This window comes from Thunnus albacares, chromosome 18, assembly GCF_914725855.1.
Source record: "Thunnus albacares chromosome 18, fThuAlb1.1, whole genome shotgun sequence".
NCBI classification, from domain to species: domain Eukaryota; kingdom Metazoa; phylum Chordata; class Actinopteri; order Scombriformes; family Scombridae; genus Thunnus; species Thunnus albacares.
In genome coordinates, this window is record NC_058123.1 from 19,108,342 (window position 1) to 19,232,587 (window position 124,246).

Consider the following 124,246-nt stretch of genomic DNA (forward strand, 5'->3'; position numbering starts at 1 on the left):
TTCACATTCACCTCGGGATGGTTAAAATTGTTTTTTGGGCCAGTTCTGAGATAGTGGTGAAATTAGTTCGTCTGGAGCCCGGTTGGCTTTGACTTCACTGTCTGTCCACAGTGACAGTGAGCATCTGGTGTTATTTGTACTCCAGCTGTGAGTCGCTCTCATACACAACTGATTGTAGATGTTTTGCCTGTATCCTAACAGTATATTTTTTCACTTTTTTGCTCAGAATTAGGTATGTTGTTTACACAAAAAAAAAAAAAACATGCAAAGTTGTGGCATCTAAATTGTGTTCACATTCACTTTTTAATCAGTGCCTAGATCGTCTTTAGTGGATGTACACTTTCAGTTTTATACAGGTGATTAGATTTCTATGATTTCCCTCAACATGCATTTTAAATCCAGGTGTAAATGGGGTCAGAATGATAATTTTTTTGTCAGTTTAGAGAACTGTTTTTGGCACTTTGGGTTATTTTAGTATTTTAATGCTAAATTGTTCCACTACATCCTTATCACCCAGTCTGTCATATGGTCAATCAGCCAGTTGGCCGAAATTGGTTACAAAGTTATTATCCATATCTGCATAAACACAGTCAGTCATGGAGTGTCAAAGACAGACACATAACTACAAACATGAATTCACAAATGCAGCAATGGCAAAAGAACAAAGTCATCCAGACAACAAATACATATTGAATGCGTAACTCCACCTCATTTCTAATTGAAAAAACAATTGTTTTATTAGCACAATAACAACACAAGGCATATGGGATGGTTATGTTTAATTAAAATTCCAATTCCAATGTATTTAGTATAATTAAATTCAATAATTCAGCCCGTTCTCACTCCCAACTCCTCACGTATTGAAGCTTGGTCAGGACCCGGTGGCGTCACTTTTTAACGCACTGGGAACCCCTTTAGCATCATTTTTTAATGTGCAGGGTAGTCCGATAGACTTCTGCTGAGCTCCCACAACGTCTGAAATATACACTATGAGACCAATAATGTCTAAATAAGGTGACAAATATCAGCCTGGTCGCCAGAATAAAACATTGGCATTGTATGCTTCTGCCTTCTGCAAACCTCAGGTACGTTGAATATGTACATTTCAACACCTGTAATACGGAGCATATTAACATTTCAATAATACATATCATATCGACATTTCTGAAGTGACGTACTTCACATGACATCTATATAAGCTGACTTACTTTCTTATTAGGAGGTGGAAGGGTTGGTGGATGGCTTGTAATGTTGTTGGCAGAAAGTTGGAAATCAGCACAGAGTCAGCACAGAGCATAGTTCGAGAATGTTTTTATGTTATTTTTTATTTTAACCCAAACCATGATCTTTCCCAAGCCCTAACCAAGTGGTTTTTGTGCGTAGACTTCACCAGACCTTCACCACCGCGTTGTCACACCATAAAATATAATTATTTTTTAACAGTGACTACCGTGATACTGCACTTTGAAAAATGATGCTAAAGGGGTACCCCGTGCGTTCAAAAGTGACGCCACCGGGTCCTGACCAAGCTTCGATATGTGACAAGTTGGGAGTGAGAATGTGTTGTATAATTAGACATTTCACAAAGTTACATATGTATCGCCTGTGTCTTCATTTAAGCAATTTCAATGTAAATAATCAGTGTAACATTAGATTGGTCAGATTTTAAAGGCCTAACCAAATTTAAGAAGACCTGCGTTACCTGGGAGTGAATAAAAATCAAACTAAATGGATGGAGCAGACTTTTCTGTCTCAGATGATTCAGATGATGATTCAGATGATTCAAACTCAATTGCTGAAATTGTTGTTGATTTCGATGAAAAAAAGCAATTTATAATATTCAGGCTGCACATACAGATTGACTGTAATACACTCAGACGATAAGCAGTTCTGATTAATATTGCTCAACAATACAATTTAGATGCTCAAATGTCACAAATACTTGTCTGTGATAGTGATGTCAAACTCTTTCAAAGGCAGAGCCAAATTTCTCTATTTTATAGCATTCTGCCAGCTCACATTAAATCTGGCGTGTATTTATGCGCGTGACCTGACCCAGTCTGGAAGGTAGTGCTGACTGGATAATGAAGATGGAGTAGGGTGAGTCTGATCTAATGTCAGTTTTACAGATTCTGCACTCATAAGTAAAGACAGCAGCAAAGCAGATCCCATATCAGTCTCAAAAGCTATTTCACCCTAGAGCTAACAAGCACAGGGCACCAGAGACCACAGGCTAGTCAGCCTTTTTTCCCACCTCCAGTGGCATGTTGTTCTGAACTTTGGATAACCTTTAAACTACTATTTGATTGGAGGTCATGGGCCTTTGGGCAGGTAGTCTCTAATTGGCTCATTTTCTCCCTTCCTCATGGTGACATTTTAGGTCTTCACATGTCTGTCACTGTGTCCCCCTGCTGATTCTAACTGTCTTTTCCAACTACAGAGGCATAGTCCCCACTGAGAAAAAGCATTTGGAACTTCTGAAGTTCCATCTCATTGTTAAGTGCTCGAATGTAATCTCCACTGATTACTGAATTATTTACATAGCAGTTGTTTTCTTGCTTTTTCTAACTAGGAAATGAGTTTGCGGATTTGAGTGTTTAATTTATTCAGTTGAGGGCAAGGAGAATCTGTAAAAACAAAGCCACCAACCATTCCTTAAGAAGGTGCCCTTGAGGTGGTGATGGTACACCAAAATAAAAGAGACATAACTGAGAGGAGAGATAGACTGAGTATTGAATAAAGAGTGACTGAGAGGACAAATGAGTCACAAATACTTTTCCACCTAACAGTTGGAAAAGTGGCAACCATGCATTAGTGAAGACATGTTTTGTCTACAGCTGTAATTAGCTGAAAAATATACAGTTTATTTGACAGCGTGTCCACCCACATCTGTCTGATCAGCGTGCACTTTAAAACCGTTCCATTCAAAGGCTTTCTGCAGGGATGCTGACAGGTTCTGTATTACTCCAGTATATACAGTGTTATTTTTAGCTATGCTATGGATGGCAATGGTGGTCCTTGGATGGATTACATTCATGTCCCCCCCAGGAATTCTTATCTGGCACCATCATCGTGTCAGAATTTCAATTTTTCCAATACTTTAGTTCATAACTAAATACTTGCAAAACTAATGACTAATTCCCATCAGCCTCATCTGTACTTCAGGTGAACATGGCCAATATTATACCTGCTTAACATAAGCATGTTAGCATTATCATTGTGAGCATGTCATAGATACTATATACATATAAATATGGATCCGGGACGTGCCTCAGCCACCGCCCTATCGCAGCGTGCATCTGTCCACTTTACACAGTAGAGAATGCCAAACTTTGGATGTGCTTCTGAGAGAAATGTCAAAACCTAGGAACAAGGAATAACATTTCACAGTCGAGTAGTTATTTTAACATTCTAGTGTCATGAACATGTTGAAGTTAATATACCATTGTCATTTTGGAAGATGTGTTTGATCTTGGTGAACATACTGTAGAAACTCAGGATGGCATTGACAACCATCATTTTAGCCTCATATCTTTGATAGTGAGCATCTTGCAAAAATTGAGGCAACACCACATAGCAAAAGTCCAAACGCTGCAACTACACAGTGGAAGTTTAAGAAAAAGCTAAAGTAGTGTTGTCCACTCCTATTGTGAATTTGTGAGTGAAGTGAACTTGTGGCTTCCATATTGACAGCAAACCTGAATGCAAACCTGGATGGACGTGCACACATAGGAGCCATCTAGTGCCCAAGCACCCGATCTCCCTCAAAGACTCACAGAATAAACAGTATTTTTACATTGACTAAGCTCTTCATCTCTCTCATACACAAACATGCAGCCCACAACCCATCTTCATTTTACACTTTATACATCATTTTTGCAAATAGTTTGAGAGATGTCAGTAGAGCATGCATGAAAATATAAATATCAAAAAACAGGATTGTGAAGCTTGTCAAATATAATTTTAAAAAACTTATTGAGTCTAGCAGTATAAGCACATTTTTAAAAATTGATAGTTAGACTGTCCACCCTGTCACTTCCAGGGACTGAAAGCCACCCATCCTCCACAGCATGTGTTAAAGACTATCATTTGTCAGTGCCATATCTTGTTGTCCAATTGTGTACCTGGCAGGCAGCAACAAGACTTGGCTGTGCCAAGAGGAGGCGTTTGGCCAGACACGTCCATGACTGGGAGCAATAATGCAGCACATATGGTGATAGAAGGGATGGGAACCATCGATTGCTGAGGAAGCCATCTTTCTTTGGTCTGGATGTATCGCTTGGCTCTGATCAGACCAAATCTCTGTGTGTACATTTGTGAAAACCCCAATCAAAGAACAGACCACAGCTAATTCATTGGCCTAAAGCAATCTACCAAGAAGGACAGAGGAAACATGAAAGCAGCTTTTCACTCTACTCCACTTCTATTGCAAAACACTTTCTAACATCACACCCTGTATCATGCTGTCCTCTCTGTTTCCCATTTTTTTAACTTTCGTGCCATTGCTTTAACTTTTTATTTATTTATTTATTTATTTATTTTTATTTCTGTTTATAGGCAAATACAGTATTGGACACAGACTGTAGACTTCTGACCAATTATCTTCCTGGACTTGGTCTAAAATTAGGTATTTATCGGCCAATTAGTAGCCGAGAACAGAGTGAAATGCGAAAGGAGAAAAACTTCAAAAACTTCATATGTGCGGTAATGAGTAGTGGTTGGCAGAGAAAAAAAATGCTCACGCTTAGTTTTCTTAAAGGAGGTTCACTTCTTTTAATTAGTTATTGCGTATATGATGGACCTGGTGCAAGTTTTTTTTTACAGATCTGTTGATTTATTATTCATTATACGGTCACAAAATTGGTTCAACAATTTAACAATTCCACTATTACTATGTTTATGTAAAGTGAGTCTCTGTCAGTAACAGGAACATCCCCATAGACACAATGGGCTCAAGTTGCACAGGATTTGTAACCACAGCCCATCTTGTATTGTATGCTTATAGTAATACTGATGTTTTGCACAGCAGATTTGCCCGTCTTATCTAAAAACAGTCGGCAGCGACCCAGCATAGATATTAGCAGAGGGACAGCGGCCACTTAGAAGCCACAAAGTCCCTTGAGGAAGCAGTCACTTACCGATGTGCTTGGCATTATACAAAATCCTCATCTATTTCCTTTATATCTACATGCCAAGGTCTGATCTTTTCAAAAGATACAAAGTCAGTCCATTCATTCTCCTTTGTGCCATGCTGCTCCACAGGAAGTTTTTGATTAGTTTTGATTCAGAAGAAAGATCATTTTGGTGTACGAACTGTGTGACAGGTGTTAGTTTTCCCAGCTTCGGACTGCTGTCAGAACTCCTGAGGGAAATTCTTCTGCAGTAAATATCTAGATTCAGAGTCTGTTTGATAAGCAAAAGTTCACTGTTGTTTCTGAACTCAGCGATAACTTTGTTAGATTAAATGATGAAACTGATCAATCTCAAAACAGAATAAAACAGTGGCAGAAAAAGATTAGTCCATAGCTCTTCACTTTGTAGTTGCAATTATGCGTTTCCCTCGCCACTGTGTGCCACATGAACACACACACACACACACACAAACACACACACAAATAGAGGTTCTCTCCCTTTATCCACATCAAGCTGTATTCTAAATTACATAGGCCCAACAAGGAGGTCAATGCCACTTCCACAAGACAGCCTAAGTGGTATTTTCAAAGCTTGATTGAATAACTAACAGTTTCTGTGTGTCAGAAACAAAGAGGAAATTTAGATTGCAGGTGATAGTGGTGTAGACTACGACTTTATTAAAAAAATATATGCATTATTCATTACATTAGACATTACTTTGACTGTGTTGCTTGTTCAAACATAGAAACTAGAATCATATTCCCAATTTACTGTACAAGTACAACCACTAGCATGACTATGGCAGTCTTTTTTAAAGGATATGGCTGTTGATTTTCTATATTTTTTCTTACTGTCAACAAATCTCATGCGCAGAGCCAAACCAAACAATGATTTGATCCTACTATCACGTTTTCAGTCTCCAAGGAGTAGTTCCATGAAGAGCAGACACGTGCAGGAACATGGCTCTGTTTACAGAGCTTCACTAGCTTGTTCTGCTACATATCACAACGTCTTAACTTTGTACTACATTGTACATTGTAAAAAACATTAGTACAAAATGGAATAGTTTTTTGGACAACAACAAAGGTCTACAGCACAGAGGAATATGATATGTCAGGCTTTGGATACACACACAATACTAAGTAAGTAATAGTAGTAAGCAGGATCAGTTCATTGTTGGTTTGGCTCTGCACTTGAGATTTGTTGACGATAAGAAAAATATCGAAAATTGTCTGCCATATCCCTTAAATGTGGCTTTCTGTTTTTGAACATTACTGATTTGTGAAAAAAATCAACTGAAGACGTACTTAAACAGGAAGTTGAGAACAGTGTAAACTGTTTACCTTGCAAGACAACTGGATTCACAAGATCACAAGTTCACACAAGATTCCATCTTGTCAGGCTTCAAGGTATGCACTTGTGTCCAGTCAGCATCCAATGAGGATTCTCACATGATCTTGTGATCTCACAAATCCAGCTGCCTCACAAGGTAAGACGGTGATAGACAGATGGTTCATCCAATCACCTGCCAAGTATTTTTTGAAAGTGTCTGCCCTTTTCCAAAAAGTTTCCGAGGATGATTTCTCAGATGGTTCTGTGTAACAAACCATCTGGTGTGTCAGGTTAGTAAACAGTTGGACCAGCAAAGTCCCCTTAAAAAAGAAAAATAAAATATTATCATTTTCTGAAGAGATGTGTAGGGGCTCCATTTTACCCTTCACATAATTCATAGGGGATCAGAGCAGTCATACTAAAATCTCACACTAAAAGAATCTGCCTTAGTCATATTTCTGTAGGAACAGCGTTAAAGACCTCTGTGCACTTCCCTTTCATACACTCTTATCTGTCATCTCCACTCTCCTCTATTCCTTTTATTTTCACTTTATGTCCTCTTTTCCTCATGAATTCACAGAATCACATAGTTGATATCCTCCCAACAGCCCTGTTCTCGGTACATTTTCAATAGTGTGGTTGAAAATAGAAAAAAGCAGTTGGCAAGTTGGCTTGCTGTTGTGTACCTTTGGATTACCAATAAGAATTGCTGCAATAAGCCCATGTGACCATCGCCATGTACATGTTCTTGTGCATGGCATTCAGATTTATTTTACTGACTTTATTTCTGATTAATATTGAAGATAAGTGTTCTCATTCTGAGTTGAGTCAATAATTAACTGAAAGACAAACACTCCTACACGAGTAAAACAATTGAGTGCTCTTTCCACCTCTGAAAGAACCATAGAAGGAAACACAAAATTGCTTTTAAGCTGTCTCCATAATCGCTTTGTTTAGTGAGACTCTTAAAAATACAATCAGTTAATGTACTGTAAATATTGTTTTGCGGCACTGAAAATTATTCATTCTAATCTTCTCTTTTTTTGTCTTTCTGCATGTATAATGACTGCACCTCCTGCCAGGTCTGTCATCTGAGTTTGTGATGACACACCGTGGGAAGTTCAGCTTTTTCAGGTATTTTAAAGTGGAGCTTTACCTGTGCACTCCATAATGAATACGTATGGAGCACTGCATGCCTGGAGCAAGGCATGTCATCAGTGCGAATGCAGGCCTTGAAATAGATCACAGTGAAGCTTTTGCGCAATAAGATACTGCTTCTGTGCTGTCAGAGAAGATGCCATGTACTCATCACTGTAGGCGTAACTTTCCATTTCTCAAAAATACCTTGCACCTTCCACTGCACCATCTGAGCAAATGTCCTCACAAGTGTTTTCTTTACTTCAGGACTTTTGAAATCTACACAGATCCATTGTTGCGGAAATTAATGGAATATGTGGATTCTGTTTGCCCTTGTCTTGTTCTTCAAATTGTTGAATTAATTTAGAGTATGCTTTGTTTCATTTTGAAAAGCAGTGTGAAAAGCAGGGCAACACTTTAACATTTATATCCCACTTACTTACAGTACTTATTCTTATTATGCTTAATCTATCTGCTCTCATTTTCCATTTATTTCCGTGGATGTGTTAATGGTCTGACTCGCAGTTTCCATACATTGTCAAAACAGTGAAAATTAAATATATTCACTACAGAACATAACGAGATCGGTTATGTAAAACATAATTCATTCAGAGTTTGTCCCCTTTGAGTAACAACTTTCAAGTCATTATGCAGCTGAAATTGCTAATTAATTCTTCTCAAAGTAGAGATTGGTGAACTTGAGGTATATTTTCCTCACTTTTTCCATCTAAGACATTCACAATGTACAGTAGTGGGAAGTAAAATCGTGTCTCTTTGCCTCTGCAGTGGCAAAATTAACACAGCCTGGCAGGTGTGTGTGTGTCAGCAGTGTGAATATTTAGTGGTAAAACCCTGTCAGAGGGAGAATAGAAAAACATGGTCGTCAACAACTATAACTCATTGTCATCACAATCCCACATTTAATTGCATGGTTTTGTCCTGTGGTGTGAACTCTAAGGTAGATTTCTGTTGATGCTCTAAAAGAAAACCGAAAGAGAGTTGGGGTTGTCTAATGTCCCTGTCATACACCATGAAAGTGGTGGAAGGGTTAGCATTAGGGTTAGCATTAGGGTTAGGGTTAGGATTAGGATTAGGGTTAGGGTTAGGGTTAGGGTTAGGGTTGATGTCTCATGTACAGTAATTGCCTCACTTTTGAGAGTTTAAGATTTAAGTCTTTTCACATTTCTTATTACGCATGTTTGGCAGAAACTCCAGAAGAACTCAAGGAAATCAATTAATTTACTTGTTAATGGAGAGTAAAGAACATGAGGATGAGTCTGAAGGAGCTACAATATATGTTTGCTGCCAAATTTCATTGACTGTTTATTATTATAAAATTGCTTTTTAATTAATTCATGTTTTCCGACTGGAATGGTTCCCAATGCCAAAAATTAATCACTTTGTTTTTTTAAATGGCAAACACAATAACATGGCAGGCTCTGTCCACACATACCATTTATAGTGGAGACGATTATTACAGCATACAAAACTCCCTCATCGCAGTATAAGCACCGTGTTTTCTTCTTCACTGATTGTTTAAGTCTTTATAACTATTGTAGCTTTGAAAAAATGGGAAAAATGGCATTAAGAGAGAGAACTTGGAATACAGCAATCTCATTCAATCAACATTGCAGAGCTGAGACCTTTTTATCATTCATGGTGGCAACACAATCATCAACAACATTCTAGACAACTGAGTGGGTGGGAGAAGTAGGATAGATGAGAGGAAGGGATAATATGTCTTTCAGGCCAGCAGGCAGCAGCATGCCAAATCATGATCACCGTCTCTTTTTCTCTTGAGGGTCAATTCAAAGCGTTTCCCTTTAGATATTGAAGTCTTCTTTTTTTCCCCTCTTTTTTTTTTTTTTTGGTTCAGATTCACCAACCAACTGTCACTGCCTTCTATAGAGACTTGCCCTTGAGTGTATGCTGACACTGTTCCCAGGTGCCTTGGCTGAGCAGCACGCTTATTGGAGAGTAGAGTACAATTTCATTCTCCCACCATTTTGCCGCTCACAGATTATGGATAACGCTTTGAGCCTTTTTCGAATCTGTCATACACTAAATCACAGTGTATCAACAAATTGAAATCACCATCTTTTATTTCACGTTATTATGAAGAATATCCATATCCCTGGTTTAGAAAATATGTGCAAATTTAATGCAACTCTTGAAACATGAATTTGACATCTCTCAGAATCAGCATCCGTAGCAATGGAATATTTATTTCAGTGAGATTTTTCTCAGGTTGTATTCATATTTAAGAATGTTCGCTATGCCCCGTAGGCTTTCTGAATACATTAATGATTATTATCAAATATTATCATGATATAAAAGTCAGTTATGTCTTTGCTCTTCATTTGAAAAAAAGCATCTTTAAATGTTGCTTTTTGCTAGGTGAGCCTTCCTTCTGACTTTCATCCTGTTTCCTACTGTGTCACACTAAAAAAATATAGCTGACACATACTGTAGAGTACAACTGAGAATAGTATTTAAAGGAAAAATCTACTTGAAATGAGCAGTCCATATCATATACATACATACCATTCACAGAAATGCTGATTACTGAAAGAATCATTCAAAATCATAGAATTAAATCACTTCAAACACACAAATTTAAAAAAGACACACTCACACACACACACAGGGACACATTGACTCCCCCTGGATGGGTTTCACAGAGAGAATCATTGTGTTTCTTCCAGAGGTTAATACCTCCGTCTAGCTTTGAAGAATGTGTTTACTCTAGAGATCAAGAAATGTTTTTGACCTTAACTTATTTTTTTGTGTATCAAGACAAGTTTCTATGTCTTTAGTTTTTTTTTCCAGTTCAAACAAGCTTCACCATTTGACAGGTTCTATAAAAGAGGTGCTCAGTACTTGTATGAACAAATCACACCAATCACACACAGATCTTCCAGCTGAACTGACTATATTCCGGATCACTAGAACAACATAGTAGCAAAAGGAGCTTCACTTGAGAGCACTGTTGTCAGCTCAGCTGTTATTCATGCAGAAGCCAAAGAATTCAATCACGATGTCATGACTCTTTTGCAAATAGTTGCTCAGTTGCTGCTGAGCTGTTAACATTATGAACAGTGCTTGCATAGGCCTATACTGAACTGAATGTAGCAGCTTGAACCAGCATCAGACCGAACGTACTACCGATCTGAATGACCATCAGAATCAGCATGAACATGAATGGTAATGCATTCATTTATTAATGTATGAACTGAGGTACATTTGAATGGTGAGGGGGTACAGTTTCATAATTCATATGTTAATGTTCATATTAAACCAAGTTGCTACCAGTAATTATCTGCATTGGCTTCCATGTTTATGATCAAACTGCACACTAATCAGTAATAATATGATATTATATAATTGAATGACACTAATTAACACTGCATTGCATTTAATAGCAATATTGAACAAGAAAATGTTAGTGAAAAGGCTTCAAACTCAGGGGTAATGTTAGCTGGTTAGTTAGCCAGCACTGCTGATTATTTATTATTTATATTGTTAAGGTTAATGAAAAACATTTATTGTAAAAATAGAATTTAACCATTTCTAAAGCCATGCAGTTTGAATGGGCACGATGCCTCCGGTCAGAGATGAATCTGTGAACTGAATGCTCATGGCTTCAGAGACCTGGACACCGATTTACAGATAGCATACACATGGCAAAATACCTTCTGAGTTTTCACTTAATAATTCTCAAATTACCACCACTGAAGTACATATTGTATTTTCAATTTATGTTATCTTATTAGTAATATTATCAAGTTATATTAAGTCAAGTGCGTTTTATTTTCCATCTTATGTAGGTACATATACATGTTTTTAAGTTCATTGTATGCCTTGTTTGATGTGAAGCACTTGGTGCATGTATTTTCTTTTGTTGCAAAGCACTTTGAGCTGCATTTTTTGTATGAAAGGTGCTATACAAATCAAGTTATTATTATTATTATTATTAACTGAACTTCACTGAACAAAACAGTTCAAAACAGCAAAGAGATTCATTATTTCCACATCTACTTTGTAAACTTGACCAGCCTTTATCTATAGGAGCCCGCTGTATTAGCTGAACACTGATATTTTGCATGTACTCACTTTGAAAATCAGGATGAGTAAAGATGAGTCAGCAGTGCACATTGAACTCCCCTGCCAGGACTGCAGAGTGCTCCCCTAAGTCAGCAGTGGTGGGATTACCTCTGCAAATAAGACAGTAGCAAAAAACACACAGAGATTCACAAATCTGTGTGTGCCACTGCAACCAATGACCTCCAGCTCAGTCCCTAGACTTTACCTGCAAGCATGCTGAAGAGGAGTGAAATACTTCTTTTTTTTTTTTTTTTTTTTTTTTTTTTTTTGCCAATAGAGATGAAAAGATCAATACCACTTTCACATCTGTCTCTTAAATATGAAGCTATGTACAAGCAACCGTTAGCTTAGCTTAGCACAAAAACTGGGAGTAGCGGGAGACAGCTAGCCAGGCTCTGTCCAAAGGTTAAAATACCCCCTACCTGCACCTCACTAATTAACATGTTATATCTTTTGTTTGTTTTATTCGTACAAAAACTGAAGTATAAAAACAACAAATTTGTTTGTTTTGGAGGGGGTATATAGGCTATTGTATGTAATGTGACTGCCTTGAGTCTCTCCCAGTTGCCCAGCAACCTCACACTTCATATTTAACAAACAGATATGAGAGTGGTATCTTCTCATCTAGCTCTCAGAAAGAAAGTGAATAAGCGTATTTCTCAAAATGTCAACGATTTCTTTTAAAGCAGTCATAAAATGGCACATAGAGAATACATCTCTATCTCAGCAGCCCTTTTTCTATCAGTTCCCGATGAGTCCATTACCTGGCCAGGGCATAATGTCTCGTGATAAGCTTTGTGATTTCCACAAGAAAGGGGAAAATCTCACTTGAACAAATATCATATGAAATGTCTTGGTAAAATTAGAGGCTACAGTTAGGAAACACACTTAGCAGTTGGCATGATGAAAAGAAATGATAAGAAGAAAACACATTTTTAGAGATATCTGAAGTAAGAGTAGGCTATAGTGCATGCTAAAATATGGGGCCATCTAGTAAATTGAGAACAGCTTATTAACCTCAAACTTGCTATATTTACAGATATTACAATTAGTAATTACAAATGTAATTGAATACACTGGATTTTGTAAAATCAAATATCATCTGACATTGGGATTGCTTTCTTGCATAAGGCATGAACAGAGCTATTTTATGTTCCCAGTCTCATTGTTAGTGATGGGTTGTTTTACACTCAATCATCCATATTGTATCAGGTTAATTATCAAGAGTTTCTGTAGACTGCACCTGCAAAATGTATGAGCCTTCAGCCAACTCTGGATACGAATTACATAGGGCTGTCTTTGCATTCACTGTCTGACACTGTGAGTGTGGTACTTACTCTGCATTTCCCAATTATAGCCAGAGTGTGGATTTTGATTCACATTTGGTGCCAGCAAATAATGCATAAGTGTAATAATGAAATACCCAATTCAGTGCACATATTCAAATTTAGTTCAGTGGCAGTTCTGAAAGATTTGGCCTACACTAGTTGAATAAATAGATTAAAATTGTAAGTCTTGATTCTGATCATGATGCAGACACTGATGCCAGTGTAATGAAGCAAGGGCACATTTGGCTGACAAAAAAGATAAATGGTGCCTTACAATCCACATCAGTGCTCTTTATAAATTAAATCAGTGCAGATGTTTATTACTTAGCTTGCATATGATACTAAATGCTGATCCCTAAAAAGCAATAAGGAGCAATAAGAGATATCTCTAACTATCTCTAAATTCTTATTTGGACCTAAAGCCTTAGAGAGGACAATATCCACTCAGCTGTTTGTTTTAAACACCGAGACAGTTGCAAAAGATTGATTTTGTTAAAACTACTGTAGGTAGAACATCTGACACCATTTATCATGCAGTGTTAATGGACTGCCTTCAGCTGTGTGTTTGATATAGCTGGCTCTGCACTGAGTTAGATGGGTTTGTTTCTGTCAAACATAACATTTTAAGTGAAAGTAGGTGATGTCTCACAATCCTTAGCAGACAATGGGCTCAGTCATGACTAAAATCTTCTCTTTCCTCTCTGTATGCTCCCTTTTTGCAACAGCATGCATGCATTGTCATGATATACAACTTGCATTGTAAGTGTGTGACCCACACTGCGTTTATACTATTTACATGATGGAAATGAAAGCAGATCTTTTAGCACAGCACAGGCTATAACCCTGCAGTGATATTTGAGAGTGACCACTGAAGAGCAAGTAGAGAGAGTTGTGCACTCTTACTCAACTTTCCCTATCTAAAGGTTAGATATATGTACAGATAATTCTAAATATAACACAGTTTTATTAGTTCTCCTCATACCTAGAAAAGGTCATTCATGTTGTTGCTGCATCCGGTTAGACAAGTTCAGCCATCCAACGGTAACTAGAGAAACAGCATCTACAGAAAGAGACTGCATTTTTTTTTTATTTAGAGAGTCAAATTTTTTCATCTCTTAATTTGTGCTCTATTATATACTGATCATGTCAAAAGCTTTGCTATGCCAGGCCCTTGTGTCTGAAGGGCACCTTTAAAGAGATGCTACGTAACTTTTGAAAGTCAAAACGATACATTGCTCGTGTTACAGAGGAAAAGTTGAATTTGTGAGAAATAAAATGCATGCTTACTCGTTTCAATACCCTGAGGGGTTTTGCTGTTACAGCCATAGTAACAGCAAAAGGATTTAGTAATGATCTAGATATTAGTAATGATCTAATCTGCTTCATTTTCTGCAGTAATTTGTTTCTACTGCAATTTATACTCCTCGTAAATACAGGTATATTTATAGGTTTAGCTGCCAATAGAATAATATAATATTTTAACCATTTACCTGATCCAGGTGGACATCAATGGTGGAAAAAGAATTAGAGGCTGGTAAAAAAAATACAAGATAGAATTGCATTGGGCCATATTGCATGAGTTTCTTTAAAAACTGGATGTCACGTATACAATGGGAGGAAATAAAGATGAAAATATACAATATTACTTCAGATATTTGTTATATAACTGTGTGTAATCATCATCATCATCATCGTCATCATTATTATTTATTAAGTATTAATGGTAGTAGTTGTAGTAGTAGTAATGTTACTATTATTAATTTTAATAGAATTGTGTGCATATTAAAAAATGCTAAAAAAAAAAAAAAAAAAAGAAAAAAGAGACTGCAATATGGTGCTTACATTTTCTCGAGAAAACTCTTCTCTGCCTAAGCACCTCATGTGGAAAGAAAATGCATGGCTGTGACATCTGACAATTCATTGGAAAATTCACTCACACTAAAAATGAAATTCAAAGTCCCCCAAATATCTCCTCCTCCCCACCTTCCTGGTGCTGTGCAACTCACTTGATATATTCTAATCTTGTGAGCACTGACATATGTTTGAAGCCAATATCTCATTTGAATCAACATTTTTTTAGTACTGACATCATAGATAAGTATTTCAATCCGTTATCTTTCCTCAGAGTCTATAAACAGATGTTTTGCTTCCTTCGCTTCAGTTGAGTTTGGATGAAATTATGATTTTTGGATGTGCTGAAAATCTTTGGGAGGCTTCGATCGCTGACATTTTCTAAGAATATCATGAGGTTCTCTTGCAGGTCTTTCAGTCATATTGCATGTCTGAAAATACTGTATGTTTATTTACTGCAGTAGACCTTGTTCTGTGTACTTGTAAAATCGACACCTCCTTCCTACTCCGTGGCTGCTTCTTCCTCTTCCTTTTTCGTCTTTCATCTTCATCACATCCTCCTCCTTCTTCCTCTGGAGGTGTCCTTGATGATTTCCACAGCCCCTCCTCTGGTGCAACTCCTGGAGTCTTTGCTATTGTCTAACCAAGTAAATTATAAGCAAATTTAGAAGGCTGGTTAGCATGGGAGTCAGGACCCAGTGCACACAATTCACATAATAAAAAAATTCACATAATAATTCATCAAAATTAACATCAGTTATTACTCTGCAGTACCCTAAGGACTCCTAAATGGTTTTCTGTCTCTTGTTTTCTCCTACTGTCACACAGACGTGCATGCACACACACACACACACACATTGCTTTGTCCAATTCAGGAATGAAGATGACGTGATATGAGGAACTTTGTTTGAGTTATAAAGAGGTTTATAAATTATAGTCTGTCTTTATGAGATTCTGTTGCAAAATGTCAGATGAGCAACTGATGTCAGGCAACCTCATACATCAGTGTTTCAGTGTTTGCTCTCTAACTGAAACTCGAGGCTTTCTGTACACTTTTACCTCAGATGACAAGCATTTAATATCGGTTTCTTTGAGCTACAAAGAAATGGTTTTGGTATAACTTGGATTGAGTGTCAATGCCGAACTGATAAGGTTGCAGAAATATGGCATTGTTTCTTCTTTTTAACATTTCATCATCATAATTCAATCTACTCTGTCAATCTCCCTCCTTCAACACACCATTAACATTTTTATAAGACTCGCATCTAGATGAGTGCATCTTTCATGCTGATGCAACCTCTTCCTAGTCAATCACTGAACACACACATCCATTCCATGTAGCACCTGAGAAACAAAACTTTTTTTTTTTTTTTTCCGGGATTAAAGCATGGCCACTGAAATATTCATGTGTCAGACAGCATCTAATTTTAACCATCTCAGGTGATAAAAGCATTTTAAAAAAATATATTTTACATTATGTTGTATCTTTGCTTTATATTACCAGTCAAGGGTGCGGCATAAGTTATGAAAATCCAATATAAACCATCTTCCTGAAAGTAGTAGTTTTTGATGCTGCAAATGGGTATTTTAAAGGAAAATGGTTTGCTTAAACTATATGTCCCAAGCCAATCCTGAGGATCAGTACTGGGGCCAATATTTTAATGGATCATATTGGCCAAAATAAACCACAAGTGGACTGAGTGACCAACCAGTGACTTTGTAGTTCCCATAACTTCCCTGTAACAAGGGGGGAACAACCAGCATAACTTACTCTAAACTACAGAGGACAATGTGAGAACACTTTGTTTCAATTTTACTTGCCTCAAAACATGGAAGAACAAACTAAATTAAATACACAGTTTGCAATCAGAAGAGCATATGAACCATATATATACATTCTGATTCTTATCTCATGTTTTAACTTTACCTATATTTATATTAGCTATAGCTATATATTTACATATATTTATATATCTATATATACTCGGTGCACAGAGCTGAAAAAAGGGTAAGCTTGCACCTTGAGGAGCCTTAATGCCGGATGCAAACAAATGCCAGGGAGAAGAATTTCAACAATTTAATGACTTCAAAATTGTCAACATATGTTAACACCTAAACACAAGTGAGTGACATTTTTGGTGGGTGAATTCTGTCCGCTGATGTCAGGGGGAGCCACCTGGCCATAAACGAGCGTCAAATGATGAAGTTTGCTGGTGAGGTGAATGATAGCTGAGACAGTCTTTAGAGGCTGACAGCATCCATGACAATACACTGTCCCCTGGATCTTTGTTCTGAAGTAAACATTATTACACAAGAGAGGCTCCCACAGTTATTTAAGTACCCCAAAATGAAAAAGGAACAATGTAGTTTGCCTGTTTGTTGGTAATAAGGTCATTTTGAAATGAAATAACATTAGATTTATTAAGTGCTGCAGAAGTCATCACTCCATCTTCCCTGAAACATCCAGATTTTTGCTCAGTTTTATGATCAGACTATACCCTGTAGCTAAACAATAACAAGAATGTTAATTATCTCTAAATTCTTCCCAAATTTCCATATGATTGCATGGTAGGTCGTACAGACTCTGTAATAATAAAATAGGTACTCGGAAGTTTAAAATAACTACAGTATAAGTTGTAAATGAGGTCCTAAATTGTTGCCCCCTTATTCCATAACTTCACATCTTGTTCCCCCGTACCTACATACATGTATTGGTACGTACTATACTGGTACATTGTTAGTACAGAAGATTACACTGTAACTACAGTGTAATTATGCTTTACGTTGCAGGCCGTAATCTAAAGCGTTACCGGCACTTCTTATATACATTGTAGGGTATACCACTAAGACCTAGGGCAGACCCAGTTCTAGCCTTTTTCACTACCTTTTGGACTCCTCACCGGGAAGTTTTCACTGGTGTTGAACTGTTTTTCAAGTGTTTCAACTCTGCTGACCTTTGAGTTGACACCCAGGGCTTGATCTCAGGAAGTGTCACTGTGAGTCTCTCTCAGGAACTCCTCCACATCCTCTTTAGGGCTGGTTAGTCTCCCGGATTTTACCTCACCCAACAGTGTTCTGGTGAACCTGAAAGGGTCTTTATTGAACTGTGCTCTTTTGTTCTCCCTCTCCTTTCTCTGTTTTAGAGTGCTCTCTACCCTTATAAGTCTGCAGAGGTGTTCTCGGATTCCACTGGTCAATCCTTAATGCCTTCCTTTTCGTCAGCAGGAGCTCTTTTAAACTTCTTGTTGAGAGACTTGATTTCTTTCCTCAGGCAATGGATCTCCTTTTCTCTTCTGTTTGGCTGATTTGTAGTTCTGATGTCCTGAGTGTGTTAACTTTTCGTTCGACTGTCCCAGCTAGAGTGGCTTTTAATACGTTGTTGAGGTCTTTATCTAGTTGGTACCATTCATTGTTTCACTCATCTTGGGCCATGTGTTCAATGCTAGTTAGCAAATGTTAGCATGCTACCATACTAAACTAAAATAATCAACATGGTAAAAGTTATATCTGCCAGACAGCATGTTAGTATTCATCATTGTGAGCATCCCAAAAGCCCCTTAGTATGCCAAAATACACTCTTCACCATATATTTAATTTGATATAATCTCCGGTCTTTATAAGATGACTAAAACTGTTAAAGAAGCTTACAAAGGTGAACATTTTGCCCTTCAGCGAACAGGATTCAGCACTTTGTCATCCCTGTCTCCTTGGCTCGAGTTGCTTGTGGATGAATGAATGATAACCCATGTGTGATGCAAAAATCTAACAAAAAGCAGGACTACCAACTGCTCCAATAAAACCGACATGAGATGAATAATGAAAATGGAAGTGTGCTTGTGACTCAATAATAAATCAGATGCTTAAAGAATGGATGTGATATAACCTGCAAATAGGCAGTGTTCTTCTGTTCTTCTGCTTCCATACTTTTGTTTCTTTGTTGCATTCCATACATGCAACAAAGCTGGAAGAAACAATACATTAACATGAAATACATTAGAGGCACCTTAAAACGGTGTTACCTGGACATACAGTTTGAGAATTAAATATTATGTTTTTTTGTTCGTTGATTTGTTCATTTTTTTGTTGTTAAATTTAGCACTCACCAAATAAATGTGTTGTATTCTCTGCACTCACTGGTCCTCGCTTATATGAGCATTTCACATTTCTCTTATTCCACATGCAGTTAAGGTGCTCCAGCAAAGTGCTGCCGTTATAAAAACCTTTTATTATGTACCACTTGAAAGGAAATGTTGATCCACTGTAGCCTGCACAAACTAAAATTTTCTAAAGGTAAAAGCAGTGTTTGCTTTCATACACCATTTGATCTTTGTGAACCTTTGTTAAATGTGAACAACCTTCATTCAAATGACAGTTTTCCATTTAGGGAGAAAGACTGACTCCCCAGACTAAACATCAGCCAAATAATGGCTCGATCCAAGATACAGTTCCTGGGACACCCTAACATAAAACCCTGAGGTAAAGATTAAAACAGCTTGCTTTTCCTTATTATGACTGTATTGCCAGAAGAAGTCTGTTTTCCCTCTGTTTTGCAGTTGTGAGTGCCAAACATGTGATTTGTCTTATCTGGCATATCAAAAACCTCAAAAGTGACAAAATACAAATGCAAATATCCAAAATAACCTCATAGCTATTAAGATGAACAGCTGTCTGGTCACAAAGAGCCATAAAAAGTTGAGGGGAATATTGTTGGTTCAGCAGTAGCAAAACGAATGTCATCCAGGCTAAGACGGACATGGCTTTCTCAGCAAAATTTATAAATTAAAGGTACACACAGCAGTAGGCCACTCGAAGATATTTATATGCGAGCAAAGTTACAACATCACTTTTTAAAAACATATCATTAAAAACAAAGTCCTAATGCAGTCTTATTGGCCCAACAAACTGCCTTTCATGGTAACTGATCAGAGGTTTATGAGGACTATGATTTTTATGTCCTTGTTAAGACGTCCTGTCTGTAGAGAGGGTAGATATCCAATAAATCTCACTATTCAACAAGTTGCCCACTTCTGCTCTCTATTCTTCCACTTGCTGCCCTAACTTGCCTGTAGCTGAATGAAAGAGGGAGACTATAGCCTGTAGACTGTAATCAAGCATCTTTAGCTTCTGTACTGTGACATATTCCCCAGTGAAACAGAATATTTGAGGGGTTTACAGTTAAAAGAGGGATTTTAATCAAATCCCTCACATTTGATTGGACTGCTAAAAAGTGGGTGGGGCTTAGCACTATACGGAGCTGCAGAGAAAACAGAGCTACAGAGGACTGTTAGCGCCGCACACACCTCTCTCACCTGTTGTTAAATCAGGAGGGGGACAAGGGAGAGATGAATGAATTAGACCTCAGCCACATGTTTTTGCCTACTGATATCCAAACACACTTCTCTTCCTATCTCTCTCCATATTGCTCTGTTAGCTACTACGACCCACAAATGATGAATTGTGGTTTTATGTGGTGGTGTGGCTAGCTACTTGCCCAAAGTCAAATTTGATTGGATGAACATTTGTAAATGACCCTGACTGCAAGATGAGTCATCATACATTTGAAACCGCTTTACAGGAAGAGAAAAGACAGCAATTTTGATAAAACTTGATAAAACTTCTCTGGTATTGATTTTTTTGGACATATTTTGACATATAACAAGAGATACATAAACAATTAAGACAGAGACAGAAGGTTAAAACTGGGAATATGTCTTTTTTCATTTAACTGGATCTTTAAATCAATGTAGATTGCTTTTCAGTTTTTCTTCCTGCAAGTTTTTAAATATATGTGTTAAACCATAACTATCTATCTTATTCTCACCATAAACAAACAGTAGGGTGTTGGTATGCTTAGCTTGTTACATGGTATGGCATTCAGTCTGAGCACAAAATTGTATCTTTTTATGCAGAGGAAGGTAAATGGTTAGGAAAATGACTTAAAGATCCCCTCCAGACATGTTGTAAGATATATTAAAAAAATACTCTGCTTGGAATAGTAATATGTGTCTAATATGGATTTTCCACCAAAAAAGTCCAATTACCTCATTGAAATCCTTAAAATCTCATCTACTCTTTCTCCCTCATTGAAAAATCCAGAATCTATGAACATGCAAATATTGTTCATTTCAAAAGTTTAACTGCTGGATACAAGATGTCTCCTATACTCTTATAGCACTGAAAAATCAATTCTCAGCATATGTGCCCTGGACGTCTCAAGTTTCTATGTCACACTCCAGATTAGCTGTGATGTCACAAATCATGCTTAAAGGTACATGCCTTACTCAGATTTTCAGAGAGCACAGAAAAACTTTCCTCCCTCAACAGGTGAATGTGAAAACAGGTGTCTAATGTCAAATTCTGCACATTCATCATTCTGGACAGTGAAACTCCATCATCCATCTAAAGTAACAACAAGTAAACACATTATTGATACTTTAAAGACCCACTAGAGGCTTCAATAGCCTGCAGTGAGTTAACTGAACAAACAACAGATAATGTAATTTTGAAGCTGGGCTATACAACATGGGAAAACAGCATGATACTATTAACCAAATACATTTATAATCTTTTTTAATTGCAGAGAATAACCGTAAAGTACTCAAGACATAATGTATATACACATACATTAAAACATTAATCAATCTATCCTTCTGTCCTTACAAATAGAACAAAGTTGTAAGCCATTGACTTACATTATGCACTGGCCCTGATGATCAGCAATCATAACTTTTTGTGAATGATTTGGAAATGACAGCAGCCTCCAGTCTTGTGGTTGGGCAGCCCCTTTGTTTACATTTACATCACGGATTGTACCTTTAAAACACATGCCATACAAGCCTGACATTTGCCGACCAAAGATTTATTTCCTCTGCCGTCTTCCCTTTTGAAAGGTGAAGTAATGCCGCTAACTCTCTAAATCTTCTCATCTCTCTGGAGTCTTTTTGTCCACCTCTGATTTCCTCCTGGCATCTTTACCTCTTTCTGCCAGTCAATCTCTCTCTCTCTCTCTCTCTCTCTCTCTCTCTCTCTCTCTCTTTCTTTCTCTCTCTCTCTCTCTCTCTCTCTCTCTCTCTCTCTCTCTCTCTCTCTCTCTCTCTCTCTCTCTCTCTCTCTCTCTCTCTCTCTCTCTCTGTCTTTCTATTTTGTTTTCCCTCCAGAGGTGGCAAAGAACCCAGAGGCAGACTGTTAGAGATGAGTAATAGCATATACAATTCATTTCTCACACACTGTCATACTGTGAATGACACTACATAATCAACGGAAAAAAGCCAATTCTACAGTGATACATGGAGCCCTAGACAAGTATAACATACATAAACACATACACTCACAAGCAAATATCATAAATACAGTCAAATATAGTCATTAATATAGTCATTAAGTTTGTCACATTTTCTAAAAGAAAAGACCAAATAAAATTATTAACATTGATGTTCCATTAGCTCTGTAATAATCCTTTTACACTCTTGTTTAGAATGGATTATTTAAAGCAAGAGTGCAGGACTTTTCTCTCCCCCTTCTGGCAGAGAGAGTAATTTCCAAAACCCTGCTGAGACGTGCTTATGTGCCTACTCCTTTGTTACTGTTGCTACTGTTGTAAAACAGTGGATAAATTGTTTTCAGTGTCACACAACCCCCAAGAAATGATTCATTTCACTATCAGAATTTGATCCATTTGGTCCGATAACATTTGGAAAGTCTAGAAGAGTCTAAATTATTTTATCTCCATTCAAGTTAGCAGAGAGCTAACCAGAAGTTAGTTGGCTTGGCCAGCAATTGTCTCTAGTGCGCATGCTCTGCCCATGCAGCATGCAGGTACATGCTCTCCCTGAGCCTCTCAGTGGTGACTTGGTGTATCCATACCTTCTTCCCAACCACAGCAAGGAGAAAAGGCTGTTACCTGGGTGCTTGGGATCCTTAATCAAGGCTTACACAGATTCGTTTTATTTATTATTGGAACCAGTCTCAGCTCACTTTACGCTTGACTCTACGGCTCTTTCTCTCTGCCTTTCCACCCACTCAGTCTCCCTCTTATTTATTCTTGTTGTCTCATCTCACTGTGTGTCTCGCCCCTCCCCCCTCCTCCTCTATGCACTTTAGATGTAATTGAAATCTCATCAGCACTCACTTCAGTTTATTGTCAATAAATAATTCACATATTCATATTGGTTGACATCTTCTTCTGGTTTCAATTACATCTCCACTGGCTCTTTTCTTAGAGGATAAAAGGAAAAAACAAATAAAGGCAACTATTTAAAATGTTGTTTTAACAAATCAAGCAGGACCCTTTATAAATATATTTAGCTGTGCCTTCAGGCCACGACAGTAGCACACTTACTCAGCTCTTTAAAGATTTACTAGTGATAATTGCTGTCATTACCATGCAGAGCAGGATCAAATAACAAATACCAGTGCTGAAGCAGAATAGCATCTATAGCCCAAACCAAATCAGCATAATGGAAAATTTCATCACCCGTTTCAAATTAACATTGCAGAAAACACTATCACCTAGTCTAAATGAACACCACAAAACCCATTATCAAAACGAATAAAAAAATCAGCATTACAGAAGAAATTTAACTTAGCAGAAGTCATTGCATCTGGATTTAATTTCCTTCTCAGTCCTGCATTCATCCCTATCCCACCCATTTATTCTCATGATGCCTGTTATTAAATACACACCAGTGTGTCATTATGCAGTCATATCAGTGAAGGTACATTGCTAGGCTTTATTAAACTTCTCTCCATACTCTCTGCTCAGGTGCATTTTCTATACAAATTGGAATCTGCTGTAGTGGTACACCAGCAAATTAAGATGAATAATTGCCTCCCACTCGTCAGTAGGAGAATGGCTGAGTTGAGTCTCCAAAGTCTAATAAAAGTGATCACATTTTCAGTCTCCGGAGAGCAGTTCCATTTAAGACAGAGAACACTTAGACCATGTGCGGGAATGCAGTTCAGTTTACAGTGATTCACTAGCTTGTACAATGTAGTTCAATGTCATGTCATGAGGTTGTGATGTGTGGCGCAACATTCTAGAGAAGCTCTGTACACAGAACCATGTTCCCGCACATGTGCAGTGGCATCTGTCTTACAAGGAACTACTCTCCAGAGAAAACTTGATAGCTGTGATAAGTCTTTGGAGCCATTTCTAAAAAAACTACTGTGACTGTAATATTTGTGATGTAGGAGCATATACACCATCTCACTGACATACGTTTAATAGTTTTTGGACAACTGATCATTTTTGCTGCAGACAGTTACTGTTCTTTGGCTTTGCAGGTCAGTACACAGGGTAGATTCATTTTCGACAGTTTCTCAGGAGCTTTACAATTCTATTCATAAATTCAAATCCTAGTCTGCTGCAACATATGTTTGCCAGGATGTAAAATGTATTTCCTCATAATTAATTTATCTGCTTGACACTTCTGTGTAGCCACTTTTCTGTCGTTGCTCAGAATGAAACAGCAAATGGCAAGTGCATCTTTTTGTGGACAAGGGGAGAAATTTAATGTTGACACTTGGCCCTACAGTATTGAAAAAACTAATTACACTGCATGCTGAATGGAACACACAATCACTCGTAGTATGTTAAAATGGATTTATGGAATCAATGCACCATTGTAACAATCTGCAATGGTAATTTGCTTTCACATAGTGTGAACTGATGTTTTTCTATTTTTCAAGGATGGTATACGATACCATCTTTTCCAGGTCATCATATGTCTCATATGTAAATCCAATTTCTGTACCTCTTGAACATAAAAATGGTATGATAGGTGTAATTGCAATGGGGGACAGGAGGCCAAATGTTTAAGTGTTGCTATTGCATACTGTTGTGCTCTGCATATTCTGCTTCATAATTCATTTTGCCTTCTGAATATTCTCTTTAAAGCTTCCTAAACACTGTTAAACACCTACAATTATGCATAGGTATATAGATCTTCCCATGCATGTGGTAACTTGGATCAGATATTGGAAACATTTATATTTAGATACTTTCATAGCACAAAATTGATTTCCATCTCAAAATATCTGATAGGTTTTGCACAATCCTAAAATACTTTAGACTAACTTGCATATTGTTGCTGCAAAAACCTTGCTTTCTAAGGCTCACTGTGGCATGTGATAGTCAATTTGTCACAGATCCCATCCCATTGTGCTCATAGCCGTATTGGAAAAGCCTGGATTGACAGCAAATTGATTACTACCTTTATGAGACAGGTTTACCATGATTGACACTGTTTGGTTTTGTGAAGCCAGATATTGCAAAGATAAATCAAGCTCCAGGTGTTGCATCCAAGCGACACAAACACAAAGAGAGGCAGCAACAAAGACTTTTCAACACTATCACCAACAATTTCTGTAATACTGGTTCCCTTGCAGTGCTGAAAGCCTTTTAGCAATAACTACAGCCTATTGCACAAAAATCCCAATAACTCCAATGCTTTCAGTTCTCTACAATTAAAAGAGCATTCAGTTGGGTGATAGGATGCAAGGGGTAGGTTTGGGCGGTAGAAAGAATGAGATGACAAAGTGGGCACACATATTGTTCAATCCATCTCTGTCAGACCTATATACTAATGGTGTTTATCAAGAAAAATGCATTAATGATCCACTTGAGGGACCAGAGAGCGGTACTGAAAAACTAAGTAATGCCTCTGCAACAACATAACTTAGATTGTGTCACCAAGGGAGCGTTCACTTTAAACATCACTGCAACGTTAGAGCCACGTCTGCTTATGTGGCCATTTTCAAACTTCTTGAAATCAGAGACAATGGCATCTGACCAACACATTTTTTCTCTTTCACACATCTTTGTCTTTCTCCATCCCCCCCTTTTCCCCTTTATCTCTCTGCTATTCAGAGATCTCAGTACTGCTGTGAGTGAGTGCAACCTCTTATCTCTTCATCTCCTCTTCTTCACTGGCGGAACAATGTGTCCTGACAGTCAACAAGACTCCGTCCTCCTGGGGGCATAAACAGCTGTGACTGGTAACCTGATTAAGAGGTCCAAGATAGCATCTAATGTAGAGATGAAAAGAAAGAGAGAGAGAAAGAGATTGCAACGATAGAAAGAAGCAATAACAGACCGAATGATAAATGACCAACAGCAGGGGCCTTTGGTTCATAAGTCCTTCAGAACACCAGATCGACATTGTGCCATGCTGAAGTCACATGAATACACATATTTTAAAGTTTCAAAGGTTCTTTTTTATTTGTGCTATCTGCCTTGAGTGATGCAATATTCTGCTCAAGGTCATACGGTGAGCTGTAGGAAAAATTCTTATGAAATACTTTTTACTAGATGAGTAAGGCAGCAGTAGTCTGAAATTCATGTACAACAAGGTTTCAGAGGGAGGGAGTTATGCAACGAACATAGCATAATGACTGTGTATGTCTGTGTTTGAGCTTTTGGTGGTGTGTATGTGTGTGTCACACGTCAGCTAACGTCACTCAGACCGCATGGTACTGTGTAACTTTAAGGTCAAAACTCTGTTCTCTTGTTGCACTCTTTGTCTCTATCTTTCTTCCTATTTCTATGTCTGTCTTCCCTCCATGGCTCCCTTAGAGATTAAGGACAATCCCCCCTCTCTCTGCTTTTCATCCTTTTGTTTGTTCCAGGCTTTATAGCATTTTCAAGTGTTTATTAGTAAAAAGCTTCAGAGGATAGAGACCTTGATAAAAGATGGAGGTGGTAGATCAGTCAGAATGAAAGATAAAACCTCTTCATTTAAAGTTAGGAAGCCTGCTTGTTGTGACTTGAATTACTTAAAAGACAAATCAAAATGTTCTCAACTATACTATAGTATAATATAACTATAGATTTCAATAAAGTGTGGCCTGAAGACAGACTTATCCCTTGTCCTCAGAGATGTTTGAGTGCAGCATCAGATGTAACACTGAGCCACACTTGTTATCAGGGCCATGTATCAACAGTAACTTATCAACATAAGAATCTATATCAGCTCAGGGGGGATTGATGCTCCAGTGAATTTTCCACTACTACATGATTTGGAGCTATCTATATTTAATTGAGACAATGTTATGTTAAACATTAAATCAGACAACTGGCAAATGATAAGAGTTACAGCCAAAACCATCAGCTCAATACTATAACTATATTTGAATTAATACTTGGTTGGTCTAACCCCCACTGTAACTCAGTAGACTTGGCTTCAAAGAAACACACCCTTCCTGGCACCCTACCCATACATAGAGGAAAACACAAGAAAGATATTCTCCACAGATACAAAAAATAAAAAATAAATAAGATGGGAATACTATCAATGGTTATCGAAAAAAAAGGGATTTTAGAGGAAGTTCTTTTAAAGGAGTTCCCTAAGCTGACAGACTTCATGAAGAAAACATTACACAAAGAATATAAGGCCACTCTCAGAAATCTTGCTGTCTGAGCTTCAATATAGTGCACCTTTATATTTCAGTTGCAGTGTTTGGCCTTTAAAATTATATTGACATGTCAGTGCTGTGAAGAGGGCTCATGTTGTCAAAGAGTCCATAGATAAAACAATTACCTTTGTATGCACTGTAACAACACCAGGACTTTGGTTGGGGAAAAAAAACAATGGCCACCCACCTAACTGGTCCATTTGGCTATTACACTACAGTTCATTACAGACTGTAACACTCAGTATTGCATTCCTAGCCTAAAATAGTTCTTTGCATGATTTGAAATTTCTAAACAAGATGTAACCCCAGTTTCTTTATTTATGGAAACACTGTATCCTTTTTTATTCTTCTTACAGATAAATCATTTTCAGTTTAAATGGAAGACTCTGTCTGATGCTCAACATTTCTGAATTGTGGTAATCCCCTCATTATTTTATCTTTCTTTGCCCCTCTTGGGACTTACAATCAGAAATGACACCTTCCACAGTTACGCTGATGACATCCAGCTCTACCTTTAAATCCAACCAATTCTATAATGCTGGACACACATAAGAATTGTCTGGCAGACATTGAGTACTGGATGTCAGAAAACTTAATGCAGCTTAATGATCTTAAAACTCAATACAGTTTACAGTCATCATGTTTTGGCCTCCAAACACTGCATAAAAATATTAATGATTCTGTGGGTGAACTTTCCAGTAATGTAAAAACTTCTGCTAAAACATGTCAGCTAAGAAATATCCATCAATCAGGAATGTGAGAGTTATTCCTGCCTTCATCACCTCTGTACTAAACTACTTCAGACCTCCTCTCTCAGCAACAAGGCCAGTAACTTCTTTGAAATGCAGCAGCCAGACATTTGACTAAAACAAGGAAAAGAGATTGATCATACTTTTACTTACTGTTTCAGTCAAATGTCTAAATACCTTGTCCTGAACTTCTTAAAGCTCGGGGCAGTTTCGGGCAGAGTTTAGGCCCCAAACTGTTTACCTTTATTGAGGTCCACAGTCAAAACCAAACCTGATGTTTTCTATAAAGTAATAGACCCACTTTCTTGAATAGTCTTCGGGAGTGGTCTTACCACATTGTCAATGTTCAATTATGTTTTTTTTATTCAGTTTCTTCATTTTTTTTCCGGTTTCATTTTTATATTTTATTCCCCATGGACCATATTTTAGTTTGGAGTTATTAAAGCAATTTCTGCCCAGAGCTAGGGCTAACATGTTTAGAGGTAACCTCTGTGTTAATAGTACCAAGTGCTATGGCTCGGTTTTCACAATTAAAGCATATCTTGGGAATTAACTGTTGCTTCATGTCCCTCTATTAAAAAACAACCAGCCAGGCTGTGCCAGACTTTTGCTGGCACACAATACTGCCAATCCGTTACATGTTCCAAGATCGGTCCTCTGAAGTGGTGAATGATAATTTTACACTTCAGTCGTGGGAGGAATTTGAACGCTTTTGCAGTTTGCTTGATGGTAGGCCCGAAAGTTACATGCCAGCCAAAGGTAATTTGTAAATTAGCACGAGCTAATTATTTCCTTGTATTTGCAGGTGATCTCCCCGGCGGTTTTTGTCCAAACGTATGTTTTTGGCCCTTGTTTTGCTTCGCTTTTCTTTTGTGTTTGACAGTTCAGCACTGCCACATCCAGGTCTTCTTGTAAGCCAATGGGATCCTGTGATGGGCAGAATGAGGCTATGCTGGCTGAAATCTGAAAACAGTCAAGCCTACAGTGAGGGATCAGGGTGTGAGGGCTTCTGTTTCTCTAATCACTGCATGCCATCATGTCAGTTGCTCCCTACCTGTTGTTACTCACAGTTGCAGTTTGGAGGTTTGGGCATATTTTTACAGGAATCAGTAGGGGAGCAAGATCATGTTAGGCCCATGGTCAAACCATTCCACTGGGCCCTTTGTCAAAACCAAGTAATTCCCTTTTTATAGGCGGGCACTTTGCTGCATGTGCATACAACAGACTACCAATTATACATATACAATCAACTTTTACATTCTAGTAGCGCTATACTGAGGAAAGTATAGCCCTATTAAAAGTACCATACCGTAGATGTTTAAGCAGTATAAATATCTCAGCGGCTAGAGCAAAGCAAAGACAGCCCAAGCATTTTTTCACACCACGTTGTGCACGTGTGTAACACTATGTTGCTACAAAATACAGTGGATTTTTACTTTGTCTTGTGGGGAGTTAGTCATTAGACCCATCACTGACGATCATTATAACTGTGTTGTACTCACCAATTTCCATGGCATTCTGTGGTCCTTGTGCTCTGCAGTGTCCTCCACAATTTACCCTTGGTCTGTCATTTTTACTTATTCAATCTCAATGCATGATCTGACCAGTCCACTTAGCCTCTCTTGTCGCACTGCATTCCTTAAATAGATTTTAATATTTTTAAGATCTCACCACCCTTCACAAAGACACTATGGCCAGCCGTTAGGGGATGCTAATGAAGTGACAAGGACATGATCCCTCACTAGCTTCCCACCCTGATAATACTGCCAATTGTGTTTGATGGAGCTGCCACATGCCTTCACATCATGCCTCATTTGCCAGCTCTTCATAACTAAAACTAACAATTGTGAAGCATCACCTATCTACTGCAGATGTGGATAATTGCCAGTGTCAACTTTTTAATCATCCAAAGCTGCCTTCAGACACGCACCTCTTTACATTAATTTGATGGAAATTTAGCATCTCATGTCTCACATTTTCGCCTGTGATGTGACGCCCTGGTCCTTACAGAAATCACACTATGTCATACCTATTAATATTTCCATATCACTTTCCACACAGCACAAGTTTGAAATTAATGCCATCAGATTAATTTAAAGGGTGCAACAGCACAAGGTAAAACATACATAGAGAAATGCACATTGTGTATGTTTGTATGTACTTTAAATTTAAGGCACAGAGGAGATTTATCTTCTCATATCAGGTAAGTGGCAACTTATCGTCCTGTCATTCAGTGATGTCGGACTTCATAAAACAGGTAGTAAAATGTGCTCCTAATAACGTTAAATAATGAAATTGACAGTGGCAGTAGATTCACTGTGTTCACTGTGAGAAGGCGGGGTGAGCGTCCCTCCTGCTCATGATGATCATTAATTAAGGCTTCAGCAGCTAAAGTAGTTTTAAAATCCATCAATGATGCACCCTGTCAACAAACAAAAGTCTCTTTCCGTGCTACCTTAATAGTTTTAACTCCCTCCTCTCTCTCTCTATACTCCCTCTCATGCACCAGGTGACAAATATCGCATTGCAATGCAAGCATTATCTCTTTCCATAACGTCCTGTCATGTCTAAATAAAACTATAAGAAACATTAACCTAAAAGTCTCCAATGTCTCCATAACAAAAAGCCATTACTTTCACAGCTTGATGAAGCCAACAATTTGACATATCCCATTTGTGCAACAGACTTAACAGGTTGTAGGTTTGAAATGTGCCTATACTTCCTTTGGTGCAGACTTAACGACATGGTTAATACTACACCAGGCACATGAACATGATAATAATTTGAATTCTTGAGCACTATCACCATTCAACAAACTTTCCTTTCTATGCTGCATAATACCTAAAGGAGTATCCTGTGTGGAAGGACCCTTTGTTTAAAGATTGTACCTTTATGAAACCTCATAGTGAGTACTGTTATTGTGTTTTGTAGTTGTTTGAATTTTGTTGTTGAATGTTTTTACATGATGAATATTTTGAGAACCCATTTTAAAAAAAAATCTATTTGAAGTCTGGAATCAGACTGCATGGAAACAGTATGCCCCCAGCAGCAATTTTCACTTGAAATTAGAATCAGTAATACATTCTTGTCTCAAACTCCCTTTTAGAAACATCTAATAAAACCCAGAAAACAGCAAAAGGAAACTTAAAAAGAACAGGAAATGCCAAAAATTTAAGCCGCTAAAAAGAACAAGGAAAGTGTAACAAAGTAACGACTGTGCCAAGCAGCTTTTAGAGGAAAACAAAGTGACACACATAGCATCTCAAACACGAAACAGATGCATTTACCAGCTGCAAAAGACTGAGCACCAACAGCAAACAGCAGCCACTAGCAAATTTGGTTTTTCACTTGGATCCAAACCCAAAGCATAAATAATTTAAAAAGCATGAAAGTGTGAGTAACAGCACACATGGCAACCGGACACATGCCTTATTTAATAAAAATCAGTCATTTTTCATTAAAAAGGATTTAATTATTTACTGTGTTAAATGTTAAATGTTGAATTATTGAAAGGTAGAGGTACAGGCCACACAGAATAGAAGGTTGTAGAAATGGCTCTCCACACAATGATATTCCAGACATTAAACTCCTTTGGGATATGCACGAATACACTCATTTTGTATGTCCTTCTCATTCATCTTCTGTTTCAACTCATCAAATATCTGAAATAAGAAGTGCCTTGTGTGCATACTCAATACCTGCTCCAAAACTATGCACCTCATGTCATAAACTACAAAACAGTAGTAAAGTACCTGTATGCATTCTAAATATGTTTGATTTATGAGTGTATTGTTGACATTTTTGACTCATACTGCAATGCACAAAGGACATAGAAGCTGGAAAAAGGTAAACAGCAGGCAACCCCGGATTTCTTTACCTAGAGAGAGTTTTTGGCCTGTATTTTTAATGAGACACATGCTGTCTTGTTTTGAAAGCTAAAATTAAGCTATTTTGGCTCCTTCTTGAAAAAGTATTGACTTTCATTGCTCAGGGTGGCCATTGGGACCTTTTTGAAATCCTCCAGAAAGCAAGTAAACCATGTTTGAATGTTGATGCTGTTGCAGTTTTTAAGCTAATACGCTTACATCCCCTGTGGGAGGGAATAACATCAATAGTACTGCATCTAACCCACAACTGACTTGCAACCCATTGACAGATGACGGTTCAAATGTTCTTTTGGAGTCGAGACATTTCTAACTATGCATTCAGTGTTCCAGTTAGAAAAATCATGAAATAAGCAATCAAAGGAGTCCTTTTATCTAGTATGTGTATTGTCTAAACTGACGCAGGATGTGTGTGGCATCCACATGACAACTCAACATCTTAGTAAAAAGTGAAGATGACATCATAATTGGATGGCTAGTGTGAACATTATTTGACACAAACCTCTTTTTTTCTCAGTCACTGCAAGTACTGTTTCAAGGAAACCTGAACATATATATATATATTTTTTTTTTAAAATAAAGTCATGCCCTGGTCTTTTTCGAAAAAACGCTTTACGTTCTAACCTGTATACAACCAACCTGTACCACAGGGGTTCTCAACCTTTTGTAACTTAAGGCCCACATCTGATTTTTAAAAAATTTCCAAGGACCACCTTACCAAATAAATGAAAAACAAACAAACAAACAAAAACATAACGACAAAAAACTGGGCTGTAAATATGTGTTATGCCACTGTCAGCTGTAATGACCAAAATAAATATTCTGCTTACACCCAGTGAGACACTTGGGCTTGCTTCTGGGAAATAATGAGATCAAGTCGCAGTGGAATGGGTGAGAGGCTGACATGCACATGGTATAGTGTACCATATGAAACAGCTTATGACAACACAACAAAGACTTTGCAGTTCAAGCCATACTGAATAGCACGTTCAGCAAAGGGCGCCGGACGTATGGGGTCCAAGGGCCCACTTTACCCTCCTCCCACATTCTTTTTAAGTCAAGAATTACTGTATCCCCACAAATGCCCCTATATTACAGTTCTTACAGTAGAAAGACATTTCAATCATTCCCATCCACTCTAAGACATTAGGTAAAATAAAGCAGGCAAAAACAAAATGGGAAGAATATTTTCCAAGTGAAATAACTGTTATTTAATTGGATGCTTACACCCATAGACAAGACCTATTCGTCACACACAGGCAACCAGCCAGTCAACACACATGTTTTGAAAGTTCACGTGAATTGGTACTTGTTCATGTGAAAGTTCACATGAATTAGTTAATTCATGATATCGCATTGAAATGACAGGTCCAAAGCATTTCCTTTTTGAGTAAAGGCAATCAAGGTGCAAAGTTTATTTAGGCTATTGTAGGCTATGAATGACATTTTCACAACAGCATGGCATATAGATAATTTCTGCTTACTGTTACTCAGCCGCAGAAGTGTTACTGTCCTGTAAACTTGTAGTTTTGGGTAATTGAACAAAAAAGCTTGTATCTAATCCCACAAGCACTATTAGCTGCTTTGTTTTTTGGACTTATACCACCACCCTGTGGTGCAAGCAAGCTATAGTTACTCCGCAAAAGTGTAGCGAGAATTTCTGGTCTATCCACTGCTACACACACACACACACACACACACACACACTTTTTGGCCCCCACACTTCTGAAATGAATCCAGCACCCCTGCATTCAGCATACAACAACTTCAACGCGAGATGAGAAAAGGTGCTGGCGAAAGCTTCTCTTGTTCTATTAACAACATATTTGTGGTGTCAGAATGACTATGTCCATCTGTAGGCTGTATTGAAGCTCTTGAGGAACAGTTGCCGCCTCACTTTGGTTTACATGTTAATTTATTAAGGTGAAGACATCTGTAGATTTCACAAAGAGACACTGTAGATGGCTATTTTTTAATTATTTAACCACATAAGACATAGGCAACAGATGAATCTGCTAGTATCTTTTCGGTTTGTCACTTGGTTGGTCACATAAATGAAGGAATTAACCATCTATAGCAAATGTTTATACAATTAGATCTGATAGAAAAGACTGCTCTTTGAGTGAGCTCTCATGGATAACTGGACATTATAAGACACCTGGTAGCTGGTGAATGTGCCATTGATTGTAAAGTATGAATGACGCAGCTGATGCTTATTAGCAAATGTGAGCATGGGTGGGTCTCGCTGACCGTGTTTTAGCTTGGTTTCAGTCTTATTTAACTTGTAGACATTTTTTGTCAGCCTGGGTGCTTATGTATCAGAGACTAATGGTATTGAGTATGGTATTCCTCAAGGAAGCTTTCTCGGTCCAATTTTGTTTTCATTGTGTACTGTATGCTCCCACTTTGAAACATTATTAACCATCATCATCAATAACCATTTTTATGCTGACAATACACAATTGTATATCTCTGTATCACCAAATGAACCCAAATGCACTACATAGTAACATTGCCTGTCTCACTGACATTAATGTAAAAACTGCGTAAAAACTTTCTAAAATTAAATGAGGAGAAAAGAGAAATTATTTTAATAGGACCAAAAGCAGCAAGAGAAAAACTTGCTTGACGGTCTTGGCAAGCAGACTAAAACACAAGTCACAAACTTTGGAATGATTTTAGATTTTTAATTCTCATTTTATCAAGGTCATTAAAATATCTTTTTTTCATTTCAGAAATATTGCCAAAGTCAGACCTTTTTTTAATTCAGAGAGATGCTGAAATGCTTATTCAAGCTTTTATTACTAGCTGTTTAGACTATTGTAATTCCCTTTTTACTGGATAACTTAAAAAGTCTATAAGAAAACTACAGGTAGTTCAGAATGCTGTGACCAGAGTCTTAACTAAAACAAAGAAAATGGATCACATCACCCCACTGCTTAAGACAATGCACTGGCTACCTTTATCTTTCAGAACTGATTTTAAAGTTCTTTTACTTGTTTATAAAGCTTTAAATGACCTTGCGCTTCCCTACATCAGAGATCTTCTTTCATTTTATGTTCCAGCCAGCTCACTGAGGTCCTCTACCACCTCTCTTTTAAATGTTCCTTATGCATCCCATAAAAGTACTGATGAGGCTGCCTTCTGTTTTTATGCCCCTAAACTGTAGAACACACTGCCTCTGGATATTAGAATGGTGAGCTGTCTCTTTGTTTTTAAAAGGAAATCAAAGACATATCTTTTTTATCTGGCTTTAATTTGGAGTAATGCTACAGCTTCAGCTTTAGTTTTTAGGTTTTTAGCATTTCATCCCAGATGTCTATTTAATTGACTTTTATTCTATTTTATTCTATTTTTGAAACTTTATTGTTTTATTGATGTAATTTTAAGTCTTGCAAAATTTTATTTATTGTTGTCTATTTTGCTTTTATTTATTTTTGTTTGTCTGTGTTGTTTGTGTAGTTTTAATCCTGATATGTGAAGTTCTTTTGGATGCATGTTTGTATGAAAGGTGCTATATAAATAAAGTTGAGTTAATGCAAGTGCAACTTCAGTGCTCTGCATGAATGAACGATATGCTCCATTTGTTGCTGTTTACTTACATGTACTCTTATGTCAGATGTTTAGATTTGACAGTAACAACTAGATGATTTGAATCTTCACTTGCTCTTTAAAAATTGAGTTTACTATTGTTTTGCCACAAAACTGAGAGACACCTTGTCTTCACTGCCCACATGTAGCAGCACATCAGCAGCAACAGGTTCTGTCCTCTGGCGGTCTTTACACTGGATGCATTCTACCACAGTAAAGCTATGCAGCAGAAGTGTTTTGGCAGGACTCACAGTCCCATTCAAAATCAATGTAGTTATGCATGTTAGACTGAAGGAAATAGAACTCAATTGTAAAAATATGCTTTAGGTCACAGCTACGCATGAAGCTTGAGTGAAACGTAAGCTGTTATGTGGCCTAGACCACTGTACTGATAAATAATGCAACTGAAAAATGCGGCTGAGATGCCTCTGGTGTAGACAGCCTGTAACCCTATGGAGTTACACATTGCATAATGTTGTTTTCAGACATCAATATGGATTTGCTTCAATAGCACTTCAATTAACACTTCCTGTGAGTCTTCACTGTAGTGCAGTGCTTCAAGCTTTGCACTTATATGTTCAAGGCAGTGTTTAGACTTCTGACAAAAAAAACAAAAAAAAAAAATCTACAGGGTCCACTTCTAGATTTCTTTTTACATTTCATGGCCATCAGCTGCAGTTTGCTTAGTTCCCATGGAGATGGATGTATAGATCGCTTTAAAAACCTAGGTTGAAATTTTGACAAATGATACTTCATTGAGGCTTTTATGTAAAACAGTGCAAACTCTACAAATTTTCTATCCAGATCCAGTCATGTGTGAATTATTCATTACTACACATGTGATGGCAGTATTCCAGTTTGTTCATTTAATTACAGAGTAACAGCCTCTGAACATTAAATCCGAGTCAGAGACACATACCACCTACAAGTCTTAGCTGTGTTTTTCAATCCAAAACAGACTGTAATTGCTGCTCTCTGGGGCAAACCTATGACTCTCTGAGCCATCTCACTTGGGGCTGCCGGCAGCCCTCAGCACGAAAGGAGTTCTGCTTTAATACCATGTACTGTTAAACACAACGCTTATTTTGTCTTCTAGCTATGTGGGGAGGTGAGCCCAGCAGGTATTGCTCTCCAGCTGCGCCTCTCAGTTATGCCTCTCCTTTTCCCTCCTTGTCCAAACACAGCGGTGGAATAGCTGTTTACATTTTACCATCAATTATAGATTGGCAGGGGTTATTGGATTTAGAAGTTGTGCAGAGGGGGTTAAGGGGTTTATAGGTAGCACAGGGGGTAGAGTTAGCAGTGTTGGTTTATATGAGGCTGCCAGTGACATGAATATTTAGAAATGTGTGAGCATCCATTTGAAAAAGCCATGGGTGGGTGCATCTGTATCATAATGAAGGGGGGATTTCTTGTGAAACGGAGCAAGACAATGGCTCTTGAGATATTCTATGGATATCAAGGAGCTGGCTCCTGGGTTAAGCTTCAAATTCAGCTATAACATGTGAAGGAGGTCATTTTTTTCAAAAGTTGCTACCTAGCAAGATTGAAAGACAGATTAGAAAATGATAAATTTATCATCTACCTCCTTTGAACTAGTATCGTATGGCTTTCATTTGGAAATTGAAGTGACACCTGGATTCCTTTTTTTTTGTGTTTTACACTGATTACACCACTATGTGCTACATTTCTTTACATCTCCTAAAATGTGAAGAAATTGAGCATGAAATATAATTTCCTAATCTGTCATAATGTTTTCTTTCAAAAAGAAGACACACCCAGTGGAAATTTGGAATAACCTGTTTCCCCAGTGGAAAACTAGAAAATTCATAAAGAATATTTTCACATTTACTGAAGAGATTACATTCATACAATATCATTCACCCTCTCTCTTTTGGCCAGGTTTGGCCACTCTATTTACAATTACCAGTTTATTAGATACACCAACAATATACAACCTAATGCAATTTCCTGCAATAACCCACAATCAATCATATCTTTGTGGAATCTACAATGAGAGATTAAAACAGAAGAGACAGATTAAAAAAGAATGATCAAAATTAAAGCAGCAGAAGCACAGACATTCTGACTTTCCCTCCCTAGTACAGGTCAAGCTCGAAAAACAGTGGATCCTATAATTCCAATGATGTAGCTTGATAGTGTCTTTCACAAGACCCCCTCCTTTCTGTTAAATGCCTTCATCTTTCGGACTCCACATCCAAAGTTCTAACACAGGCTTTCTGATGACATCATCAGGGTTAATTTCTTTAGAAGGCTTCTTCAGAGGCACAGAGGACCATATAAAACTGTTCTCACTTTCACTCAAATCCTACCCATGAGAAGTAAACTGATCTTAATGCAAAAAAATGGTGGAATACCCCCTTAATTTTGACTAGTACCTTATATGAACTACATTGTTGGTCCATGCCCTTCAGAACAACATATAAGTGTTTTCTAATATCCTTATCAGCAGGACAACATTGCTCTTTCAAAAATGAAACAATGATCTGACAATGCTATATGGTTAAGATTTGGTGAGGTGTAGGCACAAAAACAACTTGGTTAGCGAAACATCATGGTATGGGATAAAAATACTTTGGTAAGGTTAGGGGACCTTTATCGCCATAGTTATAATAGTAACAGCTTGGTTATGGTTAGCGAACCACCACAGTCATGGTTAAAAGAAATGTTGACTTTTGATAGGAAATGGGAAACGAACTGCAGTCTCCCCCGTTAAAGTCCATTGTCTGACCAATCCACCTGGACCTCCTCCCTCTACGGACTGTGCCGCTCTATAATAATGTTACAGTGTTTCCTCTCTTGCTCCCAGCAGACAAGAGTCATAATTCGTACAGCTGCTACAGGGCTCTGTCGCTTGAACATAAACTCATGTTGTTTTTGGCCATTTCCTGAAATGGCTGATGCTCTCATTTCTCTCAGGAAGACAGTCTTGAATCAAGTGTGGCTGCCAGACAGTCACAATGAACTCACTGTAACTGACAATACAGGAATTTTTCTTTTTCTGACCCAGTTTTTCAACTGTCTCAGGCATCCATTTTTAAATGTTTAATTATGCCAGCAAAAAAATTGCATGGCTTTTGTACTGTCAGATATGTAAAGACATGTTCTGGCATATATGAATAGAAATAATCAACATTGATTTGCAAGAAAGGCAGAACAGCTGGAAACTATCAAACAACAGATCACAGCTTAATACTTAACCTCCATCTCTCTCTGCAAAACAGACAACCCATGCTGCACACATTTCCCTGTCTCTATTTCTGTCTTTCTTTTTTAGCACAGATGGGTGCACACAATCAATACCTGCTTTCAGCTGCAGTTCATTCTCAAGCTCGATTTTTGCACACTTGAGTGAAAAACAAAGTAATCTTTCCATTTTGTATTCATGAGACATTGAGACAATTGCAAGAAACAGGTAAAACACCACACCACATATTCTGTTCTCACAATTAAGTTTTACATTCACCCAGAGCTTTTAATGTATTAGTACTAACGCGATGATGCATTACAACTCGATGCAACTGTGTCTTTTACAGAAGCTCATTAAAGAGATGCTCTGGAAGAATGGAGCGAGCTATTTGACAAGCAGTTGTTTTCGAAGCTTTTGACAGGGCTGCTATTTGATGCCATGTTGATGCATCAGGGTTGGCATGACGCCCCTCCATCAGCAGGGTGCCATGCCATGAGTGAGTGTGTGTGTTTGTGAGGAGACTGCATCGAGGTTCCCACTCTTGTGTACCATGCCTCCAACTCAAACCTTTTCATCGGCTGACAACCATCATTTTTCTTGCACCGCCTTGAGCCAGCTTTCTGCTCATATGTAGGAACAGTAGGAGTTATAGTATGCAGCCAAGCATTTAGACCTGACGATGATAACCCACAGTAACAGCTGCTGCCTATGGAGACTACATCTACTGACAAAATGGATGCCCTGCTGCTGCATTTGACAGATCAGGGGCAAATACCTTAAACTCCATGGGCAGTATACTGGCTGTTCAGAAGCTACCTTCAGTGTAGAGGGGCACCTTTGCATTTTTCATGAATTATGGCTTGATGCATCATCTGAGCTGATCGAAATGTGAAAGCTAAGATTGTCATTAAAAATACCAATAAAGAGTGAGATGCATAAATTCTACGCATCACAAATGACACAAACATTTTCATGTGTAATCAGTTGTAGCTTATGAGGGTTCTGGCTAGAGAGACCAACTTTTCCACACATTCTCACCTGCCAAAGTTAGAAAAATAAAATAAAATATAAAATGCTAATTGGACATAATGGACACACATTTTTTGTATGTTGAAATGGAGCAGGAAATTAACTAACTTTCTAAATATTTTGTCCTGTGGCCAAATGTGCTAGATACTGTGTGTGTGTGGATGCTGCATGAATGAAAGCATGTCTACACATGTGGCAGAATTGAAATGTCAGAATCTTCAGTGAGGCTGTTACCATGGAAACAGAATAACACTCAGCATGCAAACATATGCTGAGAAGTGTGCACTTGCACACACATGCTTATTAAGTGCCATACAAGCTCCTGTGTATATTTGCTTTTTAGGACAGTTGCTCATGCTGTGATCTGAAGTGAGTCACACTAAGTGAAACAATCTATCTATTTATGTCCACAATGAATATTGCAAAGTTAAACAACGACAAGTTAAATACTCCTGACTTCAACCCATGTCTAAAGAACTTTATATGATCCCTCACCAGCTTCCCACCCACAAACACAATCAGTTATGTTCACATGGCCAAGCTGACAGCAGTATTTTTTAAATTAAATCTACGAACATTCTGGAAAATAAAAAAGGAAATTCCACAAAAGTTCTAAATTTTTGTGTACACACATGATAAGATCAATTTTGTGTTTACTAACGTCTATGGATTTCAAATATATGTCAAGCATATTAAATAGAACTGTGTACATATAGGATTGTGGTTAGTGCACATTGTGCCGGCTTAACAACAGCAAGTATAATTAAGCAAGTCATACTCCTGACTAATTCTGAAGAGGACTATGATTTTTTTCAAAGGCATTTTCTTCACAAAAATTGGATATTGAAGCTTATGAAAGTCTCCTTGTCCTTTTATTCTATTGTGAACAATGTTGTTCACAAAAGAACAATGAACACAATGTCAATTCCTGTGGGGTTGATGCACTCCTGTACACACACATACAGTGTGCATACCAATACACCTTGGATATGTTGTCTTGAATTATTTAGAATAACGCCACAATGAGAATGAACATGAAACATTGCAACAATATAAAAGAAGCTCTGAACTGAGCTTTTGGGGTTAGATGAATTTATGTTATTAATACTGATATTCATGTATAAGAAGCACAGGTACAAAGAATTACATGCAAACAGGAGATGCAATCAATAGGACTTCAATGCAAATGTCCTCAAAGGATAGGTTTGCTTTTTTTTCCCAAGTCTGTCTCAATACAATACTGACATTCCAATGTGGGTCCGGGCCTCTTCATAGAAAGAAATTGACAGGTGAAAGAGAAAGAAAGCAGGAAAAAGAAACAGGAGGAATCATCAAGTAATGTCAAGACAACACTATGTCAGAGAGTGAGAGAGAATAAAATGACATATTGAGTTGTCATTGTCATCTCTGTGACAGTTGTGCCAAATATATGAGGTCATACTGTCAATACAGTAAAGAAAGAAGACACCTGCTCCTCTGCTGTTGTGGGATTTTGTGCATCTGCTGTGGTTGAAGAAAGGTGAGTCCAAAGATATATATATATATATATATGTATATATATATATATATATATATATCCAATCCGTTTTGTTGCAATCTGCAACCTCACAACCTCAACCTTTATTAACGTTTGTGTGGGCACATACTTCATGAATGTTTCATGGCAGACAACAAACAAAGCTGTTAGAAAGAAAGTAATGAACACTACTGCTCTGATTTAGAAGTTAAACAGATTTCATTAAACCTTTGAATCTTTTGACTCTAGATTCTTTGTCTCTAAACAAATAGCTGTATATTACACTTCCATATGCATGGCAAGATTGGGCTATTTATGAGACTTAATTACACCACCAAAACAAATTAAGATTCTGCTCTCCATCTCCGGTAATGAAAGGATTGCCTTCCAAGAATGCATTATTGACAACAGAAGGTAGAAATTAACTCATAAATCAGTTTCTGTGGGGGGCATGTCTAGCTGCAGGGCAGATAATAAAAAGACAATAAAAAAAAGAGTAGGTGTTACAAACACAACACAAGGCGCATGTTTTCACATATGTTGTCATAGATGTCATTATTTTGTTAGAGAGTTCACAGTGACAAGCAAATGGAGAAACAGGAAGAAAAAGAAAGAGGGTAACATGTTAGAATGTGGCCTCAACATACAATACATGCTTTACATGGCTGTCCACCAGCAGGTTGTCAATGCAGTCTGGAACATATGTCTCTCATATGTCCTAATCATTGACTGTATATAAAAATGAACATCATGACAGCCACCAAGAAGTGAAGCCAAACATCTCAATTGCTCCTTAGTGGCTGGCTGCAATATGAGTCATAAATCCCACCCCCTCCTTGTTAGAAGATGGGACATGAGCCATCTAAAAAATCAGTGCACATCAAAAAAAAACAAAAACATTTCAAATACATTTTTCCCAAAGATGGTTTCTGTCATTTTACGTAGTTCTTATCAAGCTGATGTTTGTGCAGGTGCTCATTTTTTCTGATAAGTTTGTTTTTAATTAGTTATTTGACGTTTGACAGCTGCTCTCAAACCTCTGTCAGGCGGTGGGACAGCTGAGGGGGCGTATCCCGCGAGTTGTCATCCCACACAGACTCTGGTTCCAAATGATGTCACACAAGCAAGATGGCAGAAAGGAGAGTTTTTGGTTTCACTTTTGCATAGCGGTAGGAAGTGGAGAAGCGTTGTCCATATTAGTATACAGTCAGTGGACCTAATCGTAACCTAAATCCACTTGTGAAGCAGGGTGACATGTTTTACTCCACCCTGCTACAGGCCACAGCGAGTAGCCACTCTGCTGTCTATCACCAAAATGGCCGGACCAGCACAGAGGGAAAAACATTATTAGCAGTCCACAGCATGCATGGCTGGAAATATTTTCTCTTTCTGCCCTCTCTCTGGGCCATCTATCAGATCTCAGACTTATTAGGTGCCAAATACCATGTGCTTAATCATCACTGCTACTGCTATTGCTACTTTTTTCTGTGTCATTTTGACTGAAAAGCAGAAAATACAGACCTTACTTTATTCCGGCTGATTAATTCAACTATTGCTGCTTATGTTCAGAATTTGCTGACTGATTGACTCCCTGTAGCCAGTAGTGATTACAGTATTTCCACTGTGTGCCCACTCATTATATGTTTATAATATTTCACCTCTCAACTGTTTTCTCACAGTGTACTAAAACACAGGTATACATGAATGGTACCTAGATGTGGATGCAGAGGAATAAAATATTTTACTTGCTGGAGTGTCTAAAATGCCCATTCAGTGCTAATTGGTGAGGTTTTCATTTGAGCATCCATCAAATACAATGTTTATATCTCATAATCCCCACTGTAGAAAATAGAGGATGCAGGTAAGCATAGCTGCTCCGTCCATCTCCTTTAGCCCATAGCAGATGTTGCTCCTGTTGCCTGTGGGTCCAGACAGAGCCTGGGGACTTTGAAAGTTGGAGCCTCTCCTCCCCTCTCTTTCTTCATTTGTCTTCTCCCCTCCTCCCTTCCCCTCATTCTTTCCAATCCAGGTGGACTGTAGAATCATGTCCTCATTACTGGTCTATATGACGCCTTGCAGCATCCTGCACCAATCCACACAAGTGATCATTTCTCACAAACTTCTGGGAATACAAAAAGGGGAAGAAGAAATGAGTGGAGCTAGATGTTTAATCCTTTTTACATATGTAACATCTGTGCCTCTCAGAGCTGCTAGAACAGAAGGGGAAAAAGTATTATGCATGCCACTTTCACGAAGCTGGGACACAAACAAACAGGCAACAGTCAAATGAAGTTTTAGAGCGTGTAATTAAAAAAGTTGAAGTTTTGCAGCAGCTCAGTGGCAATTAACTCAATTTTGAATTCAATTTTTAGCAGTCTGTTGCTTCCTTCCTTTTGAAACACGTTTAAAGGAGTGGTTTTGTTTTCATTCACCAAAGCACATTGTGTGTATCCTGAAGGCTTAACAAATATGTTGAATGCATTACCTACCTCACAAACCATTTGCAAAGTCTTTTTTTTAACCTGCCTTGTTTGCATCAGCTTGCAGTCATCTTCTTCTTTTATTGGCAAATTGAAACATTTTCAAGCCATTATTGCTACCACCTGCCGACAGGCATTATGCCCTCTGTAGTCGACCGAATAAAGCTAGGTTTATGCTACACGCCTCTGTGCGTGCCCGTAGCACAAATTAGTTAACTGCATCAATATCTACTATTCTTCCAGGGAAACTTTCCAGCTAACTAAACCAGCTGCCTATGCATCTATACTTGTCTGTTTGTTTACATGTGTGAGGCTATGGGTTGCTGTTGCTTTAGTGTGTTGGCATGCCAGAGAAGTAGTTAATAAGAGAAGATTTGTCTATATTATTGTCTCCAAAAGAAACTCAAGAAAACCTGGGAGCGACCCAGGTTGAAAAATGTCTGAATTTTCCTATAATGTCTGCAACCCCATGCTTTTTATGATAACAATTAAAGAAGAAAAATTGTTTCAATATTTATCTTTAATGCCCCTCAGTTGAGTCAATCAGAATAATCTTGAAAGCACCAGCCAAACTGCCTGGATTAATCAAAATCCAATCAGTGATATCTGTGCAATGCATGTGAATGATGGAAAAACAAGTGAATGAATGAAGACAGTGCAACCCATGGTCCCCTATCAAATCCATCTTGGAGAACAAAAATTACAGCAATCAATGGAACACATGATCATGTATAACAAAGTATGTTTGCTGACCAGGCTGAGTAACCCAAAATTAGATTTGAAAGTGAGAACACACTGTGTAATGAATTATCCAGACACCAAGCTCTAATTCACTCTCTGGGATTAAAACACAAAAAAGATGACGTGGATAATAACACACTGTACACACAGCAATTGGCTTCCAATTGATCGGCTCTGAACAGGGACCTCATTACATCTCATATATGATCAGCTTGCAAAAATACATTGCAGCCATTCAATAGTTGCCTTTTAGAATCCTTTACACTTGGGTACAAAACAAGCACTCAGGCCTGTCACAGGGAGTTGAACCAAAGTGGTAAATTAATCGTTCAGCTAAATATTCCCTACAGCAGCAGCTGTGCAGACACACCATATGCTGGCTTCTTTATACAAACAATGTAATAGAGTGTGGGTGCAAGACAATAAATCATTTTCCATGACACTTTCAACAGGTAGCTATCTAGAGCTGTTTGTGGAGGAGGCTGGTTCTTCGAATCTTTGTATGTCCTCAGAGGAAGTGTAAGTCTCTTTTTATAGGGTCAAATTGCTGCTAACTTCTCCGGCTGCACACGGCTTCAACTTTTCAACAATGAGTCTATATATTTTTGTAGGACTTAAGCATCAACATCCATTAGCAGCCATAAAATTCAACAAGTCGTCCAAATTAAATGACCACATAGGTCATTTGTACCTGCACTCCAGAGTGACCCATTGGAGCATAATATGCTGGTTTCTAAAACCATTACAGATCACTGTTAAAAAAAAAAAAAAAAAAAAAAAAAAATATATATATATATATATATATATATATATATATATGTATATATGTTTTATGATGTGACAATGCTGTGGTTAGGGTTTGGTTAGGTTTAGGCACAAAAACAAGTTGGTTCAGGTTAGGGAAAGATTATGGTTTTCTTCCTTAAAGTTAGACAACCTTCGTCGTCATGGAAACAGAACAGTTTTTAAAAAATGCCCCGACTCGCAGTTAGAAACGTTAAGCGAACAGTAGTCCCCTGCAGTTAAGTCCACTTTTTGCCACTTGCCCTCTAACTAACTGTCTAGCCATCCACTCAACCAGGCTCCCCCTAATAAGGAAGTCACCTTATATAGGTCATAATTACTATGGCAGCTAGATGGCGTCTGTCACTCAAATGTAACTGTAGGTTGTTTTTGTCAACTGAATTTACAACCTATAGGGTCTTTTTTCTTGGCTTATGAAATAGACTGGAAATGCTTAGAGATATTCCTGAAAGTTGTGGTAACAAGGGTCCACTTGTGGCATTGCTGGCAAACAGTCCATTTACAAGCATCAACCATTTCTTTCAAGCTCTTTTTTCATTTTTTACACAACCTCTGTTGTGTAAAAAAGTTATGTTTGAGTGACAAACCTTCTAGTGGCCGTAGTAATTATGACTTGGAGCAGTAGAGTTGTTCAGATGACGTCTATATGTCAACAAATTTTCTCAATCAGAGGAAGAGGGGTGAATGGAGGCATTAACCCAACAGTGGACTTTGCTGTTCATTTCCCATTTTTTACAACGAGTGTCACATTTGCAATTGCAAGTCGAGACAGTTTTTTAAAAAAACATAACATTGTTATTATTAAAAGTCGCTTAACCTAAGTAACTTTAGCCCACATCACACGTTTCTCTTACCTTAACAAAGTGATCATTTAAGCCCAAACCATGAGCTTTACCTAAACCTAACCAAGTGGTTTATGTGCCTAAACCTAACCAGACCATAAACACAGTGTTGTCACATCATAAAACATAATTATTTTTAACAGTGATTTGTAACAGTTTTGGAAATTGAGAGTTAAAAAACACTTTTTTTTTTTTTTTTTTTTTTTTTTTTACCCATGCTGCGTTTATCTGTATTTGCTGTGTTTACAGCAAAATAATCACAATATTCAAGTGAGGCTCTTCCACTCGTGCAATCAATGCCTGCCATTGGTGCATGGGCACACCTGACAGTACCTTTTTCCATTAAAACGCTGCCCACTTCAAACAAGTGAGAGGAGCACAGGCAGAATACAAATACAGAAATCACTCATGTGAAAAAAGAAATAATATTTAACTTTGGCTGATGATTGTGTAGACATCACCCATGTAGGACGCTTCACATAACAGTAAGAATCTGATTAAGAAAATAGGTTTTCAGGGATTTTAATGCACTGCACTGTTTAGTGGAGCCTGTGAAGGTACAACAAATGTAGAAAATTAATGTCAAAATTAATAGAGGAACTGCAATTTAAAGGGCTTAGAGACATGCTTTCCCACTAAGCAATAATTCCTTTTGCCACTTTGCAACCACCACAGCGAGGACCAGCTGAACAGGTCAGCAGGCTGTGATGCTTGTCACTACTTACATAAGTTGATTAAGACGCAAACTGAATGATTTAATTATCCTCTGTGATGTCCAGTATTTGAAATATGCCACAGTCCTGCTCTCCAGTGCTCTCTCTGTCAGAGACTGTCAGGCTGCCATTCCATTACTGACTACAACCAGGCCAAAACGGAGAATGAGCCCTTTGCTGTGCACTGACCACAGCCCAGTCGGTGCCACTGAATTGTCCTATATATCATTTGCTCAGGGAAAGGCTCACAGTGTTCAAAGATTTCCCCCCCCCCAAATACTCAGTCACATCTGAACAGAAGCAATTTGTCCTCAATATCAGTTTGCTGGGTGTTTGCCTGCCTCTGCCCATTTACTGGTTTGTCTCAGTCTGGTGATCACCTTTTGACTTTTCTCTGCTTGTCTCTGTCTATCTGTTCCTCTCTCTTAAATTCTGTCTTGTCTTTTTTCTATTAACATTTAAGTCTATTTGGCAGCTGCAGCAGAGGTAGAAAGTTTCGGTCCTTGCTCTCTTTCTGCTCTACTGTAGCTCTTTTTCTGTCTTTGAAAATGATGTTACTGTAGGATATAAACCAATTATCCCTCATGATTGATTACATAATGTGGTTTTATTTATTCACAGCAATCCATACATCTGAATAATAACTCATGGTATAAAGAGATGGCATTGTAAAGCATAAATGAATACTAAACTATTTTCAAAAACAGATAAGCAAATAAAGCAGCAGCCTTAATAACTTTTTGTTGGTGTATCACTTGTCTCCTGGGATTTACTTAACAAATAAATCAGCATGTGAATGAAGAACTGCTTTTTTGTGAATGCATGTGCTGGTCTTACTTTAAAACTAGCACATGAATATAGCTTTATTGCTACAAAATGATTAAAACACATATCCCTAACAAAGCGTCTTATCTGCCTAAACCAAATTTAAAGCCCCCCTTTGCTCTAAAATGTTTTGTTTATTGTTACTTGACTTGGAGGTTTGACCTTCACTGTGCAGAGTGCATGCAAAGTTTGACACTAAACGGCTGTTTTCATATTCATCTGCTGAAGGGGAAAGTTTCTCTGTGCTCACCTGTGTTTAAAATGTGTATATATGAGATAAGCTTGTGACAAATGGTAGGAGCAGTATCTTTTGCCCAGCTAAAAACCAATTAACTACTTAATTTTATTTATTTATTTATTTATTTTTAGGAAAAAACATATTAGACACACATTATTATTCAAGGCAGAGTATTTTAAATGTCTTAAAACATGACTAGAGGCGTTCTTTAATTCAAATCTGTTTTCAAATTTGGACAAAACTTATTGAAAAAACAGACTGGAAACATTTCTTCTTGTTATTAAAAAAGAAAACTTGCTTCCAACTTAAATTCAACACATAGCAAGGTTTTACTCTGGTGTCTTCTCCGTGATGTCAGCTAAGGTTTTTCTCCTATACGGTCACAGATACTTTCTGTGATTAAATATCTTCAACCTGCAGCACAGTGAGTAAAATGCCAAGTCCGGGCTTCATAGAAGCACCTATATATTCTGAGGCAGTGGTCAGGATAAAATGGGCTTTACGCCACACTAATTTAATCCTGCTAAAAGCTGCTGTCACACGGCATATCAATTATTCATAGGATAAGACCATAGGAAAAGGTCAATTTACTGAAAGAAAGCTTCTAGTTGATCAAATAATAAGGTATGATCAGTCCCAAAATAAAACTTTAGAGTTCATATTTAAGTAATACTGTATCTATCCATTCACGTAGATTGAGCTGCTGTATCCGATTGACTGCAGAGACTGGTTGAAGCCTGATAATTCTGAGCTATAGCCAGGGACTCAAAGACTAGAAAGCCTGAAGGAAATGATAACTCTTTGAATTTTAGAGTGCATTTTAACTTTACGAAGCAAATATGACAATGTTGTGCAAAAATCATTAGCATTAATTTAGAGTCCTTGCTCAAACCAGTGGTTAATTGAAATGCAAATATTGGCTGGTAAAATTAAAATAGCTGGATGACAATGGTACCCTTGCAGATTCTGAGCCTTAGGACTCAACAATTACCTAATTCTTTACTGAAGGGGAGCAGGTCTGAGAAACCAATTAGGAGGAAAAAAAATTATAAAATTATCAATTTATTACCATTTTGTTACCCCCCCCCCCCAAAAAAAAACAGAATAAAAATGTTTTTTAAATAGTTAGAAAGGTGGAGATAAAAGGGAGAAAGTTTGGGGAAAAGAGACTTGCAGAAACACATGATGGTGCCATGTAAAAATGTCCTGACTGATTAAGTTCTGGATGGAAAATGAATATACAAATCCATGGTATTTCACTAAATGCCAAAAACGTCAACCTCATGGTGGTGTTAGAGGACAATATCAGTCAGATATATCCTCCAAGCAACATAAATATCTGTAAATTTCATGGCTAAAAATACAAGACATAACAGAAACAATCAATTTATGAGTGGTTTATTCACAGACAGCCACTTCAATCACATAAACACATGCCCTCTGTGTAATGTGACAATTATTTTGTGACGGAAAGCGAGACTGTCATTCAAAATATCACATTTTCCCTTCAAGCCACATTAACCTAATCACAACACAGATCATATACGGAACATATTAAACTAGTTTTGCTCAGTGCTCTCCGCCTCAGACAATTTCATGGCTGCAGCCAGACTGCAGGCCTCACTGTTTGGCCACTGGATGTGAATTGCTGAATATTTATATACAGTACCAGTCAAAAATTTGGACACATTTTCCCATTCACTTGAATGAGAAAGTGTGTCCAAACTTTTGACTGGTATTGTATGGTATATATTGAGGATTGGATTTACTGTATAAACACATGTACACACAGAGAGACAGTACACCAGACATAGGCTGCAAGATATATTTGTGTTTTGTGTGTGTCTGTGTACATCCTGAATCATTTGGAGACAAATCATAAACACCTTGGTGGCTAATAAAAGCTAAAATATGTCTTAGGCAAGACTTAATCACTGCATTAATCACTCAGATATTATGAACAAAGCAGATAAACAGCCCTAAAGGTGCCAAGCTCAAAATATCTCACCTACACAAATATTCCTGATGGATTTACAGGGCCTCATTTGAGATTGCCATAAATATTCATAAATTAATTTCATACTTTGTTTAACCCTACCTGGATGGGTGAAATAATGATAAGAGCCAGGGGGTCCCATTAAGCCTCTGACTAATCCCAATAAATCCACTTGCCTCCGCAATGCAATCCAACTTGACTTGTCTTGTTCCTAAATAATACTGACAGTTGCAGCACCAAGAAATTTGTCCTTGTTGGCTTACGCCCTGTCCAACCTGTCACTCTTGGTGGGGATCACCTGGATTGATTGCACGAACCTTGACATGAAGAGCGTGTGAGGCATGTCTGTTCTCCTCTAGTTGTATGATACCGCATGAAGGAGACGATAAGGAGGGTCAAAGGGTAATTTCTAACGGCATTGTCTGACATCTGACTGTTAAAAAAGAAGCGCTGACTGTGCTTTCAGCAGTTGGCTACAGTCACCACATCAGTAAAACAACTTCAGTATAGTCATAAGAATTTGTTCAATAAACTGCTGGATACACTTTGCTGCAACCATCAATTTAATTTTTGTATATGACCTTTTTTTGCAGGGCTGTAGATTTTCTTTCTTGTCATCCAAGTGAGTTTTGATATATTGTGCCAAGCGTATAAAACGTGTCTAAATGTAGAGAGACTTGCTTTTTTCAAATGCCGGCATACAGTTGCTTGATGCAAAAGGCTATGCATCTCATGGAGGGGAAAATTGCAAGATTTATATTATTCTCCACAGAGGCAAATCTATCTAATATGACAGTTTAATCCTCTCAGAGAACTATTCAGCAAGATCAAAGAATAGAATTAGAGCATTCAAAGTTTCTTCATGTTGTTGCCACACTCTAATGCCCTAATTCTGAGAGCTGATTACTGAGGCATCTTCCCTATTAGGTTGTAAAATGTTAGTCAAGAGACATTAATGCCATTGTGATGTACTCCTCAGGAGTATTAGGAATGAAATGTTCTCTCTAAATCCCCTACTCAGATCATGCAGAAAGACCTATTTGAGATGAAAACATTCAATATGTTGAGAAAGCTTTCTCATAATATACACAGTATGGTCAAAGCAATGCATCTGTGTCTGTGCCTGTGCCTCCCAACTTTTATTGACTACTAGTACTATGAAAGGTGACATGGATCACATAGTTGTATGTATAGATAGTTAAGACTTTTATATTTTATGGTCATTTTCAAAAAGAATGCCATGTCAGAAAAAGAAAAATCTTCCTTCAAAGCACAATGTGAGGCAGAGTATACAAATGCCTTACCTTCAAAGCAATCTGGCAGGCCATGCAATATAAGAAGTCCTTGAAACCTTTATACTCATTCAAATTCATTGCGCAACACATCCTCATAATTAAACATCACATAGGTCAAAACAGTCTGCTTGTTTTAATTTACGCTGGGTTAAAGGGTTAGAAAATGAATAGACGGGAGAACACATGATGAGTGGATCCGCTAAGATATATGGACCATTACAATAAAAAGCAGTTAAAAATGTACAATCCTCCCACTGCCTCTTAAATTCACAAATTAGTAAACATTTTATTCAAGCACAAACCAATTACATCTGGCCGTATTCACAAATCCACACATATAAAAGCACAAAGAAAGGGGGAGTCATAAAGAGGCATATATTATCCACATAAATTCCATAAGTGTAGGGGCTGTAAGGTGCTTTGTTGCCTAGCTTTACCTCTGTCTACCAGTTTCATAATGGCCCTTCTCATTCTCGTTGTTGGCTCTTACAGCCCAGTGATTAAGAATGAGTGATGTATTACAATGCCTGTGAGCGAAGCCGAGCATAACGTATGTACCAACCCATGGGAAGAGCGCTTAAAAGTGAAATGAGCAGTAATCACCACGGCTGTAATTATGTCCCATTTGTGTTATTCCATGATTTCAAACATGTCAAATGTGAATACACTTTTAATGAGAAATAGCCAAGTATAACTTAAGCCAGGTTAACATGTAAGTCGACTTTTACAAATGTACTTAGACTGCAATTACAGCATATTAATGACTGCCAAAGTAAACCTTGAGTGGTGCATATAAGAAGAAGCAATTAGAAGTACCATACATGCACCGCAGGCACTGTGGTATGGTAACAATACAATTTTAACACATCATTATTATTATACATCATACATACACATATTTTATTAACACTCATATTCTAAAAATCTTCTTCATGTGAAAAATATGCATTTAAAAACAGCCTTCTTACCTCCAGCTTTAGTTAAATAGTGCACAGCTCACACACACATTTATTAAAACGGTTTAATCTTTTATTTGTTTCAGTGCATGATGCTGCATTAATGTGAATACATACTTTCTTGCATGTTAATGTGTAATTGCAACTGTGTAATATCAGTGAGCCAGAAGACCCACTTAGCCAAGTATCTTATACAGTATGTACTATGTCCTTGTTAATTTACTAACAGACAAAAACCAAGACAGAGCATGCGTTTGTACAAGACACAATGTTTTCACTGCAGCACTACAAACCATCGTCTGAGCACTAATGCTTTCTGTCTTTCTCGCTTTCTGTCCAACTTGTTTCACCCTCTGCTTTCATGAGTGTGTTAGTCTGAACCTATGGACAAATTTTAACAAAACACAGCCAGAGGTTGTAAATAATAGAGGGGAGATAAAAGCTTTGTGGCAAGGGCTACAAAGCCAATCTGCTGTGTCTCCTTTGTGTGACTGTGGTATACCAGCTCAGCTCTATAACTTCATCAGGCTTAATGAGCTCCTCAAATTTCCTGTGATAAATAATTTGACATAAACTAGAACTAGCGTGCCTAAAAACCCCTAATTAGAGTGTTTCACATACACTCAGCTCAAAATGAACTGTTATTATCTGATATACTCATCATGTAAAATTCATCTGATTGGTAGCAATCAATAGATGGTTTTGCTATCTTTGCAAAAACTAAAGAAAAACTTAAAAACATTGTGAATAATGGTAAAGGAAAATGAAAAGGTTGGGAGCAATGCTCAAACCGACTCCGATTGGAAGCCTTAACTTCATCACACTAAGAAACTTTGATTTTTCTTGCTTTAGATTGGCTTTTGATGTCTGAAGTTTGAAGTCTTAGAAAACAGACCAGAATGGAGAGTGAGACAAATCAATAATCAGTAAAAAAATTGAATAAAGATTTTTTTTTTTCTATTTCAAAAAGACCAAATATGAGACAGAATTTCAAGCAGATTAATATCAGGGAATGACTGTGTTCACTTTGCAGGTCAGAAAACCAGTGTGGCTTGTATATTTGATTTAATTGATACAATACTTCCATGTGACAGGTTGGTAGGCGTCTGTAATGAATATTTGAGCATCATGTAATTCCTGCACGTCTCTCATCTGTCAACATGCCAGGTCATACTAAAATGCTTTGTGTTCATCATTTTAAATGTACCTTTTAATGATCATAATAATTTACCCCACTATCACTAATTAAATACTCCAATGACCCATGTAATGTTAGTGCGAAAGTGCTGAAGGACATAGGAAGTGTTAGGTAAATGAGGTCATAACATTTCAATGCCTTGCTGATCCGCATCTCAAATTTCAGACATTTCTGCCTCTAAATTGTATTTATAAATAGTTCTATGCAGTCAGAGCTTCTGAGCTACAGCCCCTGTTCGACATGGAATGATACTATTCTGCATGTTTTGGCCAGTGTAGCCTACTACTCATATTCGTTAGTCATGATGCATGTTCTAATTGCAGAATTGGTTTAGATTTTTGAAAATAATTTTTCCAAATCCTCAGGATAAGCAATTTTTGAGTAGTGGCCAAAGTCAGAACTGTAGGTCATGTGACACCTTTGGTGGGCACAGAAAGACAATTTAAGATCACGATCAAGACAGAATTTATTGTCACTCTGTATACAATACTCAAATTCCTTTCCTTCAGTACCGTGTACACAATAAAATAACAAAAACTGATGGTAGCATTCAAGTTGTGGTCATTATTAAAGGCAACCTGTGTAGCTTTCATGTGAACAAACTAATGTGTTTATATTCAGTGCTTCCCAACACTGCATTGTAAATGTCCTTGAGGCATAACAACTGTGTTGAATGCATTTCCTTCCACATAAAACATTCGCTAGGCCAATCTTTAAAGTATTTTGAAACCTGCATTGTTTACATTTGCTAGCTCACAGTCTTCTTTTTACCTGCGTATCTGTGTGTCTATATCAGTTCATGTTAGTAGGCCATTCAATATCAACATGCAGAAACTTGAAACCTGCTAAAGTTCGGTCAGCCATCAAAGCAAACTTATTATTTGATAGTGTTGTGAAGAGAAGGTTAATCAGCCTGTGCAATGGACCAGTACCTTTTCTGACTATTGAAGCAGCAATATTGGGAAAAGCTTGGGACTGAGTGCAAACAATACATTTTGGGAGCAGAAAGTTTATTGAGAAATAGGGAACTTGAAAGCAGATGACTGACAGTAGTATTTTTAATACAATTTTTAACTGGCTACACAAATGACTGCAGTAGTCAGTACAAAAACAGACACATTGTGAAGTTTGCTGATGATTCTGTTAGGCAATGGTCCATTTGTTGATGGTTTTGTTGCTTGGTGTAGTGCTGCCTTTTTACAGCTTAATATAACCAAAACCAACAAGATGTCCATTGATTTTAGATGAAAACCCCTGGCTCCTATACATACCACCATCAAGGGCCAGGTGGTGGAGAGTGTTGAGACATATAAGTAGGTGGGAACTGTCATTGACAGCAAACTGTGCTTTGACCTAAACATTGATGTCTTATGTAAGAAGGGTCAACAATGTTTGGTTTGCTTGAGGAAACTGAAGTTTTTCAATGTTGACGAGACACTGATGACCATGTTTTACAGTTTTTTTATTCAGTCAGTATTGTGTTTTTCTATGATTTGAATTATTCAAGAGACAAACCCTGCAGAAAGCCCATGCCATTGTTCTTGATGTTGACCACCCACCACACTGAGGGTCCCAGATTCTCCCCTCAGGTATCCATTTCAAGGTACCGATGATTTGTTCCAACAGCTATTAGCTTGTTAAATAGATAGTACTATAGTGATGCTTTACTGTAATGCACTTTACCCTAGACTACAACCCACTGTGATGTGTGTTTGACTGTCTTTTTTTAACTTTTGTATTGTTCTTTGTGCTGTCTATTGCTGTGTTGCTCTTGGCCTGCGAAACAATTGCCATCTGGGATCATATTACAGTTGAACTGAACTGAAAAAAGGCTGAATTTTGTAGCAGAGACTGACATGGAGATGGTTTAGGTCTAGATAGTGATTTAATTATTTCTCTGATTTGGAGTGAACTACTGAGTTTCATTTTCAGTTATATTTTTAGACAGGTAAAATAAGATCTGTAGTGGAAACCCTCTCAGCTTCTTTTCCAGCATGCCTCTGTACCCATAATCTCTTTCACAAATCTGGCAGGACAGACGGTGAGATTCAAGCAGTCAGTGCCCATTGTTTTCTCTGATGAATGCAGTGTAGCCAAAATATTTGGGAATGAACAGTCTACTGGAGAAGAGTTGTGTGGACCTGTTTCTCAATATGATTTTGATGGATTTACTGTTTTCTCTTGTCATTCAGTACAGTACAGTACATAAATAATTTTTCATTTTTTATTTAATAATCTATTTTTTTTTTATCAGCTACAGCTCCCTTTGTGGGTGTCAAACCTAGACATCCGACCAACAGCCAAAGGAGAAGTGAGAGGGAGGAGAGGTTTGAATAAGTGCTAACAATAACACATTAGGTTAGTGCAGGGGAACTTCAAGGATGGTATACACATATTATGTGGAATTACCAAACAATCACAAATAATTGTTATTAAGCTCAATATAGCCTTGCATTTGACCCATGTTGCACCTCATGCTCATCGTATAAATGCACATGTTGAGATGTAGACCCAAAATCCATGGGTTAGTTGCAATGTAGATTGCTGTAACAGCACAATATGACAGTCAGGTCTTTAAATAGAGAAAAGGGCTTCTCTGGTTGATGATAATTATTTGGCTGATTATATAGGAATTCATAAATGGTTGGCATTAATGTGCTAATGTATTACCCATGTATATTTGTCTATTTTTTTTAAATGTTCCACTGTCTGTCTTAGATTTACATGTGTTGTGTGTGTTCACTCGCTGGTGTTATGCAATGTATGTTTGTTCTTTAACCCCAACTTGAAATTCTGAAAACAAAAAATGACATAAGCATAAATAAAATTAAATAAATAAATAAATAAATGTAAAAACACAGAAATAGCCTTTTTCATTACCAAAATGTATTTATTTATTTTATTTATGTTTATGTAATGTTTTTGTTATATATAGTCAATAAATTATAAAATAAATAAATAACGAAATAACCATAGGGAATAACCATGGAAATAACCATAGGAAATAACGTGAAAAAGACACTCAGGTCGATTTAACACTAGCACATTCGACAAAATGTGAAACCGACAATAATGGCGAAAATACGTGTCATATATAATTCATTCTACTTCACAATAAATACTTACTGCTGGAGATGTGGCCAAACATGAGTCCGTTTACACACTGCACATAATAATAATTTTGAGGTCTCCACAAATATGTCGTAAGTGCGGTCTGAACACACAACTACATGTACTTACTTTCCAACATGGCTACCGACAGAACGTAGAATTTTGTTTTGGGGGTTAACATTGCGGATTATTGTGACATTTGGACCACATGCAAGTTATTTGGTTCACAAAAAACCACCACTGTACCGTTATTACTATTCTGTCTCGCAGATTAATTTGTTTTTAACGAGTAACTGGGAGATGTATCGTCGCGGGGCGGCAAAGAAAGACCACAACAACAAACCGGTGAAGAAGGACGTGAGTGACAGTGATAAATACGCCGACCTCTTGGTATTCGGCTATGCCTGCAAACTGTTCCGAGACGACGAAAGGGCTCTTTACCACGAGCATGGAAAGCATCTTATCCCATGGATGGGGGACAAGAACATCATGATTGATAGGTCGGTTGAACACTCAGACCGAAACCTTATGCTAACCATCTATCCTGTCCGTTAGCCTGTGTCCAAATTCAAGGGACCACTTTGGAGTTTGTCTTGCAGAAGCTTGGGAATTACCAGCAACTGGCGACGAGTGTCTTGTTTCTTGTCTGCTAACTTGTTTTTGGACATTCTGCACTGAAAAAAAATAATTAAAAAAATGGTATCTGAAGTTTCTCGGGTAACATGCTAAGATGCAAATATCCCAGCCAGTAACATCAGCCATAATGCACAACTATCAATATACTCTTAGTTGCCAATTTATTAGGTACACCTGCTAGGACTAATAAAGTCTAAGGCAGCGACATTGAAATAAACAGTGTGGATAAAACTTTATTAAAATGCAACACAGTACGCAGAACAGCTCCACATACAACTTCCAAAATGATCAAAAAGTTGAAACAGTTTACACAAAAACTGAACATTATGACCTTCATGAAGGTGACAGTTATTGCTGTTGTATCAGGCTGCATTAGCTTAAGCTAAATGTGCCACATAGACTGGCAACTGAGGGTAGATTCGAGACAAACAAACAGATTAAAATGTATTAGCTTTGAGGTTGGCTTTGTATCTTGGCATGTTGGAAGAATTTCCTCTGGGAACTTTTTACTCCAGACATACTTTGTAGTCGAATAATATGGTAGTAAAAATGGGAGTATGACACAGAAGATGTTTCATTCGTTTGTCCTTTTCAAATGGAGTTTTTGCCATCAAATACCTATGTCTACACCAAACAAATGTCCTGGTATTTTCTTATTATTTGCTGATATCCACAAGGCCAGAGCAAATTCTAACCAACACTTAAGTTACTGCCGCTAAGGTGATTCACAATGTCAGTGTGAAACCACCTAATCAATAAAAGATTTAGAAGCTATTTCCATGGTCATCTCAGCCTTTCTACAAAATGCTGCTGCAGACAGTATGGTCATGCTTTGTCATGCCACCTGCGTACCAAACATATACTAAACAAATTTAACCATAAAATAGTCCACATGGATTTATTCTATTGAATCACCTTGATCTGCAGTGGCCCAAGTTGTGTTTCATTTGTACAGCCTATGTATGTGTGTCTTTATCACATAACCCAGTTCTTTCCCCAGCAAGGTAGGCAAAGGGGTCCTGCCAAACCCCGAATGCCAACCGCAGCACCCCATTTCTTTGTCTTCATGAAGAAACTGCAACTGAGAGGTGGCGTAGAGGGACGAACCCAGGGAAATGTCGTCCATTTGGGTTCTTACGGATAGGTATTTATGTGCTCGGGTTTGTGTGAATGTAACTTTCTTTGCAGATGTAGACGTAATGATGAGTGTTACAGGGGGGAATTGAACCCTGTAAGGTAAGAGGCGAGTTGCTTTAATTGTTTTTTTCTTTTGATGTAGGGTTGTTGGTTTTTAAGACTTGTCTAGGAAGGAAATAGCAGCAGAAAGCTTGCTAGGTATATGATGAGCATTATGGACGATTAAGCCCCAGGACTTAATTAGGACTATATTGTTCTGTCAGTATTTTGAGAACATTTCGCAACTTAGTATTTTACAAGTACACTCCCTTTTGACAGACCTTGTGACAGAGGTTAGAGCATTTTTTGGATGTTGTAAATTTTGGGTTTTTATGTCACCCTCCCCTGGTAAGTAGGTCCATGTTGTGTATAAAAGTCTCTGTCGACTTCGCTCTCTCTAATCCTTCTCATCATCCAACAGATACGATGGGCGTGGTCACTTACATGACCTCTCAGAGTATGACAGCGGGTCATGGAACACGTCCTACCAGCTGTCGGAAGAAGAGGCCAGAATCGAGGCACTGTGTGATGAGGAGAGATACCTGGCCCTGCACACTGACCTCCTGGAAGAAGAGGCGAGACAAGGTGGAGGCACTCAGCATAAAATTGTAACACGCATATGGTGCACCTTAATGTGACTGTGCTCGTAGTGGGTCACGCAGGGTGATATTGAATTGAATGGTATGTGTAAATATCTGCTTTCATTTCTTGAATGAGGCATGGTCCTCCAAACAGCAAGGCAAACAGCAAGATAGCAGAAGATGAAGTGATCTTATCAGAATTTTTGTGGGCCCATCAATCATCCGTTATTACCATCTTTCACCCTATGATCGTATGACGTGATGGTGAAATGACAAACGGCAAACTCATGATGAACCATAAACACTTTGGATGTATTTTAAACAAGATGTGAGATAACTATATTATCCACATACACGCTATGGCTATGTAACTTCCACTGCTAGAATTGGAAATGAAAAAAGTGCAGAGCTAGAATGATAAATCGGCCAGGCTGAGGGAACTGTATCAAGATTCATAGGGTTAGTTTTTAAACTGCCAAATATTGATATCTGTGTCAGCCTCACAAATACAGTATTAGTCAGGCTACATAAATGAGTAGATATGAGAGAATTTAAGTACTACATGTTTTTTTTAAAATGAGCATTTGCTGCAATTTATGGTCAAAACATATAATTTTATAATAATGTTTATGAATATTATTTATTTACCATTCAAATAAATAACAGAAAAGACTTCAAGTCTGTTATTGTGGCATATGACATTAAACATTACTATTTGTAGCTGCTTTCATACTTGCTCTGACACTTATAAATGGTTTGACACTTGTATTCCTCTGAATACAAGTGCCATTTTTTTTCTTTTGAGTCGAGGATTTTCAATACACAAATTACTTTTGTTTCAGACCTTGTCAGTGTTGTCTTGCTCTTTTAGAGTTAAACTGTCTGCCACCTTCTCAGGCAGTTACTATTTAAAGTAGTATGCATTTTTGATCATATTTAATCTGAGGCCTGTGTCCTCTTTAAACACTTCTCCACTGATATGACAGCCCTGTCTCTACAGAATAGTGACAACTCTTACAATTGCTATATAGTGTAGTCTTTTTTTTTTGCCTGGAAGAATGTTCAGCAGAGGGACATCTCCTTCCAAGGCATGTTCAACTTTCCATCTATTAAAAAGGACTGGCTTTGACTCTGCACTAAAGAGCTGCTATTTCTATGGAAATCACTTTCGACTTATCTAAGATACTTGAATCTCAGGCATTTTACATTATAATGAAACAGGCTGTTTTGATGACAAAGCACCCTGCTGAAAGACAGACATAATGACTGTAATTGAATTAATAAGCCACAGTTTTAAGTGAAATATGGTGTCTTATGCCCAAACTGACAAGACAGAATGAGTCAGTTAATGATTTGTGTCACACACACTCACACACTCACGCAGAAGGTTCATCCCCCAGGCTGGTTTGCCCTTGAATTTGGAGGCCTGACCCCATTCACTCAGACTATTACCCATCTGTCCACTAAAGGGACAGCAGGAAAGCATTAGGAATATTGATAGTTTTAGTGTGAATTATGCCCTTGCTTCTTTAATAAAGATATATACAGTAATTCACCTTGAATTTCAATAGAAAGGGGTCAGTGTCTAAGGCAAACTAAACTATGCATATTTGTCTAGCAAGCGTCATCTTCATTGATCAGTGTAATTTAGAATAGAATCCCACATGCACTTTGTCAAATGTATGGCATCAATAACATTATTATTATTACAAAAAACTATCATTAATTATTATTAGACAGTATTATTCTAAATTTTTCAATACAGATACCTATAAAATACCCATACTCGATACCAAAATGCCAACTTATGACATGGTCCATACTTAATTATTGTAATTAATACATTGTTATTAGTAATTAGATGTTTTTAGTTATCCAGGGTTGGGGTTAGGCCAAAATATAGAGTGATGGGCAGTTTGTGCAGTGATTAAAATGATCATCAATGTAGAAGTAAATCAGTCTCTGTTTCGTGTTTTCTTGTCTGCTACAGAGGAGGAGTACAAACGTCTGAGTGAAGCTCTGGCGGATGAAGGCACCTACAATGCAGTGGCCTTCAAATACAGCGCTGACTACTATGACCCTTCCCAACCCACAGAGGAGGAGGATGCTAACAGGGAAACTGGTGAGAACCCACACTACACTCACGGACTTACCGAAGCAGTCGCACTCATACTGTACATATGGGATTATGGGTGGCTCACACGTTTGTGATAGTGCAAAAAAAACACAGCAAATAATGTGAAATTTGCAGAAAGGGACTTTTTAACGTCTTGTTTTTCAACTATTTTACGATTCTTGAATGTTTCATTGCTGCGGTCTGCTGTGAAGAAACAAGCAGCTATGTGTAATCCATTTCTTCTTCTTCTTTTTTTTTTTAAACAGTTCTAATTCATGCAACCATCCGTAGATACACAGTTTCCAGGGGGTTGTGAAAGTCGAATTTCTGCCTGCAGAGCACACAATGAGCTAGTCAAAGATATTTGAGATTTTAAATTACATTTAGTATTATACAACAATATCATAGCACCGTCAAGGTTTAGCATAACAGTATTTGTAACAGCCTCCCACAGTTGCAGCTTAAAGATTTCAAAAAATTTAGCCATGAGTGGAAAGAGGTTTGACATTAAGATCATTTAGGCCTGTGAACACAAGCGTCAATTTTAGTTGTCATCCATTCATATCCAACTACACACACACACACACACACACACACACACAACAGCTTTAAATATTTGATGTGGAGATTGCTGGAAGCACTTTGTCCCGGCCAGTGGCTTAACAAGTGTGCAGACTAGATGCCTTTCTCTGGGGAGATTGTAGAGCTGAGTCCAGGGTATTATTATCTGCCAACATTCCAGATGCCATTAGAATTTGTCTTTGGGGAATAAGTCAATAAGGGCTAAATGTCACACTGGCTATCACCATATTGAGCAGATTTCGGTTCGGTTCTTGTTTGTTGTCAGTTTTTTTCCCCTCCTTCCCTTCCTTGAAGTCTTTGACATTATCAAAAATACAAATTCATGGAAAAGTCAAGAACCTCCTCTACCACAATGAAAATTAATAGCCTCAAAGATGGTGTTTTGGACTGACAGATATAGACATACATAATCACAATATAAATCAGTTCATTATCACTATTATTTGCTCATGAGTGAAAGCCAAATAAGCCAGAAGGTTGATTCCAGCATGATTTATTATCTTTTCTCTGTTAAAGCATGTCAAATCTAGGTCTTATTGTTAACCTTCCTGAAAAACCCCACACTAATTGTTACGCAGTCGTTCCACAATACACCCATTAATTTAATTTCCTGTCAGAATAAGGGACTTGATTTAAATGTGCGCAGGGTTTATGCCAGAGATTGCTTGTATGACAATGTCCTCCTTTGAACATAAATGTCCTGTCACTACAATCTGCCTGTGCCCGGCTATCCTCCATAACATCAAAAGGGGAGGATCAAAGCTGTCTGCAGGCTTCTCATTTTTAGATTTTACCAGCTCTTCCAACACTTATTTCATTCAGCTACAAAATAGGATGATCAGTTGATATGATATCTGATATCTTCATTTTTATTTGTCAGATATGACCTGCAAGTAGTTTGCCATCATTGCCATATGTGGACAACTATATAGCATTCACCATTACATATAATTGCACTTTTGAGTGTATTGATAAGAATAATAAGTACAGTAATTTGAAGTATCACAGTAATGTTGCGATTATCACTAAATGTCAGCCACAGTAAATTGGTCTGGTTTTCCAGATACAGATCAATTTTTTGTAGTTGGCTTCAAGCAAAATACTGATGAAAATATTTACCAGTGGCACAATGAAACCCTGGTGAAACAAAGAGGTGTACTTGATCACTTTGATCCATATGGTTTTATAATTTTGTTTAGAGAAATGGAACACAAATAGAAAGTTATATTTCTAAACTGATATGGCTAATATCAATTCATGTCATTTTAACATGATTTCGTAGCAGTCATTGGATGGACAGTTTTCACAACATTGTTTATTTTCCGCCTTAGATGGAGCAGTGACCTGCTTGAAAAGTACTACTGATGCAATTTGACCCGTTCCCAGACAATCCTGGCTCAAACACAGCGTCCACTGTATCTATTGGCCCTTCACTGAAATATTTGAATTCCACATATTTCTACCTATTTGAGGCTTTTGACTGTCTTATTCAGCTGTGTAAGCAGGCTACCTTCTTTTTTCTCATATGGCACTACTGGGGTAACGCTATTCTGGCTATTCTGCTTTGAATAGAGGAAAAATCACGTGATCATGCTTTGAGGTTTGCCTTTAAAAGGCTGGAAAATACCTCCATTTTGATGGGTTAGTTGTAATGTGGAATAACCATTGAGGTTTACATAGTAAGCCAATTAAGAATTAGCAGCATTAGCACCAAATAGTCAGCCATGCTAATAATCCTATTTTAATAACTGAAATGACAATTAAGAGCATGTCTTAGACATGCTTCCAAAAGCAGGGCACTGTTTAGAAAGCCATTATATCATCATTTAATTGGAATTGAGACTTGACACATGATGGAGTGAACAGATGGGCATTGTGTGACTTTGAGGGCCTGCTGATAGCTGATTTCAAAACTGTACCTATGGGATACAGGAAGGGGCCAAGTGAAATCACTAAAAATGGTGAAAGGGCTGGATATTTTTTTCCATTGATGTTGTGTCTAAATTAAAGGATTTGTTCCTTTTTATAGCTGTTCAAACTCCCTATGTTAAAAGAAAATGTTTCTCGATAGTTTCCTCCTGATATATTTGTGTAGTGGGTATAATGGTGGAGGGCTTGTGGTTCAAAACATTTTAGGAACTCTAAATTAATTTTACTGCTCAACTGGGTATATATCCAGCAGAGCATATTTAGTTTTTTGTTACAAATTACCAACAAGAATTAATCAAATTATTTTTGTCCAAAAAATCTCTTGACATGCATAGAAGAGGCAGAGCCTGAGGAGAGCGAGGAGCCCTTTGTTGCTCCCCCAGGGCTTGCTATCCCCCCTGACGTGGAACTGGTAAGTATTAATTATCCCATCGACTTACTGCTGTTGATACACCATCTTCTTTATATATACAGTATAGTGTATATAAACAACACATAGACATGCATGTAATCCAATACAAAGAGTATTTAATAAATACCACCTTTGTGTCACTTTATTTGTTCAGATGTTATGTAATAGTCTATAAAATGTTAGAAAATTATGAAAAATGCCCATCAGAGTTTCCCAGAACTCAAAGTTCCGTCTTCATATTGCTTGTTTTATCTGACCAACAGCCTAAACTCCAAATATATTCAATTAACTATCAAAGAAGACTAAGAAAAACATCAGATATTAGCATTTGAGAAGCAGGAACAAGAGAAATGTTTTGTATGTATTTTTTGCTTAAACAAAGTTTCAGTTCAGCCTTTCTAGAAACACCTGAAACTGTAGATGGATGCTTTGTCTCAGGAAATTGATTAGCAAAGGCGGTAAGCCACCCAGATCCTGACACATCTCATCTTGTGATTAATTTAGCCTGTAGATGACGGCCTAATCAATAGCCATTCGAGGATTTGTTAAATAACACCTCTTTTACCCTTAAGGTAAAACGTTTTTTCATAATGTGCATTTCGTGTAAGCTTGTTCATTTTTATGATGTTAATCCACCTCTGCTTCATAACGGCACATACTGCATGTGTTGTATTTGAAATTGTAAATCAATACATAAAGGTAATGCTCCACATTCACATGACATCCAATGATGACAACAGGGTGGTAATAGGCTGAAAAATTTAAAATGCATTGCCGTTGCTTTGTTCTATCTGATGATGTTGTGTCAGATAATCATCCCTCAGGACCTGGCCAGTCCACAACCAGAACCCTCAAGGACCAGCTGCTACGTTCTTATGCATGAGTAGAAAGACAAGCTTTAATGTTGCCAGGACATTGTGAATATTTAGTATATACCATGCTGGGTATAAAGCAGCCAAAACACCCCTGTGTATACATATAGAGGAAAACATAGCTGCAGTATATGCATATAATATTAGTCCCCACTCCCTGGATTTTAGAGAAATGGTCTTGTCTTTGAATAAATTTCAGTGCAGTGTGTTCATCATGATTATTGTGTTAGACTATTCTCATGGCATTTTTTTCTTTTTATTCAATAGTTATAGTCAGGCAGTGTGAGGAGAGAGTAGGGGGATGACTTACATCAAAGGTTCTTGGCCAGAATCTAACTGGGACTGCTCAGTTACCAGAATACAAACATTTATAATTTTAATGCACTTTACAAGACAGAAACAGTTTATTTTGGATACTGTTTGTATTAAACTAATATTTTTTCAATATATTTAAATTTTTTCAATAATATTTTGTATTCTAAAGGAATTTGTCTTTACTAGATAGCTGACAGTGGTCATGGCATGTAATACTATATGTTTAAACAGGCGACTGATGTGCAACAGAGGTCCCAGATCAGACTTGGACCCAGTTTGTCACAATTAGATGGCAAGTACCTTAGCTGACAAGATGACTCTTCTTGTCTGTACTTACATGAGATAACTTTACATTTTACTTTTTGTGTGCTGGCATGCTTCATGACTGTTGCACGTTACTTATTTATTGCTTTGAATCTTTGAGTTGTATGTATGGGGGAGGATGTTTTACTGGTGTATGTCACTTAAACATAAAATAAGTATTGCACACCCCCTTTTTCCCTAATGGCTAAGTTCTTAAATCAGAGTGTGAAGGGTCCTTGTATGTCAGGAAGTCCTTGGCAGCTTAGAATGCAATAATGGTCTGTTAGTGCTGGACAATGGCATCTTTTTGGCCAGTGTCTTGAAAGTTAGTATTTATTATGACTTTCATCTCAATGAGATATATGTGTGTTCAATTGCAGATTGCTGCACTTCTCTGTACTCTCTTGGTAATGACAATGATTAATCATTGAAAGCACACAAGGGTAACAATAATGAATGAATAATGGACCATTTCTTGTTCCACTAATTTCCACCCCATGTGTGTTTTCGGAATTAATGTCATCACAATGAACATGAGTGCTTGCCATGAAAGTGCTTTGGAGACAAAATGGCTTGTGTCCTTGACATGAAGAAGTTATTCAAAAACTGCGCATTGAATCTTGATGTTACATACAGCAGTCAGGGTCACTCACTCTTATCTAAGGTACTGGTGTTTATTTTTCACTGTTTTGGCCTGAGTTTCAAGAGTGTTCCTATAAGAAATATAAACCTGCTCTGCAAATTAAAAATTGGGATGTACAGTATATCGGTACATACAGTATATAATAGTATATCGATAAATAAGAAAGTTAGATTATTGTTATTTGTCCTATAACGGAATTTCAGCTGATATTTACATCCGATTATGTGGAGACATGGCTGCACCACTCGAAACTTGATTCAATGGGATTTTTTCAAGGCCAGATCATCTGTCTGTGTCATTGCCTTTGTTTGCTTGAGGGCAAACTCATAAGTTTGTGGGAGCTGAGCTCCCCACACACAGCAAACAGAAGTGTAAACTCAGAGCAGACTTCATTATGTTTTACTTGAGTTGATGACAGCAATGCTCATTATCCATAAGTGCAACAAAATCCACCAGTTAAGGAGACACTACAAGCAATTTATCAAAAAGTTGAACGAGCAGAGCATAAACTTGGAGAAAGGCAACGTCCTTTATCACTATACCTGATTATTAGTATTCATCCACAGCTGGTTTATTTAACACACCCATACAGAGCTTGCTATGCCAATAGTGAATTCTTGTGGACAAACTAAAAAGCTAAATATATATAAAACAGTGGCGAAAAAGTAGGCACAAATCTTAAAATTAGTTGAATTCTTGTAGACTGAAGCCAACCAGCTCCTACCAGCTGTGAGTCTCTTTTTCACGTCAGCAGCAGAGGGAGGCTGCATGATGCCACAAGGCTGTTTGCCATTTTATCGTAAAAGACCTGCACACTTTGTAAACAGTGGAGTCTAAAAGCTTTAGGTAGCCATTAATCAGTCCAACAGTATGTAAAGTGATACTAATGGTTTTTGTAGCCTTTATGTATATGCTCACTAATAAGGAGATAAGGTCTGGCATTAATAAGTTTACATATTAAAGTAATTACCTAAGGTTATTACAAACAAGTATACCAATTAATTCATTTTTTCCTCATTCTAGGGATGGTGAAGGTTCCAAACATTGGTTTTTTATTAGAAAAGTAAACTTCAATCTGAAAATATAAACTTTATTTAGTTCTCACATTTTTGCTTTTGCAAGAATAATATTGGTTTTCGTATCTGTGTCAGCCACAACAAACAGATACTGGTTATCTTTATCTTTAAACTTTGTAGTCATGGAATCAGTTTATAGTGAATTATATCTTTTAAGTTTAAATGTGTGTTCTTTTTTGGACTCCTTTGTAGCCGGCAACCATCAAGACCCATAACATCATTGAGAGGACAGCCAACTTTGTATGTCAGCAGGGGGCTCAGTTTGAAATAGTGCTGAAAGCAAAGCAGGCCGGCAACTCCCAGTTTGACTTTCTTCGTTTTGACCATTACCTGAACCCTTATTACAAACACATCCTGCGGGCCATGAAGGAAGGTCGATACAACCTTGTCTCCGCCAGCAAGCAAGAGCAGTCGCAGGGTGAGTAATAGAAAGCAACTCCTTGAATCTATAGATTGTGTTGTCATTATGTGCTCACACTGACATATCATTCACTGAACTTAGAAGTGTCATTACCTGTAATTAATGCATGCATATCAGATCTGTAATACAATAGAAATCGAACAGAAGAATACAATAGGAGACATTTTGCATTATTTATAATGTTAAGCATTTGCTCATACATATATTCAATGCTTTCTCTTTTTTGTTGCTATCTTGCTGTAGAATCCCATTCTGATGATTCAGATGAGGATGGGGATGGCAGTTACCTCCATCCCAGTCTGTTTGCCCCTAAAAGGAGCTCTCGCCTGGAGGAGCTGATGAAGGTAATGCAAATAGAATGTAGGCCACCCAGCATGGAGCTTTATCTGTTTGATACAGTTGCTACGTTACATAGGCAGTTTATCTAAAGCAGTCAAACCGAAAAAGGCTTTATAGCATCCCTTAGTTGGTATTCAGTGCATCCTAGATAAGTGCCTTCTCCAAGAGCGCCATGAAAGTTTCTGAGAGAAGTAAGACTTATTCCTTCCTCCATCCTCATTTATAAAATCTGGTCAGGGGTTCAAACCGGTGAACTTCTCGTCACAACGCTACAATTGTAACTGGTAGGCTGCCACTGTGCCATCTGAATTATATTTACATCCTATTAGTGCTGTGCATTTCTGTTACACTCTGCTCAGTGTCTTGATCCTGTTACTGCAGTCTGTAATAACTATATCCTGTTTGCCTGTCTCCATGCTATTACAGCTTTTTGTTAATGCTTTCATGTGCCTTGTCAGGACAGCCATTAGACTTTGACAGAGCAGCAAGAATGGAAGAATGGAAGGGATTTTTTTTTTTTTTTTAAACATAATGAGCCCCTTTTAGTAGCAAGCTATGTAACACTTGCCTCCCATCAAGAGGGATTTCCTTTTCAAATCAGTCACACAAATTCTCTTCTAAGGACTCATATTTCATATTTTAGACTCAGGCTACTTTATTGTCCATTAAATTTACATAAAGTGGAAATTTGTCTTTGGCACTGCAATATAAGACAACACACATCATACATAACAATACACAATAATTATACATTAAAGGTAGGATAAAATCTTAAAGTGACTAAGTGGCAAGTGGCAGTAAAAAAAGTAATGAGTAGATAGTTCTATATGTAGTCTGTGATAACCATCACAGCAATGCATATGACACAGCAGCACTTAACAATAAATAGATGAATGTACATTAAAAGAAGTGATGGTGTTTGTTGCAGAATGTCTTAAAGAGCAACCTTATAACAATAATAATAATAATCATAATAAAATAAGGGAGTGTGTGGGTGGAGGGCGGGGGGCAGGCAAGACCTATTTAAACAGGTCCTTATTGAGGATGGTCACAGCTGATGGAATGAAGGATTTCCTGTAATTGTTCTTCCTGGCCACTTTCATTGATGGCAGCAAATGAAATACTTAGTGGAGAGGATGGGTGGGGTCATTGCCTTTTTGGTTATTGGATCATGAAAATAAATACTGGAGTTGGACATATTTGACTCCAGTGATCTTGCAGGCCTGACTGAAGACCTCATTGATGACCTGTGTCAGTTTGTTCTTTTGTTTTATTGAGAGATTTCCATACCATGTGAGAAACTCTCAGTTAGTGATTTGTAAACCATGGACAGGGTGAGCTTGCTGGTGTTAAAGCTCCTCAGTTTCCTGAGAATAGCGAAGCACTGTCTTGCTTTCTTGTAGATACAGTTGACATTGTCCTGAAAGGTGAGTTTATTTTCTATTACTATTCCTAGCTAAGTGAAGTGGGTGACCTGCTCCACTTCTTGGCCCTTCGTACTGATTGGCTTGTAGGACCTGTGCTGCCTGCTCCCCTCTCCTCTCCTGCCTCCTAGACACAGCTCCTTGGTCTTGGTGACATTAAGGTCTAAAAAGCTGTTGTCAAACCAGGAGGCGAGGCTGTTAATGCACTGGCAGTAGCAGGCGCTGTTCATAATCGGCTGGTAGGCGACCAGGGCCATGTCATCCACATACTTAATAAGGGAGGTCACAGCTGTTACGCTACACTTCATTTGTGTATATTGAGAACAACAGGGGCAATAGTACACATCCCTGAGGGACACCTGTATTCAGGACAAGGCAGTCATAAAAGGTGTTGTTGATGCAGACATGCTGAGGTTCTCTCAGGAATTCCCTGATCCAAACAACCAAACTGCTGGTGACATTCAGGTCACTTTAAGAGAAGGTGGGGCTAGGTTTGTATTAAAAGCAGAGGAGAAATCCATAAAAAGAATGTAGACATAAGTGTTGGCTTTGTCTAGATGACAAAGCCAACACTCCAAGAGAGTGTGGCATCTTCAACATCTCGATTAGCTCAGTAGGCAAATTGCACGGGCCCCATAAACTCAGCTGTTTGAGATAAGAGTTCTTTACATATTAGATGCTTCATACGTTAGCTAAGTAGAAGTGTGAGAGCAATGAGTCTGAAGTCATTAAGAGATTTGGCACGAGATGTTTTTGGTACTGGGATGATGGTCGCTCTCTTCCCGGGCTGGAGTACAAAGCTTGATTTGAGGAATATTTGGAGCCGTTTTATAGGCTTAACACTTGAATTCTGTTGATCTCTTATATAGCACTGAGGAAGATTACTGTATAAGATTACTTGCAGATTAATGCTCAAATATTGCCCTGCCTTCAAATACTTGCTAATGCTGATTTCATGGTTTCTGACTTCAGAGAGCCTTGAATAATTGGCATATGTATTATATTATTACTTAAAACGGTCCTTTCTTCTACATTATTCATAAGGGATGTCTAAATGGCTAAATCATTCCTTTACTCAAACAAAAAATATATGATTGTGTGACAGATTAATCAAACTGGCCTTGCTCTTTTATAGCCGCTACAAGTAATGGACCCAGACCACCCACTGGCAGCACTCGTACGAAAAGCCAAACAGGAAAGAAATGGCACTACAACAATGGCCACCAAACCAGAGGAAGTGGCAGACCCAGCGGCATCCAGCACACCAGCGCAGTACACTACTGATCGTCAGTATATATATTTTTTCTTTCTTTTTTACAGCAAAAAACACAACACATCTGAAATGTATTTAGACTTTAATAGCGTTCACATGTTAAGTCTAGTTTAATTTATTCTTTTCTGTCTTTTTCACTTCCTTCTGTTTTTATCTCTGCCAGGGAAGCTATTGTTGGTCTGTTGCTGTGCATAGAAATTGTTTGATTTAAAAACATATATATAAAGCTTCCATGTCTTACTGTACAGGTGTGAAAACTGCTTTATGGGAGTACTGTTGACCGAAGGAAAGTAGCCTTTGATTTCCACTATTCTGACCATTTGTCTACTTATGGTATTCTGCTACTGCTGGTTGGTCAATACAACTCCTCACTACTTAATGCTGACCATAGTCTGAAATTGATGGGAAGGGATTTTCAATGCCTTTCAGCAAACATATTGAGCTTAGATGTGTTTGGCAAACCCGACCTCTTTAATACCAGAGGACCTGACCTGACCCAGCTTGCAGGTCCACACTTTCTAGTCCACCTGATTGTAGGTCAGGTCACTCTTGAATTGCTGTATCCTTGGTGTGTGCCAAAAAAATCTGTTAGACCTGACAGTACTTGAGAGGGTTTAATAACATGAGCAACACTCTAGTAAGGGGACCAAAACATAACAAGTTTATAAGTTACGTTTTTTTAATAAGTGACTTGAATGTTGCTTTGTGTAAGAAATTGTGCATATTATACGAAAGGGATAGTTCAGATTTCTTTTAGGTTTTATAAACCTAAATTGGTATCAGGTACGTACCGCTATTGATTATTTAGATAAAGTAAGACAATGGCAGTGAAATGTTTCTCCACTGTGATAAGTATAGAGAAGAAAAACAAATGTACAAACAAATGTAACAACATACACCAAAATTTAAAAAATATATATTTTGACGTACATTTACATAATTAATCTACATATTTTGTTAATTCATGGACATAAGACCAAACAAGGCAGCTTTATAACAAGCTCGACAAATTGCACCAATACCCAGTCTAGTCCCATTAAAGAATCACTCTCTCATAAGCAAATAGACAGAAAATTAGAAACATATAACACTATATAAAAGCAAAGCAAAACTCATCCACAGCTCCAAAACAATAATAAATGCTTAGAACAAAAAAGTCAGTTGCTTTAAAAAGTGATTTTAAAGTATAATGCACCAGGAGTCACCAAAGTCAGAAATTTCAAATCCAGCACAGAGAGGGTTTAAATATCTGTTCAGAATTACATATCAGTTCTTTTGGATGCTTGTTGTATTAAATTGCACTCACTTTTACCAGCTGAAATTTACCTGAATTTAACAATGTACCCTAATAACTAGAGGTGTAACGATTCTCTTGATCCACGGGTCCGTTCAGACCCAGATTTCTGAACCACGATTCGGTGCGGGGGGGGGGGACCGCAACACGAAAGACAGAACTGTGTCTTGAGACTGTGTACGTTTGTGTTGTGGTTTCAGTTTCAATTTCAGATCCATTACACCCCTACTAATAACCACTAGATCCACAACTACTTTCTGCCATTATTAACCCTATTATGAAGAGCTACTTTAGAAAATCAGTTTTACAGTATTGAGGCTACTGTTATGCCTCTATTCCCATGCCAGTATATGATAACATATTGATGAAATGGCCTCCAAGATGACATTTATAAATTAATTGAAGATAACATTTTTTTCAAGAATGAAACAAAACGATAGCACTTCTATTAAATTTAAAAAAAAAATCCTGGCTTGTGTATGTACTGTATTCAAGGCCATATGCCTATCCCATTCATGATGAGTCATATCCACCTCCACAACAGGTTATCACATTGCCGCTACAGTACATTTCCCATATATGTGTTCATGTTCCTCCAGAACAGTTGCATAAATGAACCTCTCGGCAAGAATCAGACAAAAGATCTGCACACTGTACTAATGTACCCAGCAATTTTAACTGAGCAACGTTTCAATCTAACAGAGATCTTCATCAGGCATTGTCAAATCACCATCACAAAGCAGAACAAGCAATATATAGACACAAGCACATTCATCACTCAGGTGATTGTGATCTGCATGATTGAGAGTCAGTCTACTCTCAAAATGGACCAATCAGAGCAGAGCCGGGCAACACTGTCTGATATTTCCACATGGGAGACAGAGTATGCCTTTATGAAAAGGGCAGAAAAAAATTAGAAACATCAAGATCGATATTGTACAAGCATATATTCAATACAACACATCAGAAGTTGAGTCAAATATATATCATAAATCACATAAATCATCCTCAAAAAAAAACAATTATAAAAACTATTATGTAGAAAAATACAAATATAGAAAAATAGAAAACAGTATACATTACTCATTCCAATTTTTTTTAGGAATACAGACAAGTTCAGCCTTGCAATTACAAGGTTGCATCAACAGATATAAAGTTTTGGAAGAGAAAGTCATATTCATTAAGTTGTCTGTGAAAGTAAAGTAGGGTCTGTCAATCATACTGTTTTGTTATGTTTTTTTTAACTGTAAGCACTTACAAAAAAGGTTTAAGATCAAAATCTAAATTTAAACCCTTAGGGGAAAGATTATAAAAGGTAAAAATACGGAATGCCTCTCTTTTCAAAAGGATGTCAGGGTTTTCCCTGGAGTTTTTTGAGACAAAGGTGGCAAAGGTTGCAGAAGGTGCATGGTGAGGCATACACAGTTTTTATGTGCACCTTTAGAGTGTTGTGTGCTTATGTGAAAAAAAATCATGATTTGACAGACAAAATTGTCCATAGGGATTTAAGTGTTATACCAAGATGGAACAAAAAGATGAAAAATAAAGGTTGTGACAAATGACAGTGTTTATTTTGTAGGTCTGGGATGATATGCTTATCTTCTGATTCGATACTATCATGATACCTGGGTGCCAATTTGATTCAGAATCGATTCTCTATTCAAAACCGATTCTTTATTAATTGAATGACTAGAAAAGGGAAAACTATTTTCATTCTCCAGTATACTGTGTGCCAAACTATTCAATGGTGTCCTTATTCCACTAAAATACAATATGAAACAAAACTGGCAGATAACAAAAATGGTCCGCAGCCTTTTTATTTTAAAAAGTTAACTATATTAATGAATGAATGAATGAATTTTAATTTTGCCTGTATGAGAATTACAAAATAAGGGGGAGGTGGAGTGCTCCGCTGTGTTGTTATTAACGTCATGTCTCTAGCAGCGGAGAGCAGCCTCTCTGCTGCACTGTTAGCTCTGAAGAAAGCCATCGTTGTACAAAAGGCTGAGCAGGCGCAGGGTTTTTGAGGTGAAACAGATAGAGCACTGAGTAATTTTCTTCTCCTCAGAGTTGGTTTAATTTGTTTAATACTGCAGTGTGTGTTGGTCAGCTGGTCTCGTTTGTTAATGCTGATCGCTGCTCCGCTCCGCTAACGTTAGTCTCTGAGTGGCGGTGTAGAAATTCACAATATACTTCATGTTAGTCTCGCAAAGGTAATTCTTTAGTCATTAATTCAAAAATGCTTGCAACAGCTGCATTTTTGTTGAAGATGAACTACAAGATAACTTTAGCGTGTGCGCGTTGTAGACAGTCCGAGTGTCTCGCTGCCCTCGCAGTTCAGTTCTGCTTTTTTTCATTCAGTCAACATCACATGCCAAAACTTTCAACAAAGGCTTTTGAGTTTAATAGGCAGGGAAAACACTGGATGTGGTTGATGTCCACCCCCCTTCAGGGGCTTTGAGGTGTTCAATCTCAGTGTATCTCAGTATGATTGGATTGTGTTTGAATGAACTGAAATGCACAGCCACAGGGTTCTTTTGATCGTTAGTATGTATGCTATTTCTATGCTCTGAAATACGGGTCTTGAGACAGCGTGTTGTTTTTCCTATGTAATTACCATCTGGAATGGCAGATAAGAAGTGAGTGGAAATTTTTACCGGAATGCAGATGAGTGAGTGACATTTGGAAGTGAAAGAGGAAGAGAAGGATTGATTCAGGTAATGGAAGCTCCCTCTCCCCCATACTCAATACTCTCTCCCCCATACCCAATACTCTCTGTGGGACGGGTGGGGGGGGGGAATCAAGAGATTGTCCAGCAACATGGGCATGTTTTGAAATCTGATCCTAATCTTATATCAGTCTTTAAAGATTCCCCACGCATTGTTCACAAACGTGCTTCAAACATTCGTGATCTCGTAGTCATAGCCAACCTCCCACCAGAATGACCTACTCCCCTCTTATCTGCCATTCCAGATAGTAATTACAAGTGTGCACAGCGCGCACAATGTAATTTCACTTTAAAATGTCACTTATTTACTCATCTGCATTCCGGTAAAAAATTCATCATCAAGGGTAACATTACTTGTAACACAAAAGACGTCATCTACACAATCAAATGTCCCTGTGGCTTGGCTTACATTAGAAAAACAACACGCTGTCTCAAGACCCGTATTTCAGAGCATAGAAGTAGCATACAAACTAACAATCAAAAGAACCCTGTGGCTGTGCATTTCATTCATCTACATTGAGATACACTGGGATTGGACACATGAAAAGCCCCAGAAGGGGAGGGGACATCAACAGCATCCTTTTGAAAAGAGAGGCATTCTATATTTTACCCTTTATACTCTATTACCTAAAGGCTTAAATTTAGATTTTGACCCTATACCTTTTTTGTAAGTAGTTATAGTTGAAAAAACAGAACAAGCTTTCTAAGTATGATTGACAGACCCTACTTTACTTCTACAGACATCTTAATGAATATGGCTATCTCTCCCAAAAGTTTATATCTGTTGATATAACCTCCCTTTTCATTTGGTCCTTTTTTTGTTTGTGTTGTCTTTCCTGTTGTAGGTATCAATACAAATTCTGGCCAGTTGCCAGGCTGAACTTGCCTGTATTCTTAAAAAAAAGAAAAAATGAGGGGAGAGAGTAATATATTACTATTCTACTATTTTTCAATATTTCTATTTTGCTGTGTATTTTTCTATATAGTTGTTTTTATGATAATTGTTTTTTTCTGCATTATTTATGTGATTTATGATATATACTTGACTCAACTTCTGATGTGTTGTATTGAATATATGCCTGTGCAATATCGATCTTGATGTTTCTAGTTGTTTTACCCTTTTCATAGATGCATACTCTGTCCCCCATGTGGGAATATTAGACAGTGTTGTCTAGCTCTGCTCTGATTGGTCCAGCTTTAGTTTGATTTTTGATCCAGCACCTGTAGAAGTTTTTTGGATGTGCATACCCTACACCCTGCCTGTCGTAAATAAACCTATGGCCATTGGCCCCTCTGACCCATGAATGTTAACTTATCCATTACTGCAATTTATTCATCCCTGAAACATGTGTAGGACAACCTCCCTTGACCTGATATTTGCTTTAGAAATAGGGCTGTTGATGTTAGAAAATTGGTTTTGGATGACTAGCTGCTTAATGCTGTTGATATGCATTGTTCTTCAAAATGGGGGCATGTAGCTATGCTTGGCTCGGTCCTACGATAAAGCCCTCTCATGTCTTTTGAACATTTTTTTTTTGTTTTTGCCACTTATTATGTTAATTCAGGGCTTGGATTACCTCTTTTGTTTGGTATATGTAATCACCCCTTCTGACCCTGATAGTTGAAAATATCTTGAAAAGCTAACAATAAGAGAAACTCCAAGAAAAAAACAGCTACCCTCAACATAAAATTCAATATATCAGTGGGATGAGCAACCATGCACTGTATCTATCTGACCATCCTCTGTCTGGCCAACCATCCAGCTGAATTTCCTTTTTGGCTCTCCGCCTACACATCATCTCAAGTCTTTATCTCAACTATAACACATGTCAAGTTTGTAGGAGGACAAGGAGAGCTTGTGCTTTGGTTTTCCATTTTCTTGACTAGAGAAAATTGGATGTGTCATTAAAGTCAACCAGCTCAGTGAGTAATGTGTTAATATCACACTGTCCCCTCTTTGACACCGACCATTTATTTTGTCCCTGTCCCCGTATGGCTTCCCTCCTCCCTCCTTTCTTCCTCCCTTCAATAAATGATCTAACACAAACTCACTGATAAGGCAGATGACCTTTTTTGTACACAGGTCACATGATGATTTATAGTCTTTTCCTTCAGCTAAATTAAATTAATTACTGTGACTGACATATTAAACAGAACAGTATAACATGAAAGTGAACAGGAGCAAAGTACATGAAACAATTGCAACACACAAATCAAGCTTCAGCTTCGGCAGATCACAGCCGTACAAAGAAAGACTATATAAAAGGCTATATCTTTGTCCAGCTTTTCCTGCCTTGAAAATGTAATATTAACACAGTTACTGAGTGCAAATGTGGCATTTGTGTTGTTTATAGCCTCACCTAACAAGTCTGGTTTGACAGCTTCAATTTCTAGTGGCAGATAACATTTTTTTCTGACCTGTTGATGCTCTTGAAATAGAAAGTTTTTTAATGCCAATGATTTAGTAAAATGTATTTTAACGGTTATGAATTCACAACAGTTTCACATAAAATCTAAACATTTGTTTCTCTGTGCTTCCCACTTTTCAACTTAACTGTACAGAAAATGGACAAAATAGCCATACCCCTCCTGATTGGATAAAGTGGATAAAGTCATTTTCTGTTTACTGCAGAGTGGAGGCACTGGGAGACCCATGTTACTGACCAAACACACTATATCAGTGATGGCTGTCGGAATTTAGAGCTATTTAATACTTATTTTAACAAAAAACTTTGCTTATAGCACTTTTAAGGTCACTGTAGGATTGTATAAACAAAAAAACTCAACAAAAACTGAACATTATGATCCTATAAACGCTATTATTTGTTTCATAGCTCTTAAAATGGATGGCGTTATATTGTGCAGTTTGTGTCCACATTCAAAAGCAGAGCTGTTCATCCATTCATCCGTGGACAAAGAGGAGAATTATCACCCATACATCCGTACATCTCAACTACTGATGCAAAGCTGTGTATTTATCTATATACTGTATATACCACACAAAGTAACAGAACTGTTTTTCCTTCATCAGGCACAATTGAAGCATTTATGGGAGATATTCTATGTAATTATTTCCTCTTCATTTTCATCTTCATACAGCGAATGCAGCAGCAATGTACTACGGCTACTACATGCTTCCTGATGGAACATTCTGCTTAGCCCCACCTCCCCCAGGGATAGACGCCAGCTCCTACTACAACAATATACCTTCGGCTGTCATGGCTCCCCCTACTTCTTCTGCGGCTTTGCCTCATGTTGGTACTACATCCACCCCTCCTGAAACCATTGCCATGGTACCACCAGCTGCAGCCCCCTCTCAGGTCACCAGCTCCATTGCTCCTGCCACCATACCAGAAACCAGGTAGGAAGTAATGGACATCACTGTATCTTACCATTTCCTCTGTAATAGCCTCAGTGGAATTTAAAAGTAACTTTGAATTTTTTGTTTTTGGTATTTGGCTTCATCAAAAATGTTCAATGAATCTTTGATTAATAACATGTTAATTGTATTCAAGAACCTTAATCAGGCACAAATTAAATGGATTCCAAATTAGCTGAAGGCCAATTGGTGTTTTCTGCATTCTGCGTCCGCAAGCAGTTCCATTCATACCACAATCGGGGGTCCGCCGACACAGCCACGTTCCACATGTGCGTGCTAGTAAACAAGGTTGCAGCCTGATAACTCTCCAGAGTTGTACAATCCAGTCTCTGAGTATAAACCGCTGTGCAGTGTTTTTCTGATCAGCCTTTGAGTGCAATAATCTGTTACTCCAGCTGGACTTGCTGGATCGTATTCCATTTTAACTTTAAACAACATGCCCACACTAACACAGCCCCTTGTATTGTTTTACGCAGGGCGTTTTTCAGTCTGAATGCAGCTGAGAAGTATCTGTATGTTGCTGAACAACAAGAAAAAGTTGAAAAAAGAAAAGCGAAAGCTTTATGAGAACAGGAATACAGCAAATACATGAAATAGACGAGACCGGCATTCCTGTTTGCTTCTCTAGCACATGTGTAGGTGGCGTGTACAGTCCGCGTCATCACAAATTTTGGGCTGCACGTGGACATCCACAGAGGGGTCTGTGCGAACTCTTGCGGACATGGGCAGATGACGAAATTTACATCACGCTGACTCATGCAGCCATGCGGATGCAGAAAGCATAAATTGACCTTTAGTGAAAGTATTTACCTAAAAGTCTGAATTAGTGGCTTTTCCTCTGTCTTGACAGTTCAGGTGTTTTAAGGGTACAGAGAATGAATAATTATCACTTAAAATTAGATTTTTAAATTGAGTATTTAGATCAAAGTAAGAACAGAGGACACTGATTAATAGCTGACACTTCTTAAACATCTTTAACTTTTCCCAAAAACAGTCAGAAAGCTGAAGCTCAAGTTTCCGCACCAGCAGTGGCAGCCATCATTCCCCCACCACCAGACATCCAACCAGTCATAGACAAGCTGGCCGAGTACGTTGCTAGGAATGGTGTTAAGTTTGAGGCCAGCGTCCGTGCCAAGAATGATCCACGGTAAGTGTTCTCACTAGAAATAAATTTGTCGCTCAGGTCAGGTCTCGGTTTTAAGAACTATCAGTAACTTTCACCTCAGATACTGCAGAACCTCCTCCTCATCCTTTACCTCATCTTTTATGAGTGCTCACCTCTTGTCTTATACAGTAAGTGTTCTTCCCTCTGTCTGCTGTAGGTTTGACTTTCTGCAGTCTTGGCATCAGTACAACACCTATTACGAGTTTAAGAAGAATTACTTCATGCAGAAAGAAGGAAAAGGCTTGCCAGAGGTATTATGAGTTTTATATATATATATATATGTGTGTGTGTGTATGTGTTTCTCTGTATGAATTTGGTAGATAATTCCTCTCCAGCTTTCTTAATCATTTTAGATTCCCTACCTTGACACTTAAAACTACCACATTGCCATGACATTTGATACGGGTACTCATGGCCCCCAGATAAAGAATTCTAATGATTTTGGTGACTGTACAACCACATTTTTATTACATCTTTTACAGAATCATAAATGGTTAAAAACTCCCATATAAAGCCCTGAATAGGTTAATAAAGCGGTACCATGTAACAACATGGCTGTAACGGATACTAGTGAATTTGACAGAGCTTGTTAACTATATGTTCAAAACAGAAAGGTCAGTGTAATTAGACTTGTATTAGTCAAGCAAATAAAATTTCAGTTCTGCCAAAGGACTTAGATATCATGCAGAGCTGATTAAATTATAGCAAATGGAGCTCTGTGTGCACAATGGGATGGCGCAGTTGTTAGAGAACCAACAAGCATGTAGAAAATCAGCAGGAATTTGTGGCTCCAGATAGTGCTGGGGCGGAGACAAACATTACACATGTAGCTTTAGAAATAACCTAATGCAGTATGCGGTATTAAAATTACATCTCCTAAGTCTCCTAGAGAAATACTTTCTTCATATTTTGCTTCATAACAGTCAACTTTTGTTTCATTTCTCATGATATTATATCCAATCCATTATTTGTTGATTATATTATCTCACATCAGGTGCTTGGTATGAGCATATAAGAACTTAGTAAAAGCCAGGTTAATACTTCACCCCAACAGATAACCTTCACACTGTGGAGAAACACTAATTTGTCTCCTGCCATCAACCTCCCTGTTTTCCACACCTGCGTGTAATTCTGTTTAAAAGCGTTTGCAGCCGACGCTTATAGGAAAAGGTTGTCTAAGCATTCGCCGCACCCACAGTCAACCTTGAAATTAGCTGCTTTTATTCGCTGAATATGCTTGTACCCGCCATGCTAAAATTAAAGATGTACTGATCCAAAATATGGAAATGCAGGATGAAAGTAAGATGGAGAACAAGGAAGAGATTAAATGGCAGAAGATTGACATAAGGTCAATTCTCACTGGGCAACAGAGCAACACTGCAAAACCCCCTCTGTCTAGACTAGTCCTGCAACCTAATCAGAACTGCAAATCTAACCGTGGTATATCAGGGCCGTAATGAGGCATCCTGGCCAATTAGCGGCATTGCCAACAGACATGTAGCTCTCTAACTGGCTCCTCAGGCTCCCCTAGCTCCCCAGTGGCACATGTTACATACTGTATGCTGTATGGTGTATTGGTTAACCAGATACTGTTGTTAACAAATTCCCTGTGGTAAGGCAAGGGATGATTGTTTCCACACTGCCTATGGTCTTAAATTGCCCCACAAACTCACAGGATGTTCTTTATCATTTTGTGTAGAAGTCCTTTATGATTTCCTCTCAGTCTTTGAGATCATGCTCAGTAAATTGGAGCTTTTGCAGCTCTCCTTCAGGTACAGCAGATGCTGGGCTCAACACCTGATTTTTTGTCATTTATTTTAGTACATACCCCTAGAGAAAAAACACTTGTTCGTTTATATAGTTGTAATGTTTATAACAGAGATAATATAAGCTGAGGCTGTGTGACTCAGCTTATGATGGTGGGAGGATAGTGTCTTGAAATACTTGAGCATTGAAGCAAAGGAAAACTTGATTGCTGGTAGCAGCAGTAGAAGGCTTACTTATAGTAGTAATTACCTGCCAGATAATATTCAGTTAAGTTTTATGATACCATTTTATGATACAAGGTGATAATACTAATAATACAATGTCGAATTCAGGGCTGTAACTAACGATTCATTTCATAATCGATTTATCAGTGCATGATTTTCTTAATTGTCTTGTCTATCAAATGTCAGTGAAATAGTGAAAAATGCTCAGTATTAGGGTTATAACATACGTCCATACTGTGACGGTTCAGGTTTGATTATATTTCTCTTAATATAACTATATTTCTCTAATTTGTCAGAAAACACATTTAAATGATGTGTATTTTTGAAGTTTCATATATTACTGATATTGCATTAAAATAACTGCAGTACATTATAATGTGTTAATATATTAACAAACAAAAACATATGAATATACCGTCACATAATTCTCTTAAAACATAAACTAAAATTAGCTTTACCCAAGGTACACAAGGACAAGAGATGCATCATATATTTTCTCTGTACTGGTGATAAATCTTACATATTGCTAAAATGAAAGCAATTATTAGCTCAGCTCCCTCAAAGCACCACCTGCTCTCCTGCCAAGGTCCCTTTTTAGAATATGATCTTGACACCATATTAGGATATTCACCAGATACCTGAGTTGTTTCAAAGTGTTTTAAATGCAGTCAACTATAAACCAATAACATTTATTATTTTTAGAATATGGAAACTGGTTTGCAGATGGGTTATACATTTGTTGACGATGCAGATAATAATGGAAAACTTTATTTTACTGGCAGTTTTCTTTCAGTCCATTCACTTGGTAGAGCACATACAGTATGGGATATCACACCAGTGTGTGTGGTCTGACTTAAGACACTTCTATTCATGCCTTAAAGGCAGATGACCTGTGGTCCCTCAGCTATTACACTCTTCACCCTTGCTAAGAACACTTTACCCTGCAGACTTAGCTACCTACAGCTAGTTAGCTCTGTATTTCATTAGCATTTAGAGGACTTTGTGTGAACACTTTAAAGGAAAATTCCGGTTTATTTCAACTTTGCGTAATTCTCTTAAAACATTAACTAAAGTGAGCTTTACCCAAGGGACCTATAATTTAGCTTATGAGTGGACACAAGGACAAGAGATGCATCATATATTTTCTCTGTACTGGTGATAAATCTTATATATTGCTAAAATGAAAGCAATTATTAGCTCAACTCCCTCAAAGCACCACCTTTTTTCTTGCCAAGGTTGCTTTTTAGAATATGATCTCCTTGACACCATATTAGGATATTCACCAGGTACCTGAGTTGTTTCAAAGTGTTTCAAATGCGGTCAACTATAAACCAATAACATCCCTGGTTATTTTTTGAATATGGAAACCGGTTTGCGGATGGGTTATACATTTATTGGTGATTGCAGATAGTAATGGAAAACTTCTACATGGTTTTATGAATAATTTATTGGCAGTTCTCTTTCACATACAGTATGGGATATCACACCAGAGTGTGTGGGCTGACTTAAGACACTTCTATTCTTGCCTTAAAGGCAGATGACCCATGGTCCCTCCATTATTACATTCTTCACCCTTGCTAAGAACACCTTACTCTGCAGACTTAGCTAGCTACAGCTAGTTAGCTCTGTGTTTCATTAGCACTGAGAGGACTTTGCTCGGCCACCTAAAGGGAAAATTCCGGTTTATTTCAACCTGATGGATTTACCATGAGTGTGTCCATTATGACTCTGTGGGTCATGCTAACTTTGCACCCACTAGCTCTGTTATAGAGATTTGGGGAAACAAAGACTTGCGAAAAATCAACTGTGTAAGCCTCTTACAGCTTTCTACATAAACATAATTTCTACATGAATCATTTCAAATGCTTGTGTCTGTGTCAAAGTCTGTGAGTCAGACTGAAAGTACACACAGAAAGTTCAAGGGCATCATCTACTAGAGGTCTATACACCTATAATTGGTAGGCTTTCGAGTAGTAGTGTCGGGAACAAAACATGCTCCCATTCCAGTGCTCTGTCGTGGATATTTTCTCATTCCTTCAGGAACTGCTGGATAAAGGTGGAGGAAGGGGAATAAGGTACAGCACCATACTGCCCCGCTTCACAGCTTAGCTCCGTGAAGAGCAGTTATTGAACTGAGGAATGACACATACATCACCACAGTATACCATACTATATGTGATGCACTTTGTTCCGCCTGTCAGCAAACAGAAGATATAGTCTTAAGGTGTCATTTTGCCCTCAAGTGTAAATACACCACTTTAACAGTTCACTTGCGAAGAGCAAATTTCATCTTTTTGTTTTAACAAGATGCCAGGCTTTATTTCTCAACTTGGGTGTTTTTCAGGTTTCATAGCTGAGCTTTGGTGTTTGATCATTAATTATATCACCAAGTGTTTATAAGTTCACAGGAGCCCTATCAAGCCATCACCCCTCTCAGACAAGAGAATTATATGATGTGATTAAAATGGCTAGATTGGTAGATAAATGGATAGTTACTTAGCACATACATAGTACAAGTACATACATACACTCACCGACCACTGTATTAGGCACACTGTGCTGGTACTGGGTTGGGCCCCCCTTTTGCCTTCAGAACTGCCTTAATTCTTAGTGGCATAGATTCAACAAGGTGCTGGAAACATTTCTCATAGATTTTGGTCCTCATTGACATGATAACATCTCGTAGTTGCTGCAGGTTTGTCGGCTGCTCATCCATTAAGCGAATCTCCCGTTCCACCACATCCTAAAGGTGCTCTATTGGATCGAGATCTGGTAACTGTGGAGGCCATTTGAGTACAGCGAACTGGCGCGTTATCCAGCTGGAAGTAGCCATTAAAACAGTCATTCCCAAAGACTGGGTCGCAACCAGAGGAGGCTGGTCCATATAGAGGCAGAGGAGGTTGCTCCTCCTCTATTTTTGTGAGGCAAGAGGGAGACCGAAATGTAAAAAAGAATAATTGGTTGAAATAAACCATTACCAAATCTCAGTATCATTTATAAAATATTCTCTCTTCTTTGGAAAAAATCTATTATCGAAATTCTAATTAAAATGCTTCAACAGCAACACCTGCAGGCAACTGGATAAAAGGGCAGGGATGGGATCTCTAATATCAATTTAATGCTCTTAATTTTTTTCATGCTAATCTGTTTCATGCTAACACGTAAAATGACACTCCAACGGAGGATGTCCTCCCTAACCAATCAACAACCAGAATACAATATTGACATGTTATTGGTCCAATGATAATTTCCAGATTTCATCATCAATAATAGGACAGATTCATATTTCATACAGTAGCATATTAGAAAAGAAATTATATTGTGCAAATTACGAACTACTTTTAAATACATCACTGAAAATTTACATTTAATAAGGCCTTTTCAACAGAGTCCAAATCTGGGCCTCACCTCTTAGCTGTCCGGGCTGGACACACGGCTGGACTAAGCTGGCATGCGGCAGCCCGACATCCTGTTGCTCTGAAATGAACTCCTTTCATCAAAAATAGAAAGTTAACAACGTAATTTAAATAAAACAACCGGGAGAGTTAGCTTGTTTGTCATTGTTGCTAATCAGACTGTTTAACCAGCAGCTACAAAGTTCTATTAACAAACAAACAAACAAGATGACTGATGTGTGAATTTATCTCCTTAACAGGAACTAGTGCAGTGCCCATTCAAAATGTGCCTGTTCAGAACGGACAGATTGCTTATTATTTCTCGAGAACCGCAAATGTGTATCAGTTGACAAACCTATCAATTTAAACGATAAGGAATTAACAGATTAAATGGTTAAAATCCAGACAGAAACTTCACAGGTGAGACTAAACTCAAGTTGAACCGTGGAAGCAGTTTATGGCCTTCCATTGGTTGATTCTGCTGCCAATCAAATGTGTCTGTGTTCCTATTGGCTAGTTTTACTACCTCCGCTTCAGTTTTTTCCTCCTGTGTATGCTCATTCTTCTCTCTCAGGCAGTTTAACTGAGCAGGGTGCATGCCTTTGTTCCACTCAGCAAGTCAGAGCCCAGAAGCCCCACCCCGCTGTGATGTGATGGTGTTTATATCAAATAGTCCCTGCTGCACTCAGACACGGAGCTGAGCAGCTCACTGTTCACTTGTTTATTCAAAGTTAATTAAACGCGTTGCATATCCAAACAACTTCACACCCGACACTGCACTTCCTTGGGTCCTCAGCAGTACACCCGCCAAGTGTGAAGTCGAATCAGAGCCCAGAAGACCCGCCCCGCTGTGATGTGACAGTGTCTATATCAACAGCCCCTGCTGCACTCAGACACAGAGCTGAGCAGCACACTGTTCACTTGTTTATTCAAAGCTTATTAATATTAAATGTGTTGCATGTCCAAATTGCACCAAATTAAGCACTGCACATCCTTGGGTCCCCAGCAATACACCCGCTGAGTGTGAAGTACATCTGATGAATGGTTCTCGAGAAATGCAAAGGACAGACAGACAGAGATTCCTTGCTTTTTTAGTTAAATGAACTGCGGTTCATTCAAAATGTGTCTGAGACATCCTGTAGTAAGTAAGTAAGTAAGTTAAGTAAATTTGAAGTTAACTTTGTTTTACTCTGTTGGTAAAATGACTCATCTGAAGTCATTCAGGTCTAGAATGAGCACTTCTTTGTTTAGAAACAATATGAATGTACTAGATTTCTTTAAACCCCTCAGGGGTTTTTGTTTTTGAAAGCAAATTGAATTGTGAAAGCAAAAAAAAGTTTGGGAAGCACTGCATTAGAAGATGGGTACACAGTGGTCATAAAGGGATGGAAACAGACAGCAACAATACTCAGGTAGGCTGTGGTGTTTCAACAATGCTCAGTTGGTACTAAGGGGCCCAAAGTGTGCAAAGAAAATATCCCCCACACCATAACACCACCACCACCAGCCAGAACTGTTGATACAAGGCAGGATGGATCCATGCTTGTTGTTGTTGTTGTTAACACCAAATTCTGACCCTACCATCTGAATGTCACAGCAGAAATCGACCAGACCAGGCAACATTTTTCCAATCTTCTCATGTCCAACTTTGGTGAGCCCATACAAACTGTAGCCTCATTTTCCTGTTCGTAGCTGGCAGGAGTGGCACCCGGTGTGGTCTTCTGCCACTGGAGCCCATCTGCTTCAAGATTCAATGTTTTGTGTGTTCAGAGATGCTCTTCTGCATACTGTTGCCTTTCTGCTTGAACCAGTATGGCCATTCTCCTCTGACCTCTGCCATCAACAAGGCATTTTCACTGCTCACTGGAGATTTTCTCTTTTTCAGACCATTCTCTGAAAAACCTGTAGATAGCCATTTCTAAAATACAACAAACATGCCACGTTCAAAGTCACTTAAATCATCTTTCTTCCCCATTCTGATGCTTGGTTGAACTTCAGCAGATCGTCTTGACCACGTATGCATGGCTTAAGGCATTGAGTCAGTGCCACGTGATTGGCTGATTATATATTTGCGTTAACAAGCAGCTGAACAAGTGTACCTAATAAAGTGGCCGATGAGTGTATATATTCATGGTTTGTTGAGTTGGCTTTGTGTCAGACTGAGAAAGGAGAAAGCAAGAAGTGATCGAGAAAGTTTTGTAAGGAACAATTCGTCTTTGACAAATCAAATCCATTAGCTTGTCAGAGTGCAAAGAAACCTTCCTTGAGTTTGTGATGTGTGCTGTGGGTAATGGGATGCAGATATCACTGCTCTCTGTCAGTGCTATTATTTATAGTTAATGAAAAAAGTGAGAAAGGGAACTAAAATCGGTCAAAGCAGACAGCAGCAGGGTGTGGGGCTGCCGTTGCTTTGTAGAAGTATCAATAAAATTTTTCAAATTTTGAAATGTTACACTATTGGAGTTTAGGTTTTTATCTGAAAAGAAGCATTTTTTAAATAGTCCAAATCATCAAAAGATACTGTCCTGTTTCAGTAGAGCGCTCTGTTGATTATGTTTATTGAAAGTCACAGATTCAAGTTTATAATCTGGGTTAATGTGATACTCAACCCTCAAAATCAGTTTTAAGTTTCAAACGCTTACTTTTAACAATTAGAATTCTGCTTTCAATCTGTTCTGGCATCTAATATAAAACTGAGGTCCTGCTCTACTTCTGGGAACACCTTGTTACTTAAAAAATCTATACATGAAACACCGGTTATTTTGTTAGCACATAACAGCTCCCATGTGGCTTTGACAGTACGTCTGACTAAGATGTGAGTGGAAGCCTAAAAAAAGGATTGCGTGTTAGCCAATTAAGAATAAATAATTAACTTCTATAAAACCAAATTTATGAGAACAGTATAACAGACAGATGAGTTGACAGATTCTCTAAAGATGTTATTCAAGCCTCATCAAGACAACTGAATTTGTGCTCAGCACTAGCAAGCTTATACAGATATACAGCTCTGCAGTTTTCATTGCCTCTGCTGTCAAATTATCCCTGACTGAGTCAATTTAGCAAATAAGTACAATGGTCTATATTTGTCTGGAGATATCACTATAATATGACTGGAATTTAATTTCTATAACCAAATAATAACAAATAGGCTGTTATACTATTATAGGATGCATTTATTGTTAAATTGGTCTGACAATTGACTGTGGGGTTGGAATAAAGTTTTAAACAAATCTGTGAAATGAAGAAAAGTAGGAATCCCATGCACAGCAGTGTAATTCAGTCAGGGACCATGCAAATGCAGGCTACATGAAAGTTGAGGTGTGACTCTTCACTGGCCTCACGATTTGATTCGATTACGATTCGCCTGTCAACGATTCGATTGCGCGATGCATCTCGATACGTCTCAATGTATTGCATCCTCAGTTTTCTATATTACTGTACATGGCTACTTTTTCATCAATTAATACAAGCAGTCAGGTAAATATGAACTCCCTTTTTATTTAGAAAGTGCTTTCAAAAATCAGACTACAACAGTCAATATAAAAAGCTGCATCTTTTCAATACCAGTAACTGTGTGACCCACCTCAGGACATAAACATTACAAAAACACACATGTAATGGCTACTCGACTAGCTTTACTCATTGACTCCATTACCTGGGCTTTGGTTTCACTGCAGAATGTGCACCAACTTAGTTTTCTTCACCTCAGAGTTGGTTTACGTTGTTTAATGCTGCAGTGTGTGTTGGTCAGCCGGTCTTACTAAAGGTTCATCTTGCAAAGGTAATAATTTAGTCATTAAATCAAAAAATGCTCACATCTTACTGCCTTTTTTGAAGATGAACTGCAGGATAACTCTATGCGTGTGTGCGCCGTAGACTGTCCGGGTGCTGCAGTGCCCTTGCAGTTGAGTTCTGCCTTTGTCGTTCCGTCAACATCACGTTATTAACTAAACATTTAGAAAATGGATTTTTGACATTTGTGAATCGATTCAGAATCGTCCATGTCCGCATCTCAATGCATCTTAAAACTGAGAAATTTCCACACCTGTACGTATAACTCTAGAGTTGTCATATACATTTTTCTGTATTTTTCATTTTAAACCCTCTGGAATCTGACCATGTAGCCAAGGTTTGCAAAGCAGATTCTTCAGCCCTGCTATGAACTACTGGTGCATGTTCTCATTCTGAGTGGAGGATTTTCACCATCTGCTGTAACACCATCTTGTTACAGCAACTCATGTGAATCAGTGTATGTAAAAGGTTGGGCAAAAGGTGTGTGTGTGAGCAAATTATTGTATATTCCAACTGAGGTCTTCACAAAATGGTTTAGAGTGAGTTTCCCTCTGCTTCTTCTGCTATGAGCTATGATTTTTTTTTTTTTTTTTAAGAATTATAATCTCTGGGGCCTCAGTAAAGTGCTTTGCTGAATTACAGCTGAATAGTAGGAAGTTGCCTTTGAAACATTCGTCAAACATGGTAAAATGTACATTATGAGGTTAGTTTTTTTTCCTCTTGTGGCACTGGTTTCATCACCACTTTTTTTTATTTTATTTTATTTTCAGCAGTTTATATTTGGGATCGGGGATTAGAGCATTTGGTCCACAGGTATTACTACAGAGGCTTTCTGGTTATCTAGCCTGTGCACATAAGCCAGCTGCTACAGGCTTTGTGATGATATTTTGTTGATGTGAGGGGTAACAGACCATACAGTGGAATATTAGAGAGCCAATTAAGGCATTTAAAGCTATTTAAGCAACTAATTATAATGACAGAAAACTAATTGGTAGGAAAAAAAGAGTAGAATAAGAGTTATAATCAAACAAATAATATTGAGAGTAATTGATCCTGATCAGATATGTACAGGACCGTTAAGTGAAATAATGGGATTATTTACATAATGACATGACTTGCCACCTCTGGAAATCCATTTATATTTAAACAACTACTAAAAGTAGGTGTTTTAGATATAGATTTAAGCATCATTCTGCTACTGTCTGGCCAAGGCTCTGCATTAAGATACTTTTTACAGATTTCCACGGAAAAACACCCACATATTTTACGAGCAGACTTGTTTATATTAATTTTTAGAGATTTTATGCCCAATGCACCCAAAGTTATGTTTCAAATAGACAATATTCATCACAGTCTGCAGTAAACCAGGTCCCAATGAGGACAGTTTGGAAACTGAATAAGAAAATGTGGAAAAGAAACATAAACATGCTACTGATTATACACCAAATAGTTAAAGTAAAAAAAGAGAAAACAAGTCTTGCATACAGCACGCACTGCAGGGTAAGTGATTTTAAAAAAAAGCCTTCTGTCTTTCAAGAATAAGTATGACCTAAAGATGGCCAATTTCTTGCCAAATAAATAATTAATTGATCATCTTTTGACATTTAATGATGACTGAGGTATCACTGCAGTGATGGTTTACTTAATCTTTAAGTAAAATGTCAGCCGCACCTAACGGTAATGACAGCTGTTTTGGTGCTTTCGGAGAAAATCAGTGAAATAAATTGCACTTCTTTTTTTGACGTTCTCCTGTTCCCTATATCTCACGTCATTATTACACATAATAATAATAATAATAATAATAATGATAATAATTAATAATAATAATATGACACCTTGCAGGCTGTATTTTATGTAGCTAAGCTATGCATCACAACCACTGTGGCTTTCTTCAGGGGGCTTACTTACTTTACCACTGATGTTTTTTAGCCACTTAATCATTTTTTGACCTCAAGCTTTTCGCTACGTTGGGAGCTCACTGGGTATCCCAGAATGCATTTGCACCAACAGGTGATACACTGTATTTGGTGACCCATTAGATTCTGCGACCTGCAGTCTTGGTTCGGTTGGTTTAGGCATGAGGAGTGAGATGAATATCAGTGCAGGTCACAGAATGTGATGGGTCACCAAATATGGGGTAACACCTGCAGTGATGGCATCATACCGGAGGGTAAATTGCGCCAGGCTAAAAACTGTTGTATTTTTGCTGTTAATACGTCACTATATTAAGTTTTAAAATTTTTTCAGGCAGGAAAACCATTTAGATTCCCATATGTCAGTTTATCCAAATAACACCTATTACAAAATTTGCTTCGACGTTTTCTCTACTGTGCCAGATTTGTGCGATACTCCGTATTGTTGTGTCCTGGGCGCTATTAAGTCCGAGTGCTGATTCATGACCCTGTCGGGCCACAGTAAGAGAGGCAAAAATGGCTGACGTTGTGATACTACTGCTGTACAGAAGAAAATAATTCCCATTAACTGATTTTTTTTCCCTTACTTTCCATTGCTGTGTAGTGACAGCAGTTGAGCGTAAAATCTCATTTTCCATAAGATTCAATCAACTGTAATAGTCTGCTTGTGTTTATGGACCCCTGACCTTTTACTTTTCTGCTCAGCACTTCCACACGCCTCCACCATAAAGTACTCAAGAACATCCATCATCATTTTCTATTCTCCACGGTTTCCGTTGGTTCCCAAACAGCAACATTTATGGTAGCAGAGTAGGGAGACATCAGCATAACTTTACTGTAGTTATAACCCAGCCGATTAGTAATTTCAATTATTAAATGCAGTAGTTCCATTGGAAACCAATGCAAAGGAGTGAATCATGCTAACACTTCAAATCCTACCACCAGTGATATTGTACATCATTCCAACACAAAAGGGCGTTCTGTCATCTACTCAGCCAGTCAAATCTGGATATGGTTTCCTTTTTACTTTTTTTTTGAGACAAACTGACAGGCACGTAGACAAGCGCAAACTTTCCTAACACCAACTTTTTGCAGATATTGCTCCTGTACTTCATCATCAAAGTACATAATGTAAAAATCATAGCAAGCAGGATTGCATGGAATCTAATTTTCAACACCATCTGTTCATTGTCAAAATCTTACGGGTTTATGCCTAATGTGAAAACATTGTAGAAAAATACAATCAAGTTTAGATGGTATGTGGTAATTGTGTGGTTTATTTGTTTAAAATGCGAATAGGAATTGGGGAATTGATTCAAATAAGTTTATAAATGTATATCTTCTCTTTCTTTCTCTTTATTGTTTTTTTTTTTCCCTTATCCAGACTGAGACAGTAGATGATGGTGATGAGCTTCAATCAGACAAGTCAGCCAAGGATTCCAAGCTGACTAAAGGTATGTTAAGACAAACAAAAATTCAATAAATACAGTGAACACAGTGCTACTTTTCCTTCCTCTTCTTCAGTTCATTCGTTCGGTAAATGAGATGCAAAGCCTTTGGGTAAATATTTGTATGTGTGGGTATACGCGCACATATTGACTACAGTGTGTACATCAGTGTGTGTATTTGTCATATGTTGGTGTTTATGCACAGCTGTCTGTGAGTCTATCGGTATTTATGCTACCAATTTCATTGGGTGATATCAGGCTGGAAATGTCTATTCAGAGATGAAAGAGTCTGCTTACCACAACACTGGCAGGACCCATAAACATGCACATATATGCAAATTAAGGCATGCAGTCACACAGACTATTAAGAGGCGACAGGTCATGGAGCAGGACAGGAAAAACTAATAACTAGTCGCAGTAATGCTCAAGGAAACTACTCAGCCTTCCACAATACAGATCAAGGTCCTATATTAAGGTTATTTCTTTAGGGAATGAGACACACTGTCTACTCTTTCATCTCTACTGGAGCAGACATATTTGATTACAAAATAGAAATCGATGTGACACACCAATGCTGTTTCATATCTAAGCAGTTGCTTTGCGGCCAACTCTCTCCGTCTTTTCTTTGTCTCTCTGTCTGACTGATTCTCTTCTCTGTCTGTTTGCCTGACTGTGTGTTTATGTCTGTTTCTTGTTTCCTTTAGTTCAGTTCCCTTTTTGTGCTTCTTTTCCTTCTTATTTATCTGTTGTCTCTGTTGTCTCCTCTTTTAATTCTTCCTGGAGCCTGTCCTTTTCTCCTTGTTTTATTTACTTATTTATTTATTTTTCGTCTGTACTTATGATTGTCAAGAAATCATCTAATTGCTACTTGGGTTTTTCTGTGAATTTATTATTAAAAAGAAGGTCAGGATTTGTTGTTTACTTGTTATGAATATGCACTCTTCTGAATCTGTTTCGCTCACTCTGAATCACCATTCCTCCTCCTCCTCTCTGTGCCATCACAGCCTCTTTTGCCCCCATCTGTTTTGCCATCAAGGCAAAAGAAAATGACATGCTGCCGCTGGAGAAGAACAGGGTTCGATTGGACGATGACTCTGACGAGGACAAGGTTTGGTTCAGCTTTGTCTATACAACACACACAGATCAAGGCTTGATTTGGTATGGACAAAAAAAGTACCTTTAAATAGTTTACATAAATAATAACAATAAATTCTCATACATGTTTGCTTGAAGTTGCTGGAGGGTGAGGGGCTGGAAGCTGTGATTGGTGGAGCTGAAATGGTCGACAAAGAGCCTCCTCCAGTCAGTGCACCAGAAGAGAAGAGACCGACTCTCAGTTTGGAGGAGTTAGAGGCGAAACAAGGTAACATCAAAAGGATTGGTTGAAAGACAGAAAAAAAAACTATGATTTAATTGTTTTTTTCATTCCAAGGAAAGGACAAACAAAATTTACATAAACATAAATAGTTTCAGTCAGCTGCAAATTTAGATTCTTGTGTGTAATATTTAATTACCTTCATCATGAAAACATCATGTTTCAAACTCAGTAAATAAACAGTCTCCATCTGACGACATTAACATTCTTATTTCCCTATTTCTGTCAGTTTGCGCAGTCAGATAATTGTCTGCCTCATTCTCCATAACATTTGGCAATTGACAGAATGTTAATAAACCCCAGCGACTGATGATGGTTATGACAGAGCCTGTTTCTCTCTTTCTGTCCAGACTACCCCCCCATTTTTTTTTTTTCTCAGCTGCATGCCTACTAAATGTGAAAGTGCTAAAATTGAATCATTTGTCTCAGCATCAGCAAATAAGTACAGGTGCTTAAAAGGCATCCCTGTCACACCCACTGGCATGCTGTTACTCTCTGGGAGATTTGGAATTGGAGGAAAAACAATAGGGGAGGAGAGGAGATGAATAAACCCAGTGAGTCTGAATTATAAATTCTCTCAACAGAGTGTACCCTCCAGTAAGAGACAAGCAGAATGGTACAGTAAACGACAGTCATATATCTTTCCCAAAGGCCTAATGGAGATATATTCTCTCTATTTTTGTTTCTCTTTTTCGGTTCAGTCATAGTTATAGAATATTACACACTGGCTTTCCTCAGTCTTTCCTAAAGTAAACTAATGCATCGGAGACTTTACTTTAAGTAAAACAGGTACAGTTATACAGGTATATTCACATACATGCATGTTACCCACTTTAGTTTCAAGGTTAGAGTCACTTCTTTAAAATATTCATATATTCTAATGTATCACTAGCTATTAATTTCAAAACTAATAGGCTTTTTACTGGAAAGATGGAGGCTATTGTACTGCACTTGAAGTTGATTCATTGCATCTTGTTATACTTTAACACCCTCCAAAATCTGCAATTGCACCCTCTCAGCTTCAAAAAAATCGGGCAGCTTCACCCTCCTCTGCATGCCTCCTTGAATGATCACAAAGCAGCTGAACTATGAAATGATACCCCACACACTTTTTCCACATCTCTGTCACAGAAAAAAAAAAACTGCCAACCAGCCTTGCAATTGCAACGCGATTCTCAATAATCCGTTTGACCTGACGTTAACCAGACACGCAAGCCCTTTATATCAAAAGTGCAAAAACATAAGATTCGTTCAGTCATATATCAAAAAGACCATCATATGTCTGAGTGATCAGTGCTAATGACTCAGTGAGTACCGTTGAGATGCTGAGACGTCTGCTTCTAGAAGCCTCGTCTATGAAAGCTAAAATACTTCATTTTCAATCTAAGAAAAGCGAGTGCTGAAGAAAATCACTACATATTTCTTTGTGACAGTCTTTTGCAAGACATTTTTTTGTTGGATCTCTTATGTGTTGCATCACTTGTCTGTATAATCCAAAAATTCCAGAGTTCTGCAGTCGGTGTTGAACAGTACATCAGCAAGATCGTCATTGTGCCAAAATCCTCTTTTGTCATCAGTTTAGTCGAGCCATGATAAAGCATGTACATAAAATAGGTTTAGTGCCACAATATCACTTTAATAACAAGAAATAAAAGTGAGCAATGCTGGCAGAAGTATGAAATTATTCATAGCAGTTATTTTTATTAGGCTATGGGTAATGACAGTGATTAATATTTTGTGTTCAGGAGTTACTAACCTTTAATATCTTGAGTTACTAAATGATGGTATTTCCTATAATTATTTACCATACTGTATTATGATTCTATAGCACGAGGCTACCTGCCAGAGACCAGATTGAAGAGCTATTCCTTTTGTCAGTTGTTCGGCCACATGCCCTGAAGACAGCGTAGATCCCGGAAGATGCTGATTTCATCATTTTATGAGATATAGAAGGGAAGAACAAAAGTGTAGTAATCTCCCTTAGTCTAGAAAGACAGCTGTAAAATAGAGCTCGAAAGTATGGACAGACAGACAGTTAAGACAAATGTGCTACTTTTCAACATCAAGGGGGCTGACAGTTCCCGTTTAGGTTTAGTGGAACAGCCTCAAAGTGTAATGGTCTCTCTCTGAGCTGACAGACGGCCGAAAAAAAGAAACTGGAAAAGCCTAATAAATAGCTGACTGAATTGGCTTTGCTGTGTGGCAAAGTGGCTGTCAGTCAGCAGGCCTAACTTGATCAGATAGCAGGAGAATCACTGGCAGACAGCAGAAAGCTAATCTGTATTGATGGGCTGAAAAACAGCCACACACACTAAATGTGGTTTCCAGTGATAAGTACGTGAATCGTTTAGGCTGTAAACATTTCCCAGTGGATGTGCATGTTTCACGGTAATGGTAGGTGACTTGGTAAGAAATACAAGTAAATCAATGTGGAGATTTTGAAATTCAGAAATGAATATACTGTAAATATAGGCATACTTTCCATAAATATTAAGCATAGTCAATTCATTGTGCAATTTTATTTGTACACCAGAGCAGGGGAAATGACATTTCACATACATAGCAGTTCCAGAGTCGGATTATAAGTCAGAGACAATATAACAAGATAGATCACATAACTAATAATACCAATAAATAAATACAATTTAATAAAACAAATCAAATGAGTAGCAGTTTTTTGTGCTTTTTGATTTTAGAGATTTCCAAGTGATGCATTTTCCACATCAACTGAAAAAAAAAGTCTAAAACTGGGCACATTGTTAGTTATTCTTGATCTATGAATGTGATATGTGTCTAGCAGACAAAGACTCAATCATACACTTCTTGGTTTTAACACATAAAAAAACACACCCACATATTCTAACAAATACATTAATTTGAAACTTACAGACTTTGTTTTGCTTTCCATATGAATTTATATTTTGGACTGTTATAAAAATCAGAATCAGCTTTATTGGCCAAGTATGTTTACGCACACAAGGGATTTGACTCCAGTTTCTAGTGGCTCTCAATGTATTTGCACACAACACTTCAGAAAGATACACATAGCTTAAATAAGGACAACAAACCAAACAAAGATAATTAAACATAAACATACCACTTTTTTTACAAGCAAATGAAAAAATAGATACATAAACATAGAAACAAGCGGACAACAATGTCTCAAACAAGATACAAATAGTGCAAAAAAAAATTGTGCAGGTAAAAAAGTGATAAGTTACTTTATACACATACAGTAGGTGGTTATGTACAGTGTATATATACAGCTTACTCAAATATACAGTAATGAACAATACATGTTATTGCACATTTGCACATTCCTGATGCTCACTGTCATCTCCACCGTTTCGAGCGTGTTCAGCTCCAGCTTGTTGCTACCTCACCAGAGGGTACCGACTGTATGCAGACTCATCACTGTCTCTAATAAGGCTGATAGCTGTTGTGTCGTCTGCAAATTTCTGGAGTCGAACAGATGGGTCTCCTGAGGTGCAGTCATTAGTGTAGAGGGAGATGAGCAGCGGGGATAGCAGGGGGGGGGTGCAGTTGGTCGTGTGATGTCTTGAGTCGGAGCGGGGTAAGGGGTGTGAATGTGGGCGGATCAAACCTACAGTAAAACACATCCAGGTCGTCGGCCAGATGATGGTTCTCCACAGTGTGGGGGGGTGGGGATGGTTTCTTGTAGTTGGTGATGTCCTGCAGTCCTCTCCACACTGGCGCAGGGTCGTTAGCTGAAAAAGCTGTTTTTCAGGTTGTTCGGCGTAGCTCCTCTTTGCTACTCCAATCTCCTTTCTCAGTGTGTTTCTGGCCTGTACAGCATCCTGTCCCCGCTTCTGTCAGGCCTCCTCCTCGGCCTGACGAAGCCGCCAGAGTCTTGCTATGAACAGGGGCTTATTATATGTGGAGAAGGTTTCGGTTGGCACACACATGTCCACACAAAAGCTTATGTACGATGTCACAGGGTCTGTAGACGCAGCCTCAAAACCACTCCCGTAGCTCCGACTTCGACTCGTTCTTGTCCATCTCCTCACAGTCTTAACCACAGGCTTTGCAGATTTTTAATTTCTGCCTGTAAGTTGGGAGAAGATGAACCAGACAGTGATCAGAGAGTCCCCAAAGCTGCACGGAGAACAGAGCAATACGCGTCCTTTAATACAGCGTAGCAGAGGTCCAGTGAATTTTTCTCCCTGGAGGGACACTTAATATGCTGTCTGTATTATTTTCATTATCAGTCTGCCAGTTCAATCAGTCGAATAGTTGTTTGTGACTTCAGTCATCGTACGACAGAGAATGTAAAACAGAAAATCCAAAGCCTCACATCGCAGAAGCTGGAACCGGAGAATGTTTGGCGTGTTTTGCTTTATAAATGACTTAAATGATTAATCAGTTCTCAGACTTGTTGTCAGTTTATTTTGTTGTCAAATTGCTTATAATATAAACATCCTGCACAAAAAAGCGAACGATAATTTGCATCAAATTAGTCTTTAAATACATTAGACCGGCTGGATGGTGGATCGTGCCGTTGTCCAGCGTACAGATGGTTTCTGCTCCACTTGGCTATTTTTTCACGCTGTACTCGCATATGATTTTCCTCGGTTTCAAGCCTATTTTAAACTCTGAAGAGACAACAGTAGCCCTTTCGGTTGCATAACTTAAACAACTTGTTTCTCCACATGCATTTTCTTTATACCTCACTGTCTTGTCTTGTTTTCTCTGGCTCACTCATCCTGTTGCTCCCCGTGCCCCCATCTCATTCTTGTGCTCTCCTTATCTATCTCTCCTCTACACGTCTCTGTCACTTCATCTCCCTTCCTCATCTCTCAAAACCGTGCATATTTTTCCACCCCTATTGTCACTCAGATGTCTGTCTCCTCTTCTCCACCCACACGTTTCCTCCTACTTAGCTTTTTTTTCTTTTTTTTTTTTTTTTCTGTATAAACCTCGAATTGCATGAAATTAGCCACCAGCAGAAACTTTGTCAGTCCTTATCATTTAGAGCAGGAACTTTGTCAATCTGCAGCAGCGGCAAACCTCAGAAAAATGCCAGACATCACCTTGGCTCAGTGTGACAGTAAGAGTGGAAAATTACTCCTGTCATCCTTACCTCCTTCTCCTGTCGTTCACTTTTCATCCTATCTGACTTTTTTGTCTCTCACCTCCATGTTTCCATCTGTCTTTTCTCCCTCTCTCTGTCAACTCCCTATTTCTGACCATGAGTTTTCATGCCTCTCGTGAGACCTACCCCACCATCCTGCCATTCCTTTTTATTCTTTTCTTTCCAAAGACCGTTTATTGTGGCCACGAAAAAGCTGTCAGGGTAAAAAGCAGAGCAAATAATCCCTCTCTCCCACCTTTTCTTTGTCTTTTCAATCATTTTCTCCTCCATCACCACACAGGATAATGATTACAATTTTTTTTTTTTTCATTTTCATCTAACCATCTCTCTGCTCTTTTTATTCTCTCGTCTTCTTGCCCTTAGCCAAGCAGAAACTGGAGGATCGTCTAGCAGCTGCAGCCAGGGAGAAGCTGGCTCAGGCATCTAAGGAGTCCAAGGAGAAACAGTTACAGGCGGAGAGGAAGAGGAAGGCAGCGCTCTTTCTACAGACCCTCCGCAGCCCCTTTCCCGGGGAGCCTGAGGCCAAGAGAGCTGAAGTAGACGCATCTGCACAGCTTGAGGTAGGTGAACGGTTGATAAAGAGAGTCAGTGTTGGTCATATCTGTCAATGTGTTTATGTTTGCACCTTTGCTCAAAGCATGACAAAGAAATCCTTAATCAAGTCATTTCAAATCACACTTTGGAAACAGGCAGAGTCACAAGTTCCACATTATATTATATGGCATTATTTCAAGAACTTTTTACTGTATGTGCACACTACAGTCCTGTTGTTTTAAGTCCCTCTTTCTCTGGATAAAATTTAGTGGCCCCTAAGGTAACAAATAATTGGTATTCACAATTCCGTAGTCAGTTGTTTCACATCTGGCTGACGTAAAGTTTTATCTAAGGAAACAGCGCCAACATTGTTAATGTTTCCATTACTACCATTTAAGGGTTGTACTCTATATGATGTTGAGATAATATCTAGGGTGAAATAATATTGGGCCCCTTAACATCTCAGATGTCTTGTAAAGGGAGACTCATTCCTGCAAGGCGTAATACCTTGCCATCTGAAATAAGCAGCCGAAAAGGGGGGCTGTAAGTCGCTTCACTGGGTTAACTGCAACAAGTTGTTGTAAGAATAAAAATAAGAGTAGCTGATAATATCAAAGGAAAGATGCTGTGTCTATAAGAGCAACAGTTACAAGTTGTTAGGCCAAATCAAGTTAAACTTACGCAGATGTATGCTCTATTGATTGCATGGCTTTTAAAGCGGAGGTATGCCTGAAAAGGACTACTTCCTTCGACATGTTGTCCGTCCACACTTGATGGTGTGGTGAAAAGCCGGTCGTCATACAGAGGGACGAGATGCAATAATCACTTAAATATGGATAACGGAACACTCTTGTAGACAATTGCTCTTGGAAGGCATTCCTAGTGGTGCACTCGTTTTGTACACATAAATAGTGCCAGAAATAGTTGTTTAAGGAATGAAAAAAGAGAGCCTGTGAGAGAAGTTCAGACCCCGCTTACTTTCTCACCTCCACACACCTGATTTATTACTGCGTGAAGAGGGTAAGAATGAGGGACTTTCTGGTTCGAAGAGTTACAAACCCATCTCAGTTCTGACTTGGCAAAGGTGTGGAGGGAGGGGGGTTTCAGATGCTGTCAGACCATCTGACAGGTAGTTCAGTCGGAGCATAAGCCCTATTGGGCTCCACAAATGCGCATTAATCTGTAAACCTCCACAATTACGCATCTCAAACCTGGCACGTGCCTCCTGAAATTTCAAATGCAGTCTTTAGCTGACACACAGACAATCAGAATCAACAAATTTTTAAAGACCAAAAAAAAAAAAAAAGTCAAAAACATGTTTATTTGCTTATTAAACAGTCAGAAGGATTCAGTTTTTTGTCAGGGTTAGCAGGCCCGCTATTTTCTTCAATGTAAAAAGTCATGTACACTGGTCTGAACAAATGTTTTGAATTTGTTGGACCACCTTGACATTTAATCCTGCACATTTTACATAACCCACCACTTTTTTTTTTGTGTAATGTGAGTTTTTTTAAAGCTACATTCACCATATTTGTTATAAATCCTTGAATATAAAAAAGATATCTGATTGGGGTGAAAATGAGGCTTTTTTGTAATATAAAGTTGGAGCTACCTTGGAACACAAGGTGCAGAGGAAAAATTACACCCACTAATGAACCGGCGGCACTGGATAAATGAGCACAAATTTTGTCATTTCAGTTGAAACATTGTTTAATTCTACATGCCTGGCTAAACCTTTCCACTCTGAGGACAGTGTCTAATTTTTATTACTTATTATTTCTTTCACACGTTCAACTGTGGTCAAATCTTCAGTAAATGGAAAATCTAAATTGCTTCAGTTGGCTCAGTAGCACCATAATAAAACAGCCTCAATCTTTATGTCTGTGTAGGATTTTAAACATGTCAACAAGAGGTGGCATACTGTCATACTGTACATATATATATATATATATATATATATATATATATATATATATATATATATATATATATATATATATATATATTTTTTTTTTATCCTGCAAAGGTTCATTATTGATTATGTGCAAATGAAGTTGCAGATACCTGCAGTTGTATTATTACCTGTCAGTTTGTGGGTCTGTGTGTGACTGTATTGATAGTAGTTTTCAGTTTATGTAACTGTGCAATAAGAGATTAATGTCTGGTTGCTAAGGGGATATCAGTCACATAGAGGTGAATATTGATAAACAGCATACATTTAAAAGGTTTTGTATTTACAGCAGATAAAGCATATCACATACTGTTATTAAGTTGTTGAGTCTGTGCCTGCTTTTTTTCATGTACAGCCTCAGCCATGCGTAGCCTTACTCCTGGGTGGCGACAGCTATTCCAGTCAATCATTGCTAGAAAAGGAGGTATGCTGTTGTATGCTGAACAAATTCATCACTATGTAGAGTAGCTGTTGGCACCGGTCATGACACCTTGCATCTTATTCCTTGACACATAGCCTAATTAAAAGAGAACTGAATCATTTCGAACATTTAAAAAGCTTTTTTTTATGTTGTTGTTGGTTTTGCTTTGTTTTTATGATTTCATCCCAAAGAAATTGCTGTTTTAATTACTTATTTGCACATTACGAAAACATATGTGTGTTTTCTTAACACCTTAATGTTGTATGTAATGCAACATTAATCAATATTAACTACTGTGTTTATCTATTTAACTCACTTGTGGGCTGGGAACTTTGTCAAGCTTGTAAATAAAGAATGCATTTAGGCAGAAGGTAGAGGAAACAAAGTTGGGGTTTTTTTTTGTTGTTTTTTGGGGGTTTTTTGCTGCTTGGAACTTTTTTTCAACAAGTGAGCTTTTGGAAACGTAATCATACCATAATGTTATTTTGTCTATGATCCATGGCGATATTGAGAGGACATCTGATAATATAGGAGAATGGCTGTTTAATTGCTTGCAAGTTAGGAGCATCATTACAGAAGAGCCAGAAGTAGAAAATCAACCAATATATCAACTAATGTGGTTCCTAATAGATGAAGATAATAATAAAAAAATCATGGAAAGCTGCCTTTCATCTATTCACTATCTTACCTATCCTTTATTTTGGTGCCCCAGAGATAATGCAACCTTTGTAAAGTTTCATAGGAGTGCTGCAATAATGCAAAATTGAAAAGCCTTTTGTCTGTCAAATAAAACATAGACTAAAAGGCTAGAATACTTTATAGTGTAAATAGGATTCTGTGGTGGTCATTTGATGTGTAGATCGCTTGTCCATTTGATGGATATAGCATGTCAGCTCCTCATGTGAGCCCAACTGGTGCGTGGCGAACTGGCCTATTGCCTGTTCGGCCAGGTGGCAGTGGGCAGGCTTCTGTCACTTTTGCGCCAGCTTTGTCACTCTTCTCCAGATGTTCTGTGACTTCTGCTGTGACCATCAGAGCGTACAGATCCTGAAGGAGCTTCCAACATTCAGGTCACTAGCCTACTGATGACGAACACCGACACATCGGTGTCGTAGTTGAATGAATTGGCAGTTAGAGATTGTGAACTTGTGTCGGTTGGTGCTCGGTCTACGAGGTTTTGTTATGTTTTAAAGGACTTTACAGAGAGTCAGGTCAATTTTATTTGTATAGCCCAACGTCACAAATCACAAATTTGCCTCAGGGGGCTTTACAATCTGTACAGCAACACGTTTTCTATCCGTGAACCCTCGTGCAGTATGTGTTAGGTTGAAACAATGAAATGGACAGTGACATAGACAGTGGCTGTAAAAGGATCTCAGCAATTACTTTGATGAGTAGTATGTCATCATAACTGTTCTGTCTGACCCAACATAGAAGATAAATGGAAGTTTTGGTGTCAGAAGTTTCCATACAACTGTGGAGTTACAAGTTTTTGAGATTGTATTTAACAGTTTCTAGAGAATTTTGCTCTCTAATTGCAAGACATAGTCAAGCTGAGATATAATAGCTGATTTTATATATATATATATATATATTTTAATATTCCTTGATTCTAAGGATAGTAAGATAATGAGCATTCTGCTATCAGAGAGCACAGAATCAATGTTAAAGTCAGATAAATAGGACAGTGCAAGCCTGTGTAATGATTTGTTCATTAGAAGGAGCAGTTTGAGGAACAAATGTTTCCTGAGTTTGCAGCGAGTGAATGGAGGTCAGAATAGCTTTAGTGTGATTAAAATCTCTAGTTGTGGTTTACATGCTGGTCGCAGAATTTTGTAAGAGTCGATGGGTTTGATGATATATTTCGGAAGTCCAGAAAACAGGATGTGGTAATGTAGTACAGTACATCGGGGCTCTAGGTGGGTTAAAGGATGGATGTGAATGCTGATGCCATGTCTCTGTAGAGTTGGCAAAATGAGCTGTTTATGTAAGCTCTCCATGTTTTCTATAGTGCTTATCGTGTTGTATATGCACAGCACTGTAGTGTAAGCTGTCATGAGTAAACAGAACCTGCTGAATAAGCTTTACAAGCCTAGGCCTCCTGCTTTTGTAGCTCGTTTTAGTGCTGTGATTCTGTAACTTTGCTGTTTCTTAGTGAATTTCTTTCAACATTTTAAGTGCTTGTCAGACAGACATCGCTGGCTTTGTCTATGTATTAAAATACTGACTTTTTGTTGTTGAGACACTGGCGTCTTCTATATAAATGTCTCTTACGGGTTCATTCAGACGTCACATTGTTTTACATTACAGGGCAGTTTCGGAAAGAGCCACAGCGCTTACATGATATTTGGCACCTGGTGTTGGAAAAGGAGCAGCCACATTGCAGAGAACAGCGGTGAATTGAGAGTATAATGATGTGAAGGAGTCAGAGTGTTCTCAGTTCTCTCACAAGCTTTCAATCAGTGACGGATTTTAAAACTTATTTTGCAGTTGAAGCTTTAATTTACGACCATTGTGACCGCGAGGAACGCTCACCCACTTCTCACAATGAGTCTCATAATAAATTTACTCATCAATTCCCTCATTTATTAAATGGAGAATTCTGCTGCCTTGCCTATTATAAAATGTCCAACAGTGTGGCTACAAGCATAGAATGTCAAGAAGTAAAGTTAGGACTCAAGTGTATTCCTCTTTGCTCTCATACTGTATGCGAATCGTCTTTGTGGATATTTTCCTCTATGCTGTAGAGAGTCATATAGAGTACCGAATGAGTTGTTTTTTTGTCTGTTAGACTAATTTGACATGAGAAGGATTTCCTTAACAATTCTCCGTATTTGTTTTGCGACGTGCCGCTGCAGCCTTTACAATACACATGTGGCATATTGAGAGAACTTCACCGCTATACCTTCCTCTTCTCCTTTCTTTTCCTCAGTTTTCCATCCTTAATTAGTTTTAAAGTCTCACCCTCCCCCTCACTTCCTCTCTCTTACCCAGGGACTGTTACTTGTTATTGTTATTCCTCTTATTGTCCGAACTTGCATATCTCGCCAGAGCAGGTGTGAGAGGGCAGGCGTTTTCTGGGCCTGGATAAGCTTTCCCATACATCAGTCCTAATTTTGAACCAAACCTTGCTCTCCTATCATTTCATTATCTCTCCTTTAGCCCAGGCACCAGATAGTGTGCAAACAGAAAGGTGTGATAAATATTCATCCTCCCTCTACTTTCATGCCTGTTTTTAGATACTTATTGATTGTCTTCTGTCACGAGCACTTTCTCTCCTGCCTTTACTTCTTCGCCTCGTTGGCCTCTTTCTTTCATCCCCTTTCATCATCCTCCTCTCCCTCCCTATTTCTTTCTGTCCCTCCCATTTTCTCTTTTTACGCTCCACCCTTTTCTTACAGATTTTAACAGATGGGTAATGGGGTTGGGGTTACTGAATTGGAGCGATTGAAGTTAGGAGTGAACAGATTTTCTTTTATGAAGTTGAACTAGGACAGTTAAATTTATTTGAGCTAGAACACGCCTTACTCACACATACACTTGAACGCATTAATTTCCTCTCTGGCCTCTGCGTTCATTACTTATCACTCAGGCACTCATATCGTTTATGTTAATGTTAGCATATAAAGTATGCCATTTGATGTCTTTCTTTATCCAGACAACCCTTATAGCACCATGAGCGCATACATATGTAACACGGGATGGTCTCGGGAGCAATCGAAGATGTAACCCTTAGAAGATAAAATCTGACCTTGGAAGATTTAGTGCCATGTTTAATCCACTGATGGACGGAAGCTGTCTTTTCAGTGTGAATCCAGCAGCAGGGCAATCTAATATGAGCAGACAGAGCCACATTGGGGTAATTAGAGGCACTTTGCATCTGACAGTTACAACTCAGTGTGTAGCCAGCGGGCTGCATTATTTTGTGTAGCCGTCATTTAATAAGAGTAAGATGGTTTTTTTAGAGGGGAGAATAAAATTAAAATATCTCCTGATATACTTTTTTTTTTTAAACTTTTTTCTCCTCCATGTTCTGTTGTTTTAGCTGAAGATATGTTATGGTAATAAAAATGAATTGAGACAGAAGATAGTATTTGATATTTGAAGATAGTATTTGATTGTATTTAAATGTGTGACAATAAATATTGACATTTATTACATTTTGCACATACAGAGGTAGAAATACTTATTTATATTGTCAAATAAGGGCTAAAAACCTAATATTACCAAATATAGTGTTAATCATTTTACCCATATCAAATAAACTCACTTTTTTTTTTTAAATCTTCCATCACGAGCTGAGTACCTCCACTGTAGAAGTAAAATGAAATGGCGTTAACATTCGAATGGATTGTGAAAATATATAAAGTATTTTCATATTATGGCAGACATTGACGGGCATTGAAGGATGGACATATGGGTGTTTGCATAAATAAATCTCTAATCTCTCTCCCTAGCCAAATGTGTGCATCACCTGCATCTTCTTAAGTGGACTGGACCCCATATCGATTGTCCACAGATGTACAGAGATATCAGGCATTTGGGAATTCATTCAGTATCCCCAATGTCAAAGAGACAAAGAGTCTGACTGTTTAATTCAGTCAATACATTGTTTGTTTTCTTCTTGTCTTTAATCCAATCATTAACAGAAGTTCCGGCGTCTGTGTCTGAAAAAAATAATGTCCTCACTGTCCTCTTCTATCTACCTTTCTGCCTTTTAGATGCAAGAAGCCCTTTCTGTTCTGTCCGACCTTCCACCTCCTCAAGTGTCCTCTGCACCCACTGCGTATCCTCAGGACCAAAGGCCCCCCGCGGAGAACCAAGGGGCCTACCGCAGCAGGGAGGCCCCATCCTCATCCTCCTACACTTCCTCCAGAGGAGCAGACAGAGACCGAGACCGAGACCGAGACCGAGATAGAGACAGAGACAGAGACAGAGACAGAGACAGGGAGAAAGACAGAGACAGGAACAAAGGGAGGGACAAAGAGAAAAAGAAGAAAAAACACAAGAGGAGGTCAAGATCAAGATCAAGGTCGAAGAGCAGACACTCCCTTCCCAGTGCCTACAGGAGAGCCCGCAGGTCCCGGTAAGATACGGTGGAGCCATGTACCCATTCGAAACTGTCAGTGGGTATTGAAGTATTCTATAATTCAATTTGGTTCTTATTCAGGGTGCTATGATTTCATTACTAAATGATTTTTGATGAATCTCAATTGTTGTCTTTCATATTTTCTCTCACCATATGGCTGCTTTCATGATGGCATAATTATATACGAAATAAAAAAAAAAGCTATGTTCAATATTAATAATTGCATGGTTGCAATCGAGTGAGAGAAATTAGCCTTTTTTTTTACTTGACAGTTTACAGTGCAGCTGTCCATTTTTTTATTGATCTCTTCTGCTGGTTGCTACTGGCACATCACCCTGGAAGGAGCACATTAAACATCCTCTGTTGTTTTATTGTGTTTTTGTAGTTTTTATGCTGCGTTACTGCAGAAATAATTTCCTTTTGTAGGACTGCTTAGATCTGAGTTGAGCTGTCATCATTAGACAGGATCCGCTTATTTTTTTAAAGGGGCAAAGACCAACAAAAGCAGTCCATATTCTGAGTATTTTCCAGTATTTTCCTGTTTATGTAATGCATATGACGTGTTTTGGTGAAATTTCACAGGGATGAGTCAAAAGAACACAACATTCCCCGGATAGTCATTTAACTTGCATTATTTATGGGAAATTGTCAGTTTATGTAACCATTTTAAATGTCTATTAAAAAAAAACTTTGTGTTACTCTCAGACTCACATTGTTGCATGTAAATCTAACCAAATCTATTTTTTAAGAGCCCTACAGACTCACTAACTTGACGTAACAATTAGTGTGGAGTAGTTACTGTGATTCCAAATAAAATTCAATGATTTCACATCATTTTATATGGAAATCATCATGACCAGACTTTTAATATCTTAACAATCAATATAAACAATATTACTTTCCTACTTGGAGACGGCGGTCTGTGAATGGTACAGTGGTGCAGTGAAAGGTATGAGACATGTAATTTGACAGGCACAGAACAGAATGATCAATCATCCTCTGATTTATATTCCAATTCAGCTGAACATTTAGTGCAAAGCACACTGTGCCTATAAGAAAAATGAAAATATTAATAGAAAGTAATTTGTCCTTCTGTCCCTCCACTTGTCTCTCCACTGCACTTTATCCTTTCTGTCCTTTTCCTACTTCTCCTGTAGAGGAAGAGAATAAAAGTTTGAAAGTGAGATGAATGAATGAAGGAAACATAGGGGCTAAAGAAGGGGAAATGGGCTGGAATAAAAGGATGTAAGAATTAAAACAAAGGGCTACGAGAAAGTGATTGAAGGCAGCTTTGTTTGTGCCGTTTATCATTGAACAATATTGACTGAACAGCCTTGTTTTGCCACCCAGCACAGACTGACATTAACTAGCCTCTCCTTTCTGGCTTTTTTTTTTTTTAAAAACAGTTATAATTTCTAACCCTGGCTATTTCATTTTTGTAAATTGTTTAATTAATATGCTCTGTTTACCAGCCCATGGGAGAAAATAAATGTAGCCTTGCCCGTTATGGAAAAAAGTCTGACAAGTGAATGAATCTATTATATTATTCACATTTAATACTTTGTCCTTCCAGGATTAGTGTATAAAAACAGTATTTTGGGAGTCTATGTGATATAATGTTTATTAAAATAATTCACTTAATGATTATGTGTGTTTTGTGTGTAACTCCCTAACACCACATTCCTGTCTGAACATGAACTGTATTCAAATCCTGATGACTTGCTTTATTTCTTTTTCATCCATTACCTCTGTCACTGTCAAATCACTCTCTTTTCACCCTTTTTTGTTCTTCTTCATCTCAAATTCATCGGCTCCTTTTCCAACCTCTGTCTCATGTAATTTAATGGCCTTTTCCCATCTTATACCTCCTCTCTGGCCAGATCCCGTTCACACTCCCCGGGAAGAAGGGACAGGAGCGGTCCCTCATCAGAAAGGAGACGTGATGAGAGAGAGTGGGAGCGCTATCATCCCAGCAGCAGCTCCAGCCTGCCCAGAGGGCATTCCAGATCCAGGTAAACCTAACAGCAGGTGTCTGCAGCCTGTGGTGTGAAGAAGAATAATGGGTCTTCACATACAGCTTTGTTTAAGTTACCACTGAAAATGTTGTTTGTTGAGGCAGAGAGGGGCACTAGCAGGTAGATGTTCAGTCTTAAATGTTTGATATTTCTCATCAGGTTTTACTAAAACAATGGGGAACCTTAAAATTTGTTTGTGCATGTGTCTCTACCATACATTGTGCAAAGTTATACGTTATGTCTTTAAGGATAGCTTTAGCCAACATACTAATTAGAAGGACACTTAGTCTTCACTGATGGGAAACTGCAATCGACAGTTTTTACTTTCATGGATTTAAGGCAGGGCTCTGCTGAATACACAAGCCCCGCCTTCAGAAAGTATCCCACCCCCTTGATATATTATATACTTTTCAGGCTTACTGTCAGAATCTGAAATATTTAAGCTCTTGCTTTTCTTTTCTAACCTTTGTCTCCCAGGTCCCCTTCTGAAAAAAGGAAGAGCTCCTTGTCATCCTCAGGACAGATGCAAATTGCAGGTTCCTCTCTCTCCCCTTATTCCTCACCGGGCAGAGCTTTGTCCCCATCAGCTAGCCCTGCCTCCAGCCTGGCTCACTCCAGGTAATCCTCCACAAGCCTGTCAATCAACCAGCTAAGAATTTAAGTTGCTTTCCCAGGTGTAACTAAAAGTCTCCACTAACGAAACAAAATGGCATCAAGAGGACTTGGGCTTAAAGCTGACAAATGAGGGGATTTATGCAATTTACACTCCTTTTTCTTTTAAAACTGTCTTATTTAGACCAATAGAGTGTTGCCTCTAGGCCTGTGAAGCTTCTGTCTCTCCTGAAACAAACAGAATCACTAATAGACAGGCACATCTAATAGTTCAGCACTTCAATAATTGGCTATTATAGCAACCTGTCAAAACTGTGCTGATACATCTCGTCAAAGGCCAAACTGAAGATGATGTCCAATTAACTTCCTCTTTTTGAAGGCTCTTGACAAACACTAACTCTTGCTTAGAACATGTATTTGTTGTTATTTCTGTCGTGGAGTCTAAGGAATTGAGTGTAACAATTATCATCTAATATTATAGTATAGTTAAGCAACCATAACTAGACACGGCCTGCGTATGAAGCTTTGGTTTTCTCCACATGTTGAAGTGGTGTGCATGGGGCTGTAATAAGAAAGATACTTGGCATTTAAAGAGTTTGACAGTGGTGTATTTAGTCTTTTCAAAACCAAAAAGACCAAAAGTGTAATGAATGGTTAAAACAGTGTGTTTATCTGCTACAAACGTTAGCATACTGGCTAACTAGCTTACTACACACAGTAGTAACCCTACTATTTGGTTGTGGGGAGGTTTACATTCCAGCAGCCTGGGCTAAACCTGTCACCCAAGACGTCCTTACACATTAGTCCTCATCCTAGAAGACTTAAAGTGAAACATGTTTTAAAATATGAACAGTGAAGCATGAATCAAACCTCTGTCTTGTTTGTCCAAGTTAGCTAAGCAGCAGCTAATCCATTATTTTAGAGGAAAATAACAGTATATTATTTAGTTTTTCCTTATAATACTTGGACAAACCACCTCTACACTGCAAGACAAGAACAATGCTGTTTCTTTATTTCTATGCCTTCTACATGAATCATCAACCGGTGACATTTTGCCATGGACATGCAGCATTAGCCTCAGTCTTTTATCACAATACCAAGTATGTATCCATTATGTGCTTAAGACCCTTTTACAAGAATCTCATTTTAAAATGAGTCAGCCGCAAATAAATATGGGGAAAAAAAAGAAAAAAATGAAAAAGCCAGCAAGAGAGGCAGAGACGGCATTTTCAACCAACTCATGGAGCTAACATTAGCATAATTAGTTAGATAGCTTCAGCTGATAAAATCTGCTGGCAACATGTTGTCTTTTCTGTTGCCTTAATATGCATGAAAGTATATGTAAACGTCTGTCCACAGCTGTGTGTGTGCAAACATAACAAGTCCTTAGTTGATTGAAATATAAGTGGAAAATCACTTTTAGCTTGTGCTCCATTTTTCTCAGATCTAGGCTAGTAGCATACTTTCAAGGAAGAAGCTATGCGCAGAGTTTTTGTAGTGTGGGATTGTTAGCAAACAGAGGAAGAACATACTGTATGAATGCTGTCCCTCACATTGCATGAGGTCATATTACTGCAAGCAAATGTTATTGATTTATGTAGCTCTCAAATCTTTATAGACATTAAAGCAATTAACTTCTCCAGAGCAGCAGTCTCATTTAAAAAGTGTATCAGTAAAATTAATTTGAAGGTGCTTGAATATCACCAATATGCCATACATTAGCTTTAGACACCCATATACACTAAGTGACCACAAAAATAGAAATATCTTTAGGCATAATGCATTGCAATACAACAGCCCTGTAATATGACTATCATTCCCGTCAGTTCAGTCACCAAGTTAATTGCTGAGGTCATGTGTATGAGCGTACGACTCTTTGAATTGATAATGAAAAAGCACACAAGAGTGAAAGAAGCTGCAATGGCAGTAAATGGATGTTAAAAAATGACCTCTACCTCTATTTGTCCATGATTCTCTCTCAGTGTCCAAATACAAGCTCTTAGGTTTGGACTAGCTGTTCCATCTAGTTAATAAAGCAATACCAATGCATTATAAATGTTCAGTTGTGTAACTGATACAAGGAATTCTTTAGCAACTGGTAAGGAAAAGTTGCATCGGTCAATATATGACTTTCATTTTTTAATGATGACATGCCATGTAAATATATTTGCTTGAACAAGAGAGAAACATAAAGGCACAGCTCCTTTTTGTACGAGGAGAGACTGTTTGTTTATAACGAAAGTATAGCATACACAATCATTTCATGCTTTTAGGAGAAATGCTTTTCTCTAACAACATCCAACCTCCAACCTCAACGGTATATCGGCTAGGTGGTGCCCTTTGTTACAGGTGAGAATGTTTTTTATTTTTAACAAAGGTTTCTTTTGCTCTCTGTTGGTTGTATGTAGTAATTGGTCTGTCTTTTCACAGAGGTGCAATTATTTTTTTGCAGCTACGTAAGCAGAATCATTGCAGGATGAGACTGACTTTTATCTTAAATTCTTTAGAATTCTTTTAAAGTTCTGCATAGCCTTTGTAGGCAGCTCACCAATACATCCTGCGTGAATTCATGAGGCTCGTCTCTGTCACTTGGGGTTTTCTAGTTTGCTTTCTACAAGGAATGGAACCAGAGCAAGATACAAAAATAAGCCCAAAGTGTGCATGTAAATGGGTGTAATACCCACAGAGTGACTGACAGTTCACAGACGCACACATTCCACATTTTCTCGCCTTACCCCAGTGGACTGAAACCTGAAACATTCATAACATCAGCAGCAGTCTGTTGTGCAGTTTCATGTCACCTACTGTGATCAGTCAAGTTGATCCACATGACTTTCATGTCATGCTTAAAAAGTCTTTGATATAGGTGCGCCCCGCTGGCCTACTGGTCAAGACACATGTCGCATAACCACATGACCATGTATAAGATTTTGAGGCCTGTAGTTTTGGCACTTTTTCTGTCTGTCAGCATGATTATATACTCGACTGCATTTGACATTGTTGGCGTTTTGGCTCGAGGAGAATATTTTAGTTTTTACAGGTCATACCGCATTCCTCTCTTATCTTTGTCTTTTCCCTCTCCTCTCCTCTGCCGTCTAATGCCTTTGCAACTTTGAACATTTCAGAAGATATCATGAATATTGTATAGCCTTTCCTGTTAACATGATTGGTTTTTCAACTCTCTCTCTTTCTGTGTCCCCCACTTGCTCTCCCTCTCTTTTCTCTACAGGGGTGGTTCTCAGGAGAAAGACAAGGCAGTGTCCTCATCCATAGTATCCTCTGTTCAGTCCAAAATAACTCAGGTATTGTTCTTTGCTTTTATCCCAACTATGTTCTCTGCTGAACTTTTCAGCCTACCCAACATGAGTACTAAGTGTTGTTTTGTGTTCCCACCGTGCAAAGAGGAAGGACAGAAAGTACTGCTCATTTTCACACACAAAATATAAATTGGTTCTTGTCTCGGACCTTCTTCAAAATCTTACTACATATTCTCATTTATCTGTTTTTGTAGAACACATCCATGCGTTGTGTTTTATTTAGTATACTTTGTTTGAACCATGCGGAGACATGTGTTTTATCTTTAGATCTACTGCAACTGTTAGTTCAGTATAGATGTAAATGTTTATCATTTGCATTTTGTACTGTAGATCAGCCTGACCTGAAGTGATTTTATACCACACAGGCAGTAGTTACTGAAGAACGTGTGCGTCAGGATACATTTTCTTAGAATGGTTGTCTGTGTGCATATGCATTTAGATGTGCATCTTTGTTTGTAACATAGTGAGTTTGTGTCTTCTGGTGCAACTATTTATTTACATTGCAACTGAGTGTGTGCATTTGTGCATGTGTGTATGACGTTTTACCCTGTGTACAGTGTCAGTACGATGGGTTCTAACTTCTAATATTTTAAACCTACAGTAAAACGGCATTTGAAAATTTGCAATTGACAAGTAATCATTGCCCTTGGAAACAGCAGTTAAAGGATAGCTTGACATTTTTTGCAGTCAATCTTAAAACAAGTCAGTTTCACACACAGTATGTATATTGGGTTTGGTTGCTGTAATCATTCGTCCTTTTCACACTTATAAAGAGAAGTAAAGAGATGCCTTCCTAATCTGCTGTCGATGTAAGTGAAGGGTTTATGTTTATTGAAGTTAATATGTGGCTTCAGCAGTCTGAGTTAGACAAATGAAGTGGATTTCCTCCAAAGTTGTGATCTTCTTAGGACAAAATGTCCTTTTTGCATTTCCATCCCTCCACTGCAGCTCAACAAGGAAACACAAAGCAGGAATTTTGTACTAAACAGACTTTAACCTTGGAAGATATGCACTTGCTTTGATTAACTCAAGACTGCTGAAGCCTCATGTTAAATTCAGAAAACTTTGGAATGTATTTTTGCATAGAACAAGGACTCTGGACTTTGTCCCCCATCACTTACAGACATGGTCGAAATTATTGGTATCCTTGCATTTTATTAAAATAATGCACCATTCGCCCCAAACAGTGTTTGGCTATGTTTGGTTTGCAGTGGAACAAAACAAAAAAGTTGTGAAAATAACTGAATTCATGCTTATTCTACAAAAACATTCTAAAATAGCCTGGACAAAATTATTGGTACCCTTTAGAAGTTGTAAGAAATAATCGATTAGTAGTGATACTTTAAGCAGACTATTGTGTTTTCATTAGTATCACAGGTGTTTTCAATCTTATAATCACTCATGCAGCCAGTTTAAAAGGAGAAAATTACTCACTCTGCTGTTTTGTGCCACTGTGTGCATCACAGTGAACATGGAAAACAGAAGAAAAAACAAGAAAGTGGTCTCAAGACATTAGAAAAATATAATAGCCAAGCATGGCCAACATAAAGGTTACAAGACCATCTCCGAAGAGCTTGATGTTCCTGTGACCACTGTTGCCAATATTATTAAGAAGTTCAAGGCCCATGGAACTGTAGCCAACATCTCTGGACATGGTCGCAAGAGGAAAATTGTCCCGAGATTGAACAGAAGGATCGCTTAAATGGTTGAGAAAGAACCAAGGAAAACTTCTATACAGATCCAAGCTGATCTTCATGGTACAATAGTTTCAAATCGCATCATCCGTCGCTGCCTGAATGAAAATGGGCTCCATGGTAGAAGACCAGAAAGACCTTACAGAGGGAGATACAAAAAAGCCAGACTGGACTTTGCCAAAATGCATGTTGACAAGCCATAGTCCTTCTGGGAGAATGTGCTTTGGACAGATGAAACAAAATTAGAGCTTTTTGGTAAATCACACCAATCCTATACTTACAGAAGAAAATATGAAGCCTTCAAAGAAAAGCATGCCTACCATGAAACATGGAGGAGGCTCAGTGATGTTTTGGCGTTGCTTTGCTGCCTCAGGCACTGGGTGCCTTGAATCTCAGCAGGGCACAATGGAATCAGAAGACTATCAAGGCATTTTGGAGCAAAGCATACAGCCCGAAAGCTGAAAGCTGTGTCTTAGCCATAGTTCATGGGTCTTCCAGCCAGATAATGACCCCAAACATACATCAAAAAGCATCCAAGAGTGGATGAGAACAAAACATTGGACCATTCTGAAGTGGCCTGCTATGAATCCTGATCTGAATCCCATTGAATATCTGTGAGAAGAGCTGAAACTTGCAGTTGGGAGACGGCACCCATCAAACCTGAGAGAACTGGAGCAATTTGCTCAAGAAGAGTGGGCCGAACTACCAGTGGCGAGGGTAGAAACCTTATTCATAGTTACAGAAAGTGCTTGACTGCAGTTATTGCCTCCAAAGGCTGTGCTACAAAATATTAAGTTAAGGGTACCAATATTTTCTACCATGCCATTTTCATTTGTTTTATTGTATTAAATAATATGTTAAGTTGTAAATCAAAAGCAAAATTTCAGTTATATTCAATGTGAAATAAAGAATGATAGATGCCATATACTTCTGTCAGTTTCAACTTAGTACAGGGAAAATATGTTTTTGTTTTTTAAAGAAGGTGGAAGGGTACCAATATTTACATTTGAAACACATTAGGAAGGGATTTATAAATGGCCAGTATGAACATGAGGAATGATTTCAGCAAGCCAAATGCACTGATTGGCCCTCTCCAAACAATTGCGACAAAGTTGGAAGCACACCATTGTCGTGTTTTTGTGCTGTAGCTTTAGGATTACCTTAATTGGAACTAAGAGGTTCAGCCGAAACCATTGGAAACAGCCCCAGACCAAAAGTACACAAAGGCGTCCACTTACTTTTGACCATATAGTATGGCAGTATATTCTAATGGAATGAGTGGTTTTTATGTGACACATTAAATGTCGCTAAGTGGTGGGCTGTGTCTGGTTTAAAATGGTACATTGTGGCCCTCATTTGAGTCTAAGAGCTCACAATAAAAGGAATATTGTGTCTGAAGAAGTGATACAAACACATTACTCACAATGTAACCTCACATACACCTCTAATAAATTCTGACCCCGGTACACATTCTCTCTGCTCCCCCCTGTTTAAAATGACTATGTCCAATTTATTTATGGCTGCCATCACGCTGCTTTCAGAAATGCACCATAATCAAATGCACGCACATGTCCCAGTTCTGGAAGAAAATGTTGCATGATTGTCAAAAAGATTCTTAAAAAAAAACTGTCTTTATTTTTCTTTGTCTCATCTCATAGAACTTTTGTGTCACTGCTCTCTCGCCTCTTGTTAAATGAGCAAAAAGGCTCCAAAAATCTAGCAGTACTAATGTCTGCTGCAAGCCAATGTTCAGGTCAGTCAGTTACCATTAAGACAAAAGTCGCATGCCGTTTTCTCTTCAATATACTGCTTGTTTTTTGTTGTAATTTGTCTAGCTTGCCTCTCTCTTCCACTACTACTGTACAATATTGTGATATAGTGTTCATTTACTTAATTTTGACTGCTGTAGAAACATGGAGGAACATCCCTTAAGACAATTTTTAAAATCAATTACCTTGATTAGTCAAAAGCCTTAAATCAATTCTAAGATGAAAGACATTTCCAGAGCTGCCTCATGTCTCAAATTATACGTTTCTTTGCATCTTCACACGAGATCACCATCAACATCTTTGATTAATGATTTTTAAATGTCAGTTACTTCATTCATACTTGCAATACATTACATTGCATGACGTGATGCAGTATTTTGATGTATTGATTCTCATGCAATCAGTGTGCAACTAAATGCATCACACCAGTAGTGTAGGGCCTGGATTGTTGGTACACTGCAGTTTCAGTAAAATCTAGCAAGTAAATGATTTTGCACTGAAAGTGTAAACATTTGATGAAGGAAAAGTTATACCTACAAGAACCAGTGTTACACTCACAGTGTAGTGAGGCTGCAGCATAGGCCAGAATCCAAGGATTAAAGCTAGTGGAGGTCAATACAGTGTGGATGGAGAGACAACATTAGCTATTCTGTGAACACTGTGATACAACAAATTTGGAACTTATTCTCTCTTCTGGCCATGGGCCACTGTGTGTGTGTGTTTGAGAGAGAGAGAGAGAGAGTGATGGAGTGTGTCTCAGAATGAGTTTCCTGTGTTTACTGACCAGATGCAGCACAGATAAAAAAAACCTCACATCTCTTGATGCGCCTCTCTCATCAACAAAAAAAAGAAATCTTATTTCTTTCTTTCTCACTGTCTGAGACAAACAAACAGAATCTTTCCTCCTGCCTTTATCTGAACATACCAACATAAGCTAGCTCATGAAAACATGCTGTTTGCTGCTGCTGCAACATGCACAGATTCGCAACCACTAACTACTTATACCCCATCTGTGATGTTTTACAAACACATCTTGAATAATTCAGCACACCCTCATCTGCCTAATGGTCTCTTCTTCCCCGAGGGTGCCTGGTTGCTATTCGCCTCATCCCGTCTTTCATTTTTGTCCTGTTTGTCTTTGTTCCTCTGTCTTCTGTTCCCTTTTTGTCTCTGCTGTATGTTTGTTGTGTTTTATTCTGTTTGATAGATACTTTGGGCAGTTTGAGAGTAGTTTTTACACCTGCACTTAGTCTTTTTAACATTACAGTATTTTTTTGATGATTAACACATTGAACATATTTACTGTTTTTTCTTTTGAAAGCTGAGATAGCAGCAAAGCTAGGTTCAGTTTAACTTGTCCTCAGGACATGATGACAGACAAAGAGAGAGCTGGGAGAAATTATCTTTGACAAGTGCATAAATGTGTGAGAGAGAGAAAGCTCAAGGTGTTACATAGCTCCCCCAGGATATCCCTAACAGTGTGTTATAGTGGTATTAGTTAACCTTGCACTGTGAGCGTGCTTGTAATTAGAAGCAAAGCTGTGAAATTTCTTTTTGTGTATGATGCAACCTGATTTCAAACCTATTAGGATTTTAAAACAGCTGTAATTTGGGCCTTTCAGTAAGAATACTTAAGTCCTCAATAAGATAGTGATTGCACAAGTTACTCATGAGGTTAATCATGTTTCCTTTGCAGGCCATCACTGCTCCTTTTTACAGAATTCAAAGGGAGAAAAGGCTTTCCCACACAAAACTGTTATGTTCAAAGAAGTTTTTGCAAAGTTTTTCCCCCACAATATTATAGTGTCTTTAACCTCTTAACAGGCACTCCCATTTTTGTGCATTGCCTATATCTCGCCTCAAATAGTTGCACTAACATGCATGCGCGGCCGGTGTGGCTACCAAAACAAAGAACAGAAGCTCGGATAACAACACACACTGCTCAGGTTGCCATTACTCCACTGTTCCATATCTTTACATAGGACCTTTAACATTTCTGTCCTGGTAACAGCAGCAACTACAGGTCCTAGAATTTTGTTGGCAGTAAACTCTCTTTGAGAAGCCACACACAGAAATACAATAAAGAGCAACTGGTGCGTCTGTTTTTACTGCAGCCAAAAAAACTTGCATTGGTTTAGTAGAAGTCAGGAAATCAATCAGTAATTGGACTTTTTCCATCATGTCATGACCAGCCATGATCTTATATCACGCTGCACACTGTGCGAGTACTTTTCTACACTAACAGCTCACTGTGGTTGTTCCTTCTTGTCCCATTACTGGCTGCAGTATTTAAATATTAAATATCATATATAATGTTTAATATTTAAAACTAATGTGCTGTCAAAAAAATGGCAAAAAAGACCAGCTTTTGTTTTGTAGCGTTTTTGATGAATGATCACTGTTAGTGAACTCAGTGACAAATACATTGTGCTTTCTGTGACTGCTTCACAATAAAAACCATCCCGTTGTTTGCCAGTTGAATGCTTTTACGGTGAACAAGAGGCAGTTGGAAATGTGTGCTTTAGCCGCAACTTGATACAGCCCTGATGTGGCTGTAGGAGAGTGAACAGTTCATTGTGAGGCTAATATCAATGACCTAAAATGAAAAAGCAGTAACACTGGATTACATGCGGGTATAATCTCATATGAATCCCTTGTGCATAGGCAGTTGCAGGATCAGTTGGGCTGTCTGTCACTTGTTACCACAAGCCTTTCAAACCCAGCACTCAGTAATGTTTGTTCACTTCCAAGACAGGTTTAATAATTTGGCCGTCTACTTGAATTAATGACATAATAAGTAAACATTCCAATTATAGAACCTCCGCAGGTAAAATGTATCACATCAGATTTAAACCGCTGACTTAACTGTGAGCGACAACAGCCTGGTGTGGAGTGAGCAGTTTCTCAGTCAGGCTGAGCTGTCAGCAGTGGGTTTGGATTATTCGTTGTTCATTGTTTTCAGATTGAATCTTATTTTTGTTCTATAAACTGGCGGATGATGTAAGGAATATTTATACGTATTTATAATGGGATTTGTCCTTTTTCTGCATGTTTCCACAATTAGCTATCCTGTGTGTGACAGCTGTAATATTACAGTACTTGTGATGATCTATTAAAATGCATTTCTTTTCTTGCTGTTTTCATTTGCCAAGCCACTTGCAGCTGACAAGAAATCAACTAGAGTTGAGCTACTTTCCATTCAGTTGGTAATAGTTTAGAGCATTGTTTGTCATATTTTGTGAACACTTCTCCATGTGTGTTTGAGTATGTGTGTATTCAAATACACCAGGGTTTAGAGAGAAACAGCCTTTTGAGTGATTTGATATGACAGCTCCTTCCCTCTGTGATTACAGCTGTTAATTTGTCTCATCTGTCAGGAGAGCTCAAGGGTGGATATTTGTCCATGCGTGTATGAATCACTCTCGGGATGCAAATTAACACTTCATATTCAGCAATTCAAGCAGTTTCCCTCTGGTCAGCAAAATTTACATTTCTACCTGAAGTGGGGAGAAATTGAAAACAAAAAATTGCATTATGGCACCTCCTTTCAACCTACTTTACATTTCTCTGTTAAGCTCTACAATCATTTTTTTGTAAATGTAACTTTTTTTTTTTTTTTAGTTTAAAAAATTATATATTTTTTTTCTACTATAATTGACAATTACATATAATACATTTACTGTTGGCCACTGAACAGTTAGGGATTAGATGCTTTTGGATATAAGGATTTTGAGAGGAGTTAATATACAGGATCCTCAGTGTTTTCAGGGTATTACTTTGTACTTAAAATACATCATGTGTTTAAAGATGCATTAAGGAATTCCTAACAGCTAGCGGGTAGGAAGCACACTCCAAAACAAGCAAGCAAGTTCCCTTAATATACAACCTTAAACATGAGGTGATGGTTGTGAACTCATGAGTAAAAAATCAGGGTCCTCCTGGCTTGCTAAATGTTTGACGCTCTTGTAGCTTCAGCTCTCTGCCATTTCCGTCTGGTTAGGTAAACCCCAATTAGTTTCCGCAAAGCTGTGTTTTGAAAGTAGCTGCCCACACTCTTTATTTGGGGAGTTTGATGAGAGCCATAGGGACACAGGCAAGCAAAACAGCAGAGCTTAAACAAACCAATGAGCTTAAAGCGCCTGGAAGCTGCGTAGACTGGGGAGTTAATTCCCATTGGGAATAGCAGTACTAGCAGCTCTTTCATACATCAGGTCTTTTAAATTAATAATAATAACAGGAAAGTTTCTAAATTGGGGAGCAGTAGTACACTGGAAATAAAAGAATAGTAACATGTTTGTCACATCAATCAAATCCTATTTGTCAATAAGATAATTTGCTCACTACCTTTGCCTCAAAAGTTTTTATTGCTTCACTGTGTTGGTCCCCAGTTCAGTTGTTGATTCTAGATTACTTGAACTGTTTCATGGAAGTTCTTAATTGAAGTCAGAGAGGAATCAATAGATGGATTTAAGTCAAACCAAAGTAGAAAAAGTGAAGAAATGTATCTGGAATAACTGTACATAGCATTCAGACCTTCATCGTCTTGGCAGTTTTACCCTGGACAGGAGTGGTATTGTGCTGTTGCACCCCATTTAGTGATGGAGATTTGTGGTACATTAAACTAATGGCTTCCTCTCCGTGTGTCTCTTTCTCTTTCTGTCACTCTGTTTTCAGGATCTGATGGCCAAAGTGCGAGCCATGCTTGCCACCTCCAAGAACTTCCATCCTCCCAATTCCTAAAGAAAGCGTGGCTCTTTACCCACTACGACAACCTCGGCCAATCAGTAAACGGCGTTCTCCAATTTCCTGGAGATTTATTCGGCCTGGATCTGTTTTGACTACCTGTGTTTATCCCTGATTTATCATTTCATCTTGATTTGAGCATCAGCAGATTCAGTTTGGTTCCATTATCTCTTCTGCAGTAATGTGAGAGTGAAGTAAAGGCACTCGCTTAAGTTGAAATATCCAGTTTCACACTTGACCTGATAAAAATGGCTCATCAGCTGGGAGATCATGTCAGCAGTTGACATGTTTTGATGCAGGGAATGTCAAATAGTGGAAATAATCCATATGTTATTTAACATCCTGTTTGGAAACACTCCACTTTTCTCCCACGTGATGACAGCTATTCTCTGCAGCATTACCTAACGCTGCTGGAGGTCTGTATTCTCTCCTTCTATGAAGGGTTGTGTTGTTTTGATCATTTCATTTCTGTCCTCTCTCATCTACCATTCTGTGCTGTTGTTTTCCCTCCGTTTTTTTTCCTCCCCCAGCTGTCTTTTCTCTCCAGCACCTCACCCATCTACATGAGAAGCTGTTTTAATTTTTTACTCTTGTCCCTCAGCTCTAGTGCGTGGCCTTCTATTTCTGTTCCTCGTTTGTACTGTAATGATTTAATGCAGAATTACTTTCTAATCCAGACTGTCAATAAAGTTTCAATTATGATTTACATCTGGCCCTTACGCCTTCCCATTTTGTTACAAAAACAACTTGTCATTGAGGTTAATGTCAAACAACATGTAAAATAGATAAAACTATTTACAGACTTTTTTATTATTATCCTTTTCACCTTGATGAACTCCATTATGACACACTTGAGTCAAAATCTCAACAATCGACCCAACCCAGGATGAAATGGTGTTTACTGGCCCCAGAAGTTCACCTCCATTGACTGTATTAAGTTTACTGTCACAGCAGCATTGCTGATAAACCCTGCAAACATAACAATTGATCTGCTGATATCCTCAGGGTGTCTCCTCCTGCTGCTGCTGCTGCAGAAATGGCACTTGTGACCCAGTGTGCAGTTAAACCAAGATACAAACATTTTTAGTAGACTCCTGCCTGATGACCTGAGTGCAAGCTCATAAGAGATAAATACTCAGAGAGATAACCTGTTTTTAAGCCACGCAAAGCCTTAAAATCATCAGTAAAATGTCAAGATCAGTTCTTTAACAAACCAGCACCCACTTGAGAGTCACTAAAACAGGGGAGCTATGGTCTTCTCCCAACTCTCATTTAAGGTTTTGCTACATTATCACCACACTGGTGTTGTCCTGTTTTTGGTGAGACATGTAAACAGAGCACAGCAGCATTGTTGTGATGAAATCAATCTATCCTTTCCTTCACCAGCTCTCCCCTGTTCAGGTGTACAGGTACGTTAGTTCAGGGTTAGAGAATGGTCTCAGCTGTCAGAGTGTTCAGGGGATTTATGACATGAAATGATTAATGATACCCACTGCGCGGCATAATGATAGGTACACACATTTCACCGTGTGTCTTGTTAACTTTAAAGTTGCTCCAGCTTGGTGTAGAACAATGCCCAGACCCTATCACAAAGACATCCATTATATTTTTCACACAAATTGAATATTTGCCAGGAACAGATTAACTGCAAGTTACGGCTGTGTGTCATCAGCATAGCATCGTCTTCAAATAAGGTTACCCAGAGGGGGCATATTAAGAGAGAAAATAATTGTGTGTGTAGCACACAGACTTGAGGCACATCACATGTAACCAAGAACTGTGAGGGACAGTTCCAGATGAGGCAATCTACTCTGACCATCATCACATTTGCTGACATCATCATAGTTGACCACATAACCAAAAGAGAAAAGGGACTATCCTGACATCATGGCACCTGACAACAAACTCTTCTCCAGTGTTAGTAAAACTGAGAGGTCTTGTTTTCACTACAGAATATTAAAGAATGAGCACAAGAGTCAGGACCTTCAAGTTGCCTAAGTTGCCATTGAAAATAGGAAAGAAGACACACCAGCTACTGTTCATCCAACAAAAAGTTAATGTGCCTCTGTCCTCAACACCTTTTACAGATGCACCATTAAAAGCATCCCAACTACCCAAAGGGTCTACAGAGGGTAATTCAAACCTCCTCTAACTACAGCAATAATCAGTTTTCACCTTCACCATCAGGGAAACTCTACATTAGGACCTGTGCCAACAAATGGAGGAGTAGCATTCAGCCCCAGAGGATGGGAATGATGAACACTCCAGTGGTCAAGTTCATATAGCAGTATACTAAATTTAACACAAGCAGTTTTATAAAGACTGACACCTGAACTCATTTCTACTAATAAGAGCATCAAGTTTTCTCCCTGTTAGTGATTAGATTCAAATATTAGACAAGCCGTCAGTACTCCCATCTCACACTGAACACTGATTCTGGCAAAATTTCAGTCTGTGTTCAATCTGATTTTAGTGCTGCGTTGTGCATAGAGTGCTAGATGGAGTGGAAAATTGGGTTGGATTGGTTTCTGGTATATTGTGCTAAATTGGCTCAAGACTTTTCCACAAATCTGCACTGACAACTACAGCGGTTGGACACGACATGAACACCAAGGAAATATAACGAGTTGAATTCTGGTTGAGAATATGTCAAAGCGGTTTGTCTAGTTGGTGAACAAACACTACAATATAATATACACAAGTGAAGTGTTTTCCTGTAGTTGTTCATGAAAATTGTACAAACAAGAAGCATTTTGTGCTTTTTTGCTTGTTTGTTTGATCAACTATCATAATCCACACTGGCTTTACCATACTTATGTAGCATATAAATCATTTGTACACAGGATTTATTCATATAAACAAGGTAAAATTGTAAATGTGATTATCACTCCACCATGCCTCAGTGCAATTTTGCACAAGTCAATAGAAATTGTTTTAAATCACATTAGTATTGTGCAAGGTCTGCAGCAACAGTTGTCTCCTAATTCACAATAACAGAAGAAAATGAGTGCAGCTATGGAAGGAAATTTGGAGTGGAGATATTTAAGAAGGTGTCTTTTTCAGTGAATGGGATTTGAAAAGCCAAAGAATTAGACAATAGTCAGCTAAGTATAATTAAAGTCATGAGTGTTTATTGGATACAAACACTCGCAATTACAATTTTCACGGGGAGAAATGGATTGGAAGGAAATTGGTATCCTACTAAGACAATTAATTCAATTATATAACAGATTTTTTAATCAAATCTAGAATCTAAAATCTAGATAGCACCATTTGCTGTCTCTAAGGAAAAAAGGTTTGCAAAACATGTTTTCTATCAAACACGAGAATATATGAATCTCTAGAGTTCAGAACAAAATTAATTAAATCCATTTTACTGATGAACACACACTTTCTGACTTGTTCCGTCTAACACACACAGACCCTGCAGCCATATTGGAAATATTGCAGGATGGAAGGAGAGATTTGTGCCTCTCACCGGGAAACACTGAGCTGCAGCACCTATCTGCTGGGTGTCATGTATTATAGTGCTGTGCCTAACTCACTGAGGCAGTGTTACTCTGTCAGACAGGCATAAATACAATAGTGACATTTTAAGTAAACTGAAATCTCAAACAAAATAAAAGCTGCACGTTCTGCTGGTAATTTCAGAGCCTTGCACTTTACTTTTCTTCCTGTGTTTCTCCACTTTGAAAGGATGGAGCTGAACATCTTATAGAAAAGGTCAAAATGAGGTACAGCAATACTGTTGGAAGGCAACAACAGTCTTACATTTGGCAGCACTTCTTCTTTGTACAATGGTTCTTGAGGGCAGGCTGAAAGGTTCTCTATTGATTTGACACTGGACTGTTAGGTAACAGCAGGGCTGTTTTAGGCTTAGTCCAAGTGAAGTCTCAAGTCATTTGAAACAGGTCCAAGTCATTGACTGAAGTGTG

At 38.1% G+C, this 124,246-nt stretch overlaps 1 protein-coding gene across 2 annotated transcripts; it reads left to right on the top strand.

Annotated features, from left to right (window-relative positions):
- Positions 1–56,578: 56,578 nt before the first annotated feature.
- Positions 56,579–121,017, top strand: LOC122968230 (splicing factor SWAP). 2 transcript variants are annotated; one of them, XM_044333259.1, is made up of 20 exons: positions 56,904–56,975; positions 58,184–58,255; positions 58,709–58,872; positions 60,859–60,990; positions 63,831–63,907; positions 67,309–67,534; positions 67,781–67,881; positions 70,436–70,586; positions 77,695–77,956; positions 78,969–79,121; positions 79,297–79,390; positions 91,615–91,684; positions 92,683–92,786; positions 92,912–93,041; positions 98,530–98,726; positions 105,794–106,158; positions 108,042–108,173; positions 108,654–108,794; positions 112,018–112,090; positions 120,243–121,017. In XM_044333259.1, the coding sequence occupies exons 2-20, from the start codon at positions 58,227–58,229 to the stop codon at positions 120,306–120,308; spliced, it is 2,667 nt and encodes an 888-aa protein (XP_044189194.1). In that variant the 5' UTR covers positions 56,904–56,975; positions 58,184–58,226; the 3' UTR covers positions 120,309–121,017. The 2 variants fall into 2 exon arrangements, with proteins under 2 accessions (XP_044189193.1, XP_044189194.1); XM_044333258.1 differs by lacking the exon at positions 58,184–58,255 and having other exon boundaries at positions 56,579–56,975.
- Positions 121,018–124,246: the final 3,229 nt, after the last annotated feature.

What these genes read in the sequence shown, in the direction of transcription:
- LOC122968230 (XM_044333258.1), top strand. Translation starts at nt 56,776, where the DNA reads ATGTATCGTCGCGGGGCGGCAAAGAAAGACCACAACAACAAACCGGTG. An exon ending in GGAAGAAGAGGCGAGACAAG is followed by an intron (nt 58,873 to 60,858) that starts GTGGAGGCACTC and finishes TGTCTGCTACAG; the next exon opens with AGGAGGAGTACAAACGTCTG. An exon ending in GGATGCTAACAGGGAAACTG is followed by an intron (nt 60,991 to 63,830) that starts GTGAGAACCCAC and finishes TGACATGCATAG; the next exon opens with AAGAGGCAGAGCCTGAGGAG.